At 42.5% G+C, this 106,822-nt stretch overlaps 3 protein-coding genes and 2 long non-coding RNA genes across 5 annotated transcripts; 3 read left to right on the top strand and 2 right to left on the bottom strand.

Annotated features, from left to right (window-relative positions):
- Positions 1-17,962: 17,962 nt before the first annotated feature.
- On the top strand, positions 17,963-31,779 carry UBE2S (ubiquitin conjugating enzyme E2 S). The gene is made up of 4 exons (XM_060780378.2): positions 17,963-18,454; positions 25,828-25,975; positions 26,768-26,958; positions 29,221-31,779. Exons 1-4 carry the CDS (start codon positions 18,452-18,454, stop codon positions 29,509-29,511), a joined length of 633 nt encoding a protein of 210 aa, XP_060636361.1. The 5' UTR covers positions 17,963-18,451; the 3' UTR covers positions 29,512-31,779.
- A 10,375-nt stretch (positions 31,780-42,154) lies between these two features.
- RCVRN (recoverin) lies at positions 42,155-57,540 on the bottom strand. The gene is made up of 3 exons (XM_060780406.2): positions 57,059-57,540; positions 48,102-48,213; positions 42,155-44,343 (listed from the first exon to the last, which is right to left on the bottom strand). Exons 1-3 carry the CDS (start codon positions 57,437-57,439, stop codon positions 44,255-44,257), a joined length of 582 nt encoding a protein of 193 aa, XP_060636389.2. The 5' UTR covers positions 57,440-57,540; the 3' UTR covers positions 42,155-44,254.
- A 9,959-nt stretch (positions 57,541-67,499) lies between these two features.
- LOC137097244 (uncharacterized) lies at positions 67,500-71,221 on the top strand. Its single transcript, XR_010910081.1, has 2 exons — positions 67,500-67,870; positions 70,462-71,221. It is a non-coding gene; the product is annotated as an uncharacterized lncRNA (long non-coding RNA).
- Positions 71,222-80,309: 9,088 nt separating this feature from the next.
- On the bottom strand, positions 80,310-87,648 carry RPL28 (ribosomal protein L28). Its single transcript, XM_060780377.2, has 5 exons — positions 87,547-87,648; positions 82,802-82,893; positions 82,481-82,604; positions 82,081-82,199; positions 80,310-80,440 (listed from the first exon to the last, which is right to left on the bottom strand). The coding sequence occupies exons 2-5, from the start codon at positions 82,880-82,882 to the stop codon at positions 80,351-80,353; spliced, it is 414 nt and encodes a 137-aa protein (XP_060636360.1). The 5' UTR covers positions 82,883-82,893; positions 87,547-87,648; the 3' UTR covers positions 80,310-80,350.
- A 5,156-nt stretch (positions 87,649-92,804) lies between these two features.
- LOC137097243 (uncharacterized) lies at positions 92,805-96,666 on the top strand. The gene is made up of 2 exons (XR_010910080.1): positions 92,805-93,094; positions 95,275-96,666. It is a non-coding gene; the product is annotated as an uncharacterized lncRNA (long non-coding RNA).
- Positions 96,667-106,822: the final 10,156 nt, after the last annotated feature.

The following is a 106,822-nucleotide window of genomic DNA, read 5'->3' as shown; positions in this document are numbered from 1 at the left end:
CTTATAATATCTAGAAAAACCCACAACAGTTTCTGGTTGGTAAACTTTTAACTGCCATTCATTCCCATCTCCCCAGATTCTTATGAGCTGGATTGAATGTTACATTAAGCCAAGCTTGAAAGTAATTGATTTAAAACTCTCTTTAGTTCATAAAAATTTTTGAACAAGATTTTAGAAATTGTGATTGTAGTCATTATAATGACAATAGTATTAATGGGGCTAGTAATGAATATACGTGATGCTGGTTTATTACCTTTGAGGAGTTGCAATTTAATGGCCATTTTTAGTCATTCTATTTTTTTCACGATAAAAGTAATATGTTACAATTGATGTAACTAATTAATTACACATTTAACGAAACTGGTTAATATTAGCATGTTAGCATTGGCACTAACTTTCTGAACTCTGTGCTAAACCATAGTTCAGTAGTACAAGACTGAGAGCAGGCAAGCTTTGAGTCAGTTCCTCCTGTTATTTGGCTATGAAAAGGCGTTTGGAAATTTTCACTTTAGATTAACTGTAGTCATATAATCCAAACCAGACAAACCTCAGTTTATCTATACTAGGGTTAGAAGAAACAAGCCAACTTCAAATAATAATGTAATAGTTATGATTTATCACAGTTCAGGTTGGAGCCCCCGATGGCGCAATGACTTGTGCCAGTAGGATTGCTGACCGAAAGGTTGGTGGTTCAAATCTGGGGATTGGGGTGAGCTACCATCTGTCAGTTCCAGCTTGTGGGGACATGAGAGAAGCCTCCCACAGGATGGTAAAACATCCGGGCGTCCCCTGGGCAACTTCCTTACAGATTGCCAATTCTCTTACACCACAAGCGGCTTGCAGTTTCTCAAGTCGCTCCTGACATGAAGGGAAAAAAACAGCTCAGATTGAATAGCAGACTAAAACATGGCCAATCTGACATGGATCTCATCCATCTCTTCCTTGTACTGAAAAAAAGAGAGAGAAATGGAAATGTGAGAACCAGTGCTTGCCTAGCTTCATTCTTTACACACTAAACTGTGGTTCAAATACAATTATTATTTAGATTGCAATCCTATTCACACTTACCTGGGAATAAATCTCACTGAATTCAGTGGGACAGACTTATATATAAATGTGGATTGCACTTCATTTTCTCCACCTTCTTCAGAGAATGTTTGGTAGTGGAAAGTGTTTTGTTTTGCATCTTGTTTTTTTGTACTTTGTTTATTCAGATGGGGAAGGACTGGAGGAAACAATTTATATGAATAAGGAACCCAATTTGAAATATTGAATTTATTTATGTGAATAGGTTTTGGGTACAAAACTTGGAGTGGTATTCAGAAATGTTGCTGTCAAGATTTGAAAAGCATAAGATGCTTAGGGTTGTGGACACTTGTGACTACAGTATTTCAAATATGATTTGTTCCCAAATAGATTTCTTTGTTTTGTTGTTTAGTTTGTAGCACTTTGTTTTCTCCTTCCAATCTTTCCTCCTTCCTGTTTTACTGTTCAGTCATGTTCCTATGTAACATCCTGAGGATAGAGGTGTTTGTCCAGTTGGAAAAAGCCACAATTATACTCTCTTTTTATTTTAGCCTCTAGCCTGATGGGTCCTTAATAATTGTACATATCTACATGTAGAAGGCCCAAGATGTTGTTCAGGATGCTGCGTTTTTATTCCCAGTAGCCCCTGGGAGTGTAGATAATAATACTGTTGCAATCTAAAGCCATCTTGTGCACATCTCTGCCTCATTCCTTTCCTTAGTACCGAACCCCCTTTTTTTTCTTCCCCACCAAAGTCTAATCAAGGGCTAATGATCCCACTCCACCCCTTTCTTTTTCTAGGGCTGGTGGGATTATATTTTTCGTTTCAAACTTCCTGATGCAAAACTTGGAAGAAGGCAATGTTGGGGGTACTCTCTCAAAAGGTGGATTTGGGGAAAGGGATACACAGTTGGTACATACCCTGAGGAATTGCATTCAGGAAGGCTTTGGGCCAAGTTGACACAACACATTGTATTGTCAATGTTTTTCAGACATCCATCTTTTGGAGAACTCTTTGGATATGGCCTCATCCATGAACACTGCAGTAGATGCAGGAGCCATGCTGTAGATTCATATTCCAGCTTGCTTCTGCACTTAGACCCTTTAGCACTGCTTTTCCACAATTAGATTGGAAGCAGAATTCAAACAATATTCCTATGGTAGTTCCTCTTCCTTCATGAACAAGACCCTGCTATGATGTTCACTGGCAAGAAAGCCTTGTTCAGAAGAAGGATTCCAGCAACATTCATTAAGACATTTCCTTTTGTAGCTTCAGACTGTTTTATTACTTTCCTTGTGACCAATGTAGTAGGAATTACTTATGAATAGCCTTTGCATTGGCCCTTATTTCATTTAATTGCATTTTCTGCTCTGAACATGTCTAGGAATGTAGCCATAGAGTGTAATAAAGACCTTAGAAGTTTTATTTGACATAAGTGTTTATGGATTCCAGCCCATACATTGGGTAAACTAGACCTACATCCACAAAACCCTTATACCAAATATAACATCTTAACCTTTAAGGTGTCACTAGACATTTTGTTTTACAGTTTCTGTTCCTGCAGTGTGTGTGTGTGTGTGATTAATTACTGGTTTCCTCTAATTCCTCTAGTTCAGTGTTTCTCAGCCTGGGGGTTGGGACCCCTGGGAGGGGGTTACAAGGGGGGGAGTGTCAGAGGGGTCACCAAAGACCATCAGAAAAACAGTATTTTCTTTTGATCAAGGGGTTCTGTGTGGGAAGTTTGGCCCAGTTCTATTGTTGGTGGGTTCAGAATGCTCTTAGATTGTAGCTGGACTGTAAATCCCAGCAACTACAACTCACAAATATCAAGGTCTATTTTCACCAACCTCCATTAGTGTCCACATTTGGGCATATTGAGCATTTGTGTCACGTTTGGTCCGGATCCATCATTGTTTGAGTACATAGTGCTCTCTGGATGTAGGTGAACTACAACTCCAAAACTCAAGGTCAATGCAAACCAAACCCTTCCAGTATTTTCTGTTGGTCATGGGAGTCCTGTGTATCAAGTTTGGTTCAATTCCATTGTTGGCGGAGTTCAGAATTCTCTTTGATTTTAGGTGAACTATAAATCCCAGCAACTACAACTCCCAAATGGCAAAATCAATTCCCCGCCCCACCCCCCAGTATTCAAATTTAGGCGTATTGGGTATTTGTGCCAAATTTGGTCCCGTGAATGAAAATACATCCTGCATATCAGATATTTACATCACGCTTCATAACAGTAGCAAAATTACAGTTATGATTTAGCAATGAAAATAATTTTATGGTTGGGGCTCACCACAACCTGAGGAACTGTATTAAGGGGTCGCGGCATTGGGAAGGTTGAGAAACACTGCTCTAGTTCATTAAGGCCTTTCTGTCTAGTGGGACAGAAACTAGCATTGGGACACATCTCAGTGAGGCCCCCGTCAAGCAATCCCAGTTGCAAAACAGTGAAATACCTTCAAACATGTCTTTACTACCCATTTCAAATCAGTTTATCTTTTATTCCTTCCCAAAATCCTGATGAACTGCTGTTTTATAAAAGAACAAGGAACTAGTGATGTGGTGTAGTACTTATTGTTGGTTCAGTTGAGAAAGATCTTAGTTTGACTGTTGACATTTGCTGCTCTAATTCAATCCATAAGATGTTTTGGGATCGTCCTGAGCAACATGTTTTTGAAATAGCTATCTTGTACTCTTAATCTTATTAACGTAATGCTGGATGTTTGTAAGATTTGTTATCCAACAAGAACCTGAGGAAACACCACATTATGAGGCTTTCAAGAGTAGGAGACTTTTCAGACTTCCTTGATTTCCTCAGATACCTCATAAAAACTAGCACTTATGGACCCTAGCTCCATAAGTGCTAGTTTTCACACTAGTTTTGAAATACACAAGAGGATATATTTAGAAGTTCTGTCATTATTTAATGATCCATGATAACACACTGTGCCCAGTGTGAAGAGGAAGCATGTGTTCGAAGAGGAGACTTGTTCAGAGTTATTTACTGTAGAGATTTATTTTGCAAACATTCTGTATTGGGTGTTCAAACCTTACAAATTGGTTAGTTGCAACTCCCAAGATTGTAGTCCTCCAATACAAATGTGGATAGTAGCTTTGGTGTGCTGTGCGAGAGAACTGAAACTGAGGCCCAGTGAACATGATGGGGAATGTAGGGTTGAGGTTGCAAATAATGCTCGTTTAGTGGCTGTTAGGTGTGTCCTGTGGGCTCACAATATGGAAATTCTATTTGGTTCCTTCCTAAGGGCATGATATAATAGGAGTGATTCCCATTCCATCTCAGTGTTATGGTACAACAAGCCATATAAAATGTCTCCCTAAAAGGCATTGAATTGGTTTTAACAATAAGGTTATGTGCTCACCACAAATGAGAGTGGATGGAGCAGAATCTCAAGTAACAGGAGGGGCAAGGAGTATGAGTGTATCGATGGGAAAATGTTGGGGAGTGATCGGTCCAGCCTTGGGCTATATGACAGAATAGCATATATGAGACGGATGCGTATATGAGAAAGAAATATTTGTGAGCTGGTTTGCATTCTTTGTGGGAATGTATGTGAAGTCATTGTTTTTTGTTATGAAATCGTGTGAAAAAATGTATATGAGTTAGTATAAAATATAGACTGCTTCCCCTCTTTTGTTGCTGGTTCTAGCTAGCATTCATCACACCTTCCAAAATAAGCTTATTAAAGGCATTTCTTTTACATTTTGGAGTCCTTGTGATAGAGTGAATTTAACAATCCCTTCCTGTAGAATTCCACTGGAGTTTCTTCCTTTTTAAAGCAGATTTGTATTCTCCCTTCCTGCAGGATCAATTTGTGGATGTTTAGAATTCTGCTGAAGGTTCCAAACTTCAGAAGATAATAAGGGATTTTTGTGAGCAGAAAAATGACCAGATATTTACCTCTTTTGCTTTCTTTAAATGCCCCCTTCACTGTAAAATTAAGTTAGTATTTGCCTCCTTCCAGATATGGCTTACTCTCTTCCTATAGAACAAAATTGAATAGCTTATCCAAAATACTCTTTTTTTACAGTTAAGGTCAGTGTTCTATATTCTTCTGGAGTTGGGTTGATTTTTCTCCTTCTTTGCGGTTGGGTCAAACCATTTTTTCCAACTACTTCTGGTGTCAAGCAGAGGCCCCGTTATGTGATGACATTTAGGATAACTTCCATTGCCTGATGGCATGCATATACATCAGCAGTTATGATTCTGTCGGTCATCATTTTTCTTGTGCTTGATTTTTTAATAATAGAAGAAAAAGAACTGTGTATAATATGTATCTGTATCTGTATTGATCTGAGACTGTTTGGGAGCCAACACTGTCTCTTTCTCATGTGTGATAAAAAGATTAAAATAAGCCATACACATGGTCACACCAGCAAACCCAGACCTGGAGACATGAAGTAGGATGGGAAAGACTTATCTGTGATTGGCTTATTCATAAGGAAGACTTAATCTTGTTGGGAAACCCACAAAGTTGTAACACTTTGCAGGAGTGTTAGTATCTTAGATTTACCTTTAGCACACTCCTCAATACACAAATATGGGGTAGAACCTCTCCCCAACTTAATATTCTTCTCCATGGAGATAATGTCCATCCAGGAAAGTAAATATTTATTGTAATGGGTAATGGGTGAACCACAATGTGCTGGTAAATGCGATGGCTGCTCAGTCAGTGAATTCAGTGTGCAAATCACTTATATTATTCTTCTAACATGGTAAAGAGATTGTTTTAGAATAGGAAAATTGTAGTATATGAATCAGCACAGGGATTTCTGGAATGGAGGTGAAGAAAACAACATTTCAGAAGTAGCAGTTCTGATCTTTTTTATATAAAAAATCTTAGAGAACAGCTGAGAAACTACAAAGCCATTTCAGGTCATTGTTGGAAAATGGTTTCCAGACCTTTTGAAGGAAACCATGAAGAACTTGACTTAGAAAGCCCATAGCCAAGAGGCCTCCGGTACTTGCTCATACAGTCCATTGTCTCTTTCAGATGTTCTCCCAGTAACACTTTCAGGAAATGTAAAATATGTGAATTCCTTTCTGAAACTATTGCTTGATGATGGTTCAAAGGTAATTCTCCTTAGTCCTTTCTCACCTCTGCTTCCAAATCCATGCACCAACATCACTCTACTGCTTTAACACTGGAGATCATTGATGATGGTTCAAATGTAATCCTCCATAATCCTTTCTCACCTCTGCTTTCAAATCCATGCACCAACATCACTCTGCTGCTATAACACCAGAGACCATTGCTGATGTGTGGATTTGGATCATTTAGAGGCTCCCACTGCCGGCGAAGTTTGGGATAGCAACTTTTATACACAGAGATGGATACAAAAGGGTGAGAACAAGCTTTCTTCTGGAAAACTACACATAGTGAGCAGTTCCTTTATTCTTCTGTACTATTTCATTTACAAATAAGAAATTGGCACATCCTTTGGAAAATACAGGAGGACTGAATACGTTAAGCAAACTTTCCCTGGTGTCCAGCATTACCTCCAGATCTGTTGCTTTGAAACAAAATGTTGAGAAAAGGAAGAGTTACAGAACTGTCCCTCACATGCAGTTTGCCTTCTTTATCATATAGGCACACATATCTTGCCTTCCCCTGCTTCTTTCTCATGTTCAAAAATAATATTTTACACAACTTCCTGGGCATCTGGTTTACAGTATAACCATACGGCTATTTTCTCAGAAGTAAATCCCACTGTGTTCAGCGGGGTTGACTCCAGGGAAGTGTGTATAGGACTGCAGCCTTTATCGGGTAAGATCATATACTATGTACAGCTATCAAGCAAACAAAAACATTACAGATTAAAACCAAACTGGTTTCATCCAGTTATAAGCAAAATGCCACATTTCCACAGGCGCAAGAGTTGATTGATGTTGTTTAAGGGACAGATCCATTTGTTATAAAGATTCTCTTGCTGTAATTTTTGTTTTTTCAATAAACAGATGTTTCCAGCTGTTCCTTGTGGATCTTTTCTCTCTAATGATGAGTAACAGTGTTATATGTTGATGGTTCTTCAGTCGTGGCTTATCTAGGGATCACCTTACATGAAAAATACAGGAGAAACTGTCCTTACCAATAAAAAAAAAGCAAGCACACGCATTTCTTGAAAGATTAATATGTTCCTGACTTTCCTTCCATTTACCACTTAAACCAAATGGAAGCTGAGCTAACGAGAGTAAAAATCCTTTGTCCAAGTTAATTTGTTATGTGAACGATAACTGAACAATTTATTTATTTAACAAATTATTGCCTACTGTCAAGAAGGCATTTACATAAATTTAGTTTGTCAAAATAAGGGAATACACCATCAATCAAAGTTAATTGCTTTAAACAATGGATATTTCTCAGAGAAGAGAAGGGGTAAGTGGATGTATTCTAAAAGATGTTCAAATGAAACACATACTTTAGAACCTATTAAAAGGTCAAAAGCCTGAAAATGAGACTTTAAGAAGAGCCTATGTTTTCTCTTGGCTTTAGATGTCTCCTAAGTCCTGACCATTCCAAATCCTGTGAATTAAACAGCAAAAAACTATATGTATGTCACCAGCCAATCCTTCTGCAATGCCAGAAATACTGCTTAATGGTGTTACATTAGAAAATTTTGATCATTTCCACTACCTTGGCAGCCACCTCTCCACAAAAGTCAGTATTGACACTGATATACAACACCGCCTGAGCTCTGCGAGTGTAGCATTGTTCCAAATGAAGGAGAGAGTGTTTGAGGACCAGGACATCCTTAGAGAGACCAAGGTGCTTGTTTATAAAGCCCTACTATATGCCTGTGAAATGTGGACTGTCTACAGAAGTCACACTCAACTCCTGGATTTATTCCATCAGAGCTGCCTACAAAAAATCCTGCCCTCCTGTCTCTTTGGAAGACAGGCAGACAAAGGTCAGTGTACTGGAAGAGGCAAAAGCCACCAGCATTGAAGCGATGCTCCTATGCCATCAACTGGCCACGTTGTCCGAATGCCCGATTACCATCTCCCAAAGCAGTTACTATACTCCCAACTGAAGAACGGGAAATGTAATGTTGGTGGAGATGAAAAGAGATTTGAAGATTGGCTTAAACCCAATCTTAAAAACTGTGGCATAGCCACCGAGAACTGGGAAGCTCTGGCCCTTGAGCACTCTAACTGGAGGTCAGTTGTGACCAACAATGTTGTAGAATTCGAAGAGGCATGAACAAAGGGCGAAATGAAGAAACGTGCCTAGAGGAAGGCCCATCAAGCCAACCCTGACTGGGACTGCATTCCAGTGAGGACTGGAAACTGATGTCCTCACTGTGGGAGAACATGTGGATCAAGAATAGGGCTCCACAGCCACCTAAGGACCCACTTGTCATTGTGCTCCTGAAACATGGCCATACAGCCCGGAAAACTTACAGCAACCCAGTGATTCCATCCATGAAAGCCTTTGACAACACATTGTCATTGTTTATTTTATTTTGAAATTATAAGAGCATTTTATTTTTGAACAACCTTGTACCATACATCTGAATGGGAATGGTTATTAGAGATGCATATGATCTGAAGCTGAGTTTCCCACATCCAGTCCCAGTGCTATATATCAGTTCCAATGAAGCTCTTGTTTCCAATTTTTGACACCTGTACACAGAAATATGCCTATATGCCAGTATTTATTCATGGTTGTTGTCCCTTTAGAAAGAAAGAAGCAAAAAATGCTGAAACATCAAAAGCTGGATTGAGAATATAAATGACCATCATGCTAGGAAGTGAAACTGCAGCAACTTGACCTAATATCATCCTTGCATGAAAATAACAACTGAGGTGTGCTGAGAAGTTTAAATACTTCACATTTCTTTTAAGGATTTTACAGAATCTGTCAATGATGTGAGTACCTCCCAGAAATTTAATTTTCAAAGGGTGCAGTAAAACCAATCCAGCTTTCCATATTTATGGAGAGGGATCAAGAACGACCAATATTTTGCCATTTGCTTTTTTTCTTTATGGTGGAGGCATCTCTTACACAGCTGCATAGTAGACAAGAAATTCAGCAGTACTCTTTGTTTTCTTCATCATTGCACAAAGCTGACGGATCTGCTGAATTTCTTCTACTTACATCAATTACGGTTGTACCATTTGCCATGTTTTTAAGAGGTACATACATACAAATGTAATCTGTGAGCCCAACAGACATGTTTCAGAAGACTTATGCACCTAACGTTTAAAAGAATTGTTGATGAATTGTTCGCTGTTGCAAATAGAGGCAGGCTTCACTGCCATATCCTATTATGCGCTATAGTCCTTGGTGAGCAACTGATGATGAAATATGTTTTTCCTTCTCTACTAGCTGTCCTTTTAGCAAAAAATGTCACGTATGAGGCAGCAGTGTTATTCAATGTGCTTAGCCCTGGTGATGCGATGCTACCTGTCCTGTATTAAATACTGCTAATATTTGAGATTATCTTTTCCTTCAGATATGACTGGCTGAGCTAATATCTGTCTCCACACCTCATTAACATTCCAGATTATCTCCCTGAGCAAGCAATTTGCATATATCATCTCATTAGTATTCTCCGGCAGCTAATCTGGGTTCGGGCTGTGCTTAGGGTACTCCCCCTCCTGCTAATGCATTAATATTCAAGCGTACTTATACCAGGGCTGTCAAACATGAAACTCCAGGGGGCTGATTAGGCCCGTTGGGATTTCTAGCGCAGCCCGTGGCACCCTTACCGCAGTCCACCTAATACAGCCTCCTCTACTACTTCTCTCGAGCAGTAGTAGACTCCACATGCAAAGGACTGAAGAGGAATAACTCACAGTCACAAGTAAAAGCTGCTGTGTCCTGCATGAGGATATGATGATGGGGATTGTTCTCTATCCCATCTCTGAGATGTTCACAAACAGGCAGTGGTAGGAATGATGCTCAGGGAAAGGAACGGGGAAATCAGCACTCACTTAATTGATCTGGAATCCACAAAAGGAAAGTCTTCTCTTGACAACGGTTATTTTAAAATGCTGTTTGTCCCTTAAACCACAGCAAAGGATGTTGCAGGTAGTCAACATATGAAATAAGTTCAGGTACATCTCCAGGTTTGAGAAGACCAAAAAGCAGGGCACTCCAGCATGGTATTGCTTACAGTACATGTGTCAAACTCAAGGCCCACAGGCTGAATTTGGCCTGCCATATTATTTTATGTGGATCTCCAGGAAATGCTGGACCGCAAATTCCTCATCATTAGACATCTTTAGAGCTGATGGGAGTTGTGTTACAGTAACATCTGGAAGTCTGCAGTTTGTTCTATTTACTCAGGAGAGTGGGGTTAAAATTGAGATATAAGGCTTGTGGATATGATGTCTGGCTTTAAAATATCCTTTATTGTTTCCCCAACTTCAGAGCCACAAGTGCTGTTTGGTTGCAATTCCCATTGTTCCCAGTTGCATAGCACATTATCAAAAGTGATGGGAGTTAAAAATCAATAACATCTGGGGACCCAAATTGGGTATGCCCTCTGCATCCACGAATTCTCCATCCATGAATTCAATGATTCTTTGAAGGCAACCATAAGGCTGATGTGGTCCTCGATGAAAATGATTGACACTTAAAGTATGGGTCTGCAGTGAGTCTCCAGGAAAGAAACAATTGTAAGTCCTTGACAAAGGCTGTGTGGGAAACCCAGACAGTCCCACATATCAGATAGCTTAAAAAGCACTGTTCCATATTCTCCAATATTTCATAGATGAACACTGGGACACATATTGCCAAGCAACATCAGAGCGTGGTCAAGATGGCAAAAATCACGAATGGGGAAGAACAGGTAAGCTTGGAGAGGCTGCAGCTGATTGCTTTTGCCTGAGGCTACTAGAAACTGCAAGTTTCTGCCACTCTTCTATAGCCGAGTTGAAAGCAAATTATTTTTGCACTTTACACTCAATTTTCAGCAACTGAAGTAAGCTGAGGCCAAAAGGGAAAGTGTAGAAGAGAGAAAACATTTTAAAAGCTGTGGGACAACAGTGAATTAATGGTGATTGCTCTTTCCAAATTAGGACAGTTGGAGAGTATGTTACTGTCGGTCCTGATCCTAAATGGGGTCTCATTAGCTCAATGTTGGGGTCCTGAAAAATTTGGCAACAGAAAAAGTTTTATGAATGTCATTTAGTGGCTGTCCTCATTACACTAGAGTAGATATTATTTATTTATTCAGTTAGTTAGTTAGTTTTATTCCGCTTTTATCTCACTGGTAGCACTCAAAGCAGCAAACAAAGGGTGAAAAACAAGACTACTTGATACAAAAACACATCAGCATCCCCCAACTTAATCATATAAACAGTAAACCACACATTGTATAAATATATTGCATAAATCACATAAATAGATAGACTTAACAATAACAACAGTTGGCAGTGCTCCAAACAGTGCTAGGAAGATGGGTTCAAATTTAAATTATCCATAATGCCCCAGTGTCACCAGATCAGTTTTATTATGGGAAATTAAAAGAATGGCTAGATCCACCTGACAGTCCCTGGAGTGTCCAATCACAGGGGAGGCACATTAAGCGAGCTTCAAAGCAAGGAGTAGCAATGGGCACTATTACGGATACCTTGGCAGCTACCCAAGGATTTTAGTTCACAACATTTAATCCTGCGAATGATTTTTCAATGGAAGCTGGACAGTGAAGTAAGTACATAGGAATAGTATCACCTCATTTGAAATGTGGAGCTGGAGAAATTCTTCTTCTTATGAAACTAATTAAAGTTTGGAAAATGTTTTTTTCTTAAAGTTGAAGGTGGGATAATGTTAAATGTTGCATTGTTTATCTAGTGTTCTTTCCATCTTGTAAAAACAGCTGTTCGGTCTTACCTGCCCAATCCAGGTGACATGGCAACAGCTCTTACTATTCAGTCTGCAGACAGATGACCTAAAGAAGAACCTTGCTTCTTTGCTTCACCAGTTCTTTCAGACCTGCAAGGTAACAATATACAAGACAGATCCTGTCAGTGTGAGGGAAAAGTCATCCACCTAGAAATCTTATTGCATTACTCACTAACACAAGTCAATATGGGTCCTAGTATGATTCACACTGGTATGAATTCAGCAGTGGAACTCTCTGCCCCGGAGTGTGGTGGAGACTCCTTCTTTGGAGGCTTTTAAACAGAAGCTGGATGGTCATCTGGTGGAGGTGTTTTGAATGCGATTTTCCTGCTTCTTGGCAGTGGGGTTGGACTGAACAGCCCACAAGGTCTCTTCCAACTCAATAATTTGATGATTCTTTGAACACATTACAAACCATGGTGACTGAAAGCAGTGTACAGGTATACTTCCATTTACAAAGTAGGTATGAAACTTCTTTAACAGAAAAAAAATTGCTGAAAGAAGTAGAAAGAACAAGGATATGGCTGAAATTGCACTGCCATATAATGAAGTTAAATTGCATTATGGATCAACAATGGCAGTGTAGATCCAGCCTAAGCCCTTAGACCATACGAAAGAAACACATTTCTTTATGTTTCAGCAAACCCTATTCAGAACCAACAATATGCAAACATTGAGCATTCCTTATATGTGAAATACTACAAAATCCAGATTTTTGAGCAAATAGCTGGCTGGGCAGATACACCTTTGCTTTCTGCTGATTCAGTATACAGAAACTTTGTTCCATACCCAAAATTAATAAAACATATTGCATATGAAATGCCCTTCAGACTCTCTAAAGATGTATCTAGAACATAAAGAAAGTATGGGCTTAGGCTTGGATCTCATCTACAAGATATCTCAATACTTACGTACATGCAAATAAATATACAGGCAGTCCCCAAGTTACAAACAAGGTTCTGAAGGTTTGTTCTTAACTCAAATGTGTATGTAAGTTAGAACAGGTACAGTTTTTAACTGTAACTCCAGCCAAAGATATATATTTTTAATCTTTTGATAGCATAGAAAAAGGTGAATATCCCTGTGGGGTTTGTTTTGCTGTCTGTACCCCTCTTCAGAAGATTTTAGCTCAAGTTCTGTCCCTGTGATCTTTGGATTGTGAAAAATTTAGCTTGTTGTGGAAACAAGGAGTGGTGATAAAGATTCTGTGGAGGCACCTGATAACTCTTTCAGGAGTAGATTTCCCTTCCAAGAAGTCAATTTCTCTCATTTCCTGTTGTCTCACTCCCATTCTTGACTTATGAGTCATTTGCAGTAATAATAATAATAATAATAATAATAATAATAATAATGTTTATTTATACCCTGCCCCCCTCCCCGGAGGGACTTACAGCAGCTTACTGCAATAATAATAATAATAATAATAATAATAATAATAATAATGTTTATAATAATAATAATCTTTATTTATACCCTGCCACCATCTCCCCAACAGGGACTCGGAGTGGCTTACAGAGGGCCAAGCCCGAACAACAAACTACAATATAACAATACAAATTGCAATAAAATAAACAACATAACATTAAAATGTAAAGCATCAAAACATATAAAACAATATACACAGAACATAGGAACCAAACATAATGACAGAGAGTGGGGCGCATGTACATAAAATGATTTAAAAACTCCAGGAGAGATAAGGGGGCAGAACTAATTGTAAGGGAGAACTCATAGGGAGATAGGAAAATAAACAAACCTTCGTACATTGGGGGGGGAGGGGGACGGACTCCTGGGACAAGAACGTTGAGGGAGCACTAGCATAAGGTTATGTGGCTACTCTCCGAAAGCACAACAGCAGAGCCAGGTCTTAAGACTCTTTTTAAAGGTTTCTAACGTAGGAGCTTTCCTAATCTCTCTGGGCAATTAATTCCCGAGTCGGGGGGCCTCAGAGGAGAAGGCTCTCTCCCTTGTACCCACAAGGTGAGAGACTGGCAAGGGCAAAAGGAGCGCATCACCCGAAATTGAAGGGTTCGGGCTGGTTCATGGAGAGAGATACGGTCATGAAGGTAGGCGGGTCCCAAACAGTTTAGGGCTTTATAGGTAAGAACCTGTACCTAGAATTGGGACCAGAAGATAAACGGAAGCCAATGGAGCTCCTTAAACAGGGGGGTTGACCGCTCCCTGTAAGGGGCCCCAGTTATTAATCTGGCAGCCGACCACTGGACAAGTTGTAATTTCCGGGCCGTCTTCAAGGGTAGCCCCATGTAGAGAGCATTGCAATAGTCCAGTCTAGAAGTAACTAAGGCATGGACCACCATGGTCAAGTCAGACTTCACGAGGTATGATCGCAGTTGGCGCACTAGTTTTAATTGTGCGAAGGTTCTCCCGGCCACCGCCGACACCTGTGTTTCAAGCGTCAGCGCTGAGTCCAGGAGAACCCCCAAACTGCGGACCTGTGATTTCAGGGGGAGTGCAACCCCGTCCAGCACAGGTTGCCACCCGATACTCCGATCAGACGGGCGACTGACCTGGAGGACCTCTGTCTTATCAGGATTGATCCTCAGCTTGTTCCTTCTCATCCAGTTCATCACAGCAGCCAGGCACTGGTCCAGCTCCCAAGATTCCATGGCCTTACGCCATAGCAGTTAAAAGTGGTGCTAAACTGCATTAATTCTGCAATGTAGACGCACCCTGAAATACTTGGGGATATACTAGCCATTCCCTGCCATGTGTTGCTGTGGCTCAGGCTGTGTATATGTGTTTTGTGGGTGTATATATGTGTTTATGTCTGTGTATATATTTGTGTACATGTATATATGTGTGTGTTTGTGTGTGTATACGTGTGTATATATTTGTGTATTTGTGTTTATATGTGTATATGTATATTGTGTATATGTGTGTGCTTGGGTATATGCATATATGTGTGTGTGTATATATATGTCTGTGTGTGTGTGTGTGTGTGTGTATGCGTGTAGGTGTGTATATGTGTATATTTGTGTGTGCTTGCGTATATATGTGTGTCTGTATATATGTGTGCTTGTGTATATGTGTATGAATGTATGTGTGTATAGAATCATAGAGTTGGAAGAGACCTCATGAGCCATCCAGTCCAACCCCCTGGCAAGAAGCAGGAAAATTGCATTCAAAACACCCCTGACAGATGGCCACCCAGCCTCTTTCTAAAAGCTTCCAAAGAAGGAGCCTCCACCACACTCCGGGGCAGAGAGTTCCACTGCTGAACGACTCTCACAGCCAGGAAATTCTTCCTAATGTTCATATGGAATCTCCTTTCCTGTAGTTAGAAGCCATTGTTCCATGTCCTAGTCTCCAGGGCAGCAGAAAAAAAGCTTGCTCCTTCCTCCCTATGACTTCCTCTCACATATTTATACATGGCCCTCATCATGTCTCCTCTCAGCCTTCTCTTCTTCAGGCTAAACATGCCCAGCTCTTTGAGCCACTCCTCATAGGGCTTGTCCTCTAGACCCTTGATCATTTTAGTCGCCCTCCTCTGGACACTTTCTAGCTTGTCGATATCTTTCTTCAATTGTGGTGCCCAGAATTGGACACAATATTCCAGGTGTGGTCTAACCAAGGCGGAATAGAGGGGCAGCATGACTTCCCTGGACCTAGATACTATACTACTATTGATGCAGGCCAAAATCCCATTGGCTTTTTTGCCGCCGCATCACATTGTTGGCTCATGTTTAACTTGTTGTCCACGAGGACCCCAAGATCTTTTTCACACGTACTGCTCTCGAGCCAGGCATTGTCCCCCATTCTGTATCTTTGCATATCGTTTTTTCTGCCTAAGTGGAGTATCTTGCATTTGTCCCTGTTGAACTTCATTTTGTTAATTTTGGCCATCTTTCTAATCTGTCAAGATTGTTTTGAATTCTGCTCTTGTCTTCTGGAGTATTGGCTATCTCTCCCAATTTGATGTTGTCTGCAAACTTGACGATCATGCCTTCTAACCCTTCATCCAAGTCATTAGTAAAGATGCTGAACAGGACTGGTCCCAGGACGCAACTCTGCTTATGGCACACCGCTCGTCACTTCTTTCCAGGATGAAGAAGCATTGGTGAGCACCCTTTGGGTTTGTCCACTTAACCATTTACAGATCCACCTAACCGTAGTTTTGCCCACATTTGACTAGTTTGTTTGCTAGAAGGTCATGAGGGACCTTGTTGAAGGCCTATATATATATATATATATATATATGGTTTCTTGGGGGGGGGGGCGTTCTGCTGGGTTTTTGTGTGTGTTTCTAGGGGTGATGGACACTCATTGGCCTGATAGGTGTCTTGTGGCCAATTTGATGTCAATTCACCCAGTGGTTTTTGAGTTATGTTAATCCCACAAACGGCCATTACATTTTTATTTATATAGATACTAGCCATCCCCTGCCACGCGTTGCTGTGGCCCACATGGGGGTTCTGTGTGGGAGGTTTGCCCCAATTCTATTGTTGGTGAGGTTCAGAATGCTCTGTGATTGTAGGTGAACTATAAATCCCAGCAACTACAACTCCCAAATGTCAAGATTCTATTTTCCCCAAACTCCACCAGTGTTCACATTTGGGCATATTGAGCATGCGTGCCAAGTTTGGTCCAATCCATCATTATTTTAGTCCACAGTGCTCTCTGGATGTAGGTGAACTACAACTCCAAAAACTCAAGATCAATGCCCACCAAACCCTTCTAGTGTGTTCTGTTGGTCATGGAAGTCCTGTATGCCATGTTTGGTTCAATTCCATCATTGGTGGAGTTCAGAATGCTCTTTGATTGTAGGTGAACTATAAATCCCAGCAACTACAACTCCCAAATGTTAAGATCTATTTCCTCCAAACTCCATCTGTGTTCATATTTGGGCATATGGAATATTTGTGTCAAGTTTGGTCCAGATCCATCATTGTTTGAGTCCACAGTGCTCTCTGGATGTAGGTGAACTACAGCTCCCAAACTCAAGGTCAGTGCCCACCAAACCCTTCCAGTGTGTTCTGTTGGTCATGGAAGTCCTGTATGCCATGTTTGGTTCAATTCCATCATTGGTGGAGTTCAGAATGCTCTTTGATTGTAGATGAACTATAAATCCCAGCAACTACAACTCCCAAATGTCAAGGTCTATTTCCTCCAAACTCCATCTGTGTTCATGTTTGGGCATATGGAATATTCGTGCCAAGTTTGGTCCAGATCCATCATTGTTTGAGTCCACAGTGCTCTCTGGATGTAGGTGAACTACAACTCCCAAACTCAAGGTCAATGCCCATGAAACCCTTCTAGTATTTTCTGTTGGTCAGGGGAGTCCTGTGTCCCAAGATTGGTTCAATTCCATCATTGGTGGAGTTCAGAATGCTCTTTGATTGTAGATGAACTATAAATCCCAGCAACTACAACTCCCAAATGACAAAATCAATTTTTTTAAGTGAAGGACATACATTGGGTTGTTAGGTGTCTTGTGTCCAAATTTGGCATCAATTCGTCCAGTGGTTTTTGAGTTCTGTTAATCCCACAAACAAACATCACATTTTTATTTAGATAGATATATCCGAGCATTTTGTGTGTGTGTGTATATGTATGTATGTGTGTGTGTGTGTGTGTATATATATATAAAATTTCCGAGTATTTCAGGGTGCGTCTACACTGCAGAATTAACGCAGTTTGGCACCACTTTAACCTCTGTGGAATCCAATGCAAGACCTTCCTTCCCAACACCCTCAGCCCTAATGAGCTGCTTCCCCTGTCAGCTGGGCGGGCTTAGTTCCCTCCTTTGGCCAATTAGGAGCCTGCCCGCTTGGTTTGAATAAGCAAGAACAGAAGGCTGAGGTTCTCCTCGCTGACCACTTTCTCGCCGTTCATTGGCTACAGCGCTACGTCGGTCTGACATTTCCTCCTCACCCATTGGCCGAGCGGCACGTCAATCCCGTATTTTGAACCTCACTCCCAACCGTTACAATATAAACAAACCTCCCGTCCCTTTAAACGCACTTCACCCGAACGTTCGCATTCAAATCCGTCCAATCAGGCTCCGAGGCCCCGCCCCTCCACTACGCCTCTCCCCATTGGCTGCGGGCCGTCGCGGACTTTCGCTGTCAACGGTTCTCCGCGAGGAGAGGACCCGAGGAGGGAGGGGGGAGGAACGGGCCCCCCTCCGTTCTAACGGGCCTGATTGGGCAGCCGGGGTTCGAAAGGGGCGTGGCCTGCCTCGGCCGAGGGGGTATAAAAGCGTTGGCTGGGCATCGGCCACCCTCATTAAAGTGAGGGTGGCGGACGTGAGTTTGTGGCAGCCTGGAGGGGCCGAAGTGGGGGCCGGAGAAGGGGGGATCTCTAGTTTCCCCCTGTAAACAGACAAGGAAGGAGGCTCTTCTCAAACTGGGGGGGCTGGCGCCTTTACAATAGGAGCAGGGGCTGTCCCTGATCCCCAAACTTGAAGGCCAGGGGTCGGTAGGGGATCAGAAGTGGGTTAAGTATCCATCAAGGCGCATGTGCGGCCCCTTTAACGGTCAGGGTTAGATTGTGCGACTTCACAAGCCTCTGTTGCAGACCCAACACAATGGTGAGTGCCTTTTAACTCTGCATCTCTCTCTTGCCCATCTGTTTGAAGTCCTCCCTTTCCTTATGCATCTACACTGTTGAATTAATTCAGTTTAGCACTCCTTTAAATGCTATAGCTGAATATTATGAAATTCTTGGGAGTTGTAATTTGGTGGGAGACCAGCATTTTGTGGCAGAGAAGGCCAGAGAAGATACAACTGCAAATCCCATGATTCTATGGCAGTTAAAGTTGTCTCAAACTGCATTAAATGTACAGTGTAGATGCACCCCAGACGTTGGAAAGGGGTCGGTGGGTTGTGATAATGTTTCTAACTCATTTAGATTCAAAAGGGATAATTTGGAATTGCATGTCTTCTGACAAAGATTTTATGCCTCTTATATTTTAGTTACTGTGTGTAAGTGAAATGCAGCAAAGTGTAACCTGAATTTCAAGTAAATTGGGTTGTTGTAGGTTTTGTTTCGGGCTATATGGCCATGTTCTAGAGCAGTGGTTCTCAACCTGGAGTCCCCAGATGTTGTTGGCCTACAATTCCCAAAAATCCTAGCCAGTTCACTAGCTGTTAGGATTTCTGGGAGTTGTAGGCCAAAAACATCTGGGGACCCCAGGTTGAGAACCACTGCTCTAGAACATGGCCATATAGCCCGAAAAAACCTACAACAACCCAGTGATTCCGGCCATCAAAGCCTTTGACAATACATTCAAGTAAATTGTGGGAAAATCTGGAGCTGGCCTTTAGGATTAGTTTAGTTTCCAGTTTTGGGGGTTGCAGGTGTATGTTAGTATTCCTGTGTCCGTTGGCTAAAGTTCATTGAAGTCCCATATTGAGAACGCAAGACTACCAGTGGAAGGTAGGATACCAAGGGTGCATCTATATTGTAGAATTAGTGCGGTTTAGCACCACTTTTAACTGCTATGGATCAGTGCCATGGTTTCATTGCATTGGGTGGTTTGGTGAGCCATGAGCATGCATTGGCAGAGAAGGCTAAAGAACTTGAAAAAACTGCAACTCCCATGAGTCTATAGGAGTCATGGGGAAACTTGGGCCCTCCAGGTGTTTTGGACTTCAACTCCCACCATTCCTAACAGCCTCAGGCCCCTTCCTTTTCCCCCTCAGCTGCTTAAGCGGCTGAGGGGGAAAAGGAAAGGGCCTGAGGCTGTTAGGAATGGTGGGAGTTGAAGTCCAAAACACCTGGAGGGCCCAAGTTTCCCCATTCTTGTTCTATGGTGGTTAAACAACATTGATTCAACAAATGTAGAAGCATCACAAGACAAGAGTTGTAGGTAACTGGATCTGATGATACTATATAAGGCAGTGGTTCTCAACCTGTGGGTCCCCAGGTGTTTTGGCCCACAACTCCCAGAAATCCTAGCCAGTTTACCAGCTGTTAGGTTTTCTGGGAGTTGAAGGCCAAAACATCTGGGGACCCACAGGTTGAAAACCACTGATATAAGGGATAATGTGCCTTTAAGACTAGTAAGGGAAAAAATGTAGCACTCAAAAGGGTCTGATTCTTGAAATGTGATGCAAAACTTTCCTTATTACCCTGGAGAAGTATTTAAACATGGAGTAGATTTAAATGGATCTCAATCTGGAGAGTAGGGAAAACTGTGGAAAGTAGCACACGTGGAGATATGATAAGGCCTCTGTTTCCAATAATTTGCTTCCGACTTGGAGTCTTGTATGGAATTTAATAAAAATCAAGATTTTCTTTGGGAGGATATCAAACTTGAGACAACTTTTAAAGTTCCTCACTCCCGTTTGCTATTCTTTGTGAAAACTTTGTTAGCAGTCGTCTTTTCTTCTCCACTTCAGAGTATGGCATGTGGTGTGCCTTCTCAATGTATTTTTTGTTGTAAAATGCTTTATTGAAACTTTTGTTTATGTGTTCAGGAGTAGCTGTGTTGGCCTTGCAGCAAAATAGAAGAAAAATCCAAGATCCACAAAGCAGTGATACCTTTGTTGGGCCAAATCCAAAGCAATCATATACAGTACTTCATGCAAGCTTTCAAACTTCACTAGTTTCTTCATACACAGGAATAAAGGTGATGGCATTAAAGCAGTGGTTCTTAATCTGTGGGTCCCCAGATGTTTTGACCTTCAATTCACAGAAATCGTAACAGCTAGTAAACTGGTTGGGATTTCTGAGAGTTGTAGGCCAAAACACCTGGGGACCCACAGGTTGAGAACCACTGTGTTAGAGGTTAGACCAGGTCAGGGCCAACTTGGGCCCTCCAGGTGTTTTGGACTTCAACTCCCACCATTCCACAAGCCTCTTCTGAGGGACAAGGAAGGAGCCTGAAGCTGTTGGGAATTGTGGGTCCAAAAAACCTGGAGGGTTGAAGTTTGGCCATGCCTGCGTGAGAGATTAGACAGTGTTGCAGAATGTTACATTTTGTGGGTTTTAACCTTTCTACATTTCTTGTCCCATATGATTTTTGCATTTTTACCTGATTAATCCAGTGAACCTTCAAAAGTATACATGGTGTGTATATTATGCTTTGGAGTTGGCCCAATAAAGGAAACACTACTTTATTTTGGGGTGTGTGTGCCTTCAAGTTGCCTGTCAACCCCATGCATTTTTGTAGGGCTTTCTTAGGGCTCTTCCACATCCATATAACCCAGAATATCGAGGCAGAAAATCTCACAATACCTGCATTGAACTGTGTTATCTGAGTCCACACTGCCATATATTCCAGTTCAAAGCAGATATTGTGGAGTTTTCCTCCTTGATATTCTGGGTTATGTGGCTGTGTGGAAGGGCCCTCATTCAAGGAATACTCAGAAGTGTTTTGTCAGTTCCTTCCTCTAAAATATAGCCTACAGCACCTGGTATCATTGGTGAGCTCTTATCTAAGTGTTAACCGAGGCTGACTGTGCTTATCTTCCACGATCAGGTGGATGCTTTTCCACACTGAAACTAGGGAGAGACTTTTTAAAAAACACCTAAAAAGTTTATTTTAAGGGAAGTGGTCTCATCCTGGGTAAAGAGTTACTTTTAGTAGTGACCATCAGAACTTTTCAGGAATGCAGTTCTCTCATAGACGATTTAAATAGTTTTATATCTGTTTAAACATACATTACAACAACCCCCCCCCCCCCCTCCAAGGGGTTACATTTCAAGACATCCGCCATTATATGTGAAATGGTGGATAATAGCAAACCATATATTTTGATTTACTTGGACTGGAAGCATACCATAGAATTTCACTGAAGGACTCTTCTGAAGGTGGTGGTATTTTTTTGGTGCATGGGTAAGTAAAAAGAATGACATAAAATCTGTGGAAAACGTGTGCTTTATGATAGCTGCATTTGTGAATGTAAAAGTAGTGTGTGTTCACCTATTTTTGCTAAATATTTCTACTGTATACTCTCACATCACACATTTTTGGCTTCTTAATTACATGATGTTTCCATTAGGCCTCTTTCTACTTTTGTCCTATACTAGTTGTTTTCAACCTGTGAGTCCCCAGATGGTTTGGCCTTCAACTCTCTAAAATCTGGTAAACTAGCTGGGATTTCTGGGAGTTGTAGGCCAAAAGACCTGAGGACCCACAGGTTGAGAACCACTGTCCTATACTCTTCAAACAAAAAATATTTTCATTTGCAATATAGTTTCTGAAGGCTTATATAGGGAAACATAAACTTGGTTATAAAATCTTGATTAAGTCAATATGCACCTGGGAATAAGTCCTTCTGAATTCCATAGAGCTTGCTTGTGAAGAAATACTTTATACTTAGGGGGCTGCATAGCAAGATGCGGTCTGGACTAGTTAATTTTATATTTGGTTAGCTTTCTGTTTTCTTAGTATCAGGATTTCAGAGGCTTTAATAATTCTCTTTGGATAGTTTTTTTTTGTCAAAGCAGAATCTTGCATATTTATGTACTACCTGTATTGGTATATTTAATATTGCAAGAGGCAGTATCACAATCATTTAAGCTCTCTTTGTTTTTGGATATTTGGAGTGCTATGAAGATCATGAGTTTCCCCTGTTTCCAAAGAGTACTAGCTTAAGGTTTATAAATCTATATTATCTTATAAACATTTTTTGATACTAAACAGGACAGACGGCAAGAACCAATAACATAGAAATCTGTGCACATTTCTCCTACGTATTATCTAAAATTTTCATCCTTATGACAACCCTAAAGCCAACCTATAGCAGGGATTTCTGAGACTGAGTGATCCAGTGGGCTTTCATTGCAGAGTAAAGATTCAAAACCTGTTTTCCAGAGTTGCAGTCCAACACTTAAAGCACTACAATACACCAGAATTCCAAGAATAGGGGAAGGAAGGAATGCTATATCTTGTTTAGAGTTCTAAAATACTTTTGTGAGGAGTCCTTTTAAAAGACACGTATTTTTAGAGTGAGGCCTACTGGAGTGATCTCTGCTGTTTAATGATATCATGGCCAAATGGGCTGATGTGTCCCCACTCCCTGCCTGGTAGGACATTTTCTGGATGCACTTCCAAGACTTTTATAAAACCCTCTGTGCCCTATAGAAGTGATGTCACTAACATATCCTGTTCCAACAAGGGTTTGCTGAAAAGGGAACCCACTCCTCAGTTTAAGCATTCTGAGAGTTAGGGCACTACACTGTTTTTAAATTAGAAATGAACAACTGTTCCGGTCCTCTTATAGCCTTGTGTGGGCAAGAAAAAAATCAAAGTGTAGGAGATGTTTTCCTGCTACTTTTTAAAGCTGATAGTTTTTCCCAATTACATTGCAATGAAAAAATTGTAAGCAGTAATACAACAAAGCTCCCAGTATATCAAAAGCATGCTTTATAATCTATATGAGCAGATTGGAAGTGGAGGTTGGAAATACCTCATCTGGGATATTTATTGGGCATCGTGGTTTTGAGGAAAAGATGGCTTAAGTGGCAAATGCCTATCCTAGTTTGTATCAAAGGGAAAAGAAAAGGGATATGCTGCTTTCCCAAGGCTTTTTGTAGCTAGGCTCGGCCAAAGTACGGAAGGTTTCCTGCTGTCACAGTTGTGCTGCTTGTGTCTCGGTGCTAAGTGGCGATGCAGATCATTAAATTCCTTCTCGGAGTGTGGAGTATCTACATCTGACAGGTGTCAGAAGACTAGTAAATAGGTTAGATTGAGTTAGGCTTTTAGATGTTTCCTTCTCCGAATGGGAGATGCAGGAGGGGTTTGGGAGCAGGCCTCTTTAGCTGAAGTGCAACTAAAGTCAGCAACTGTACCAAAAGAATGTGTTTGTTTGAAAGGCAAATGTGTCCTGATCCCTTTTCAAATAGTATTCAATCTTGGGGGGGGGGGGGGGGGGTGTCAAATAAACTTGGGATGTCTCAGTTTCGTTCATGAGATAAGAGTGAAAACAAGTATGTAAGCATGAGGCCTGCTCCCAGTCTCATATTTAGCGAAACAGAACAGTGATACAATAAGCAATGGTATGAAAAGCTGCAGAGAAAAAAATATTTAAGCTACGACTTTATTGTTTGTATATCTCTGTTTGCTTCTAGAGGTGTGGGGTGCAGGGGGGAGGGAAAGAGAGTACCTTGTAGTTTCTGCAAAACAAGATGGATTTCTCACCTATAATTAGAGCAAAAGTTTTTTTTTCTGTATACCCAGCTCTTCCTGAATTGCTTTTTGAAGCAGTGAATTCAGAGGCCTAGTAGGGAAATGTGCTTATTTTGCGTATGTATTGTTACACTTGTATATGCTTCTTTTTCTCCAAGGATCTCAAGGCGCTATAATAATGCTCACTCCTTCTCTTTTTACATGTCATCTTCATATCCATCTTGCCAAAGTTTTTGTGGGGTTTGTGTGGTCGAGAGGAGATTTGAATCTTCTAGGTTTTTGTGGTCATAATCAATACACCATACTACTGCCCTGCTGTCCCTCCAAATTAGTGTTTCTGAATGGTGAAAATTGGATATGGTTCAGGCCCATCTTTCCCGCATCACTATAAGTTCCACTCTGAGCCAGCTTAGAATTAGTGCAAAACTTTCAGGATGTGCAACCTGAGGGGTGTGGAATGGCATTGAAATATTTATTTTTCTAAGGACATCTACACCTTCACATGAAACATTTAAAATCAACTTGGAACTATAAATGCAATTGGTGATCAGGAACGATGGCCCCCAGTATCGGAAAGGCACAATTTGGCTGTCTGTTTTAGTCTAATTTAGCTATTTGGAATTGTCTTGTGTTACTCTTGTATTTGTTTCTGTCTTCTAAAAAAGGCTGTGTACAATTTACTAGAACACATAGTAAATGCCACATAGATCTATTGTGTTTAGTAATGTGAGTTCTTGCTAGTTCTGGTTTCCTGATTGCTATGGGTGGATAGGTCACTGGCTTTCTAGAAGCCTCCTTTAAGATGTACAGTTTCCTTTTGAGGAGCATGTTTTGCTGGAAATCTTAGATGGGCTTGGTCCAATAGGAGAGAAACAGGGTTGCCTGAATTTCAAGAATTGTAAAAGTGCGGAAGTGACAGCTAGTCTTCGAATAGAACATTAATGTTTAAATGCTTGGTTTTGGGTATCAGGTGCTGGATCAGGGTAAGTTGTGTAATTTGTTAATTGGGCCAAAAAAGATAATTTTTTTAAAATTGCCAGACTAGAAGGAGGTGCTTGTCCTACTTGTGTTGCTTGAAACACACAATTGGAACAACAGTATTTGCAAATATATTTACACAGAAGGCAGACCTGCTGGATTGTTGCCGGAATAAGCACATCACACTGCCTTGTAGAGGGAATACGGTATGCTGTGATTGCTCCAGCTTCTTAGTTCAAGTGGAAAACCTGCAGCGAGCAGTGTTCCTTGTGATTTATTTTGGGAAATGAGTAGCTGATTAAGGAGGTGCTAACTTGGCTGGATCAAGACTAGGAAATGGGACTCGAATTAGGGAGTTGGTGGAAAGATCCAGCCTGAGCGGTTGTACATGTTCCAAGACAGGGTCTCATTTAAAGCAGAACAGCACCTTCTGTGCTAGAGGTCATGGACCTTTTTTCTCTCAAGGACATTTCTTCAAGGGCAATCTGTTGAGAGTTTCTGGTATGGGGCCAAGATCGGTCCATCCTCTTCCCTGCCGGCGTTCTGCACTGTCTGTTCTCTTATCCCATTTCCTTTTTGCACAACAGGATCAGGTCATTTGAGGAGGGACTTTGAAATTGAGACTAGTACTACATATGCTACTCTTTTCTGCCTGCATTCTCGCTTTCGTTCTCTCCCTGAAGTAAATATGGATCCAGAATAATTCCATGCTTTTTGCTAATAAATATTGTGTGTAAAGTCTTTCTCAGACTTTCCCTTCAGAAAAAGCGATCATAGATTCTTGGTAGCTGTAGGCAGATGTTGTTTCAGCTTAGTGTCACCGTCTCCTCCTTCTTCCCTTCCTCCAGAATTCCAATGTAGAAAACTTGCCTCCCCATGTGATCCGGCTGGTTTACAAAGAAGTCTCAACACTCACCTCAGACCCGCCTGAGGGCATCAAGGTCTTCCCCAACGAGGAGGACATCACAGATGTCCAAGTCACAATTGAAGGACCAGGTGAGAAGGGGAAAGGGAACACATGTCATGCATGCCAGAAGCGTTGCGCCTCTAATAACCAGTATGTAGCTTAGGAGGAGCAGTTCTGAATGTGGGGTTAGTGTGAAAACAAAAAACGATGGCATTATAGGTATGCCTTGGTTAACAAAACACTGTTTTACAACTGCCCAACATTGTTTCTTTCTTACTTCTGTCTAGCTGGCAATTCTTTAGTAGTATTAGCATTAGAAGGAAAGTAAATGTATGCAGGAGAAACACAGCATGTCAGTGTCCGCAGTAAGCAAGGCAATAAATCTTGAAGGGAGAAAGAACAGGAATCTATTTCGGTGTATTGTAGCTATTTGTGCCTGCCTACTGCAAGCAGGAGAATCGGTAACTACCTCCACAATATTTTGTTGAGCATGTTTGAAAATCAAAACATAAAGAAAGGCTGAGAGTAGATCAATTGCCACACAAGCTGTCCCCACCATGTTTAAACAGCATAGATTTATAGATTTGACCACTTGTAAAAGTACACATCTGTGGTTAAATTTTCAAAGAAGCTTTCTAATGTTCTCTAGTAGCTTCAAGATGTTTTTATTGACTTGTGCAAGGATTACTTGACCTAGTTGTTTCACTTGTGCAAAATACTAAGCTCCCCCCCCCCCCCCCCAAATTGCTTGTGTGGTAATGGGTGCAATTGCTGCCCAAGGTGTCGTGGTGTTTCCTACAGTCTGTCGCTTGTCTAGGTTGGGAGATGTTCAGGGAGGAAAATGATCGTACTAGCAATAATTCTTCCCCTTCTTGTCACAGAGGGTACTCCATACTCCGGTGGCCTCTTTCGCATGAAGTTGATTCTCGGCAAAGACTTCCCAGCTAGCCCCCCAAAGGGCTATTTTCTGACCAAAATCTTCCACCCCAACGTGGGCGCCAATGGCGAGATCTGTGTCAATGTCCTCAAGAAGGATTGGAAAGCAGAACTGGGCATCCGGCATGTCCTGCTGGTGAGTGGCGGTTTTAACTGAGCAGAATCTCAGAGTACATATGTCATGTTTAGGGTTGCTTATTTGAAAAGCACCCACATTGTGAAATGTTGCTAGTGGGAAGCTGACTTCCTCCACTTTTGCCTGCTCACCAAGCTTATTATTATCCTATTATTATTTTGGTACCTGAAATATTAGACCTACTTCTGGTTATATTTGACTTGCTGATTCCAAAAATGGAACAGTTTTGGCTTTAGTTTTTGAGATGCAGAACATACCAGTTGCCATCTGCTCCCCCACAGAATACCATGCTAACCATATCCAAGAAACTAGAGGTAATGCAGTCTTTCTAATATAATCTTCTAAATCAGCACCCCAAATAACCACAGAAGCAGGTCTAAAAACCAAGACACCAAGATTTTCTTTTTCTCCGGGTGGGAGGGATGTTATCAGTGTGATTTTGGCATATAGACTCTTTTATATGGATACAGCCTTCCTACATTTCTGTAATCTGAGGTTATGACATTTTAATATTTATACTGGAATGATTTTATGCTTTGTCTGAATGTTTAAATTTTATGCATGTCTTATGTTTACAGGTTTTATTTATTTTACTATATTTATGTCCCATCTTTCTCGACCCCGACAGGGACTCAAGGTGGCTTACAGCATAGGCAATAATTCAATGCCTTAAAAACAATCTACAATTAAATTAAAAATTAAAATCAAGGTTAAAATACATTAAAAGCTTTAAAAACATAACAATTACTGTTATAAACCATACTATCTGCAATCCTAATCCAAGCTATTCCTGTAGTCATTGCTCATAATTCCAAATCTATCATTTGCATTGTATTCTCCAAAGGCTTGATCCCAAAGCCATGTTTTCACTCTCTTTCTGAAGGTCAGGAGAGAAGGGGCTGATCTAATATTTCTAGGGAGGGAGTTCCACAGCCAAGGAACCACCACTGAGAAGACTGCGTCTCATTCCCACCAATTGAGCCTGCGAAGGAGGCAGGACGGAGAGCAGGGCCTCTCCGGACAATTTTAATCTCTGAGATAGTTCATAGGGGGAGACACATTCGGATTTTAATTGATTTTACATTCATAGTTATATGTAGTAATTAGTTGTTATTATTTCTTTGTGTACTATATGTTGGTATTGAATCTTTGCCATTAGTATGTTATAAATTGCCTTGATTCCCCCCAGGAGTGAGAAAGGCAGTATATAAATATAGTAAATAAATAAATAATAAACAACAGGTCTGTTAATATGTATGACTAGTCCCAGTATTTAATCTAAATATGATATTAATAATACTAATAATAATTTTTATTTCTTTCTCACCTCTCCTCACGGCTTGAGGTGGGTTACAACATTGCTAAAATACACATTCATCTAAAAAGGTTCTTTGAAATACACACATTAAAACATATTAAGTCTTTGCATGCTGAAACTTTTGATTCCTTTCTCTCTTTTTTTGGAAAGATGTGTCCCCTTTCTTTTTTTATTAAATATCCCAAGGACCTTATTAAAGGAATCCTAGGAACTAACATACAGCCCTCTTACAGTAGTGATTCTCAACCTGTGGGTCCCCAGATGTTTGGGCCTTCAACACCCAGAAATCCTAACAGCTGGATTTCTGGGAGTTGTGCGCCAAAACACCTGGGGATCCACAGGTTAAGAACCACTGTCTTACAGTGATAAATTGGCTGGTGTATCTTCCTCCTCCTTCCAGGAGTCCAACAATTTTCTCCAAAAGGAGAAAGGGGAAGAAACAACATCCAACTTGCAAAGAGATGGAGGCTGAGAGGAGACATGATGGTCATGTATAAATATATGAGAGGAAGTCATGGGAAGGAAGAGAGAGAGAGCGAGCTTGTTTTCTGCTGCCCTGGAGACTGGGACGCGGAACAATGGCTTCAAACAACAGGAAAGGAGATTCCACTTGAACATTAGGAAGAACTTCCTGACTGTGAGCTGTTCAGCAGTGGAACTCTCTGCCCTGAAATGTAGTAGAGGCTCCTTCTTTGGAGGCTTTTAAGCAGAGGCTGGATGGTCACCTGTCAGGGGTGCTTTGAATGCAATTTTCCTGCTTCTTGGCAGGGGATTGGACGGGATGGCTCTTGAGGTCTCTCCCAACTCTATGATTCTTGTAAAGACATAGATGTAGCCACCCACTGACTTTTTGTTCCACTGGGAGAGGTCAGGGTTGTTTTCCTGTTGCGGCGAATGTTCTCTTCCCTCCATTTTACCTCTGTTCATCTCATTTTTGTTCTTAGACCATCAAGTGTTTGCTCATCCATCCCAATCCGGAATCGGCGCTGAACGAAGAAGCAGGCCGCCTCCTGCTGGAGAACTATGAGGAATATGCCTCCCGGGCCCGCCTCCTGACAGAGATCCATGCCCAGCCTTCATCTGGACTGCGCACCAAGGACCCCGCTGAGCCTTGCTCCTCCTCGGCTGGTGCCTCTGGGGAGGGCCCCATGGCCAAGAAACACGCAGGCGACAGGGACAAGAAACTGGCCTCCAAGAAGAAGACTGACAAGAAACGAGCCCTCCGGCGGCTTTAGGGGCCAAGGAGCGGGGTAGCGGGGAGTCTGGCACACGGGGCGGGTCGTGGGCATCGGGTTTCCACAATACATTCTCAGTTCCTCCTCTTTTTTCCTCTCCCATCTTTTCCACTTTGAGACTGCAGTCCAACTCCGTCTCACATTTGTCAGGTTTTTCTCCTTTTCAGTCTTTTAAGTTATTTAAATTATAAAAGCAGAAAAATCTTATTAAATGCCTTTTTTTGTTTTGTTTTTTTCACTAAGAAAGGCTCTTAATGTATGGTTGCGCCATCACCTAAATTACCCTGTGGCCGGGACCTCATTGAGCATATTCTGCTTTTAGAAGGAATGTTGTCAGAGGTGGAGAAGGGTAACAAGGAGGGAGAGAGCATTTCCCTTCCCCTGACGAGGAGCTTAAAGCATTTGCTGCTTTGGAGTTGATGCGGGAAGGATGTTGAAGAGGGAATTTGATAGTTCAACAACCGAGGATCAACTGAAGAGAGAGATGATGAGTTTGCCATTCTTCTCTGAATTTGGTTGATTATGCGGGTGGGAGAGAGAAAATGGTTCTTGACGCAACATCTTTTCACATAATTGCTGGCCACGAGATGTGCTAGTAGCTGCTTGCGTAGATGGATTTGAAGAGGGGTGAGAGACATTCACGAGTGGGGTGGTTAGGATTGTTTCTGTGTATAAGCCATGCAAACTGAATGAGAGCACCCATATTTTTGAGCAGGGATATAGCTCGGGGATGCTCGGGGTCACATTGGATGCACAGGGTCACATTTCCCCTTGTGGCTGATGGCGTTGGTGACATGGTCATGTCACGCAGGAGCTAAAGTTGATGCATCTTCAGACAGGAACCTACCACCTTTCCCTTTCTGTCTTTCTTGTGTACTAAGGGATTGAAAAGGACTTAGTGTTTTGGGTGTAAAGTAAATCCCGACCTTAGGATTTGACTGCTGTTCTCAACTGCCAGTCAAACTACCAGTTTTGCTTCTCCCCTGCCCTTTAGTATAGGCATGGACAAACTTTGGCCTTCCAGGTGTTTGGACTTCAACTCCCACAATTCGTAACAGCTGGTAGGATGTTAGGAATTGTGGGAGTTGAAGTCCAAAACACCTGGAGGGTCAAAGTTTGCCCATGCCTGCTTTAGTAGTTTTGCTTCTCCCTTGCCCTTTACTACAGCCCCAAACAAACTTTGGCCTTCAAGATGTTTTGGACTTCAACTCCCACAACTCCTGACAGCTGTTAGGAATTGTGGGAGTTGAAATCCAAAACACCCGGAGGGCCAAAGTTTGCCCATGCCTGCTTTAGTAGGTGGGGAAAATGCAGCACCAAATGTCCTGCTTGTGGCCTTTTCTGGACATACCTTGAGTGCGTTGGAGCACATTCTGATCAGATCCATCTTAGTAAGTCCTGAAGCCATTTGAAAGGAACACGTTGACCTCTCATTCTCAATCCTGTTGAAAACAAAACATTTAAAATTCTGATGTTGACCACAGCAAGGGTGGCTCTAACTGTTCCAGATTACCTCCCAATAGATTGGCTTCTTGATGTGGATAAAGGCATAGCTATGATAGGATTTTTAAGAGATGAGAGTCATGATGGGGGGAAAAAGCCCATTTGGCAAGGAAGTGATTAACAGAAAGTGTGAATTTGCTCTCCCACTATGTATGCCCACATGAAAGTATTTCTGTACAATAGAAATGTCAAGGCAGCTTAGGATAGTAATAGCAAACTGTTCTCATGCAGTCTGGGGCAGCTTACATCCTTTCTAAGCCTCACCGGGATCATACAACGTACCAAGAGTGTGATCTAGCCAAGAAGGGTTTTATTATGCATCCTCCTGCTGATGTGATACACGCAGCTATGAGACTGTTCATTTGACAGGCCTAATATTTAGTGTATCTACAGTTTATTGTATAGTAATGTGTGCGTGCAGTTATGGACTGTACCAAGTCTGTCTGTTCTTCCCTGAATGCACAGCCTTCTTATTTGCCCAAAAGACAAGATATAAATTTAGTACATAATTGGGAATAACCACCTGACCTTCCCCAGACTGCCATCACAGGGCAATTCAAGAATCTTTTGCTCTCGGGGAAGGATGATGTGGCTTTTCAAAGACTTTCCTCCCCTGCATAGTTTTCTTTTCCACTTTATTATATAACTACTTTTGATGCTTATTTTAAATATTTTTTATTATGTAAACATCTGAAGGTTTACCCGAAAAGCAATATATAAATACATGAAATAAATATTTTGAATATTCTGCTTTTCTGAAAGAAATATGGATTGATGTACAGGATTTTTTTAAAAAAAATAAAATGATAATCTGATGACCATTCAGCAATTTAAGGTGCAGCAAACGGGATACGTAATTTCAATGCAGGGAGCAGTAAAACCTTAAGAAGTGGATTCACTTAAAATCCCATTCAGACATCATAATAGAACCTTATAGCTCCTTCAAGACGAATACATTTTAATGTGTTGTTGAAGGCTTTCATGGCCAGAATTACTGGGTTGCTGTGGGTTTTCCAGACTGTGCGGCCGTGTTCCAGAAGCATTCTCTCCTGACATTTCACCCACATCTGTGGCAGGCATCCTCAGAGGTTGAGGGGTCTGTTGGAAACTAAGCAAGTGGGGTTTATAAACCTGTTGAATGTCCAGTGTGGAAGAAAAAACTCTTGTCTGCTTGAGGCAAATGTGAATGTTTCAACTGGCCATCTTGATTAGCATTTAATGGCCTTGCGGCTTCAAAGCCTGGCTTATTGCTGCCGGGGGGAATAATTTGTTTGATTGATTCCTGTCTGGAATTCCAAAGTTTTACTTTGCATATATCTGTTTTGGGGGGCTGCTGACAATTTCATCAGGTGAAGTGAATTATAATTGTTAGGGAATCTGAGCTGTTGCAGAGGCGGCCCTAGGTAATTTTGAATGGTAAGCAAACATTATTTTGCCCCCCCCCCCAACCAATCATTGATATATATGCTATATTTGGTTCAATTCCATCATTGGTGGAGTTCAGAATGCTCCTTGATTTTAGGTGAACTATACATCCCAGTAACTACAACTCGCATATGTCAAGGTCTATTTTCCCCCAAGAGCGCCCCTGAGCAAAATCAACTATACTGCAAATGCTTACTTTGCGTAATGGGTTGAGCCGCCCCTGGCTGTTAGGCTCTGTTGGGGTGATTCCATCATATATAGTGCAGAGTACAGAAGTAAACTTCATAACCATCAGATGAGCTTGGATAATCTTGGGATGGCACAGGATTGCAGAGTCAGAACATTAGGTTCAAAAATATTTATTGAAATAAAAGAAATATATTCTTGATAGAAAAGGTCTAGATTACTAAATCTCATCCAAAGAAGTAAAAGGGCAAAAATCCATGCAGCTACATTTTGCCTAGAGAGAGGCAAAATGTGCATCCTCATAGGTAGAAAGAAAAGCAGAAGAGAATGGAAAATGGTGAATGGCCATATGGCCAGCCCAAGGCAATAAGAATACCTTTAAAAGGGGAGTTCCCCCACAGAATTCCATTCCTACATCATCAAAGGGGAGGAGACAGTGGCAAGGAGAAAGAGTCAAAACAAAGCCCTTTTTGGGAAACATGCATAGGAATGTTTGGGGGGGGGGGGGGATCACAGCCTAATGCTATCACTAGCTACTTACCGAGGTCTGGAAACTTGATGACACAGACTTGTGAAATCCAGGGATCAAACCCAACAATAATCCCCAAAAGCTTTTGTCAAATGAGTTCATCTTGAAGGTGCTACAACACTCGTGCTTTTGTTGCAAGAAACCCAATGCAGCTTCACCCCTCCATATTTGAAGGAGTATGTGAAGAAGCCTGCTGGATTTCCAAAGAGAAGGCATGTTACAGTAATGTATCAGTTCTATCATTGGATGCAGCAGTTTGGGCATTGGGCCACGACTGGAGGCCCTGCTTGGCCATAAAAACCCACTGGGTTTTTGGGGGCAAGTTATACCCTCAGGTAAAGGCATATTCCCTCTGAAGATATCTTGCCAAGGAAGTCCTATCATATGGTTGCTGTAATTTAGAAACAACTGGAAGGCACACAACCAACTATCTCTGGGAGGCCCATGTGTCTTATGGTTTCTCTTCTAATGTGCCAGTGAAGCAGCTGAGGCTCTCAGATTCATTCTTATGTAATTTCTTACTTAGGATATTTATAATTGTTGAAATTATATTCAACATGTCTCAGAGGTTCCAAATATCTCAGAGGTTCCAACTGATTGTCATCCATAGATTTCTGATCATTATAGTTTGTCAGGAGAAGTTCTGATTAATCCCCTGCCATCCTACTTCCTCATCTTATTTTAAAATGTCCCCGTTTATCTGGATTCCTACAACTTTCCCCCTTTATCTTCAACTTATTTCAGTTTCTGAAAACTAAATAGAGAAGAGTTTGTTTCACTCAGTTAACAGGGAGAAGAGGAAAGGAAGAGAAGAGAACCTTGCTTTTTTCAGTAGGTTGTTATCACATCCCACCTGCCTTATGAGTCTCCCATATGTATCTGGTTGGCTATGGAGCCCCCAGTGGCACAGGGCATTAAACCACTGAGCTACTGAACTTGCTGACCGAAAGGTCGGTGCTTTGAATCTGGGGAGCAGGGTGAGCTCCCACTGTTATCGCTGCTTCTGCCAACCTAGCAGTTTGAAAACATGCAAATGCGAGTAGAGCATTAGGTACCACTCCGGCAGGAAGTTAACGGCACTCCATGCAGTCATCCTGGCCACATGACCTTGGAGGTGTCTATGGACAATGCCAACTCTTTGGCTTAGAAATAGAGAGAGCACCTCCCCCCAGAGTCTGACACAACTATGTAAGAAACCTTTTATCTTATCTGGTTGGCTATGGTGCAAAATAAAACATTAGATTAGTGGTTCCCAACCTGTTGTCCGTGGACCACCAGTGGTCTGCAAGTACTAAAATATAATCTGTGGCCTCACCGTTACTACACCATTGCAACAAGAACGACTGGTCTTGCAAAACCCTCTTATAGTGCCGAGGCTTATTAAATATGGTTTTTTGCGGGCGAGCAGATGGCGACTACTGGTTGGCGCACGTTCTGTATCAGAAACTAGAATTGAAGTGGTCTACAATGCAATTTTCTGAATCGGCGCCTCAAATAACCAAACCAAATGTAAAGTTAACCAAAACTGATTTGTAACTCTTTTGGTACTAATGTTGGAGAATGGTCCCTGGTCAAAGTGGTTCCTGGTCAAAAAAAGGTTGGGAACCACTGCACTAGATGGAAGTGAAGCGATTCCTTCAAATCCTATCATATGTTCTGTTCTATCTGAAGGCTAGGGACAATGTAGTGACATAGATTGCCAGCAGAGGGTAGCACTGCTCTTTCTTATTCTTTGTGGATCATTCAACATCCCAGACTTTCTAATGACAAAATATAGTTCAACAGCAGGGGGCAGGGACCCTTTGGCCTACTAGATGTTGTTGCTTTATTTATTTAATCCTGCCTTTCTCAATAATGGAACTCAAGGCAGCTAACAATACAAACCAAAAAGCATCAATAGAAATTTTTTGGGTTTTTTGTGTGTCAGGAGCGACTTGAGAAATTGCAAGTCGCTTCTGGTGTGAGAGAATTGGCTGTCTGCAAGGACGTTGCCCACGGGATGCCCGGATGATGTTTTGATGTTTTTACCATCCTTGTGGGAGACTTCTCTCATGTCCCTGCATTGGGAGCCCGAGCTGACAGAGGGAGCTCATCCGCACTCTCCCATTCGAACCAGCGACTTGTCTGTCTTTAGTCCTGCCAGCACAAGGGTTTATCCCACTGTGCCACTGGGGACACAATTGAAATATATGCTCTCTTAAAATATGATAAATATTAAATTGTATTGCTAATATTCAAGCCATAAAACAACACTACAAAACAGTGAAAGGCAAATTCTAAAAGTCTGATTGTAAAAACATGTTTTAACTTCCTAACAGGAGACTAAAAATGACCTCCCTAGAGAAGGAGTTTCAGTTTCGGACCAGATACCAAGAAGGTCCTCTGCCTTCTTCCCACCAAAAGAGGCTGAAAAAGTGGTGGGAAAGAGAGGAGAGCATCTCCACAAGCTCTTAAGAGCTTTAATAGACCACAAAAAAGGAGATGATGTTGGGTTGATGTAGGTGTTTTGGACTATATGGCCATGTTCTAGAAGCATTCTTTCCTGATGTTTCGCCTGTATCCATGGCAGGCATCGTCAGAGGTTGTGACCTCACAACCCCTAAGGATGCCTGCCATAGATGCAGGCAAAACGTCAGGAGAGAATGCTTCTAGAACATGGCTATATGGCCAAAACCTACAGCAACTTAGTGATTCCAGCCATGAAAGCCTTTGACAATACAGATGTTATTGTTGCTTATTCGTTCAGTTGCTTCCAACTCTTTGTGACCTCATGAGGACCAGCCTATGCCAGAGCTCCCTGTCAGTCGTGGCCACCCCCAGTTCAAAAAAGGAGATGTGGTTCTCTAAATAGCTGGAATCCTACTCATGTAGGGCTTCATAGTTCATCCCTAGGACTTTGAATTGTGTCCAGAAATGGACTGGCAGCCAGTGGAAATGTTTCAACAACATAAATGCATGCTCCGTAGTTACTAAACTGGCTGCAGTTCTTTTGACCAGTCAAAGTTTCTGAGCACTTTTCAAAGACAACCCCACATGGAGCGCATTATCATAATCCAAGCAGGATGTAAGCAAGGCATGTGTTATCTTGGCCTGATCTGACTCCTCCAGGAATGGATGGGATTGGCTCAGTAGTGTTAACTGTGCAAATGCTTTCCTGCTCATCACTCCAGGCTCAGGGCTGAATGCAGGAATAAACCAGTCTGCAAACCTTAAAAACCATATTGCCCAATGAGCTTCTCAAGCTTGTTTACTGGGAACAGGGTGTTTTGTCCTACAATTCCCAGCAGTCCTATACAACATACCGTAGTATTGAAAGCCTAAGGTTAAAAAAAAACTGGTTCAGTGATGTATATTTGTACTTTAATGTATTTTGCTTTGTATAGGACCAATAGGAGATGCATCATGGTGTAATGGTTTGAGGTTTTCTTGTGTGTCAGGAGTGTGCAAGTTGCTTCTGGTGTGAGATAATTGGCCATCTGCAAGGACATTGCCAAGGGGATGCCTGGATGTTTGATGTTTTACTATCCTTGTGGGAGGCTTCTCCCCTGTCCCTGCACGGGGAGCTGGAGCTGACAGAGGAAGCTCAACCCTCCCCAGATTTGAACCGCCGACCTATCGGTCAGCAGTCCTGCAGGCACAAGGGTTTAACCCACTGCACCACTGGGGGTTTGAATCTCTACTCCTGCCTTATTCTTCTATTAAGTTCCTTTTCTAAATAGAAGGGGAATTGAACTTCCCTGTGCTAAGTTTTCTCTTCCCATTTCTTCTCTTCCAGAAGAACCTGGAATTTGGAATCTCTCTTCTCACCTTCTTTATTTTCTGAGACTCAACTGAGCTGTGATTGGACCTATTAGCAATGAAGAGATGCCAGAGTGAAAACATGGGGGATGCTATACATTGAATGGTTCTATTGACATGTTGAGAATTCTCCTTTAATTTGTGCACAAGGAGGAATTTCAGCAGCTTTTGCTGGTTACTTGGTTGTGTGGCAAGCAACACCTGCTGAAATGTGTCCTGCACAACTATTCAAGGTATAGGATTATTCTCTGCATTTCAGCCTTGGGACCATATCTCAGTCCTGGGGTCAATGTTGCCAGTTCTTCTAGGTGTCCAGTTTTTGTGTGGGAGATGATCCGGGTGCAGATTCTCCAGAATTTGTTGTGGTAGGGGTGGGGGGGGATCTATTTAAGGTAAGAGGAAACGGTGATGTGCAAATCTCCAGCTGGTAGATAAGTTCGCTACAAAATTGTAGGACTGAACTCATTTGTGACTGTAATTTACAGTCTTTCAGTTGGTTTATTCAGTTACTTACTTAGCTGCTTCTTTTCTTTCCCAGTCTTGGTGGTGCCAAGACTCTTGTCCTGCTTTGCATCAATTTAGTAAATGATTCTGTCTCCCATTTTACTAAATCAGCATTTCTCAACCTGAGGGGTTGGGGCCCCTAAAGGGCGGTTGCGAGGTGGTGTCAGAGGGGTCGCCAAAGACCATCAGAAAACACAGTACTTTCTGTTGGTCATGGGGGTTCTGTGTGGGAAGTTTGGCCCAATTCTATCGTTGGTGGGATTCAGAATGCTCTTTGATTGCAGGCGAACTACAAATCCCAGCAACTACAACTCCCAAATGTCAAGGTCTATTTATCTCCAAAGTCCATCAGTGTTCACATTTGGGCGTATTGAGTATTTGTGCAAAGTTTGGTCCAGATCCATCATTGTTTGACTCCATAGTGCTCTCTGGATGTAGGTGAACTACAACTCCAAAACTCAAATTCAATGCCAACTAAACCCTTCCAGTATTTTCTGTTAATCATGGGAGTTCTGTGTGCCAATTTTGGTTCATTTCCATCATTGGTGGAGTTCAGAATGCTCTTTGATTGTAGGTGAACTATAAATCCCAGCAACTGACAAAATCAATCCCCATCCCCAACCCCACTAGTATTCAAATGTATTGGGTATTTGTGCCAAATTTGGTCCAGTGAATGAAAATACATCCTGCATATCAGACATTTACATTATCTATACAAATAAAAATGTAATGTTTGTTTGTGAGATTAACATAACTCAAAAACCACTGGACGAATTGACACCAAATTGGGACAGAATACGCCTAACAACCCAATGAGTGACGATCACTTAAAAAAATTGATTTTGTCATTTGGGAGTTCTAGTGATTCATAAGAGTAGCAAAATGACAGTGATGAAGTAGCAACGAAAATAATGTTATGGTTGGGGGTCACCACAACATGAGGAACTGTATTAAGGGTTCGCGGCAGTAGGAAGGTTGAGAAACATTGAACTAAATCATTAAGACGGAATCTGGGAATATCCCCTTTAGCTAATATTTCTGTTTTAATTTCCAGAGGGAAAATATGTTCTGTGTGTGTGTGTTGGCTCTTAATTTATAACACTTTGTTATGGAGGTTTTGGTCTAGAACAGCATTTCTCAACCTGGGGGTCGGGATCCTTGGTGGGTCACCAGGGGGTCTCAGAGGGGTTGCCAAAGACCATTAGAAAACACAGTATTTTTATTTATTCTGTTGGTCATGGAGGTTCTTTGTGGAAAGTTTGTCCCAATTCTATCATTGGTGAGTTTCAGGTGAACTACAAACCCCAATAACTACAATTCCCAAATGTCAAGGTCTATTTCCCCCAAACTCTACCAGTGTTCACGTTTGGGCATATTGAATATTTGTGCCAAGTTTGGTCCAGTTCCATCCTTCCTTCCACAGTTCCATCCTTGCATCCACAGTGCTCTCTGGATATAGGTGAACTACAACTCCCAAACTCAAGGCCAATGCCCACCAAATCATTCCAGTATTTTCTGTTGTCATGGGAATTCTGTGTGCCAAGATTGGTTCAATTCCATCATTGGTCAAGTTCAGAATGCTCTTTGGTTGTAGGTGAACCATAAATCCCAGCAACTACAACTCCCAAATGACAAATTTAATCCCCCCAACCCCACCAGTGTTCAAATTTGGGCGAATCAGGTATTTATGCCAAATTTTGTCTAGTGAATGAAAATATATCCTGCATGTCAGATATTTACATGACCATTCATAACAGTAGCAAAATTCCAGTTATGAAGTAGCAATGAAAATAATGTTATGGTTGTGGGTCACCACCACATGAGGTAGGTGTTGCGGTACTTGGAAAGTTGAGAAACACTGGTCTAGAAACCTTAGGGCCTGGTGTGATCTAGAACCGACAACCGTACGTTGGATGTGTGTCGGAGTATGAGCAGAATGTCCCTTTTAGAAGTGTAATCAGATCTGAGATGGACCCTGTTTCGTGTAGACTGGTATGAGTTGGAACCACAGTGAGACCTTGTTGGGGTTTGGTTCCAGAACCCCAATGAATGCTCAAATACACAATGACATAGTAAAATGGTGGCCCCTTATATAAAATGGCAAAATCAGTATTTTCTTTTTGGACTCTTCAAGCTATGGCTAGTTAAATCCATGGATACAGAATGTAGATATGGAAGTCCACCTGAACATTTGAGCCTTGTCCCATTTCCCTTCTTCCAGGCCACAGGGCTCTTTGTTGTAATTTTCTCCTCTTTTCACCAGGGGGCATCTGTTCCTCTCAATTGCAGGAAGGGTTGTGCAGGTCTGATGTTGGCAATCTTTGCATTGTGATGCTTTTGCTTCTTTTTCATTCATTTCGCCGGATATATATATACACAAAGGTGAAGGGAGCGAGGTTGAGGAGCAGTACTTCAGAGCTGGAAGGCGGGGAGCTAAGCCTTCCCCCCTTAACCTTGTTCCACCGTCCCCGGCTGATTACCACAAGCTCCTTACAACCATATTTACAGCATCCTCTCCACATGGGGATTAGTGCGGATCAACACTAACAGGCTTGTGGTTAAAACTCCACAAAGAAAGAGGGAAAGAGACTGGTTATATAATGCCCCCCCCCCCCCCCCACTCCTTCCTCTTCCCTTCCCATGCTCCCAATCATAAAGCTTCAAAATTGGGTCTCAGTCCTGAATTTGCTAAACCCAGACGGATGCTGTGTTTACGTGCCATGGGAGGGTGGATAAGAGGGAGATTCAACAGGTTGGGTGACGGTGAGCATCAGTGTCATCCAACTTGTTAACCATTAGAGCTAAGACAGAGAGAATTTAAATGCCCCCTTTTCTTCTGTTTCTGAACTAGTCCTCCGAAAAACTTTGCCTGCTATTTGCTAGCTGTTGGCAATCCAGAAAGCTGTTGGGATAGGTAGTTTGTACATACAAGTAATAAGAAAGCAAGGGAGACTAGATTCCAAGACTCTCTGAAAATGAGGGAATAGAGCTACACAGCTGGTGCTGCCATTCCTTGGGATGACCAGTGGAGCAAGAGGTCATAGGTTGTTTTATTTTAAAAAATAAAATGATAATCTGATAACCATTCAGCAATTTAAAGTGCAGCAAACAGGATACGTAATTTCAAAGCAGGGAGCTGTAAAACCTTAAGAAGTGGATTCACTTAAAATCCCATTGAGACATCATAATAGAACCTTATAGCTCCTTCAAGATGAGTAAGTTTTAATGTGTTGTTGAAGGCTTTCATGGCCCAAATCACTGGGTTGCTGTGAGTTTTCCGGGCTGTATGGCATGTTCCAAAAGCATTCTCTCCTGACGTTTCACCCACATCTATGACAGGCATCTGCAGAGATTGTGAGGTCTGTTGGAAACTCGGCAAGTGATGTTTATATATCTTTGGAATGCCCAGGCTGGGAGAAAGAACTTGTGTCTTCTTGTCTCCCAGGCAGCAACCAGCCAGGCTTTTGAAGCTGCAAAGCTGTTCCTTGATTTGTGTTTGGGCTCTGTGCTACAAACTATCTGGTAGAGTTCTGAATTTTTCACCAGCAGAACTTTAGCAACGCTATAGAAGCAAAGCACCAGCACCCTCTAGTTTTGTAAGTACTTTAGAACCAATTAGGACCACTGATTGCCCATGCCTATTGAAAACAACTGATGTAGTCCATAGAATCATAGATTAGGAAGAGACCTTGTGGGCCATCCAATCCAACCCCCTGCTAAGAAGCAGGAAAATCACATTCAGTGTACCTTTAACAGAAGGCTATCCAGCCTCTGTTTAAAAGCCGCCAAAGAAGAAGTCTCCAACACACTCCAGGGCAGAGAGTTCCACTGCTGAACAGCTCTCACTGTTAGGAAGTTCAGATGGAATCTCCTTTCCTGTAGTTCGAAGCCATTGTTCCACATCCTAGTCTCCAGGGCAGCAGAAAACAAGCCTGCTCCCTATGAGTTCCCTCACATGTTTATACATGGCCCTCATCATGTCTCCTCTCAGCCTTCTCTTCTGCAGGTTAAACATGCCCAGCTCTTTAAGCCGCTCCTCATAGGGCTTGTTCTCCAGACTCTTGATTATTTTAGTCACCTTGCTTTGGACACATTCCAGCTTGTCAACATCTCCCTTCAATTGTGGTGCCCAGAATTGGACACAGTGTGATTCCAAGTGTGGTCTGACCAAGGCAGAATAGAGCATGGGTAGCATGACTTCCCTGGATCTAGACACTAGACTCCTATTGATGCAGGCCAGGCATGTAGCCGGGGGGGTGGGGGTGGGGGGGCTTGAAGGGCTTCAGCCCCCCCCCCCCCCAAATTCTCAGGTTGATCCATGAGAAGGCTTTACTGGTACATTATTTAAACTGTTATGTTTATTCATATCATGATCTGATCACCATGCTCAATATATCCCATATGCATGGGGGTATTGGGGTAACGATACAAAAGGTTTGCTAGGGTAGACCCTCTTTCACTCAGACTAAGCCCCCCCCCCCCCGAATCAAACTCAGCCCCTCCCAAAACAAAATCCTGGCTACATGCCTGATGCAGGCCAATCATTCCTATTATTATGCAGTCCTATTTATGCAGGCCATCATGGAGTTGAACTTGGTTGGGACATTCCCACATTCTGAAATGTTCCTTCGTCACACCTTGATAATATAAGTCTTTCTCCTTTTTCTGTTGGAATATACTCCTCGGTGCCAAGTCTGATACACACAATGCCCTTTATTGAAAAACAGACAGGGTAACAGAAACTTAAAACACGCTCCTCTTTAGTATATTAACCCTTGCCAACCCCTCCCTAGAAGTAAGTAACCCTGTTTTTTCTTACAGAAACAAGAAACACCGCTAGTGTGATAGAGGAAGGAAAAACAACGACGGACATTAAAATCCACATCTAGGAAGAATTATATTGGCTCTATAGTTCTGTTAGCTAGCTTGCTCGCCCCCATTCTCCAAAACAACCCAGTACAATACATCTTCGAGCAGTGTTGGGCAGTCCAGTGACAAAACAGAGATGTATTTGCCGGTGTCATGTTTTGAAAATGCAAGGATCCAGAGAAACCAGAGGAAGCAAATCCATCCCATTGATCTGAGTGGTACTAACTTCTGAGTAAATGCGTGCCAGATGGGGAGTTGTTGGCCTCCCAGCTCTCGAACTTTTAAGAAATACAAAGGGATGTTATTATATTTAACTGAGTGCAAAAGAGAAAAAGGGACATAACTATTCTTAGGGTTTTGAACTTCAACTCCCACTATTCCTAACATCCTTAGACCCTTTCCTTGTCCCCCTCAGCCACATAGGTGGCAGTTAACTGAGAGTATGATAATAATTTTCCCCATGGGTGCCAGTTAACCAAGAATATGATAATAACTTTCCCTATGGGTATCGGTTAACTGAGAGGATAATTACTTTGTCCATCGGTGCTGGTTAACTGAGACGATGATCATGTCTTTCCCCATGGGTGCTGGTTAACTGAGAGTATGATAATAACGTCCCCATGGGTGCTGGTAAACTGAGAGTATGATAATAACTTTCTCCATGGATGCCGGTTAACTGAGAGTCCATTGTTGTAACTTTCCCCATGGGTACCAGTTAACTGAGAGTATGATAATTTTCCCCATGGGTGCGGTTAACTGAGAGTATGATGACTTTGCCCATGGGTGCTGGTTAACTGAGAGTATGATAATAACTTTCCCCATGGGTGCTGGTTAACTGAGAGTCCATTGTTGTAACTTTCCCCACTGGTGCCAGTTAACTGAGAGTCCATTGTTGTAACTTTCCACACCAGTGCCAGTTAACCAAGAGTCCATTGTTGTAACTTTCCCCATGGATGCCAGTTAACTAGTTTGCTGAGGCACTACAGCTCTCTGGCTGAGAACTCTAAATATTCCCTCTTCTGCGCTACAAATCCCAGGATCCCAAAGGACAAAGGCCTGGCAGTTAAAATGGGATGGATCATAGCACTATAATTGTGTTAAGCAAAAGAAGCCCCCGGTGGCGCAATGGGTTAAACAATTTTGCTGCCAGGACTGCTGACCGAAAGGTCGGCAGTTCGAATCCGGGGAATGGGGTGAGCTCTCATCTGTCAGCTCCAGCTTCCCATGCGAGGGCATGAGAGAAGCCTTCTGGTGAGCTTCATGACTAGTCTCCTGGATCAAAGATCAAAATCCGCTGACTCTTACCTCCTTTCTTCAACCTCTTTTATGTGTGTCTTTGTTTTTGTTTTTTTGCAATTTAACAACAACAACAACAATAATAGCAATAATAATATTTTCCTTGTTTCTTACTGTTTTTCATATCTCAACCTTTCCTCGACCTTTCTTCCCCCTGCCCCTAAATATGTTCGCTCAAGTGAGCTTTTTTTAATGGCAGCGGGGCTGACCTTCCATTGAAAAATAATGAAAAATTAAAAGGACAGAAACAGAAAAAGGATGGCTATCGCTAACAGAGTTGGTACAGGAAAGGGAATACAGTTGTGTTTATAGTCGTACTTTTCCATGAGTGTGCACAAATTCCCCCCCAAGTTCTATTTCTCTCACACATACACTCACACACACACACAGGGTATTACAATATTCCCCTTTGCTTTGCATCATGCATACAAACATACGCTTCTATCAGAGCTTGGAAACAGTATTTCTTTAAAAAAGCTATAACTCCCAGAATTCTGCCAAGCGAGCACAGCCTTTGGCCATGTGGGCTGGGGATTCTGGGAGTTGTAGTCTTCCCCAAAATGAACTTTCCCAAGCTCCGATTTTTTACACCCACGCTTTCAATTTCCCTCCTAACAATTAATACCAAAGCTCCTATTTTTTCTTGGGCTCATACTGGATGAGTCTCATTATTGCATCGTTCTTCATCACTCCTTCAATAAACTCCTTCTCAGCAAGTTTATCTGTTGGAAAAGAAAGAAAGGAAGACATGCGTTCGTACGTATTCAATGCAGTAGCAGGCAGTACAAGAACAACATCAAGAGAAGGGAGTCTCCCAGCAATATTTGGAAACCTTTCCTATGTTGGACTAATATTTTTTAATTGGACAATATTATATTAAGTCTAGTCAGGTCTGATTCTGGGAGGTTGGTGCTCATCTCCATTTCTAAACAGAAGAGCCGGCGGTGTCCATAGACACCTCCAAAGTCATTACCACATGGAGTGCTGTTACTTTCCCGCCGGAGCGGTACCTATTGATCTACTCACATTTTACATGTTTTTGAACTGCTAGGTTGGTAGAAGCTGGGACTAACAGCGGGAGCTAACTCCACTCCTTGGATTTGAACCGTTGACCTTTTGTGGGAGCGGTACCTATTGATTTACTCATATTTACATGTTAGCTGCTTTTAACTGGATTATATGACTTTAAAGGTAAAGGTTTTTTCTGACATTAGTCAAGTCCAACTCTGGGAGGTGGTGCTCATTTCCATTTCTAGGCCAAAGAGCCGGCATTGTCCGTAGACACCTCCAAGGTAATGTAGCCGGCATGACTGCATGGAGTGCCGTTACTTTCCTGTTGGAGCTGTACCTATTGATCTACCCACATTTTGCATGTTTTTGAGCTGCTAGGTTGGCAGAAGCTGGGGCTAACAGTGGCAGCTCACCCCGCTCCCCAGATTTGAATTGCTGACCTATAGGTTAGCAAGTTCAGCAGCTCAGCAGTTTAATCCACTGTGCCACTGGGGGCTCCCCTGGTTTATAGCCATCCTTATATTTGCTTGATAGGTTCTGATATATTTTCGCTTTTCCTTGATACATTAATTGTATGTTAGGGACAATTTCATAATAATCCATTTATTTGGTTATTGTCTTCATGATGGTCTCCACTGACTTATTCTTACTATTGGTTTCAGTATTATGCAAGTACACAACAACTATATCTAGGCACTACTCTCTTTCCAAGCAGACCAACTTTGAGGATATCAGAACAGTACCTTTCGCTGAAAACTCATGACTATTTTGATACGAGAAGAATAAAAGGATTGATGGCATCTAAAAGTGGTTTGCAACCTTGAAGACCACTAGTCATGGAAACCTACTTGGTGACATTGGACAAGTCATACTCTCTCAGCCTCACAGGAAGACAAAGGCAAATTTCCTCTGAACTAATGTTGCGCCTTAGAGCAGGCATGAGCAAACTTTGGCCCTCCAGATGTTTTGGACTTCAACTCCCACCATTCCTAACAGTCGGTAGGCTGTTAGGAATGGTGGGAGTTGAAGTCCAAAACACCTGGAGGGCCGAAGTTTGCTCATGCCTGCCTTAGAGTCTTCATAATAGAAATGACTCAAAGGCACACAACAACAACAAACAAATCCTGCCCCCTCATACAAAATGTGCCGGAAGCTAGGATAATTTATACATATCCGGCTTGAGTTGATGTGTGTCTGTGTATATATGGATTTGTGCTGAAGTTATTTGGTGGGGAAGCTACCCTGCAAAGCATCTAAAAAACCAATTTAAATTTTGTCAGGAAACGCAAGGCATCTTCACCCCCATCCTTTGATTTTTGAGAGGCCAGGTAAAGCAATATTGGAGCACTCTGAAATCATAGCAGCCATTTATTTTGTATTGACCTTGGGGAATAAAGCTGCCAAGAATGGAAAATACATTATACATAAGTCCCAGAGTGGAAAAATCAAATATAAACCTTATAAATTAAACATTCATAAACTCCACTGACAGAATATTAACTACCGCTAATCGGTCATTCTGCATATCATGCCCTGCAGCCTGCTTAACAGCACAGATTATGCCTACAATCAATTTGGCAGAGATTGATGCCAACTGGCTTCTTCTTAACCCTCCCCAATGCATTCAGCGAGGCTTACTCTCATTGAAGTGTGTATAGCAAACAACTGGTGGCCCTCCAGATGTTTGGGGGGGGGGTGCAGTTCTCTCCATTGGTGATGATAAGTAGGACTGATGGGAGTTGTAGAGCAAAGGCATCTAGGATTGTAACCTTCTCCAAGATAAGTACTTGCCAAATGCTTTCAGCTGCCTTATCTCCAAACAGTGGTTTTCAACCTGCGGATCCCCAGATGTTTTGGCCTTCAACTCCCAGAAATCCTAACAGCTGGTAAATAGGCTGGGATTTCTTGTAGGCCAAAACACCTCAGGACCCATAGGTTGAGAATCACTGCACTAGGAGATATCAATCAAAATCCTGGTGGACACTCATGTCTTTCTAAGTTGACTTACATCTATTCCAGTGGTTCTCAACCTGTAGGTCCCCAGGTGTTTTGGTCTTCAACTTCCAGAAATCCCAGCCAGTTTACCAGCTTTTAGGATTTCTGGGAGTTGAAGACCAAAACATCTGGGGACCCAAAGGTTGAGAAGTATTGATCTATGGGAATCTGGCCAATGGCAATTGTATCCCTCTAAAACATATGGGGAAAACTGGGTTGTGGAAAGTTGCTCTAATGCATGTATATCTGCTTGTATATGAACACCTAGTTAGCAGGAAATGTTATAGGGCAAGGCTGTTGCCTTCCAGATGACGTTGGACTGCAACGCTCAGCAGCCCTTTAGCCGGTGAGAAGAATACTGGATGTTGCATCCAACAACATCATCAGAAGGGACACGTTCCCCGTTTCTACTATAGGATAATAGTTTTTTTTCTGTTGTCAATCTAACTTCACTTCCAGATGTCGTTGGACTACAATACCCAGCAGTGCTATAGCCAGTGATGAGGAATACTGGATGTTGCAGTCCCAACAACATCATCAGAAGGGACACATTTCCCAGTCCTACTATAGGATAATAGGGTTTTTTTTTCTGTAGTCAATCTATCTTAAATAATCTTGGATTTCAAATGAGAGAATCAGAAGAAATCATGGGGACCATTCAGGTCAATCTCCAACTGGTGGAAAACAAATAGTTGCATCATAAAGTATCTATTCAGCAACACATAATGGAAAGAGAGTGTGATTTGGAGACCTTAGACAGCAATTTTGGAACCAAGCAGACATACTACCAGCGTGTTCCTATGTTAATCACAGAGCTTGGGAAAGTTACTTTTTTGGATTGCAGTTTACAGAGTCTTGCAGTAAGCAGGGTCTGGGGTCCCAGTGTCTAGGAGGTTCAGGAAACTATAGTCTAAAAAGTGCATTTTCCAAAGTCTGTATTAATCTATGTTAGGAATGATGAGATTATTTTTTCTATGATGTACAAAAGCCAGTAAGATATGTAAAGAGCCACTGTACGTGTATGCCTATATAAGTCAGGTATGGGCAAACTTGATCCCTCCAGGTGTTTTGGACTCCAGCTCCCTCAGGAAGGGTCCTGAGGCTGTTAGGAATTGTGGGAGTTGAAGTCCAAAAACCTCAAGAGTCCAAGCTTGCCTATACTTTGTCTATATGCAGTTATATTGATCAGGCCTACAAATATAAACAAAGGCCAGCTTCCAAGCCAAACAGGCTCACCACAACCTTTTAATTTGATGAGATATTCTGTCATATATCATGGTGGTTTGACAGACGATCCTTAAATGCTTTGAATGAATAAAATATTAAGAGTAGGCCTGCTCAATTTTTAATGCCAACTAAGGCATTATATAGAAAGGTAGGAAGTGTGGTGACGGTTGGGATGGATCCAGGTTTCCTCTTTTGCCAAGAGCAGAACATTGAGGAATACTGTAGGTGGGACGACAGAAACACTTACCGGTTTCTCCCTTATTAAAATATGCCCACAGCTTGTCAGCCCGTTTCTGAGGAGTGTTTTCATCCTCCGGCAAAGTCTTCTGTTCTTCAGGAGGAATCATCTTGAATATTGCCTGAGAGAAGGAAAGAGAGTAGATAGATAACCTTCGATGAGTACCATTTGGAAGATGGAATCAGGCAAACATTCATATTAGCAGGAGATCACAGCACCCATAGTCACATTTTATCTCTCAGAATCACCCAAACACTATATCTCCCAGAATTCCCTAACCATGATGGCGATGCTGGCTCCAGGATGCTGGGAGTTGGAGTCCTAAACTTGATTTCTTACTAGAATCCTGGTTATAATAGAATCATAACAGTTGGAAGAGTCCTCGTGGGATATCCAGTCCAACCCCCTGCCAAGAAGCAGGAAAATCGCATTTAAAGCACCCTCGAAAGATGGCCATCCAGCCTCTGTTTAAAAGCCTCCACCACACTCTGGGACAGAGAGTTCCACTGCCGAACAGCTCTCACAGTTAGGAAGTTCTTCCTCATGTTCAGGTGGAATCCCCTTTCCTGTAGTTTGAAGTCATTGTTCCGCGTCCTAGTTTCCAGGGCAGCAGAAAATTAGCTTGGTTCCTTCTCCCTATGATTTCCCCTCACATATTTACACATGGCCATCATCATGTCTCCTCTCAACCTTCTCTTCTTCAGGCTAAACATGCCCAGCGCTTTAAGCCGCTCCTCATGGTGCTTGTTCTCCAGACTCTTGATCATTTTAGTCACCCTCCTCTGGACACATTCCATCTTGTCAACATCTTCCTTCAATTGTGGTGCCCAGAACTGGACACAATGTGATTCCAGGTGTGGTCTGACCAAGGCAGAATAGAGGGGTAGCATGACTTCCCTGGGTTCTTACCTTTCATAGCTATATAGTTTCTAGAAAACAGGAATCTTGCATATCATTTTTTGTTTTCTCATCCTTGACACTTCCATTGTTCACTAAAGAGCCCTAGCGCTGATTTTCATTACCTTCCCCCAAAGATAAAGGTTTTGACTGAAGACATAATAGTGTAAACATGTGTGAAATTTGGAAATACCAATGTTCAGGAGGAGTATTGGGCAGGAGCATATATAGCTTGGCAATATGGGAGGGCACAAGCCAGTCACACCTAGAAGTGGCAACCTGTCGCATATGGGGGATTTGCAAGTAGGGCATGAATGCAAATTGCACCCTCCCTGCTTGTGTTCCCCTGAAACTGGAATTGAGAGGTATATTGCTTCTAATGCTGGTGGTAATCTATAGCCCCTGGTTATTAATAGCCTTTGATAGACTTAACCCTCCATAACCTTATCTAATCCTCTTTCTGAAACTGTCTGAGTTGACACTTGTCCCTGAATCTTGTGGTAGGAAGTTCCACCATCTTCCTTTCACAGACATCTGACTTGAGCATGAGGACTAAATCCTCTATTGCAGGCATGGGCAAACTTTGGCCCTCCAGGTGTTTTGGACTTCAACTCCCACAATTGTGGGAGTTGAAGTCCAAAACACCTGGAGGGCCAAAGTTTGCCCATGCCTGCTCTATTGCATCTCAGAAACTGAGAACCTAAGAAGTCCAGGGCAGTCCATGTTGACATAAATATCTCTGCCCTTCAACACTTTGTCACATGCCCACCATCAGAGAGGGTCACCTCTCTCCACCTAATGACAAAACTATTTCTGGGAAAGAAGAATAGATAAGAATACCTGCTGAGAGAAAGCAAGGATGGGCGGTTGAGGCCATACAAATAAATTATAAGGATAGCTGTAATAGCAGAAGACCAAGAGAAACACCACTGAGATGTTCAACTACAGCAGTGGTTCTCAACCTGTGAGTCCTCAGATGTTTTGGCCTACCCCTCCCAGATATCCCGGCCAGTTTACCAGCTATTAGGATTTCTGGGAGTTGAAGGTCAACACATCGGGGGACCCACAGGTTGAGAACCACTGAACTATAGGATGAGTGCTATCCATCACTTTGCTTTCCTACTCTTCATCCATTGACCTCAGGGTCTAGCTAGCTGTTCTTAGTGTAAACTGGCATGAGGCAAACTATCTCAAACTCCAACAGTGATCCTTGGAGCTAAGTGAGGGTTTGAGCACAGTTCTTCATAAATCAACCCTAGCAATTTGACCAAGATTGGTCTCGGAGTATGAGATTATCTAGCTATGGGTTCAAATGAGTAGTTAGTTCATAAAAGAGATCAGTGGGTTGAACTTCTGTTCTACTTGTTAAGAGGGCCAGATGTTCTCTGAGTTTGAATTATGGGGTAAACCAGTGGTTCTCAACCTGTGAGTCCCCAGGTGTTTTGGCCTACAACTCCCAGAAATCCCAACCAGTTTACCAGCTATTAGAATTTCTGGGAGTTAAAGGCCAAAACATCTGAGACCCACAGGTTGAGAACCACTGGCGTAAACAAAGAGTGGACATCCACATTTTATTGGAGTGACATTCCTAGCAGCCTTAATTGGAAAGGTGTGCTGGAAGTTTCCACTCCAAGAACATCTAGAGTAGGCATGGGCAAAGTTTGGCCCTTCTTCAGGTGTTTTGGACTTAAACTCCCACAATTCCTAACAATCTAGAGAGTCACATAAGAGGATGTAGATTTGAATTTATGGAAGGGGAAATCGTTAGATATTGAACACTGCAGCAATGGCCGAATAAAAAAACACGAGAAAGGAATGCCACACATAGAAATGTTCAACTGTTCTGTTTTCTTCTAATTGAACAGTTTCCAATCTGGAGTTCAAAGATAATGTTGGACTATGTTTCCCAGAAGTCCTCACTGTTGACTAGGCACAAGTGGGTTTTGAAAAGACGTAGCTTGACATCTGGAACCACTGTTCTAGTCAGCTTTCGTCTACTGCAGTCATGGGCAAACTTGGGTCCTCCAAGGGTTTTGGATTTCAACTCCCACAATTCCTAACAGCCGGTAGGGAGTTGAAGTCCAAAACCCTTGGAGGGCCCAAGTTTACCCATGCATGCTCTAGTGAAAATATTCCCAACCATCCTAGTAGAGTTCCCTTTTGCTTCCTCAGTGCTGGTGAAATTCTATTAATTTGGGGTTGAGCCAATCCCTCCATCCACTTGGAGCTGATGTTCAAACAACGGGTTTCTGATGCTGGATGTTTCTACCTGTGCCTCAGCAGCTCATCCTGGAAGCTATTTCAGGAGTGGAGTGTGGAATACATGTATAGATGCACACACTCTTGGGTTAATCCTGGACTTACAAGCGATTATGTGAGCTTCCAGATGGCTTGAGGGGGACCATTATGAGCACTGTCCAAGTCACAGGTACTAGGGAAAGCCATAACTGTCTTGAGAAAAGTTAACTTGGCACTGACAAGATGTTCTGCAAAGGGCCAGTAGTGTTTCTGGACTATTTACAGGTTGGAGAAGTGGGCGGTGGATAGAAGTTTATATGTATTTTTTTCCACCTGAGAGTAGACTTGCAAACCTGTTCAGTTATCTGGGTTTATAGAAGGTATGGGCAATAGGAATTATGGGAGTCGAAGTCCAAAACACCTGGAGAGCCCAAGTTTGCCCATGCTTGCTATGAGGAATGCAAGCAGAGTGCCCTCTTATGCTCTTTCCTCTGCTGACATTACTATATACAATATTATATATCTATTATGTCGCTCTGTTCCATATCTCTTATCTATCTTTTTGAATATAAGAGCCTCTGAAGAATCTATATATTTCCTTTTACATCACCGGGATTACTAATGTTGTGGTTAAAGTGGATTCTGAGCATGTTTAAAGTATCAGCTCTAATGCCACTCTTTGAAACCAGGACTATGGTTGTATATTGTCGATTTCATTGTCTATCTTTACACACGCTCAAGTGCAATGGGAACCTCCTAGTGAATTGCAAAGATACATAATGGGACCCACAAGAGCGCCCTGATATGTAAAGGGGTCTATGGATGCTCGTTGGCATTCTTTGGTCAATATGCATTAAGAGCAACTATAGCACATGGTGGGCTCCCTTATGTAATATTTTTTCGTGTCAGGAGTGACTTGAGAAACTGCAAGTCACTTCTGGTGTGAGAGAATTCATAGCACATTATTGGCTCCCTTATGTAATAATATATATTTTTTTCCATGTCAGGAACGACTTGAGAAACTGCAAGTTGCTTCTGGTGTGAGAGAATTGGCCATCTGCAAGGACATTGCCCACAGGACGCCCAGATGTTTTGATGTTTTACCATCCTTGTGGGAGGCTTCTCTCATGTCCCTGCATGGGGAGCTGGAGCTGACAGAGGGAGCTCATCCGCACTCTCCCCGGATTCAAATCTCCGACCTGTCAGTCTTCAGCCCTGCCAGCACAAGGGTTTAACTCACTGCACCACAGGGGGATCTATGTAATAATGTGATACCATCTTATTGCTGAATTGAAACACTAGGAAACTGCTCAATTCTGTTTCCCGCAAACACAAATCCTATACTGAATTCCAGGTCTTTATGCCTTTTTAATAGAGCAATTGGAAATGTGCTGAAATCTTGCTGAAGGGGGACATCCAGCAGTTCAGCATCACACATACAATTCACAATATTTCCCCACTCGTAGGCAAAACAAGGAGACAAAGTATATATTTGATATATAAACATACAGGGCAAATTGTTTTGCACATAAAGATCCCATCTGCAGAAAGTACCATATAATAGGATTCAATGGATAACACGTTGAGTATCGAATACAGGCACGAATGTTAAATCAATGTACAACACTGAGCAGTTGTGAATTATTTTTTAATGGAATTATTACTGACTTACCTTATAGGTTTCCTCGTACTGAACAGCACAATGTTATTAAACAGGGAAGTGTGATTTGGTGTGCTGTGTCGAAGGGATTTTATTCGGCTTTTTTCGTGTGTGTCAGGAGCGACTTGAGAAACTGCAAGTCGCTTCTGGTGTGAGAGAATTGGCTGTCTGCAAGGACGTTGCCCGGGGGACGCCCAGATGTTTGATGTTTTACCATCCTTGTGGGAGGCTTCTCTCATGTCCCCACATGGGGAGCTGGAGCTGACAGAGGGAGCTCATCCGTGATCTCCCCGGATTGGAATCTCTGACCCATCAGTCTTCAGTCCTACCGGCACAAGGGTTCAACCCATTGCGCCACTGGGAGCTCCTATTTTGGTCGGCTGAAATGCGGGATATATCAACTTAGTAGTATGTCGGGCGCATTTGAATCTCCTATAAGTTGTCCTTAACCAAAACAAGCTTCTCTAGTGCAAAGATTTCCATACATTTAATGTTTTCAGATACGCGTCATTTCGCGACACAGTAATTCAGTTTTACTAGCAAACTGGAAGATAAACCAGCCCCTTATAAATGGTAATAATGAAATGTATGGGGACACAACTTATCTCATGAAAACTTTCATTGATAGTTTGGAAAATCTTTAATGTATTGCTTATTTCACAATAGGGCTGCTGTAAGTTTTTCGGGCTGTATGGCCATGTTCCAGAAGCATTCTCTCCTCAGGAGAGAATGCTTCTGGAACATGGCCATACAGCCCGAAAAACTTACAGCAACCCAGTGATTCCGGCCATGAAAGCCTTCGATAATATATTTCACATAGACTCAGAGATCTCTAATTATCTTCGAGTGACACACCTACACACTGAAGCTGACACACAAACTTGTCACTATGCAGAGTTTGAAAATCTGTGGAAGAATTTGCCTTGTTTTGTTAAGGCTCAAAACTGGGCAAACTTCGGCCCTCCAGGTGTTTTGGACTTCAACTCCCACAATTCCTAACAGCCGGTAGGCTGTTAGGAATTGTGGGAGTTGAAGTCCAAAACACCTGGAGGGCTGAAGTTTGCCTATGCCTGGTGTAAAACCTTGTGTTCTTTCCCCATCTTTTGCTTTTGGTGTGCCAATTGCTTCCAAAAACCCTTTGCTCTGCTGCTGATGGGCAATGCCAAGGTGCTCAGTTGCGACAGGCACAACAGAAGAGTTTGGTGACAATTTGAAAACAAATAGTATATTGTGGCACAAACATTCGCGGACTAGAGAAACACTAATTCCCATGTATTGTTGGATGCCAGCTTTCAGAAACCCCATTAAAGGTACAGGACCTTTCTCCGGTTTTCGGTGCATCAAAGCTTAAGTCACACACGGAGACCAATGCTAAACCTAAGGGATTAACCCAGGTCTAATGCTGTCACCACTGGTTGTACATAATAATCCTTTCCTTAAAGGCCCAAGGAACCATCTCTGATGTGTATCAATAGGAACGTGGTATTTTAAAACAGGTAGTCCACAATCCTGAGCAGATTTTTATTGCCCAATTTGGATTTAAAAAGTGAGCGCTTCCCAGTTTTGTGTCAAGCAAGCGTGAGCAAACTTTGGTCCTCCAGCTGTTTTGGACTTCAACTCCCACGATTCCTAACAGCCTCAGGCCCTTTCCTTTTCCCCCTCAGCCGCTTAAGCGGCTGAGGGGGAAAAGGAAGGGGCCTGAGGCTGTTAGGAATTGTGGGAATTGAAGTCCAAAACATCTGAAGGGCTGAAGTTTGCCCATGCCTAGTGTAGCGAGAACCTATTCACACAACAGTATCAACCCTGTATCTGCGGGGAATACATTCCCAGACTTTGTGTGGACAGGCGAAACTGCAGGTAATAGCGAATCCCATTGAAATGAAGGACTTCTGGCCCAAGAGTACAATTAAGTTGTGCTGGAGGACCTAGAAAATACCTAGAGAGGACCTATTTTGTTGGACATGGTTACAGGTGTGTGTCTGTGTCTTAATGTACATAATTATAACATTATTCCACTTTAGCTTCCATGGTTCCATCATACCCAAAAACGTGTATTTTGGTGAGACACTAGCTGTGAACCTCCCTAAGTTCCCAATCATCCCCTTGTTTCATTTTACAGGAAAAGCTAAGATATTGGACATGGATAAACGAAACTGCAGCATCAGTCCTGCAGTTACATGTGTGTGCGCATGTGCGTGTGCACATGTGCGTTATTCCACTTTAGCTTCCATGGTTTCATCATACTCGAAAACTTATATTTTGGTGAGACACTGGCTGTGATTCCTCAATGTACCTCCCTAAGTTTCCAATCATCCTCTTGTTTCATTTTACAGGAATAGCTAAGCTATACTTTTTGGGCCCTGAAGCAGAAAATCCCACAAGATCCTCTCACCCTGCAGATAAATAAACTCACATAAGAAGTAGTAAACAACTGCTCTTTCGTGGCACTCATCTCCTGCAATTGCTTCACTCAGACTAAAGATAAATTCACCCTCAATACCAAAAACAATTTACTACCTCTGGTTGCAAAAGGAGACTTCTTTCACGTTCTCTACTACACAATTACGGCACTCTGATCCCACTTTAACTGCACTATCGGTGCAGAATCTTGGCCTACGTGGGAATGGTCTGTTTATGATCCCATCTTTTCAAGGTCAGAGAAGAGGAAGTTATTCCCCTGAAGATACAGTTGAAGCAAGGCGAATATTGCACGGAGTGGGTCAGGGATTTAATCCCACCTAATCCAACTTTAATCTCAGATTGCTCTATCTTCTCTTACATGGGGAGGGGGAAAGAGTCTAGAAGCTAGAAAAGTGGAGGAAGGTCAGCAACGGCAAGGATTTTTTGGACATGTACACAGAGCTCTGTTAAATCCACAAAGAGGCAAGTAAGGCCAAGTTTATGTGGCTACCGAAGACACCTTCCAACCGAATGCTGTCCTTTTCCATGTTTTGAGTCACTGTTGGATATATCAAGTCTTCCTGGGAAGGAATTTCAGAGCATTTGGAATAGCAACAGCCTAAATTTTGTCAATGAAGGTGTGTTGTCAAATAGGCCATGTAAACTGAACCAATCGTTTCAAGTCCTAAGTAATGATAGACTATGAAGTATGCCCATGTGACTCTTTAAATATTGTTAAAAAGCTCATACAATATTAGAATTTCCAAGTATCTTTGAGTGTGGTTTCAAACCAGTTTAAATTAGTAGCATAGAGCCGTACAGATTTGGATCTTTTAGAATATACTCTTTCAGAAAGATAGCAATACCTATCCTGCATAAAACATGGGCATTTGCTTCTTGCTGGGGACAGTTGAGGCCAGTGAGATATAATTAGCCATGGATTTAGAGCTGTTTACTGCTCTGTCAATCCCGTTCATCTCGTTAAATAGACGTAACAGGATTTCCCCCCCATAGGCCAAGGCTAATTCCATTGGGCAAAAGACAAAGCCTTTGACCAAGGTAATCCCTTGTCATCCCATCACGTCCAGGTGGACTGAGGGGGAGTCACGTGTCCAGTTCTTGCCCCTTCCGTCCTTCCCCTTTAATAAGTATGGCTCCAACATGTGACTATAGTTGGTAACCTATTGTCAATGGGATTTACCTGTAGAGTAAGACACTCTAGTTAAGACTAACCAAGAGGATTATAATTTTCTGTCCCATAGGAGAATGAACAATGGTTGGTAGGACTGAATTTGCTTCAAGCATAAGCAAGCTTGTGATGCAGCTCCATGAATGGGACTATATGTCTCTTTGAGAGATCTGGATATGAGCTAGCCACTTTCACTGGTTTCCATCTACTGAAATGGACTTGGGTTGAATATATTGCCATTCCAGCTGTAAGAAGACCTGATGTAAAGGGATATGCACCCCAAATCAACTACTACCCAGAGAAAAACATTAAACAACTCAACAGTTCAGTGGCTTCTTCAGTGAGTTATCCGCCAAGACACCAGACTTGGAGGACCATCATCCTCAGGCTACGAGGGATCGCGTAAGTAAGTAAGTATCCTCCAAACAGTCCTGTGCAAAAGATCCACAACAGTTAGCCTCATAAATGTAATTTAATCCACAGCACACTGTTGTGGGGAAGCTCTCAACTTGGATCTTTCCCGTGACCCTTTCCCCATGGCTCCCTGTCCCTCTCACCGCCCCACACATCCCCTTCACTTACTGCAACGATCTCAAGAACCTCATGTTTGCTGATCTCTCCATTGCGATCCACATCAAAGAGTGAGAAAGCCCATTCCAGCTTGAGGTTGGTCTTGCCGGTGGAGGTGAGATGGAGTGCAATGATGTACTCCCGGAAGTCTAGGGTCCCATCGTCGTTGGTGTCAAAGCTTCGGAAGACATGCCGGGCATAGACCTTGGGATCAGAGTTGGGGAAGAAGTTGCCGTAGATCTTTTCAAACTCAGCCCGGCTGATGCGCCCATCAGGACACTGCTTCTGGAAGCTCTCATACCATTTGCACAGCTCGTCTTCCGAATACTTGGTGTTCAGCTTCAGATCTTCCAGGATCTCTTTGGACAGAGCTCCGCTCTTGCTATTGCCCATGGTTTGGGTGTATGCTCACGCACCCCACGCCGCTTCACCAACAGTTCCTGGCTTGTCCTTCCTGCCTTGTTTCAACCTAGCCAGTGGAAGGCCTTGTGCCCAGGTCACCTTCTTATATAGACTCCCTGGGATGGATGTGGGTGGAGTCGGGACCCTGGAGTCCTCACTTTGCTACACCTGGTGGCCATGATGAGTCTGCATGTGTGCACACACATATTGTACACACAAAGGGAGAGAGATTGAGAGAGGGGGCTATTTTAGGTTGCGCTGATCACATTTGCTCCAAGCTCTTTAACGCCAGGGAAATCGGATTTGGGCTTTGCGGGCCTTCCTCGCTCCCTCCTTCCTTGTTGCCCTCCTGGCCTCTCTTCCCTTAACGTTGGGCACGGTTCCTCAACATGTGCCAGCCCTCAAAGTGGCTGGGCAAGGGGTGAGTGGGTGGGGAGAGCAAAATATCTATTGAAAAGAATGAAAACATGCCGATCACCCTATGAGGAGATGGCATATGTAGAGACGAGTGGACAGATGGCAACACAGTGGAAGCTAAAGCTATTGCTCTCTGACCCCAGGAATTGGTCTACCTTAAGCAGAAAAGCACCCTGTAGATTAATAGCACTTCTGGTAATAAACAACCACATGAAAAAAGCTGATAAGACATGCAGATCATGACAAAATAGCCAAAATCAACTACTTTTCCAAGTGCCACCAAGTGTCATAGGAGAGACGAAAAGTTGCAGTACTATGTAACGATACCTGAAAGTAACCTTTATTGGAAACAATAGGATTTAGACCTTCTGCCAGTCAACAACTGATTCAAAGGGTTTGGCTAAGTGAAACTAAACAACTACAACCCTACTTCATCACAAGAGGACCTAAACCAGGCATGGGCAAACTTTGGCCCTCCAGATGTTTTGGACGTCAACTCCCACAATTCCCAACAGCCTCAGGACCCTTCCTTCCCCCCCCCCCCCAGCCGCTTAAGCGAGTTGAAGTCCAAAACATCTGGAGGACCAAAGTTTGCCCATGCCTGACCTAAACAATAATCAGCATATGGATTCTGCTTCTCAGATACTACTTGTGGTGGTCCATGCCTCATAAAATCAAGAAACTTCCTTCCTTAGAAGCCATGTGCGTTCAATGCTCACATGGAAAGTTTGCCTCTGCCTTTGTGCTCCTTTGCCTTAAATACATTGGATGCATATCATTAATTATTCAAAGAAGGTATCCTTATATGGAAAAGACAAGAGAGACTCCTCCCATTGCATCCGTGAGCGTAGTAAGGAAGGAACTGCAAATGGGAGCAGGTGGGTTTAACCTGAGCTTGTAAATATTCTCATCTCACTGGCTCATCCTTTTTTCCCTAGTAATGGCAATGGGAAGGTGAGATGTGCAACACTGTACATACTTGCTCCAAATTTAGGCCTGAATTGGAAGTCTTGCCATTTTATTTATTTATCGTGTCAGAAGCAAATTGAGTTATAATGTATAGAAAAACCACAAACAAAGTTAAAAACTTAACATTATACTAAATTTCCTTTGACCAGAAGCTGGACACTTTGAGTGCCTATGGTGTCACTGTAAGAAGGTCCTCTATTGTGCATGTGGCAAGGCTCAAAGTGCATTGTAGTAAGTGGTTCTTGGTTTGCTCTCCTCCACATGTTGCAGACTCCACTTTGTAGCCCCATTCCTTAAGGCTGGCTCTGCATTTCGTGGTGCCAGAGCGCAGTCTGTTCAGCACCGTCCAAGTCTTGCAATAAGGAGAAAAGAAAGATTGCTTTTACATATAATTAAAAACATATAAAGAAGGGATCATAACAAGAAGGTGGATTTAATCTGAGATTATGAAAAAAAAAAAAAACGCCATCTGGCTGGCTCTCTTTCTTCTCCTGATTACAGTGGGTGCGTGTGGTATTGTGCTTTAACAGTGAAATCCTGTGCATGCTTACTCAGAATTATGAGCTGAATCCAATTCTGAGGGCCCTTTCACAGTTATAATACTTCAATTTTGTTAATGGGCATGGCTGCCATACCTCCCAACTGCCCCAATTTGGCAGTCATGATGCGTCCTCTGTTGTCTCACTTTTTTCAGCTACTCTGTTTTCTTCACTTTTTTCAGGGTGTCAGAGGGGTCACCAAAAACCATCAGAAAGCACAGTATTTTCTGTTGGTCATGGGGGTTCTGAGTGGGAAATTTGGGCCAATTATATTGCTGGTGGGGTTCAGAATGCTCTTTGATTGTAGGTTAAGTATAAATCCCAGCAACAACAGCTCCCAAATGTCAAGGTCTATTTTCCCCAAACTCCAACAGTGTTCACATTTGGGCATATTGAGTATTTGTGCCAAGTTTGGTCCAAATCCATCATTGTTTGAGTCCGCAGTGCTCTCTGGATGTAGATGAACTACAACTCCAAAACTCAAGGTCAATGCCCACCAAACCCTTCCAGTATTTTTTGTTGGTCATGGGAGTTCTGTGTGCCAAGTTTGGTTCAATTCCATTGCTGGTTGAGTTCAGAATGCTCTTTGATTGTAGGTGAACTATAAATCACAGCAACTACAACTCCCAAATGACAAAATCAATGCCCCCCAACCCCACCAGTATTCAAATTTGGGCGTATTGGATATTTGTGCCAAATTTGGTCCAGTGAATGAAAATACATGCTGCATATCAGATATTTACATTACGATTCATAACAGTAGCAAAGTTAAAGTTATGAAGTAGCAATGAAAATAATTGTATGGTTGTGAGTCACCACAACATGAGGAACTGTATTAAGGAGTCACAGCATTAGGAAGGTTGAAAACGATTGTAGTAAGGTAATGTTCAAGATCCTGCAAGGCAGACTCCAGCAATATATGGAGCGAGAGTTGCCAGATGTACAAGCTGGGTTTAGAAAAGGCAGGGGAATGAGAGATCAAATTGCCAACATCCGCTGGATAATGGAGAAAGACATCTATTTATGTTTTATTTACTATTCTAAAGCCTTTCACTATGTGGATCATAATAAATTGTGGCAAATTCTTGGTGGTATGGGGATACTAAGCCACCTTGTCTGTCTCCTGAGGAATCTGTATAATGACCAAGTAGCAACAGTAAGAACTGACCATGGAACAACAGACTGGTTCAAGATTGGGAAAGGAGTATGGCAGGGTACTCACCCAACCTATTCAACTGGTATGCAGAACACAGCATACTCCAGGAAATAATGCCTGGCTGCTCACTGGAGGGAAGGATGTTGGAGGCAAAGATGAAATACTTTGGCCACATAATGAGAACACAGGAAAGCTTGGAGAAGAGAGTGATGCTGGGGAAAAGGGAAGAGAAAAGGAAGAGGGGCTGACCAAAGGCAAGATGGATGGATGGTATCCTTGAAGTGACTGGCTTGACCTTGAAGGAACTGTGGGTAGCCATGGCCGACAGGGAGCTCTGCCATGGGCTGGTCCATGCGGTCAGGAAGAGTCAAAAGCGACTGAATGAATAAACAACAAAAAATCTTTTTGTTCTTCCTAATTTCCACCTTCATCCTCTGCTAGTTTAATTGATGCAAACTTAAGTTCATCTCGTCAAAGTAGTTTGCAACTCAGCAGAGGCGGTGAGAATATAGACTCAGGCAAAAGCGAACTGTTGGTTTTTTAGGCCTGTTCCTTGGATTATTTGGGGCTCTGATTCAGAAAATTCAATTAAATAGACCACAACAGCTTTAGTTTCCTAGATATGGTTATCATGATTTTCTATGGACAAGTAGATGATGATAGGAATAGGTCATATGTGTTGGAGCATGCAAGGAATCAGTCACTGTGTGTGTGTCAACTGTAAAATAAGATTCATTAAGCTGATTGGTCGGACAATGCCTGGGGAGCAGGCTGAGCCTGGGACTTTTGGTTACTGTTACATTTTTGTTCAGGCTTGAGCTATGCAAGTGCTCAGAGAGAAGCAAGGAGAGATAGAGTTTGGAGTGCGCTCTCGCTTTATGGGCTGCAGAAAGATTTTATCCATACGGCCAAAGAAATACAATTTTTAAATCTCTCATAAAAGGACATTATGTGAGTTGATGCAACTGATCACATTGTACATTTGTTGTTCTAAATTTACGAAGAGTAAACTACTTGTTCTTTAGTGTTCATCTGTGTGGGCATATTTTCTTTGTCTGGCAAGGCAGTGTGTGGGCTGATCAAATGTGAACTACATGTTGTTTATTTTACATTGTGCCACTATATGTTCTGTATCTCAAGAATTAGAGCTGATGGGGAGAAACAGGTGCCATTTTTGGAATCAGCAGGTAAGATACACACAAACTGGGCTAATATTTGAGACACCAAAATGCGTGTTGACCAGTGATAATCCTGGGTAGCGTTTCCTTTTACCTGCCTAGGGATGCATCTACATTGTGGAATTAATGCAGTTTTAAACCACTTCAACTGCCGTGGTTCAATACTATGGAATCATAGCAACTGTAGTTTGGTGAGGCATCAGCTTTCTCTAGTAGATATCATTAAAGACTGCAAACCAAAGCCTTGTCTCAGACTGGCTTTCATTGATTTCTCCATCTCTTTAGATCAAATTCGCCTCCTCAAAAGACCCCGGTATCTGAGTTCCCAGCCTCCTCTGCTCTAACCCATAGGTAGCACTATCTCTCTGAGGCTCTTACGTAGGTTCACCTACTGGTAGCTAATTGCATTGGGCCACCGCTAATTTGACTGTCCCTTGCTGCCCTTGGCCATATGCTCAATCCGCTTTGTCCATCCAGATCTGTTCGTAAAGCAGCATTAGTGTCAAAAGCATTAGTGTCAGGATTCAGTTGGTGTGTATGTTTGTGGAGGGGAGGGATCACCGCTGCACCTCGACTCCATGTGTTCAGGTAGGTGGCAAAAGTATCCTGCGTGGAAGGTCCCTCTCTTCCCCAACCTGATGCCATCCTGGTCGGGGATGTTGAGAGTTGTAGTCCAACACAACAGGGAAGCCGGAGTGATATAGAAACATAGAATCATAGAGTTGGAAGAGACCTCATGGGCCATCCAGTCCAACCCCCTTCCAAGAAGCAGGAAAATTGCATTCAAAGCTACCCCAACAGATGGCCATCCAGCCTCTGTTTAAAAGCTTCCAAAGAAGGAGCCTCTACTACACTCCGGGGCAGAGAGTTCCACTGCTGAACAGCTCTCACAGCTAGGAAATTCTTCCTCATGTTCAGATGGAATCTCCTTTCTTGTAGTTTGAAGCCATTGTTCCACATGTTCCATCATGTCTCCTCTCAGCCTGCTCTTCTTCAGGCTAAACATACCCAGCTCTTTAAGCTGCTCCTCATAGGGCTTGTTCTCCAGACCCTTGATCATTTTAGTCGCTGTCCTCTGGACACATTCCAGCTTGTCAATATCTCTCTTCAGCTGGGGTGCCCAGAGTTGGACACAGTATTCCAGGTGTGGTCTGACCAAGGCAGAAAAGAGGGGTCGCATGACTTCCCTGGATCTAGACACTAGACTCCTATTGATGCAGGCCAAAATCCCATTAGTTTTTTTGTGGCCGCATATGTCCCACTTTATAAGCTCCCTCTCACTTGTGGCACAAATGGTCAAAACAAACAAGCAAAAGGAAGCACCCTGACACCTATCCAAACGCTTGTGGCTTTGTTGTGAGTTGAGAAGGAGAAAAAGGAACTCTGATTCTAGATAAGGAGAAGTACTCATATATATCATATCTCTTCCTGTGTTTCGGATTAAGCAAAACACATGAAAAGGAACAAAGACACCAATTCCTGACCTGATCTCTTAAGCGGCTGAGGGAGAAAAGGAAAGGGCCTGAGGCTGTTAGGAATTGTGGGAGTTGAAGTCCAAAACACCTGGAGGGCCCAAGTTTGCCCAGGCCTGCTCTATCTGGATGCATCTAGACTGCAGAATGAGTGCAGTTTCATTACCACACGTTCATTACCACAGCTCAATGCAACCCGCAACCCATGATAACATATTCTTGGATGTTGGATCCTTTGCTTCCAAGGGTGCATCTACATAGCAGAATGAATGCAGTTTGGCAACACTTGAACTGCTCTGACTCAAGGCTATGGGAATCCTGAGACTTGTAGTTTGGAAAGGCATCAGCACTCTTTGGCAGAATAGGCTAAAGGGATTGCAAGACTAGAACTTCCAGGATTCCATATCCTTGAGCCCTGGCAGTTAAAATGGTGCCAAACCTCTTTCATTCTACCGTGTAGATGCATTATCTCTCTCCTTCAATCGCAAACATACATCTCCCATGTTACGCCAGCTCCACGGGCTACCAGTTTGCTACCGGGCACAATTCAAAGCCCTAAATGGCCCCGGCCCAATTTACCTGTCTGAACGTATCTCCCCCTATGAAACATCGTGGAGATTAAGATCCTCTGGGAAGGCTCTGCTTTCCATCCCGCCATTGTCACAGGTGCAATTGGCAGGGACGAGACACAGGGCCTTCTCAGTGAATGCCCCTCAGCTGTGGAACTCCCTTCCTGGTGAGATCAGATCGGCCCCCTCCCTCCTGTCCTTCAGAAGGATGGTAAAAACTTGGCTGTAAGACCAAGCTTTCGGGACAAGGCAATAAAGCAGCAATAGGAAAGATTACCAGGCCAGTTAGATTTGACGCTGATGACCAGGACAGTTTTAAATGGTGTATTTTAATATTGAGATAAATGTTTTTAATGTTTATGTACGCGTATATGAATTCTTGTCCCAGCACTGAATGTTTACCGTATATATGCTGTGCTCTGCTCTGAGTCCCCTTTGGGGTAAGAAGGGCAGAATATAAATGTTTTAAATAAATAAATAAATAAATACCTCTTGCCCAAGCATATATAATTGCAAACATACATCTCATGGATAAACAATACATAATTGCAAACATACATCTCATGCACAAACATACATAACTGCAAACATACATCTCATGGTCAAACATACATAATTGAAAACATACATCTCATGCACAAACATACATAACTGCAAACATACATCTCATGCACAAACATACATAATTGCAAACATACATCTCATGGTCAAACATGCATAATTACCAACATACATCTCATGCACAAACATACATAACTGCAAACATGCATTTCATGGCCAAACATACACAATTGCAAACATCCATCTCATGCACAAACATATATAATTGCAAACATAAATCTGCAAAAACATACATAATTGCAAACATACATCTCATGCAAATCTCTTGGGAAGAGAGGCGGACAAATGTCGGCGTGCTGGAAGAAGCAAAGACCACAAGTGAGGCTCCTGTGCCATCAACTCCACTTTAAAAGCTTCCAAAGAAGGAGCCTCTACCACACTCCAGGGCAGAGAGTTCCACTGCTGAACAGCTCTCACAGCTTTCGAAGAGGCACGAATGGAGACAACTGGCCATGTTGTCCGAATGCTGATCACCATCTCTCAAAGCAGCCACTAGACTCCCAACTCAAGAAAGGGAAACTTAATGTTGGTGGACAGGAAAAGAGATTTCAAGATGGGTTTAAAGCCAATGTTAAAAACTGTGGCATAGACACCGAGAACTGGGAAGCCCTGGCCCTTGAGTGCTCCAACTGGAGCTCAGCTGTGACCAGCAGTGCTGCAGATTTTGAAGAGGCACGAATGGAGGTAGAAACGTGCCAAGAGGAAGGCACATCAAGCCAACCCTGACTAGGACCGCCTTCCACCTGGCAACCGATGTCCTCAATGCAGGAAAACATGCTGATCAAGAATAGGGCTCCACAGCCACCTATGGACTCACCGCCAAGACACTACACTTGGAGGACCATCATCCTCGGGCTACGAGGGATCGTTTAAGTAAGTAAGTAAGTAAGTAAGTAAGGTGTCAAACTGCTTTCATTCTACCGTGTAGATGTATCATCTCGCTCCTTCAGTTGCAAACATACATTTCATGCACAAACACAAATTATCACCCGCTCACATTCACACAGATTCTCACATAAACACATAAAGTACACGCTTGACGTGCCTTATACCCACTCAGATTGCTTTTCAAATCTGCCTTCCTTGGCAAAGTCTCAGGCACAGAGATTATTCTCAGCACTTTCTGTCTGACTTTAATTGGAAAAGCTTGGAATTAGACCTGGGAAGCTTCTACGTCCAAAATATTTACTTGGTCGCTTCCATAGATCCCTGGCAAACTCTGCAAGTGAGACAGGCCTGGTTTAGATTACGCTGCCCTACAATAAAAGAAGTGGGATTCAGCGTACAGTGGGTTGGGTCTGAGCTTAATAATACATAGTGCAGACCCACTGAAATTGATCCAAGTTAAACTGGCCATGATTAACTGAAATTTCATTGACCTCAATAGGTCTACCATCATAAAATCCTATTTATTTACTTACTATTTTTATACCCCACCCTCTCTCACCCCGAAGGGGACTCGGTAGCTTACAAGTTATATGTATATACAATATATTATATTATTAGCCTAGCACAATATTAGTATTGTATATTACTATATTGTACTATACCACTATAATGCAATATTATTAGTAATATTCCATGTAAAATATAATTTATAATTATTATATGAAATTGTGTGATGCAGTTTACATGAATGTTTCCATGGTGGGAGGAACTACTCCCACTATGTATTGTATTACATAATATTATGATCAATGTACAAACAATATATTATATTATTAGCATAGCATAATGTTAGTATTATATACTGTATTGTACTATGTTGGAGAATGTAAGAAATCAGTTAGTGTGTGTGTGTCAACTGTAAAATAAGATGCATAAAGCTGATTGGTCGGACTATGCCCAGGGAGCTGGCTGAGCCTGAGACTCTTGGATACTGTTACATTTTTTAGGCTTGGGCTATGCAAGTGCTTGCAGAGAGACAGAATGAAGCTGAGAGAGACAGAGTTTGGAGTGCATTCTTGCTTCATGAGCTGCTGAAAAGAGTTTATCCACATGGCCAAAGAAAGACCATTTTAAATTTCTCATAAAAGGACATTATATGAGTCAGTGTAATTGATTACATGACTGTAAATATGTTGCTCTGAACTACGAAGAGTAAACTATTTGTTCTTTATTGATAATCTGTGTGGCATATTTTATTTCTCTGGCAGGGCCGTGTGTGGACTGATGAAACATGAACTACACGTGGTTTATTTTAATTATTATATTGTATTATTAATAATTTTATATTGTATTACATGATAATATTATGATCAAAATATAGGTACATACAATATATTAGATTATTAGCATAGCATGATATTAGTATGTAGTATGCCACTATACTGCAATATTATTAGAAATATTATATGTTATATATAATATACAATTATTATACAGTATTATTTTTATTAGTATTATATTGTATTACATAATAATAACAATAACAATAACAATAATAATAGAATTATTGTTATTGTTGTTCATTCATTCAGTTGTTTCCGACTCTTTGTGACCTCATGGACCAGCCCACGCCAGAGCTCCCTGTCGGCTGTCACCACCCCCAGCTCCTTCAAAGTCAATCCAGTCACTTCAAAGATCCCATCCATCCATCTTGCCCTTGGTCGACCCCTCTTCCTTTTTCCTTCCATTTTCCCCAGCATAATTGTCTTTTCTAAGCTTTCCTTTCTTCTCATGATGTGGCCAAAGTAGAATCATAGAGTTAGGAAAGACCCCAAGGGCCATTTGATCCAACCCCCTGCCATACAGAAATACAAAGTCAAAGCACTCCCAACAGGTGGTCATCCAGTCTCTGTTTAAACATCTCCAGAGGAGAAGACTCCACCACTTTAAGTATGACTTAAGTCTATATCCAATCTAAGGAAGGGCCAGAGACAATTAATTCATCAAATGTCTTGAAGGACAACTCTCACCATCCCATACCATTGGTCATTCTGGATGAAGCTGATGGGGTTACTGGCCAAAGCATTTAGAGGACCAAAGAGTCCTCTAAATGTTGGAGTAGTTCCTCCCACCTTGGAAACATTCATGTAAACTCTGGAAGGCCAATATAAATATTTATATGCACATATTAATACTATACACACACACATATATTTCTCCTTTCTGTTTGTTTACAGCACTTTCTGTTTGGCTGGGTGTGTATCTCAAATGCACAATGAGCATCAGATATGCTCAGAGTACGGTATCCAACTTTCTCCCATGCTATTGCTAACTCACAGGAACTCCCTAATTGCCTCCTTATCATTCCATCATCCTTGTCCCATTGATCGACATAGAAATAGGGAAAAGGCAGGCAGGGCAGGAACCCAATCCAAAGTCCAGACGTAGGCAACAGCGGAGGCAGACTGACCGCATGAGCACAGACTGCGGCTTGTATGCGAACAGACAGAGACCATCATCAGAAGCAAGCTGGGGACACCAAAAGTATGGAAAAATAATACCCTTTTGAGAAAAAGAAAGAAAATAAGGAAACACCATCTCCAAAACTCTGAGGTAAGAAGGAAATAAAAGACAAGCATCTCAAGAAGACAGAATATGCAATCCATTGACCGTTCCTTGGAAATAAGAGCAAAACGTAAATGTGTAGTTTGGCTAATAAGTCCTGGTATCCCCAAGCCAGCATGGCCACTGCATATCCTGGTTGGGGTTTTTGGGGGGAGTCGTACTTCAAAGAAATAATGTTTCCAAGCTTTGGAAAGAAGGATGTTTTCATAAAAGGGAACCATTAAGGTTGGCGATTTTGGCTCTCCATAAACTGATCTTTTAAGAGCAGTTTAATATGCAATAAAGAGATTGCATCTATTCTTTTTTTTAAAAAAATGCCAGTAGAAATAGAAGCAGGCCTAATTAGAAAATATATTATTTACACGTGAGGGAGGCCAGTCCTATCATTAGGCAGACACATATGGGTATTATATGTTTTGCTGCTGACGGTAGATACAGAAAGGGCACTGTGGAATTTGCTATATGCTAAAGCAGTGTTTCTCAACCTGGTGGTTGGGACCCCTGGGCGGGGGTCACAAGGGGGACTCAGGACCATCAGAAAACCTATATTTCTAATGGTCTTAGAATCCCTTTGTCAGAGATGCCTGAAGATCTCTCCATCTGTCCTTCTCTTCCTTTTTGGAAACACACAGCGAATCCTCCCACCAAAAGTCCTCCACCTGCTCTCTGGATGTAGGTGAACTACAACTCCAAAATTCAAGATCAATGTCGACCAAACCCTTCCAGTATTTTCTGTTGGTCAAGGGAGTTCTGTGTGCCAAGATTGCTCAATTCCATCGTTGCTCTTTGATTGTAGGTTAAGTATAAATCCCAGCAACTACAACTCCCAAATATCAAGGACTATTTTTCCTCCAAATCCACCAGTGTTCACATTTGTGCATATTGAGTATTTGTGTCAAGTTTGGTCCAGATCTATCATGGTTTGAGTCCACAGTGCTCTCTGGATGTAGGTGAACTACAACTCCAAAACTCAAGGTCAATGCCCATCAAACTTTTCCAGTATTTTTTGTTGGTTAAGGGAATTCTGTGTGCCAAGTTTGATTCAATTCCATTGTTGGTGGAGTTCAGAAGGCTCTTTGATTGTAGGTTAACTATAAATCCCAGACATTACAACTCCCAAATGATATAATCAATCCCCCTCAACCTCACCAGTATTCAAATTTGGGCGTATTGGGTATTTGTGCCAAATTTGGTCTACTGAATGAAAATCCATCCTGCATATCAGGATGGATTGACATTATGATTCATAACGGTAGCAAAATTCCAGTTATGAAGTTGCAACAAAAATAATTTTATGTTTGGGGGTCACTACCACATGAAGAACTGTATTAAGGGGTCGCGGCATTAGGAAGGCTGAGGACCACTGTGCTAAAGTAACGTGACTAACCTTGGGATCAGATCTGAGGATGTAGGGCCTGTCTGGAAGGGCCCTTAGACTCAAATAGCAAAGAGTCCTGGGATGGCTCTGGGATGCAGATTTGCATTTTAGGCAGATTGTGCACTGTTTGCTGGCTGGTTCTGGTCCTCTCTGTTGAATATCTTCTCTACCTTTATGAACCATTTGAATTATAGACATATTAAAGGGAGGTTATTATTCTCCCGCATACTGTGAAATGTCCGGACAATTCAAAGCAAGCTTAAATATTAGATTGGAGATGTTTTGTCTCACAAGGCAGTATAGACAAAGACCAAAATCCTGTTGGGGTCTTTGTGTCTAGACTTATGCCTGCAGGAATTATAATGTCACAATTATAAAAAAATCATAATGCATATCCAGTAGAATGTGCTGTTACGTTACTACTTTCCAAATGTGCATTGGTACTGATGTGCAGTGGGATTGAAGCACATCACAGCAGTCACCGATTTGCATTGGGTGATAGATAACACTTTCTAACAATATTGTTTTTGGTGTCTTGGTTTTTAGGCTTGTTCCTCGGGTTATTTGGGACACTGATTTAAAAAAAATGCATTGGTTAGACCTCACCAGCTCTATTTTCTTAGATAAGATTATCATTACTTTCTATGGGCAAGTAGATGAAAACTAGTAGATGTCATATGTTCTGGACTTAAAATGGCACCAGGGGGAAAAATGGCACCTGGTGCCATTTTAGGAATCAGCAGGTCAAATATACCCAGAAACAAGGTTAACATTTCACGGGCCAAAATGTGTGTTGGGCAGTGTAATTGAAGTCAGTGTAATCAGGAGCAAATCAGAATTCTGAAATATTAAGGCCAAACCCAAAGACCCTTTGTGAGGTCATGAAGCAGGATGCTTTAACTACTAAGCACAGCAGTTAAAACATCCTTTAAAAAATAAAAAAAGCAAAAAGCAAAACACAAACAAAATGAACAGCCAAGTCTAAAAAATAATAAAAAGGCAGTACTCTTGCCCTCAGTTTCCTCTCCTTGTTCCAAGGACTGGAGAAGAGGTGACAAGGCCTAAGTCCTGGGAGCTCTCCTTGGTACCACCTTTGCTGCCAATCCCTATCTTGACTTCTCTTGAACCTCGCTAGATTTCCAATACAATGACTTTTACCTTTGCATTTGTTGGTCATTGTCTCTCTGTTCTTCTTCCCCAGATCAGAACATAGTCTTGCCCTTCTGCTCAATATGCTGTACGATCGTGTGACAGTGAACATAGAACGGGAAGAAGTGTGTCTGGAGCGCACAGCATCACGCCTGGGCATCATTGGCACTGCCACCGGAGGTGTGGAGGCATCCTGCTGGGAATGCCTGCTTCCTTTCGGACTAGTGCTTGGCATCATTGGACTGGCAGCCACCAGCGTGGCCTGTGCCCGCGACCCTCCTGGATCTGTATTATCAGTGTTGGGGTGGATATTGCTGGGAACGGGGGTCCTTGGGGTGGCCACCAGTTGTGCCTGGCATCAGTACAAGCGGAGGAAGCGGTGTGGCAGCTGGACCATACTGGTGGGAGAGATGGAAGCAAAAACAGTTGCCACATGAAGATCTGGGCCCGGAGTCTCCCGCTCAATGCCGTATCTCTTCCTGTGGGGCACTCCAAAACACTGCTCTGAGCAAAGTCCCATTTTGAATTGGTGAAAGATTCGATTCCAAGCCAAACCAATATGATTGACCTGTCCATGTATGATAGCCAGCCGGTTTCCACTGCAAACAAATGAAGACTGCATTTGGGGAGGGAGGGGACTTCCATTTCAAGTCAAAATCCATGCTGGACCATTTTACCACTGTTTCTTCCCTAACTGTCAGCCAGCAGCCAGGTGAAAACATATCAAAATATGAAGAACCTGCGGCCTTTTCTTTTCCTTTCTCATCCCTCCTTTTTATGTTATGCTTTTTAAAAATATAAACCCGAGAGTCTTGTACTTTTCTTTTTTAGAAGTAATGTGTATGCAATTCTGAAAGCTTTTCAAGCAATTGAAGGGGGTATAATTTGCTGTTAAAAATACCCACTTTGCATGTTGTACCCAAACTTGAGACCCTTTGGAACAAAGCAATTGTGGGTTGTTGTGAGTTTTCGGGATTGTATGGCCATGTTCCAGAAGCATTATCTCCTGACGTTTTGACCACATCTATGGCAGGCATCCTCAGAGGTTGGAATCAGGGCCAGCTAACAGCTCCCAACAAAGGATTCCCCCAGGCAGCAACCAGCCAGGAATTTAATGGCCTGGCAGTTTGAAGGTCTAACTTCTTACTGCCTGGAGGAATCCTTTGTTGGGAGGTGATTAACCGGCCCTGATTGTTTCTTGTCCGGATTTCCCCCGGAGGCACAAAGGGTTAAACCCTTGTGCCGGCAGGACTTCTGACAGAAAGGTTGACAGTTTGAATCCGGGTAGCAGGGTGAGCTCCCATCTGTCAGCTCTAGCTTCTCATGTGGGGATATGAGAGAAGCCTTCCACAGGATGGTAAAACACTCGGGTGTTCCCTGGGCAACATCCTTGCAGACGGCCAATTCTCTCACACCAGAAGTGTCTTTCAGTTTCTCAAGTTGTTCTTTATTTACTGTTGTTATTATAGAGTTTTTTTTTAATATTGGTAGCCAGATTTTGTTAATGTTCATGGTTTCTTCCTTTCTGTTGAAATTGTCCACTTGCTTGTGGATTTCAGTGGCTTCTCTGTGTAGTCTGACAGGGTGGTTGTTAGAATGATCCAGCATTTCTGTGTTCTCAAATAATATCCTGCGTCTAGGTTTGTTCATCAGGTGCAAACAAAGCACAACAAAGGATTCCCCCAGGCAGTAATAAGTCAGACCTTGAAACTGCCAGGCCATTAAATGATGATCCAGGTGGTCAATTGAAACATTCACACCTGCCTCAAAAAGACAAGAGTTCTTTCGCCCACCCTGGACATTCCACAGATATATAAAACCCACTTGCCTAGTTTCCAACAGACCTCTCCACCTCTGAGGATGCCTGGCATATATGCAGGCGAAATGTCAGGAGAGAATGCTTCTGGAACATCGCTATACAGCTTGAAAAGCTCACAACAACCCAGTGATTCCGGCCATGAAAGCCTTCGACAAAACAAAGTAATTGTGGTCCTATGATCCCACCTTCACTGCCAGTCTTGGCATTTGCACTTTAGGGAGAGCCACCTATCTTGCCAAGAAATCCCTATGGTAGGTTTGCCATAGGATTGCCATAGGTCAATAATATATTAGAATTCTTAGCCACAGAGGTCCAATGCTTCACCAAATTATACAGCAGCCCCCAGTGGCACAAAGGGTTAAGCCCTTGTGCCGGCAGGACTCCTGACTGAAAGGTTGACTGTTTGGATCCGGGGAGCAGGGTGAGCTCCCATGTGTCAGCTCTAGCTTCTCATGTGGGGACATGAGAGAAGCCTCCCACAGGATGGTAAAACACTCGGGCGTTCCCTGGGCAACATCCTTGCAGACGGCCAATTCTCTCACACCAGAAGTGTCTTGCAGTTTCTCAAATTGCTCCTGACACAAAACCAAAACAAAACTATACACTTCAGGATTATTTAGGATGCAGCAAACTCAGGTAAAGTGGAATTGTAATGCTATTATAAAGTAGAAGCTTGTGTCCTAAACTCTGTGGCCTCCTCTCTGAACTTGAGGTCATTATGAAAATATCCTGTCCTATTAATTGTGCCAGTTTTTCTCATAACGAGTGTTTACTTATTCAGCCAGCTCTCCACATTCACTGCTGTCCAAGGCACAGGAGCCCTATGATAGTGAAAAAATGCAAATAAAAATAAAACTTCAGAAAACACCTCTCTAGGAATTTCTCAGTCTTCCAGCATGACTGAAGCCGTACACAGGATCGCAACAGAAGACCTACAGATTCCTAATGGGGTGTTACTTCTATCAATCTGTAGGTCTTCCGGCATGGATGGAGGAAGTAGACCATAGGGACACATTGGATAAATTAGATATTGTAATAATCAAATCCACAAAGTGGAGTCCATGACATGCGAGTGTGGAGAAGAGCAAACCACAGACCACCTACTACAATGCAGTCTGAGCCCTGCTACAGGCACAATGGAGGACCTTCTCGCAGTGACACCAGAGGCACTCCAAGTGGCCAGCTTCTGGTCAAAGGACATTTCGCATAATGCCAAGTTTTTAACTTTGTTGGTGTTTGCAAATACATTATAACTGTACCCAATTCGCTTCTCACACAATAAATAATCAAATCCACAAAAGTCAAAACTACAAATAGGACGGGACAACTGTATATTGAAAATAAGGAAGGAGATTGTCTTATCAACAGGTGGTCATCTGCCAGCCAACAAGTAAGTAGGCCCCATTAGTTCTCAGTGGCACAATGGGTTAAACCCTTGTGCCAGCAGGACTGCTGACCGATAGAATCTGGGGAGAGTGGGTGAGCTCCCATTGTCAGCTCCAGCTGCCCATGTGGGGACATGAGAGAAGCCTCCTGCAGGATGGTATAAACATCAAACATCTGGGCATCCCCTGGACAACGTCCTTTCAGATGGCCAATTTTCTCACACCGGAAGCGACTTGCAGTTTCTCAAGTCGCTCCCGACATTAAAAAACCCATTAAAGTGTTATGTAATTATGTGACATGAAATAAGACTTATGTTGACCAATTGCTCTTAACATTTCTGAATAAGCTGGCTTCCACCTTGCAAAACAAATTGAGCCCCAGCTCAGCCAACAAAAGCAAGGTCCCAGAGGAAAAGGAGGAATTGGACTCTTTAGACAACAAGCACAACAACACACAATCCGCTCCAGATTGGACTCAAATCTCTGCCATCTTGGTGCCCATGTATAAACAGACTGGGCTTATCACTCCAGACCACGGTGCCACTCCTAGGTCACAGCATTGTTCCGAAAGCCAGACCCAATTTCCTGATATTCCAAGGCATGGCGGGAGCACTAAGGAGTTGGCTGCTTTCAAACTCTGCAAGGAAAACGAGCATCATTCATTCTGTTCTCTGCTTCACATCCTTTATTTTTCTGCCATACTGGCATGCAGTTCCAAGACCTCATTAAGTTGCACACTTTCGAAGCTCCACTGGCTTCTTTATCAGGCAAAAGGTGTTTAAAAATCATGCAGAGAAGATAAGACAGATGAATGAAAAGAGAGCCATAATAACTGGACAGGGAGTTTTAGGCACAGGGAGTAATTTTGAGATGAACAAAATGGATTTTTCTGATTATTTTAGCTGCAAGGATGGTGGGTGCCATTAGAGCAGGGTTTCTCAACATTCCTAATGCCACAACCCCTTAATACAGTTGCTCGTGTTGTGGTGACCCCCAACCAAAAAAATTATTTTCGTTGCTACTTCAGAACTGTAATTTTGCTACTGTTATGAATCATAATATAAATACCTGATATGCAGGATGTATTTTCATTCACTGGACCAAATTTGGCACAAATACCCAAAACACCCAAATTTGAAAACTGGTAGGGTTGATGGAGGGGATTGGTTTTGTCATTTGGGAGTTGCAGTTGCTGGGATTAATAGTTCAGCTACAATCAAAGCGCATTCTGAACCCCACCAACGATGGAATTGAGCCAAACTTGGCACACAGAACTCCCATGACCAACAGAAAATACTGGAAGGGTTCGATAGGCATTGACCTTGAGTTTTTGAGTTGTAGTTCATCTACATCCAGAGAACACTGTGGACTCAAACAATGATGGGTATGTACCAAACTTGGCACAAATACTCCATATGCCCAAATGTGAGCACTGGAGGAGTTTGGGGAAAACAGACCTTGACATTTAGGAGTTGTTGTGGCTGGGATTTATAGTTCGCCTACAATCAAAGAGCATTCTGAACTCCACCAATGATGGTATTGAACCAAACTTGGCACACAGAACCCCCATGACCAAGAGAAAATGCTGTTTTCTGATGGTCTTTGGTGACCCCTCTGACACCTCCTCTTGCCGCTTCCCCAGGGGTCCTGACTCCCAGGTTGAGAAAGGCTGCATTAGGGGATGGATGGGCAGTGTGTGCTTCTTGGTACAATTTGAAAAATTGACTCAAAATAAAAAAATTCCATAGAAAAGTTCACATTTGATACGATTTGGTGGCCATTTGTTTCACCTGCTTATGAAGAAACATCCCCTGCAATGCAGGTCAGAGTGAGAATGGGTTGTAAAAGCATATGCCACTCTTGCTATACATGCTTATTCTTTTCAAAAAGGCACTAAAACAAGAGCAAAAGAAGACCTTATACCAGAAATTAGATTTTCAATGGGAAGGAGACCCATTCACCTCCCGTCCAGCTGGAAGCCAGGTCATTTGTGATGCCAGGGTGGAAAGATGAGGGCAGAGCAGGGGAAATGTCAGAAAATAACGTCAGTCTGCGGCTTCAAATAGCCACCTGGGGTCAGCCGGAGGCCTGCCAGTGCCCTGCTGAGCATTAGGTTCCTTTGGCCCAAGCACGCATTTAGATCACTTACAAAGAGAGTTGGACGGGATGCAGGGAGGGAGAGAAGGGCTTCCCGTTGGTGAATTCAAGATTTTGTAGCAGGTCCACTCTTTCTGATCCTTGATCTATGACACTCCTTCACAGCTTCCACAGGTGGAAAGCAAGCAGGCTTCTCTCCCCTTGCTGGCCTACCTAGGAGGCCCAGTGTATAGATGTAGGGTGCATCCACACTGTCGAATCAATACGGTTTTGATACCATTTTAACTGCCTTATTGTATGGAATCATGAAACTTGTAGTTCTACAAGGTTTTCTCTGCCAGACTGCTGGTGCGTCACCAAACTATAGCTCCCAGGATTTCATAGCATTGGGACATAACAATTCAGGCATTCATTCTACAAGATGCACAAGAAGCAAAGTATCCAGGTATCCAAGAATTTGTTATCAAGAGTAGTATTCCTTTTGGGAGAGTTATTCTTCTTTCTGGCTGCAGCAGTGTAACATAGGGCAAGAAAGGAGTTTTATTGCCACTCCTGTTATCAAATTACAATCAGAAATCGTTGCTGAACCACTAGCAGATCCAAATCTAACTTCCCCTCACTGTGTGTACACCACCCCTTTGCACAATCTCACAGGACTCAAATCTCATTTCCTGCTGGGTGTCCCTCTCCCTTCCTTACATTTATTCTCCACAGGTCTCTTTTGTATCCTTGAGACAAGCCTTCCACTAACATAGAGGGAAAATTACTCAGGAAAATGTATTTCTTAAGGGTATGAAGCAATCTAAGAGGCAGAACCATAATGGCATTCCACTTAAGAGAAAGATGTCCCAGGTTCAAGCATCTCACTCATCCTTCAAGACTGAACTCAATATTTCTTGGCTTAGCTTTATGCTCAAGGCTGCTGCAGGTATAACAGAACATGGATGTGAGGTATGAAAGTCAGAGGAAGGAGCACCAACATTTTAAGATATACAAATGACAACAAACTTGGCCACAGTGGTCCACGCTTTCGGTACATCTAGGATAGACTACTGCAACGCACCCTATGTGGGGTTTCCTTTGAAGGTTGTTCGGAAGCTTCAAATAGTCCAATGAGAGGCAGCCAGGTTAATAACTGGAGCGGTATACAGGGAGCACACAATTCCCATGTTACACCAGCCCCACTAGCTGCCAGTTTGCTACCGAGCACAAATCGAAGTGCTGGCTTTGGGTTATTAAGCCCTAAATGGCCCTGACTCAGTTTACCAGACACAGTGAAGACATCCGCCCTTGCGCTATGCTACTCTGCTGCTGAGTATGCATGCCCAGTGTGGAACACATCTCACCACACTAAAACAGTGGATGTGGCTCTTAATGAGACATGCTGCATTATCACGGGGTGTCTGCGCCCTACACCACTGGAGAAATTACACTGTTTAGCCAGCATTGCACTGTTTAGCCAGGAAGTAGAAGCCAATAGTGAAAGGACCAAGGCAGAGACATCTCCAGCTCATCCCTTGTTTGGGTATCAGCCAGCACGTCAACGACTTAAATCAAGAAATAGTTTTCTAAGATCTACAGAGACACTCGCTGGAACACCTCAGCAAGCGAGAGTCCAAAAGTGGCAGGCACAAACCCAGAGCCTCAATCAACGGCTGATACCCAATGAGAGACTCCCCCCTGAGCACACAGAAAACTGGGCGACTTGGAAGGCGCTGAACAGACTGTGCTCTGGCACCACGAGATGCAGAGCCAACCTTCAGAAATGGGGCTACAAAGTAGAAAACACGACATTCGAGTGTGAAGAGCAAACCACTGACCACCTGCTGCAATGCAACCTGAGCCCTGCTACATGCACAATGGAGGACCTTCTTGCGGCAACACCAGAAGCACTCCAAGTGGCCAGATACTGGTCAAAGGACATTTAATCAGCTACCAAGCTTGCAAACCTTCCTGTCTTTCAGAAGGATGGTAAAAACTTGGCTGTGGGACCAAGCTTTTCGGACAGTGCAATAAGTCAGCAATATGAAACCTTAACATGCCAACTAGATTCAATGGGGATGATCAAGATGGTTTTAAACAGTGGATTTTAATGTTGAGATAAAGGATTTTAATGCTTATGTATGTGTATAATCTATTTATGTCCCGGCATTGAATCGTTGCCAGCATGATGTTGTCTACTCTTCACTATTTTGTTGACATTGGTCATTGCTCTCCTCCCAAGGAATAAACATCCAGGGTTCTCTTTGTCATTGTATTTCCCCATTTATTTATCAATGTGAAAGCTGGACGGTGAAGGTAGTTTAGAAAGAGACTCAATTCATTTGAGATGTGTTGATGAAGGCAAGTCTTGCATTTAACCTCGGACTGCAGAAAGTATAAATGGGTCCTAGAGGAAATCAAGCCCAAACTGTCCCTAGAAATCACTTTTTAGAGAGAATAATTCACTAGAAATTACCATAAAGCTTGGCAAAGGGGAAAGCAGTAGGAAAAAAGACTGCATTATATATGCTTGGCTTAGTCAAGGAATCATTGTCCTATCTCCCAGTGTTTTAAACTTTTATAATTTTATCCTGAATTTGCCCCTGCCCAACAAAATCGTTTGTTTTAATGTCTGATTTTATATTGTGTTGCTATTATATTGTTTAGCATTTATGTATTTTATTTTTAGGTTTTATTATGTTCTCGTATTATATTGTTTGTATAATGTACTGATGGACATGCCTCATGTGAGCTGCACCGAGTCCCCTTGGGGGAGATGGAGCGGGATATAAATAAAATTTTAATATTATTATTATTATCATCAACATTCTGCAAGACATGTTGATGACAAGGTCACTTGAAGGTCTCTCATTCAGGTCACCAAAATTTGGAAACCAGTTTGATAGCAGTTAGCAAAACCAAACACAGTGCCTCTCAGAAGTGAACTGAACACTTCACCTCACAATAGACAGAAATTATACCGCAATTCAGCATTTATTGTCAGATCTTGTATTTTTGTGAGCAGGGGATAATAATCTCATGTATTTTGAATATTTTCATGTCCTATACCCGGCAGTACATATGCACCTTAAAACATGAGGGAAGTAATAAAAATGAAAAGCTTGTAAGGGTGGGAACAGATGCACTCTTAAGGAAGCAGAACATTACAACATCTGTAGTCAAGCCAGCTCAGAACAGCTTCTGAATTACCAGCAATGCCTGTTCCAGATTCGGCATGTCAGGACAGAGAGACAATTCAAACCAAAGAAATGGCAGTTAAAAGTGGTGTTGGAAAGAAGCTGTTAAGCATAAGCTTCTCTGTATTCAAAGTTATGTGTGGCAGGAAGAAGGGATGAAATGGTAAGTCAGAATCTAAATTATCTTCAGCTCTTAACTGCCATCTATTGGTTGGAGAGGCAATTAAACAATTATTCCATAAAATATTCCAAAAACCCCTCTCAGTGGTTCTCAACCTGTGGGTCCTCAGATGTTCTGGCCTTCAACTCCCAGAAACCCCAACAGCTGGAAAACTGGCTGGGAATTCTGGGAGTTGTAGGCCAAAAATACCTGGGGACCCACAGGCTGAGAACCACTTCATGGACATAGATGTTGAATTCTGCTTGTATTGTATCACAACACCTTAATAAAATGAGTTTTTTTCCTGATCACCACAACCTAGAGACATGGCACAATGTTATCTTGGTCTTTTCCTTTCAGGAGGGGTCACAAAGCGATTTTACATTGCATTAAGTATAAATCCACTACAAGAACTCATTCTTGGGATGTTTGGGTTTGTTTGTTTAAAACCAGCTTGTAGTCTTTGTATTCATAAAAACAGATTAAGGGGGAAAAGTTAATAGAGACCATCAGACATCAGTGTAGGGGCCTGAATGTTGGATTAAGATTCAGAATACTAGGATTCGAGTCTTTTTGCTTTGGAAACCTAGTGTGTGACTTTGGGCAAGTCTCACTCATAGAATCATAAGAGTTGGAAGAGATCATGTAAACCATCCAGTCCAACCCGCTGCCAAGAAGCAGGAAAATCGCATTCAAAGCATCCCTGACAGATGGCCATCCAGCCTCTGCTTAAAAGCCTCCAAAGGAGGAGCCTCCACCACACTCCAGGGCAGAGAGTTCCACTGCTGAACAGCTCTCACAGTTAGGAAGTTCTTCCCAATGTTCTTTCATCAACTTAACAGAAAGACAATGTGGTAGAGCAGTTTGAATGTTGGATAAAGATTCTGAGAGACCAAGGTTCGTATCTCTTCTTGACCATGAAAATCCCTTAGATGACCTTGCCATACTCCTTCAGCCACAGAGGTAAGCTATGGCAAACCCACTCTGAACAAATCTTGCTTAGAAAACCCAATGATAGGTTCACTGTTAAGTCAGCATCAATTTGAAGGAATTTCAATAGCAGAAAGCAACCCACAGAAGATAGCTTTACAGGCTTGCTTGCGTATCAATTACTCTAGCTCTAATCCCAAATTAACAATTTTATGAAACTGGACTGGAGGGGGTCCAGTCTTCAAACAAAATGACAACTAAAATATTCTCTAGAAAAGAAAGAAAAATCCCTCCCATCATGTTATCTATTAACGTCACTCAGCCACCATGTAAACTAGTTCTGAGCCTTTATTGGAAAATCTGGCCACTGTTTATGCAGCTTTAGTAGCCCTGGTCCGCTTCTTCTTCACCACCACTGGCTTCTGGCTGCGTAGAATTGCACTGGCGCGACGCAAGGCAGCCTAGGAGGAGGAAGAGGAAAAGTGAATGGATTGAACCTGGGATGGGTTATCTTTGGGTAAAAGACAAATTATCTCCAAGTGTAAACTCATATATTCCAGTTCAAAGCATTCCATCTGCATTCTGAAACCGAATTATATCGCAGTACAGATCCAGCCTACATCTGTGCATTTTAATCCATTTGGGTCCAACATTTTCCCCCCAATATGCCACATCAGTATGCATTGACTACAATGGGTTTTTTCTTTCTTTGAAATTCTCCAATGACCAAAACTTTCAAAAGTACTTTTCTACAACTAAATGCTTTTGTAATTTCCAGTACACTGATATAACCAATGTTACAATGATACCACACCCTGGATAGTCAATGACGTAAACACAAACATTGGGGAACTCTCTCTCCAGTGATACTAGATCTGCTTCCTCCCTCCTGACCTTTCGGGGAAAAAACTTAAATCCTGGGTTTGGGATCAAGCGTTTGGCCAATAAATTGATCAATTGGGAAAAGAATGTTTGAGTGGACTGCAATGGACTGATTTGGATTAAATGGTTCTGGCCCAGTTTACCTATCCGAACGTATCTAAGATCATCAGGAGAGGCCCTACTCTTGATCCCGCCACTCTCGCAAAAGTGGTTGGTGGGGACGGGAGACAGCCCCCCCCTCCCCTGTGGAACTCCCTTCCTAAGGACATCAGCCTGGCCCACCTCCCTCCTGTCCTTTAGGAGACAACTGAAGACCTGGCTGTGGGACCAAGCGTTCAGCTAGGGGCGTTGACTAGAGAACAATGGCAGCTTGGAAAGGAAACTTTGAACATTACGACATTGGATTTGTTTGGCTGGATCTTGGTTTTAGCGGCATGTTAACTGAATGTTTAAATGCATTTATTGATGAATTTTATGTTTTGAGTTTTACGGTTTCTAATTGAATGTATATGTTGACAGCATCACTGATGCTTATGTGAAGCCGCCCTGAGTCCCCTTGTGGGAGAAGAGCGGGGTAGAAATGAAGAAAATAAATAAATAAATATGTTTTGAACCAGTGAACTGTTTTTCATTGAATGCTTATAGGGTTGTTGTAGGTTTTTTTCGGGCTATATGGCCATGTTCTAAAGGCATTTTCTCCTGACGTTTCGCCTGCATCTATGGCAAGCATCCTCAGAGGTAGTGAGGTCAGTTGGAACTAGGAAAAGGAGTTTATGTATTTGTGGAATGACCAGGGTGGGACAAAGGACTCTTGTCTTCTGGAGCTAGAAAAAACCTACAACAACCCAGTGATTCCGGCCATGAAAGCCTTCGACAATACATTGAATGCTTATTATTGTTTTAATTGTGTTAATTGTAACTGTGTGCTTTAATGTATTGTTTTTTGGTATCTAATGACTGTCTGCTGTAAGTCGTCCTGAGTCCCTCTTTGAAGGTGAGAAGGACGGGATAGAAATGCCTGAAAAAATAATTCTTCACTCACAATTACAAATATTCAGTCTTGGATGACAATTAACTTTCCCTTGGCTTTTAGTCATTTAAACATTAAAACCAACAGCCTTCTTGTTTGATACTCTGCTACTCTATGCTCACTGGATTATGGAGGTTACCAAGACACCTGAAACCTACCAACCAAGAAAACAAGAGGGATCCGTCTTACCATGCGCAGATCCTTGCGGTAGTTGTTTTTGCGGATGATGTGGCGGAGGCTGCTGAGAGTGGCCCGTGCATTTTTGTTGATGGTGATCTTCTCATAAGAAGTTGCTGGCTTCCGCTGACCTGCAAGAAGGGAGCCAGGAGATTAGGGTGCACAGACAAAAGACTCAAGAATCTCTGAGGAGGTGGCAGCTCAAATTCAAGTGCCTTGAAGTGGTCCTTAGACACACAACCAGAAACATATTTTCTGTATTTAAAGACACAGATAGGGTTAATTCAACTTGCATGCTGGTAAGCCTATAAATACCATAACGTTACACCATCAAAGTAACAAAATTTCACTTCAATTAGATTTTTTTTTAACCTGCCATTTCAAACCAGCACCCCAGACCTTAAAAACCCACCTGCACGCTTCTTCAGGACCACAACGATGCCTTTCCCGTCAGCAGCTGGCTCCACCCCAACCGTCTTACGATGGATCAGTCCATTGTAGCGAAAGGAGTTGCGGGCTTTAAGGTTGTTGGGTTCCTTTGGGGAAAAAAAGAGAACGTTTATCAGAACTTCAGATAATTTTTTTACTTCAAGGAGGAAATAAAAACTGAATGTGAAAATGGGGGGTTAAAGAATCCGAGATAGCTAAACCCCTTAGGAAAGAAATTACGGTTTTAGCCAGGCATACTAAAAGTCAAGAGTCTTGCTTGCAAGAGAAAGGAGTTCTGTCTCACCATGCTGTACGTTTGCTTGTTCCTTTTGATGAGGAAACTTGAGCAGTTACGCACAATCATCCATTGCAGATGTGCCGACATTGTGCAGAGTCCTGGACAGGAAGAAGCCACACAATAATTCATTATTTTTGTGTATTTTAATCAGTCTCAAAAGGTCATAGCCATATAACATATTGTATGTCCTATTCCCACAAACTACCACACCTCAATCAAAACTTTTGATTGAGCATTCTGTGAGTTTTTACTAATTTACCTTGTCCTTACAAAATTGATGTATACTTCTATGTTGTTCTTATTTTTCTTTCACCACTAAATTCTACCCTTGCCTCCCAATACACTGACTAAAAATGAACTTTTGTTTGTACATCATCATCTCTTCTGCTAAACGCCAACAGAAGAATTCTCTCTCTTCTTTGATATTTACTAAACAGCAAATTAATACAACAAATGTGTGTGGTTGGAGGAAAAGAAATGGGAAACCTTGTTCAAAAACTATAGCCTTGGAGTTTTAAAGAATATTTACTGAGAAAAGCTCTGAAACCATGAAGCAGCCTTTCATCATTCTCTACTCCACACCTAATGCAACTGGACAGGACTGACCAATCTGTATGTATCTCAATTTAGTCATTGTATTTTAGATTACAGGCCTAAAATGGGGGACCTGTCAAACTTACTATCTTTATAAATTATAAAGAACCTTTGTAAATCTAAGAACCTTTTGGACTACAGCAGTGCCAGACAAAGTGGTGGTCCCTGGGCAGGTGATGTTTCCCTCATGGGTTTTCCAGGAAAGAAAAAAGAAAGAAAGAAAAATTGTAGCTCACTGGAACAAACATGGCACTAGTATCTGGCCCGTTAAATAATATAACTGCCATGAACCTAGTTGTGGAAGGAGAGAAGAGGCAGAAGAAAGACTCTCCCCTGGATCCCACTGCCCTGGCCTCAAAAATGCAAAGAAGAGGCCTTAATCCCCTTCCATCTAGCCACCCCCTTATCCTTTTTTGTCTTAATGTCTCAAGTGGACAAGGAATTGTTTTGCTATTCTTTTACTTGTAAAGCACCATGTACAGCAGAGCTTTCGAGCTGTGGTGGTGAAATGGGTTAAACCGCTGACCTGGAAGGTCACCGATTCGAATCTGCGAGACGGAGTGAGCTCCCGTCTGTAAGCGCCAACTTCCCATGGGGGGACATGAGAGAATCCTCCCACAGAATGGTAACACATCCTTGCATCCCATGGGCAACATCTCCGCAGATGGCCAATTGTCTCACACCAGAAGCAACTTGCAATTTCTCAAGTAGCTTCTGACATGATTTAAAAAAGCTGAACTTTCCAAACTTTCCATCTTGATGACACACTTTTAGAAATGCATCTTTTTATGATATGGTAATTCAGTTCAACTAGCAAACCAGAAACTAAACCAAACCCTTATAAGAGTTTCATACAATAAACATACATTATAAAATAATATACAAAATATGTAAGTCTCATATAATCTTTACTTTATAAACAAAGTTTGGAAACTTTTCTTTTACACTTTTTATGTACTACACTTGATTCTTGTGTAGTTTCCTCTATAGCTGCTCTATGTGGTTCATCACAAACATTGTCAACATATTTTCTTTTCTTAATTAGAAACTTATACATTATAGTGGCAATTACTGCAACTCAATCAACAAAATGTAGCAATTAGAAGTTACAAGAGTATCTACAATTGAGTAGCACTACCACTCAAATTCTATAGGGATTAAACCTCGCTGGATTATTTTAAATGGCGGCTAGATGGTCATCTGTTGGGAGGGCTACGACTGTGTGTCCCCATCTGTTTGATGGTGGTTGGATTAGATGCCCTTTGAGGATCCCTTCCAACTCTAGGGAAGTATGTACTACCTGGCAGCCCCCTTCTCTAGAGGTTTTTTAGCTGAAGTTGGATGGCCACTTGTTGGAAGAGCTTTGATTGTGTCATGCAGCCTTTGTTGAAGGGACAACACACCTGTGGACTACACGCAACTCAGAGTTTGGAAAGCTCTGATGCACAGCCATGTTGTTGTATGCCTTTAAGTCCTTTGTGGTTTAATGTTTTATTTTGGGCATAATCTGTTCAGAAGTGGCCTTTGCCTTCCTCAGAGGCTGAGAGAGCATGACTTTCCCAATGCCACTCAGTGGGTTTCCATGCCCAAATAGAATAGATTATAACACTCAGTCTTACTTAAGAGTCACCCTGTTACCATTGCAATTGCTCGTTACAGAACTCCTCTCACTACAAAGCCTAAGCTGTTCACAGGAATGTAAGTAGACCAACATGGGTTTTGAAAATCCCCTTAGACATTGGGGTGTTTGGGCATTTTAATATACCTTTTTTTTCTTTATATATTGTCTTATTTCCTATCTAGTGGATCCAAAGGCTATAAATGCAGATAGGAACTTACAACAGAGCCAATAGCTACTAATTCGAATGTAAGTAGTCAAGCGTGTGCATCAATAACCTTTTCAAAACTATGTCAATTTGGGGATTTTAGTATATCTATTGTCTATACCAGTGGTTCTCAACCTTTGGGTCGCCAGATGTTTTGGCCTACAACTCCCAGGAATCCCAGCCAGTTTACCAGCTGTTAGGATTTCGGGAATTGAGGGCCAAAACAACTGGGGACCCACATGTTGAGAACCACTGGTCTATATGTTGCTTTATTTCTTATTTAGTGAATTCAAGCATCATAGATATGAATAACACCCGAAGAAGATATTACGAAACATGGGAAACAACCTGGGAGACCTTGTTGTGTTACTGTTCCTGACGTTATATATTGATGAAGAACCTTCTACAACATAGAAATTGTTATTTTGGAAGCTGAAATCTCATTATATTGCATCTAACAATATTTGAGTTACTATTTCTGATGTCATGTACTTATGAAGAATCTCCTGGTATATAGTAATTGTTATTTTGGAAGCTCAAGTTTCATTGTGTTGACAAAATATCGATAAACAATCTTTCATTTATAAACAGTTACTAATTAATCATGTTAATGTTCCCACGTTATGTTTAATGAAGAATTTCCTGTAATATAGAAATTGTAATTTGCAATCTGCAATGTTTGTATTTGTTGTTACAGATATCTGTGCATGTTACACAACTTTAACTGCACCGGCTCAAATGCTATGGAACCCTGGGATTCTTAGTTTGGCGAGAAAGCAGAAGAGGTTAAAGTAGGCATGGGCAAACTTCAGCCACCCTCCAGGTGTTTTGGACTTCCAACTCTTACAATTAGGAATTGTGAGAGCTGCTGTCCAAAACACCTGGAGGAGGGCCAAAGTTTGCCCATGCCTGGGTTAAAGACTTTGCAAAACTAGAATGACCGCCATTCCTAAGCACTGTGTCATGGCAGCTAAAGTGGTGTCAAACTACATTAATGATACAATATCACTGCAACCCTGATCTCCCCAGTGTCCTGGAATCACACTGTAGAAGAGTTAAGGCAGTTTGGGTACCACTTTAACTGCTATGGCTCAATACTGTGGGATACTGGAAGTCACCGTTTCAAATATTCTTTAGGCTTCTCTGTCAGAGAGCACTAAGGCCTCGACAAACTACAAACCTGAGGATTCCCTTACACCAGGCGGAAAAATGGCTTCTAACTACAAGAGAGGAGATCCCATCTGAACATGAGGAAGAACTTCCTGACTGTGAGAGCCGTTCAGCAGTGGAACTCTCTGCCCCTAGAGTGTGGTGGAGGCTCCTTCTTTGGAAGCTTTTAAACAGAGGCTGGATGGCCATCTGTCAGGGGTGATTTGAATGCAATATTCCTGCTTCTTGCCAGGGGGTTGGATTGGATGGCCCATGAAGTCTCTTCCAACTCTTTGATTCTATGGGCAAACTTCGGCCCTCCATGTGTTTTGGACTTCAAATCACTGCGTGTTATTGTCTATATGTAAGTTATATTAATTGTACTGTTTTATTTCCTTATTGCTTTGTTGTTTTTACTCATGTGATAATGTATAAATAAAGTTTTATTATTATTGATTGTTTTATTGCTTATGGATGTATGGTTTTAATTTGATTTAGTGTAGAATTGTAATTGTTTGTGTACTGGCATTGAATTTTGCCATTACTTATGTGTAAACCGCTTTGAGTCCCCCTCGGAGTGAGAAAAGCGGTATAGAAATACTATAAATAAATAAATAATAGAATCATAGAATCAAAGAGTTGGAAGAGACCTCATGGGTCTCTATTTATTTATTTACAGTATTTCTATACCGTTTTTCTCACCCCGAGGGGGACTCAAAACGGTTTACACATAAGTAATGGCATCTTCATGGAATCAGTAAAAGAGCTTGCTCTCTCCTCCCTGTGGCTTCCTCTCACATATTTTATACATGGCTATCATATCTCCTCTCAGCCTTCTCTTCTTCAGGCTAAACACGCCCAGCTCCTTACGCCGCTCCTCATAGGGATTGTTCTCCAGACCCCTGATCATTTTAGTCGCCTTCCTCTGGACACATTCCAGCTTGTCAATATCTCTCTTGAATTGTGGTGCCCAGAATTGGACACAATATTACAGGTAATAACTACCACAACTCCTTAACAGCCTGGAATGGAGGGCCGAAAGGTGGCGGGAAGGGCTTCCTGGCCGCATGCAAACCGTCCTCCTCTGTCGGCAAGGAAGACAGGAGCCTAGTTTCTATTTCAATTTCTCCCCACTCCTCTTCCTCCACCCATCCAAGAAGGACCGCCATCAGGCCTGCCTACCTCCCGGCAAACACGCGGCCTGCTGTTCCCTGTCCTCCCACAGCCGCGACCGGAAACGGAAAAGGAGAGGCCGGCCCCGAGGGAGGGGCTTTTATCACCCTCTCAAAGCCACGCCCACTTCCCGCTCTCCGCCTCTTCCGCTCCAGGGCGCAGAAGACTGACATGGCCTCTCTAGGCTCACTTCCCCGCTTCGGGAACGATCGGGTATTTTCGGAAACAGCCCGCTCTACTCGGGTTATTTCGCCGACGCCCCAGAAAGAGTTTCTCAAGGGGGCGGGGTTTTCCCTCACTCCGGAACACCTCGGGTCTCACTTCGACTGTTTCCGTGTTTTAGCCGAGAGGGTTCGGAAAAGGCCGAACCATGAATCGGAAACTGTCGGATTCAAGCAGTTCCACAGCATTAAGTCCAGTGTATTGTCGAAGGCTTTCATGGCCGGGATCACTGGGTTGTTGTAGATTTTTCCGGGCTATATGGCCATGTTCTGGAGGCAAATTTTCTCCTGACGTTTCGCCTGCATCTATGGCAAGCATCCTCAGAAAGGAGGAAACCATGAAGATGAACAAAATCTGGCTACCAGTATTAAAAAACTCAAAAATTACAACAGCAAAACAACAGAGGGGAAACAAACAGTCAACAAGAGATTCCCCCCAGGCGCTTCCAGGCCATTGAATGCAAATCAAGGTGATCAGCTGAAACATTCACAGCTAGCCCCAGCAGACAGGGGTCCTTTGTCCCACCCTGGTCATTCCACAGATATATAAACCCATTTTTCCTACTTCCAATAGACCTCACTACCTCTGAGGATGCTTGCCATAGATGCAGGCGAAACGTCAGGAGAAAAATTGCCTCCAGAACATGGCCAAATAGCCCGGAAAAACCTACAACAACCCATTAAGTGCAGTGTTTCTCAACCTTGGGTTGTTGTAGGTTTTTCCGGGCTATATGGCCATCTTCTAGAGGCATTTTCTCCTGACGCTTCACCTGCATCTATGGCAAGCATCCTCAGGGGTAGTGAGGTCTGTTGGAACTAGGAAAAAAGGGTTTATATATCTGTGGTATCAGCCAGCACGTCAACGACTTAAATCAAGACATAGTTTTCTTAGATCTACAGAGACACTCGCTGGAACACCCCAGCAAGCGAGAGTCCAAAGGTGGCAGGCCCAAACCCAGCACCTCAATTCGTGGGTGATACCAGATGAGAGACTCCCCCCTGGGCATACAGAAGACTGGGCGACTTGGAAGGCGCTGAACAGACTGCGCTCTGGCACCACGAGATGCAGAGTCAACCTTAAGAAATGGGGCTACAGAGTGGAATCCACGACATGCGAGTGCGGAGAAGAACAAACTACTGACCACCTGCTGCAATGCACCCTGAGCCACATGCGCAATGGAGGACCTTCTTGCGGCAACACCAGAGGCATTCCAAGTGGCCAGATACTGGTCAAAGGACATTTAACCAACTACCAAGTTTGCAAAATTTGTGTTTTGTTTTTGTTTTTTAATCTGTTTGTTTGTTTTGTTCTGTTAGAAATGTAATACAATGGTATGGCTGCTGATGACACGATAAATAAATAAATAAATAAATAAAATATCTGTGGAATGACCAGGGTGGGACAAATGACTCTTGTCTGCTGGAGCTAGGTGTGAATGTTTCAACTGACCACCTTAATTAGCATTTGATGGCTTGGCAGTGCCTGGGGGAATCTTTTGTTGAGAGTTGATTAGATGCTGTGGAGACCTCCAACCAGAAAATTATTTTAATTGCTACTTAATAACTGCAATTTTGCTACTGTTGTGAATTGCGATGTAAATATCTGATATGCAGGATGTATTTTCATTCACTAGACCAAAATTGGCACAAATACCTGATACGCCCAAATTTGAATACTGGTGGGGTTGGGTCACCTACGGATGTGAGAGCTGGACCATAGGGAAGGCTGAGCCAAAGACGATAGAACTGTGGTGCTGGAGGAAAGTTCTGAGAGTGCCTTGGATAGCGAGAAGATCCAACCAGTCCATACTTCAGGAAATAAAGCCCAACTGCTAATTAGAAGGATGTTAGAGGCAAAGATGAAGTACTTTGGCCACATCATGAGAAGAAAGGAAAGTTTAGAGAAAACAATTATGCTGGGGAAAATGGAAGGAAAAAGGAAGAGGGGACGATCAAGGGATGGATGGGATCATTGAAGTGACTGGATTTACCTTGAAGGAGCTGGGGGTGGTGACGGCTGACAGGGAGCTCTGGCGTGGGCTGGTCCATGAGGTCACAAAGAGTTGGAAACAACTGAACGGATGAACAACAAGGGATTGGGTCGATTTTGTCATTTGGGAGATGTAGTTGCTGGGATTTATAGTTCACCTACAATCAAAGAGCATTCTGTATTCCACCAACAATGGAGGGCCAGGCACGGGCCCTCTGTATTATTATTATTATTAATATAACTTTATTTGTACCCTGCTAGCATCTCCCAAGGGATTCGATGTGGCTTACACAGGCCGAAGCCCCAAAACATATACAACAATACAATACCTAAAGCAAAATAAAACAGTTAAGCAGGAAAACAATAACAGTAACAATGCAACAAGACACTATTAAAACTGGGCCGGCCGGAGTAGGAGTACAGGATTAAAAGTGCTGATGTGGCAGGAGGGATGTAGGATTATAATATAAGTGCAATGTGCAGTGTGCAGTGATCTTGGTTCTATTAAAGTGCTTCTAGGATTTGGTGCTGGAGGTTTCTAGTCTGAGAAGGCACATCGGAACAGCCAGGTTTTCAATTCCTTTCTGAAGACTGCCAATGTAGGGGCTTGTCTGAGGTCTTTCAGAAGGGCATTCCAGAGTCGGGGGGCCACCACAGAAAAGGCCCTGTCTTGTGTCCCCACCAAGCGCGCTTGCGACGCGGGCGGGATCACGAGCAGGGCCTCTCCAGATGATCGGAGTGAGCATGTGGGTTCTGTATCTGTGGTACTTAGAAATCAAATTTCGACTTCCAAGGGAATGTGTACCAAGTTTGGTCCAGATACATCATTTTATTTATTTATTTGTTTATTTTGGGTACTTCTACCCTGCCCTTCTCAACCCCCTAAGGGGGACTCAGGGCAGCTTCCAACCAGCATGCATTTGATGCCTACAATTCAACACAATAAAATACATAGTAATAATAATTATAAACAGTTAAAACATTACTTTAATACAATAAAAAGCCAGCCTGGTGGCCATCGTTTTGCCAAGTCCGTAATTAATAAATTCATTCCGCTTATCATAGTCCGTTTCCAAAGCTTTAGTCGTCATTGCCCTTGTCAGTCTGCCAGATTACCCAAAAGCCTGGTCCCATATCCATGTTTTTAATTTCCTTCTGAAAGAGAGGAGGATGACGATGATCTAATTTCCCCGGGGAGTGAATTCTACAGACAGGGGGCCACCACCGAGAAGGCCCTGTCCCTCGTCCCCGCCAATCTAATCTATGACAAGGGCGGGGCCAAGAACAGGGCCCCTCCAGAAGATCTTAAATTCCTAGGCGGGACATAAAAGGAGATACATTCGGACAGGTACGCTGCGCCGGTGCTGTATAGGATTTTATAGGTCAAGACCAGCACTTTGAATTATGCTCGGAACTGATTCGGCAGCCAGTGGAGCTGACATAACAGAGGGGTGGTATGCTCTCTGTAACCATGTAAGAGCCTTTGTGGTACAAACCATACACTGACACACGCACAAACACACACATTTCACTCTACATAATTATAACATCATGATACACTTCAGCTGCCACATGGAATCCTGAAATATAGTTTTGTGCTGCATTTCAAATCCTCTGAGCTCTGTTGCCTTGTGAAACTACAAATCCCAGAATTCTGTATCATGCAGCCATGATAGCTGAAGTTACATCAAACTGCTACAGCTGTATAGTGTGAAAGAAACCACAAGAAAGAGAGAGGTCCAGTCAACAAAAATAAGTGCTTTAGCAACCTTTTCTGTTCTCTTGAATTTCCTGTTACCATGACTCCTATTCCTTCAGAACAAAAAGAGCAGTTAACAACAGGATATTTTTCCTCAAACTCTCTCCCCAAATGCAGCTACGGAAGAAATAGGGTCTTGTTTCTATCCTCATCTCAAATTGACAAAACTCCCCACATCTCCCAATGCGTTTTCTTAAAATAAAATTAAAAAATCTTTCCAATCCCAAATACGACATGATTTATTTTCTTGTCTCACTTCTGTTCTGCCTCCTAGATGTTTGTTTTTTCAAAAAGCAAATCTGCCACCTTGTGATTTGTTTTATCTCCCTCTGCTGTAATCTTTCACACCTCCCAATGACTTCCTTTGTGTCTGCATCCTCCCTTCTTATTTTCCATTTATTTTCTCCTTCCATCTAGCGCTTTTGAGGACTCCCTACCCTTTATCAAAATAAATAAGCTCCATATGCTTCCTCCCCATAACTCTCCTGGGCTAATTTCACACATGCAAAGTCTGTGATGCTCGTTCTGCAAATTACTTTGTACTGTTCTCTTCACAGGAACCAGAGGAGACCTGGACAGGGACTCAAGGGTTGCGTCTACATTGTGGAATTAATGCAGTTTGACACCATATTAACTGCCATGACTCAGTGCTATGGAATCATGAGTGTTGTAGATGGGGAAATAAGACATTAAAAGTGATGGATATGGTGCTTCCCCTAAGACATCGATAAAGGCAGGATCTACACTGCTATGTAATGCATTTGAATCTGCAATATATAGCCGGGGTATACCCATATAATGCGGTTCAATGTACCTTTCTTGACCATATAATGAAGGTGCAAGCTGCATTATTTGGCAATGCAGATCCCAACTTTCTCTACATATAAATACACTGATAATATAATGCAGATTCAAACTGCATTATGTGGCAGTGTACATAGATTGCAGCGCAACTACTGGCTGTTAAGAATTGTGGAGCTGAAGTCCAAAACACCTGGACAGCCATAGTTTGGCCATGCCTGATCTACACTGTAGAAAGAATGCAGTTTGACACCACTTGAACTGCTTGACCGTGGCTCAAGGCCATGGTCTCATGGGAGATATAGCTTTTGCAAAGCCTTTCGCCTTTCCTGCCCAAAAGTACTGCTGCATCACCAGACTATGACTCCTAGGATTCCACAGCACTGAGATAAAGTGGTAACAAACTGCATTAATTCTGCAGTGTAGATGCACCCAAAGTTACTCACAAGGCCTTTCAGGTCCAGCAGGCTTTAGCTCAGGAAGGAGGGAGATAATTAAAAGCGATTGATTGCCTCTGCGGTTTGATTGATTGGGGAGGGAAGTGGAGTTGCACTGTGCACCCGGCGGCCTCTCATCATTGTGGGGCTGTCGGAGGGCTGCCAGCCACGCAGATGGCGTTGTGCTTCTGGCTGCTCCTGTCCCTTCTGTGGGGAAGGGGCCACGGTTTCGAGCTGCAAGAGGCCATTGAGGAGCTCCAGAGCGAGAACCTACAGCTTCAAGGCAAGGTCCAGAATCTCACCGAAGCCCTGAGCGAACTCAGACTCTTCATATGGAACCGATCACAGGGTGAGATCTCTTGGGTCCAGATTTGGTCTCTCTCTCCATCAGTCTTTGCTTCTCTCCTCCTTTACCTGTATCTCCTGCTTTTCATATAGACCAGGTGTAGTACAACACCAGGTATGAACAAACTCCGCCCCTCCAGGTGTTTTGGACTTCAACTCCCACAATTCCTAACAGCCGGTGGGAGTTGGAGTCCAAAACACCTGGAGCGCCAAAGTTTGACCATGCCGGTGTTGTACTACAATCCCTCTAAACCTCTACCCAAAAGGCTTGCCAAGGCTAGGTTCGTGTAACATTCTGCAAATTATAACCAAAAGTTAAAGTTTACAAACTCTGTATATGTTCAGTCACATAGATAATTTAAAATCTAGAGACATACTTTTAATGCAAGCCTGCTGAAAATGGTAGGTACGAGCACTATGCGAATGTATATAGAAACACAGTCATCATCTGCAACGAACTGTTATCTCTTGAAATCAGCCATCTTAGTGAAGAATAGGTCTCTCCATTGAGTTAGTATCTGTTTACAAATCTTGAAAATCTCTGTTTAAGGGACTGACAGTTTTGAAAAATACATCACTATATATATAGAAAGAAAAAGGGAGCATTTGTAAACGGTCTGTCGTTAAAACCAGATAATAAGCAAGCTGTGGTGTCTTTCTTGGTTGACTGGAAAACAATTTATTATTTATTCAATAAAAACAATCTACACGAAAATCTGTGCCTATGGATATTTTTAGTGTTGTGTTGCAAGTTAAGGATTCATATTCGTTCTAAAGCTGTGCCTGGCCATAGAAATGGATTGGTTGAGAACTGGCTACAGAAGATAACCCCAGATAAGACTGAGGTACAATGGTTTGCCTGCCTGAAGCAGTAGTGTTTCTACTATGCTGGATGGGATTGCACTCAATTAAGGCCCCCTTCTATACAGCACTATAAAATCCACATTGAATTGGATTATATGGCAGTATGGACTCAGATAATCCAATTCAAAACAGATATTGTGGATTATCTGCCTTGATATTCTGGATTATATGGCTGTGTGGAAGGGCCCCTAGTTGTTTACTATACTTACTGTTCACGGTCTAATATCCCTTTCTTGCACAATTATGAAGGTTATCGAGAACTTTTGCACTCTAGTTTTAGAACTAAATTTGGAATGCAAACATGATAGTGATTTACTGAGTGCTGGAATGATTTTCACCCTCTTGGACCTCTAGGGCCCTTCCACACAGCTAAGTAACCCAGAATATGAAGGCAGATAACCCAAAATATCTGCTTTTAACTGGATTATCTGAGTCCACACTGCCATATAATCCAGTTCAATGTGTATTTTAGACAGCTGTGTGGAAGGGGCCTAAATAAGTGGTTTTCAGTATCATTGGGTTTTCTGAGCTGATTGGACTTGGAAGATTTTATAGTTTCAATCCTTCCCTGAGATGGAATCTATCTATGAGACGAACAGCCTGTGGCCACTGGGTTATGTGGTTGGAATTTTGTTCTTTGCATTTCAATAAGAGATAAAAGTGGGGTGTTATCTATCTCTCTATCTCTCTATCTATCTATCTATCTATCTATCTATCTAAGTATGTCTGTTTGTTTGTACCACAAAGGCTCTTGTTAGGTGAAGTAGCCCTCTGTGATGTCACTTAATTGGCTGTTGCTAGGTAGCTCACTGTGATGTCATTAGGAAAGAAAGTTGATTATATGGAGGGAGGGAGGAAGGAAAGAGCTGGAGAAATGAGAAGGGGAAGGAAGGAGGAAGAGAAAATAAAGGGAAAGAAAGGAATGCAGAAGGGAGGGAGGGAGGTGGGAAAAGAAAAAGGAGGGAAAGCTGAGGCTGCATGGCCATCTGTCAGGGATACTTTGATTGTGGTTTTCCTGCATGGCACCGGGCTAGACTGGATGGCCTATGTGGTCTCTTCCAACTCTACTATTCTATGATTCTATGATAGGAAGGAAAGGAGGAAGAGAAAGGAAAGGAGAAAAGGGAAAGGAATGGAGAAGGATGGAAGGAGAGAAAGGGAAAGAATGGATGCAAACAGAGGGCAGTGCTCCTTGCAATGCCCATGCAATACCGTGTATATATGCTAGTAATTATAATAATTATCATAGAGCTCTACTTGCAAACATCTGTATTCAGCTAATGGTCTCAACATCCAACTATGGTATGTCCTTTTTCTCAGATACGGATTCCTCAGCTGAGCACCTCCTTCATGAGCACGTGCCTTGCCACCAAGATGCCCACTGGCAGAAGAGTGCTGCTGCTACTCCTTGCATTGTTTCGTCATCCTTGTGGCTTCTTTCTGTGACATCCCTTTTAGCTCTGTGGTCAAAAGTCATTACTTGGAAGAAAAGAACATAAAACTCGCAATTTTGGAGACTGATGTGAACATTTAATACTCTTCTGGCTCTGCAAGAAAGTGATGATATGTCTAAGGGATCCCTGTTTATTCTTCATCTGCTTTCTATGACCAGAGATGATGACATCCTTAGTTGTGCAAAACTGGTGCTGGTCCCCAAGTGGTTCTTTTCCTCAGATTCCTCTATTCTGGGACATTTGTGGCCAAACAACATCCAAGTGTGGTTATTATTATTTATCGTGTCAGAAGACAATCGAGAATACAGTTATAATGTATAGAGAAAGACCATAAACAAAGTTTGTTTATTTATCGTGTCAGGAGCGAACTAAACAATTGTATTGCATTAAAAACAAACAAACAAACAAAACACAAAATTGGCAAACTTGGTAGTTGATTAAATGTCCTTTGACCAGTAGCTGGCCACTTGGAATGCCTCTGGTGTCGCTAAAAGAAGGTCCTCCATTGTGCATGTGGTAGGGCTCAGGTTGCATTGCAGTAGTTGGTCAGTGGTTTGCTCTCCTCCACACTCACATGTCATGGATTCCACTTTGTAGCCCCATTTCTTAAGGTTGGCTCTGCATCTTGTGGTGCCAGAGCGCAGGCTGTTCAGCGCCTTCTAAGTTGCCTAGTTCTTTGTGTGCTCAGGAGGGAGTCTTTCATTTGGTATCAGTCATTGATTGAGGCTCTGTTAAAAACTTTTTTTAAAACAAACTTTAAAACTTGGCATTACACTAAATTTATTTTGACCAGAAGCTGACTACTTGGAGTGCCTCTGGTGTCACTGTAAGAAGGTCCTCCATTGTGCATTTGGCAGAGCTCAGACCACATTGTAGTAGATAGTCTGTGGTTTGCTCTTCTCTACACTCGCATGTCATGGACTCCACTTTGTAGCCTCATTTCTTAAGGTTAGCTCTGCATCTCGTGGTGACATTGAAGTGTGGTAAAGATGGAGAGAAGTATTAATGGGGATGAATACACAAGCTATAGGGGAGGCTGCAGCAGTTTGATTTTGCCCAAGTCTCCTGGGAAAGGCAGGATTTCCCTTCCTCTCTCCTGCTATGGAATTAATTGAATTCAAATTACTTTTGAACTTTGAACTCACTTCACAACAACTGAAGTATGGGCTAACTTCATACCTATACAGTTGGGCGGACTGAATGGATGTTGTGTAAGTAGTCAATAACTGTGGATTATTTAATAAACAATTCAAACTGATGGTTGGGCCATGGGGCTTCTTTTGGAAAAGAAGCATAACCACACAAATTTACTGTGTGAACTTGTTTCACAATAAATCATAATTAATGAAATGTTAGGATGAGTGCATGGCAAGTGTTCTTTTAAGCCAGGGGTCCTCAAACTACAGCCCAGGGGCCGGATACGGCCCTCCAAGGTCATTTATCCGACCCTCGCTCAGTGTCAACCTAGGTCTGACATGACTTGAAAGCACACAACAACAACAACAATCCTATCTCATCAGCCAAAAGCAGGCCCACGCTTCCTAATGAAATATTAATAAGTTTATATTTGTTAAAATTGTACTTCATTTTAATTATTGTATTGTTTTTAAGTGTTATTAGCACTGCAAATAAGATATGTGCAGTGTGCATAGGACTTCATTCATGTTTTTTTTCAAATGATAATCCGGCCCTCCAACACTTTGAGGGACTGTGACCTGGCCCTCTATTTAAAAAGTTTGAGGATTGCTGTTTTAAGCTGTTGTTATTGCACAATGGTCCAGTTCATAGAAGGGAATACAAGGAGTGGGATCTTTCGATTATTGCAATTTCGGATTCTAGAAGAAATAGCAGAAGTCTAAATCTATTGGAATTATATTTTAAAACCTCATTGAAAGAGATCTTGTGGGCCATCCAGTCCAATCCCCTCCCAAGAAGCAGGGAAATTGCATTCAAAGCACCCCTGACAGATGGCCATTCAGCCTCAGTTTAAAAGCCTCCAAAGAAGGAACCTCCACCACACAGAGAGTTCCACTGCAGAACAGCTCTCATAGTCCGGAAGTTCTTCCTAATGTTCAGGTGGAATCTCCTTTTCTGTAATTTGAAGCCATTGTCCTGTGTCCTAGACTCCAGGACAGCAGAAAACAAGCCTGTTCCCTCTTATGACACCTTTTACATCTTTAGACATGGCTATCATGTCTCCTTTCAACCTTCCCTTCTGCAGGCTAAACATGCCCAGCTCTTGAAGCTGCTCCACATAGGGCTAGTTCTCCAGACCCTTGATGATTTTAGACGCTTGTCAACATCTCCCTTCAATTGCGGTGCCCAGATATAGGCACTACAGAGTAGATGCTCACAGGGTCTGCTCTCTCCTTCAACAGTTCATTAAGATCAAATGGTTCTTAATCAAAAATATGTTGACGTATGTTTGGGAAACCTATTTTTATCAAATGTGAAGAAATACCAATTTAGCATCTAAAGTTGTCCCTATAGTTTTAATCTTGACTAGAGAAAGCACCCCTTTTGTACGTTTCTGCAGGGTAAAGCTGAAGGTCAGGAGTAATGCCAGAGAAACCAAAAGGAACAGATCGTCCTTCTTGTCTCTTAAATATCAGTGGGTGCTGAGTTTTAGCTTCTCATAGATAAGTGAATCCTCTTCATATGATTGACCAGCTTCTTGGCCCTTGTTAGTGAGCTTTGAAGTTATTCCTCTAGAGATGGGGTGATGAAAGAATCCTTGCGTCTCTTTCAGTTTTTTTTTGCAAAGAATCTTAGGAAACAACTAAAATAGCCACTTTATCCTGATTACAGAGAGAGCTGCATCTCAGGAGCCAGTGAAGAGATCCATAGAATAATTGTTTTTAGACTACAATTCCCAGAAGGTTGAGTGTAGAGCAGTGGTTCTCAACCTTCCCTATGGCGTGACGCATTAATACAGTCTGCCATGCTGTGGTGACTCCCAACCATAAAATCATTTTCTTTACTACTTCATAACTAATTTTGCTACTGTTATTAATAGTAATGTACCATAAATATCTGATTTGCAGGATGTATTTTCATTCACTGGGCCAAATTTGGCACATACCTAATATGCCCAAATATGAATACGGGGGGGGGGGGGGGGGGTGCCATTTGGGAGTTGTAGTTGCTGCGATTTACAGTTCATCTACAATCAGAAAGCATCCTGAACTTCAGTGATGAAATTGACCATCAGAAAATACTGGAAGGGTTTGGTGGGCATTGACCTTGAGTTTTGGAGTTGTAGTTCACCTACATCCAGAGAGTACTGTGGACCAGGCATGTAGCGGGGGGGGGGGGGGGGGAGGGGGGCTCGGGGGGCTTCAGCCCCCCCCCCCCGAAATTTTCATGGTGGTTCGCGAAAAGTCCTTATTGGTGCATTATTTAAACTGTTATGTTTATTCATATCATGATCTGATCACCATACTCAATATATCCCATATGCATGGGGGTATTGGGGTAATGATACAAAAGGTTTGCTAGGCTAGACCCTCTTTCACTCAGACTCATCCCCCCCCCGAAACTCAGCCCCCCCGAAACCCCCCCTGAAAAAAATTCAGCCCCCCCCCCCCCCCCGAAACGAAATCCTGGCTACGGGCCTGCTGTGGACTCAAACAATGATGGACCTGGACCAAACTTGGCATGAATACTCAATATGCCCAAATGTGAACACTGGTAGAGTTTGGGGAAAATAGACCTTGATATTTGGGAATTGTAGTTGGTGGGATTTATAGTTCACCTACAATCAAAGAGCACTGAACCCCATCAACGATAGTATTGCGCCAAACTTCCCACACAGAACCCCCATGACCAAAGGAAAATACTGTGTTTTCTGATGCTCTTTGGCGACTCCTCTTGCCCCCCCCTTTGTGACCCCCCCCCCAGGGGTCCCGACCCCCAAGTTGAGAAACTCTGGTCTAGAGCATAGATACACACCCTAGAGCTCTGCTCTGTCCTTGAAATGCTTCATGATCAAGTATTGCTGATTGTGCCTTCAAACCAGGAAGAGCTAAACAAGTTCCTTGCAATACCATGCCATAGAGCAAATGTGGGTCGTTCAATGGCCTTTTTCCATCACATGCCTGCCCCATCCCACGCTTGTGGCCTGTGTGTTATATTCTCCTTCCCACTCAAACTGGAGCGTAAATCATTTCCATAAGACCTGGAGGAAAGAAAGACAATGAACCATACTGAGTGAAGGATGCTTCGCCTAGAGGGGAGATGGAGCGATGCGCTAGGTGCCTTCAAATATCTATATCACTGCCACAGAGATGCTGGTTCAAATTTGTTTTCTGGCTTCCCACAGAGGTGGCATCTATTTAGCAAGATCTGAATGATGGGTTCAAAACTAGCAAGATTTCCACTAAATGGAAAAAAAAAAAAAACGCCAGCTGTTCACAACCACTTCAGATGATGGATTGTCTTTCATCCCAGGTTTTGAAATGGGGGCTGTATAGACATATATTTGGGGTAGTGTGCCAGTCGAATTGCCATTCAGCATGAAGTTGATGCAGAGACCCTTTGAGATTCCTTCTGATTCTTTTGCTGTATGAATCATAAGCCACAATATCAAGGATCCCAAAACTAGCCTCCTAAAGAACACTTGGGAATATTAATTAAAGCTCCCAGAACCCCCCATCCATCATGGCTAATGGTTATGCTAACTAGAGTCCTCTAGTAGCTGTAGTCCAAAAAGTTACTTTCCCATGCTCTGCCAAGAGATTTTTGGCCCTCACCCAATTTCTTTCATATTCTGGAAATGGTGCTGGGTCAAGGGATCTTGCATTTATAGCAGAAAAGTAGAAGAAGGAATTACAGAGGGAACTATAAAAGGCACAGGTGAATAGCAGAGTGCTTGCGTTGCATACAAAAGCTCCCATATTTCACACTGGCATGTCAAGATAGGGATGGAAGGCAAACTTTCTCTGAAATCTTCGGTTGCTTAGAGAAAAAAGCAGCTTCCTATAGGTATATTTAGTATTTGGATGAGATGCTGTTACATACTCTCCAAAAGTCCTGATTTGGCCAGGATAGTCCCAATTAATCTTTTTTTTTTTTTTTTTTTACCAATTAATCTTCTGTTGTCTCACTTTTTAGCTACTTTTAAAATGTCCCAGATTTTCTCTCCTCTGTGCAGCATTTGCCTTTCATCCCCAGTTTACTTCTATTATAACAAATTGGGTTCAAAATGCAAAAGTAGTTTGTAGTCAGTTAACTGGGTGCAAAGGAGAGGAATCTTGCCTTTCCCTTTAGACTAGGGCAAAAGTATACTGCTGCAACCTTTCTTCCACACAGCCATATAATTCAGAATATCAAGGCAGATAATCCAAAATATCTGCTTTGAACTGAGTTATCTAAGGCCCCTTCCACACAGCTGTATAAAATCCACATTGAACTGGATTATTTGACAGTGTAGACTAAGATAATCCAGTTCAAGCAGATTTTGTGAATTATCTGCTGTTGCTCTAGAGCCCCGAAACACCTTTTTACAGCAAACCACACTCCAAGTACTCCAGTAAGTGAAGGTTTATTAAGAAAAGAATATATAAACAATTAGCAAATTCACAAGAGAGAATCAAAGTTCAAACAGTTATTTCCAAGATAGCCAAGATTCCAACATCCTTTTAGATAGGGTCTCAAGTCAATCCCCAGACATATCCATAAACAGGATAACATGAATCCAAGGCAAGCAACCTATGCCACACATGAATCTGGAACCAGGAACAAACTTAAACACTTGAATACATGAATAAACAAACATAGGACCAGGAATCGAGAGCTCTTCACCTGAATACAATGTTGCTCTCACAAAGCATTAGACCAGCAGAAACCCACTTAAAAGGCTTCAAGCCCTCCCATGACATCATTCCTCACACACCTGCTTTTCCTCTCCTTATCTCTAAGCTGCTGGAAAAAGGGAAACTGTCTCTCTTGAATGCTCTGCCTCGATCTGGACAAACATTAATCTCCCACATTTCTCTCAGCCTGCATTTTTGGCAGATTCTCATAAGAACTGATACCGCTTTCTTCAGTCTCATGGGAACTGCCATGAGATTCCAAAACAACTCTCTCCAGGATATTTCTATCCTTCTCTGGGCACTCCAAATCTATCCAAGCATCCCCTTCTTCAGCTTCTGAGCACTCAGAATTTGACCAGGCTACAACACCTGCCTTAATATTCTGGCTGTTTGGAAAGGCCCTGAGTCCACACTGCCATATAATCCAGTTCAATGTGGATTTTATACAGCTGTGTGGAAGGGGCATTAGATAACTTTTGCCCGACTGTTAAAGTTCCTCAGCCACACAAATCAAATCAAAACATTTATTTCGGTCATTGACCAGCACAGGTAATAGTGTCACGTTTCCTTACAAACCTGGCATGTTTGGTACATTAAAAATATAAATACAACTACTAAAAACACAATATGGGTGAGGGAACAGAAGGGGAAACAGGGTAAAAACATACAATGTCCAGATCCATCACCAAATTGTAGATTCAGGGAAGACGATTACTGGACACACAGTTGACTTTTGGAACTAGTCATTCCCTGGCGGATTTTGTATGCTGCTGCACAAAACTTTGCGACATTGTAGGTTGTAGCTGAATTAGTATCCGCAAGTAGCAGGGAGGTATAAAATTGTCCTGAATGGCCTGGGTGCTTGTCTATCAGGGGTAAGATAAGCCTGGCACGGGTATCCCTGTAGAACGGACACTGAGGGAGCACATGTTCTATTGTTTCCACATGACCCGAGTCACAGGGGCAGAGTCTCTCTGGGAAAGGGATCTTCCGGTAGCGGCCTTCGAGTACAGCTGATGGGAGAGCGTGGCATCGGGCCAGGGTGAAAGCCCTGCGATGAATAGGAACCAGCAATGGAACAGGGTCCCATAAATCACCAAAAGCACGGAAACAGATGAGAATCGATGCTTACCTTCCAAACTCCCCGGATATAGCAACATCACAAACTGTGAGTAGCGGAGCACTGATAACACCTTCGATAAACTCACTGAATGTGGGTTCCCCCCTCTCTGACCAGGAGACAAGCCCAGGACAAATGCCAGAGGGTAATGGAGATAATGGTCATTTGAACTCTCCGGGGTGCAGCCCCTCCCTAGACCATGATATGCAGAAATATCGGGAGATATGTTTGCTGTCAGTGGAATCAATGATGCTGATTTTGAACAGACTAGGTCAAATTTCACAACAAATTCAAAGGCTACTTGACTTGCATTCCACACAGTGTTTTCAGGGATTCAAGCCTGCAGAGACGCCCAGGTGCTCACATGCTGAGGATGCTCCTCTGACCACAGCTGCTGTTAATCACAGTAATAAACCAACAGTTGAAACTAAAGCATGCCTCACTCTGCAAAAAGCCCAGATAGTTCTGCAGCTCAATCAAAATGCTTTGGGCTGGAACCATAAACAACAAATTGTAAAATCACTGGCTTACTTGCTCAGAATCCAGCCCAAACTTATTGACTTAAAGGATCACCATTTTCTTCCAACACAGAATGGTGTAAAACGAATCCTCCTTACCTTCAACTCCCTTGAGATGTCAGACCGCCTAGCTCAAATGAAGGACATCTTATGGAACAGGCATGGAATAACTATCAGTAGGGTATTTAAGGATCAGACAGTCAATCATCTCATTCCTCGAAGTACATTGGACACACGGGTACAAGAAAGAAACCCAACACAGTTAACACAGCTCCAAGTCAGGAATTGTCACCCAGCAGTTGCTTACATTGATTTGGAACTTAAATCAGACCCTAATACAGATTCTTCCACGGCTCCTCCCAAGTCAAGCCCCCCCTCTAAGACTGTTACAAAAGAAAACAACAATGACAGAGATCCATCTGTGATTCCAGTAATGACTCAAGTAACAGAAAAGCAGATCAAAGACACTCCTGCAGGTGCTGCTTTAACCATTCCACACACTATGGACTCTCCTCAACCCCAGATGGAGCTTGCCTCTCCACCGGTCATAGGTGAGGGCTTGCAGACAGCAAATGAGTTTGGCTCTCTACTCGCCAATGACCCACATTTCATTACTCATGTGGCATTGGTCCATCCAGCCCCTTCATCAGAAGGCCAAGTTTCTTACTCACCAAACAATGACCCAGACCTGATACAGAAGGATCGTGACCAGGCCATAGATCCCTTGGGACTATGACAGCTACAGGGCCAGCACGGGGTCAGCCTATTGACTTGGAATGTGGCTGGGTGGCTCGCATCCATTAGAGACCCTTGTTTTATAGACTTTCTTTCCCACTATGATATTATTCTGATCCAGGAATCTTGGGCAGTAGGTGATCTGATAGCTAATGGATTCCACTCGTATTGTGTAGGGGCAGAGCCAGGAGCTACACATGGAAGAGCAAAAGGTGGATTAGGGATTTTAGTCTCTACCACTTTACGTGCCATAACAAGGCCCCTTCCCTCATTAAAAACAACTGCAATGGCAGTGCTAATTCAACTTAAGTATCATACCTTGATGATAATAAATGTCTATCTGCCTCCAACGAGGAAGAAAGCCCAAACTAGAGCTTTATGGTCAGAATTGGAAAATTATGCTGCAGACCTCATGGTGCAGAACCCAAATGCCTCTGTAATTATGGGAGGGGATTTCAATGCAAGAATGGGACCTGATGATGCCACACTCTTTAAATGTTACAAAGGCCTTCCTCCTGCCACTGAATATGAGGTTCCACTTCTAACTCGTCGTTCCAAAGATCAAAAAACAAACTTTGCAGGGTTGTGTTTGGCTCAATCAACATCACGACTGAATCTCCACATCTTAAATGGTGCTCTGGAAGGTGATCACCCAGCAGAATTTACATATCTTTCTGGCTCTAAAATGAGCGCCATTGACTATATAGCCATCTCAAGGGACCTTCTTCCATATGCCAAAACCTTGGAAGTTAAGCCCAAGTTTGACAGTGATCATTTTCCTGTCCTGCTGCACCTAAATTCTTTCACCCAAAATACCCACACAGTGGAATGTTTTCAACCCTCCCTATCACCTCCAGGAGGAACCCATGTCAGGGCCAAATGGACTCCCTGTCTGAACCAAAGAATATCTGAGCTCCTGGCCTCTGATCGACTAATGGGGCTACAGACTGCCTTGACATCATCAGCATCCCCCAACATACTACTTGACAACTATATGAACATCACTCAAGAAATACAGAAGCACCTAAGGTTTAACAATTTTACATCAAGGAAGCAGCAACAGCAATACTCCAAGCCCTGGTTTGATAAAGATTGCGTCAATGCTAAAAATGCTCTTGTTGCCACTTATCAGGCCTTCATATCCAATACCTCACCAATAGCAGCGCAAGACCTTCTTCAACAAAAGAGGCATTACAAGCAGATGCTCGCATATAAGAAAAAGGAAGCTATGAAAAACAACTGGGCTCAGCTTATCAAAGCTGTCAAAGAGAAAGACTCAGCCACTTTCTGGCATATTACATCAAATGCCCAAAGATCTGATCAACCTATTGTGGATTCCCACATCCCTCCGGGGATTTGGGAGGCATATTTCCAGGATCTCTATATGGACACCTCTACTGGAAGGGACTGTCCCAACTTTGATACAGAGAACCTTCCACCATGGCCACCTGTATCAGCTACAGAAACTAAGAACCTGGTTGCCCAACTACGATCAGGCAAGGCCTCAGCCACACATATCCCAATTTTCATAAATGAATTGTTGGAGGATATACTGTATTCAGAAGAATGCAATGGCAAACCTCATTTGATTATTACCAGCCTAAAAAAGCCTAAGGAATCCCGAGAGTTGTCGTAAATTGATAAACAACTTAAAACACACAGATGCACACAAACCATACTGAAACTGAAGCTTGTTCTGTGGGAGACTTCAGTGACAAGATGTACCCATTGAAACATCCCTTTTTGGCTCCAAAATATAGGAGATTGGTACTGTTTCAATTGTGTTAATTTCACACTTTTGGTAGGACCTCTGTTGGAGCATGTAAAAATCAGTTGGTGAGTGTGTTAACTGAAAGATGCAAAGCACAAAGATGATTGGTTGGGTCATGCCCAGAAGCTAGCTGAGCCTGGGAGTTTTGGCAACAGTTACATGGTGTAAGTTTTCTTTGCAGGAGCTTGCCAGTACAGACAGTTTATATTTTTGCTTCTTGGCTGCTGGAAGGAGATTCATCACATGGACACCAAAGGACCATCTGAATCTCTCTCAAAAGGACATTGTGTAAGTCAATTGTCCTCATGACTGTATATATGTTGCTCTGCATAACAAGAGATTAAATACCTTATTCTTTACTGATGATATATGTGGCAAAGGAGCCTCAGTGGTGCAATGGGTTAAACCCTTGTGCTGGCAGGACTGAAGACCAACAGGTCGCAAGTTTGAATCCGGTGAGAACACAGATGAGCTCCCTCTGTCAGCTCCAGCTCTCCATGCGGGGACATGAGAGAAGCCTTCCACAAGGATGGTAAAACATCAAAACATTTGGGCGTTCCCTGGGCAACGTCCTTGCAGACAGCCAATTCTTTCACACCAGAAGCAACTTGCACTTTCTCAAGTCGCTCTTGACACGAAAAACGAATCTGCACGGCATATCATTTTTCTAGCAAGACAGTGTGTGGATTGGTAAAGATGTGAACGACACGTGTTTTTTCATTCCACTACAACCTCTAATGTCATGACTAAACTGTACTCCCCATATAATCTAAGAGCCCCCTCTCCTGATTTGGCCACCTCTTATACTCCAGTATTCAACTGCAACACCCCTGCTGTCATACTTTTAAAATTCTTTAGAAGTCCAGCTCCTGGCTTCCCGCCCACCCAGCTAGATCCTCTTGCTCTGTTCTAATTACTTTGCTGTGTTTAAGTCTGCGGCGGCTTTTGTGAAAGTGGTTTGATGCTCTAACATGTTGATCTTAATGAAAGGGAGACACAAGCTGGAATTGCCAGCTGGGAGTTAATCCCAAGAGACACAGGACCCACAGAGAGAGAGAGAGAGAGAGAGAGAGAGAGAGAGAGAGACTGTGAATTTGGGGCAGGGATGACTCAGGACAGTGGATGGGCGGCCGGCGGTGGGAGAAAACAGACCACACATATCATGATCATTACCATTATTGCATCATTTTTCCTCTCTTAAAAGAAACTTAAAGCAGCTATTTGAAATATTAAAAAGTGGTGCAAGAATTGTATACTAAATTCCATTGTATACAATCAATTGTATACTAAGGCAAAGAAAAACTAAGCTAGAATATATTACAGGACAAAATGTTCTCTTCTTTTCTCTGGACAACATATTGATTCATCCATGTGTTCATCAATCCACCTTCTCTTCTCTGCACACTTGTAACTGCTTCCCACTCTGAGGTAAATTCTTTCTCTGTATTTTGCCTGAC

The sequence above is a fragment of the Anolis sagrei genome, chromosome 6 (genome assembly GCF_037176765.1).
Source record: "Anolis sagrei isolate rAnoSag1 chromosome 6, rAnoSag1.mat, whole genome shotgun sequence".
In the NCBI taxonomy this organism is placed as follows: Eukaryota; Metazoa; Chordata; class Lepidosauria; order Squamata; family Dactyloidae; genus Anolis; species Anolis sagrei.
Note: the sequence above shows the minus strand (reverse complement) of the source record. Positions and strands in the feature narration are given on the sequence as shown.

Excerpts from the sequence above, each read along its gene's own strand:
- UBE2S (XM_060780378.2), top strand. Across the intron at positions 25,976-26,767 it reads AGTCACAATTGAAGGACCAG|AGGGTACTCCATACTCCGGT; the intron begins GTGAGAAGGGGA and ends TTCTTGTCACAG. Across the intron at positions 26,959-29,220 it reads GCATCCGGCATGTCCTGCTG|ACCATCAAGTGTTTGCTCAT; the intron begins GTGAGTGGCGGT and ends TTTTGTTCTTAG.
- RCVRN (XM_060780406.2), bottom strand. The coding sequence starts at position 57,439 with ATGGGCAATAGCAAGAGCGGAGCTCTGTCCAAAGAGATCCTGGAAGAT. Across the intron at positions 48,214-57,058 it reads AGGTTCTTGAGATCGTTGCA|GCAATATTCAAGATGATTCC; the intron begins GTAAGTGAAGGG and ends TCCTTCTCTCAG. Across the intron at positions 44,344-48,101 it reads TTTTAATAAGGGAGAAACCG|ATAAACTTGCTGAGAAGGAG; the intron begins GTAAGTGTTTCT and ends CTTTTCCAACAG.
- RPL28 (XM_060780377.2), bottom strand. The coding sequence starts at position 82,882 with ATGTCGGCACATCTGCAATGGATGATTGTGCGTAACTGCTCAAGTTTC. Across the intron at positions 82,605-82,801 it reads ACAAGCAAACGTACAGCATG|GAACCCAACAACCTTAAAGC; the intron begins GTGAGACAGAAC and ends TTTTCCCCAAAG. Across the intron at positions 80,441-82,080 it reads ACCGCAAGGATCTGCGCATG|GCTGCCTTGCGTCGCGCCAG; the intron begins GTAAGACGGATC and ends TCCTCCTCCTAG.